The sequence below is a fragment of the Rhinolophus hipposideros genome (genome assembly GCF_964194185.1).
Source record: "Rhinolophus hipposideros genome assembly, chromosome: 12".
Lineage (NCBI taxonomy): Eukaryota > Metazoa > Chordata > Mammalia > Chiroptera > Rhinolophidae > Rhinolophus > Rhinolophus hipposideros.
In genome coordinates, this window is record NC_138058.1 from 64410217 (window position 1) to 64525889 (window position 115673).

General features: G+C 42.0%; 2 protein-coding genes across 4 annotated transcripts; one reads left to right on the forward strand and one right to left on the reverse strand.

Annotated features, from left to right (window-relative positions):
• Positions 1-4178: 4178 nt before the first annotated feature.
• On the forward strand, positions 4179-95009 carry LDAH (lipid droplet associated hydrolase). Of its 2 annotated transcripts, XM_081069068.1 has the most exons (7): positions 4179-4306; positions 17000-17155; positions 23933-24076; positions 35206-35375; positions 65646-65880; positions 77403-77485; positions 91601-95009. In XM_081069068.1, exons 2-7 carry the CDS (start codon positions 17002-17004, stop codon positions 91817-91819), a joined length of 1005 nt encoding a protein of 334 aa, XP_080925194.1. In that variant the 5' UTR covers positions 4179-4306; positions 17000-17001; the 3' UTR covers positions 91820-95009. The 2 variants fall into 2 exon arrangements, with proteins under 2 accessions (XP_080925194.1, XP_080925195.1); XM_081069069.1 differs by lacking the exons at positions 77403-77485; positions 91601-95009 and adding an exon at positions 67111-69185.
• A 2709-nt stretch (positions 95010-97718) lies between these two features.
• On the reverse strand, positions 97719-111022 carry GDF7 (growth differentiation factor 7; the record flags this gene model as incomplete). 2 transcript variants are annotated; one of them, XM_081069644.1, is made up of 2 exons in its annotated part: positions 97719-107835; positions 110632-111022. In XM_081069644.1, the coding sequence occupies 2 exons, from the start codon at positions 111020-111022 to the stop codon at positions 106886-106888; spliced, it is 1341 nt and encodes a 446-aa protein (XP_080925770.1). In that variant the 3' UTR covers positions 97719-106885. The 2 variants fall into 2 exon arrangements, with proteins under 2 accessions (XP_080925770.1, XP_080925769.1); XM_081069643.1 differs by having other exon boundaries at positions 97719-107847.
• Positions 111023-115673: the final 4651 nt, after the last annotated feature.

Genomic DNA, 115673 nt, shown 5'->3' on the forward strand with positions numbered 1-115673 from the left:
AACACTTAGTGTTGCCCTAGAAGCCCCAGACTGAAACCATGACGATGCACTCAGCTAAATCTATTTCAGAGAAATTGAACATGAATTGGCTATTAAAAGATATCAAAGAGTTACTGTTAGTTTTGTGAGGTGTGATAATGGTATTGCTGTGCTTTTTATAAAAGTCCTTATCTTATGTTAGATAAGTCCTTATCTTAGATAAGAAGATAAGTCCTTATCTTATGTTAGAGATTCATACTGAATTATTGAAGGTTAAAATAATATGATGTCTGGAATTGTAAATGTTCCAGCAGAAAAACAAAAAACACTCAAGTGAACATACTGTAGAGGTAAGTGATAGATTATAGATATGTTTAAGTTACTGTGCAAGACCAGGAGCCTAATTCTGCCCAGAAAAGTTAGGACAATGTGACATATTTGAGTGTTGAAACTTGTGTAGGAATTCTGTGAGCTAACGGGGTAGGGTTACCAGGAAAGAAAACAACATCCTAGGTAGAGAGCATGAGATATGTAAGGGCACAGAAGTTTGAAAAAGGATGTTGAAATAGACATGAAGACGCTCAGAGCAATTCTTCAGTAGAAGCTGTGCACAACCCTAGTGAAAATATTTGAGGTAAAAGTGTTGTTTAGTCTTGATTATGCAGAGTAGAAACTGGAGTCAACTTTTCTCCACGGGATCATACCATTTTAAACTATTTTATAAATTTTGTTAAATCGATCTCCTCATTTAGAATGCCAGCTTCTTTCTTCTTTATGCAAGCACTAGCAATATTTTAAGGCAGGACTCAAGAACCCCCTTCAGTCAAAAGCTCTCCTTACCCAATTTATAGGTCTCTAAATTGCCTCTCTTCTGACTCTTAACCGTATGCTATTCGATATGGCACTTGATGAGTACATCTACAGTATCAGGACAGTTTTATGTGGGATGACCTCATCCCCTTGAATAAAAGGGGTTATTTATCTTGAACCCAGCCTAGTGCAATGCTTAGCATGTTGTTAAGACTTATCATGTGGGGCATTTTCCCAAACACCGGGAGAGGCCAGCTGTGGGTAGCCAAAAGTTCATAAATCCGCTCAATCCCTCAAGATGCTCTTTAGGGTAGATATCTCAGTTTTACCATCTGAGGGGTATAAGACTAAAACAAAACAAAAAAAGAAAAATGAATGTGATTCCGTGACCTTTCTGAAATGTCACAAAAATGGATGATACCAGAACTAAAAGTCGATATTTAATAATATTGGAGATTCAACATTTCTTTTGAATTTTTATTTAACTCTATCAATTTCAGTTAATATTTCTAAAGAAAACCATGAATGAAAATGGGATCTAAGAATGGATTAGAACTCTATGCTAATGATGACTACATTTTGGTTTTTAAGAACTACACTATGAAAAGACAGGCAAGCACGAGAGTCTTTTAAAAGTATCTAAATCTAAGAAAACAAAAGTTGAACAGAAAAATCACAATATCAGAGAAACAGAACAGCAGATATTTTAGTTCCTTTGTTGTGTGTTACCCAGTATCGTGGAAAGCAATATCTCTTGGATAATTCAGAGAGTTAAATCATAGGCCAGGTCCTCATTAAGGCTGCTCATGAGCGTACAAAACAAATATATTAGTGTGATTGGTTTGGGCTGAGAACAGAATTCCTTTGCAATTTTTAAGGTCACAACATAATGCATTTTTAAACTATAAAAAACTTTAAAAACTAATACACATGGTAAGCCCAAAGAAAGCTAAACATTAGAGGAAAACATAAACAAGTTGAGTCAATGAGCTTTCAGTCAAGATTAACTACTTGTCAAAAAGTCACATCAAACAGGAATATTCAGCAAATAGCAGAAGAGAAATACAATGTAGGGGGAAATGGGCTTCTGTCATTGTTGGTGGAAGGAAGAGAAGTCATAGTATTTTGACAACAGCTGGAACTCTGAAACTTGAAATCTACTTAGCCAATATTATTCACTTGTTTGTAAAACAGAAATGGTCTAAGTATTGTTTTTTGGTTTTTATATCAGTTTCCAATTGCTGCTGCAACAAATTACCAAAAATTTAGTGTCTTAAAATGACACAAATTTATTACTTTACAGTTTTGGAGGTCAGAACTCCAAAATCAGCTTCACTGGACTAAAGTCGCGGTGGTAACAGGTCTGTGGTCCTTCTGGAAGGTCTATGGGAGAATCCATTTCCTTGCATTTTCCAGCAATTGGCTGGCTGCCTGCATTCCTTGGTTTGCGGCCCCTTCCTCCAGATTCAAGACAGCATCATAGCATCTCCCAGTCTGGCTCGGACTATGACTGTTGCTTCCACCATCATATTTTTTTCTTTCCCTCTGCTTTCATTGTCACACTATTGTCTCTTATTCTGGCCCTCCTGCTTCCCTTTTACATGGACCCTTGTGATTACATTGGGCTTTTCTGGATAATCCAGGATAACCTTCCAATCTCAAGATCCTTCGCACATCTACAAAGTCCTTTCTATCATGTAACATAGCATATTCACAGGTTCCAAAAATTAGGACGTGGATCTCTTTGGAGGCCATTATTCAATCTACAAGAGTTGGATACATGGATGATGGATGGAAAGATACTTTGATTTATGAAAAATTCCATTCTTATTTTACTGAAGAATATAAAGTCTCCATTAAAAAATAAGAAGGAATGATGTGCAAAAGTACTGTAGCAATATAGTTAGCTCACAAAAACCTCGCTGAACAGAGCAATTCGTTTCTGAGAAATACAATAAAATGGGAACATACTACACTCTAAAGGAATATTCATCTGTAGCTAGTCCTAATCTCTACTTTATTTTTAATTTACAAAGATAGTTGAACAAGATCTGCTATCTTTTCCTCATCTTCATTGTACCCTGCAATGCCACTAAAAGCTTCTTTACAGTATGGTTCCATTGGGGGATTAATGGATCATATTGATAGATTAAAACAAAATATTTGAAGTTTCAGTTACATTATAGTACATGGTGAACCACTTTGAAAGTCTTAAAAGTATTATTTTTCTTATTTCTTTACTTTTCTTTCTTTTTCTTCCTCCCGTTCCTTTTTACATAATCTTCAATCTACATGTCCTAGTTCAAAGGGTGTCTAAACCCAGAGTTTCAACTTTCTGTGTAATGAAATAATAAGGAAGATGGGAACATATTTTATCAACAAGGCCAAGTCTTCCTAACTATCTCATAATATCCACTAGAAACATTCTTCCCCATCATAAAAATCTAAGCGCTACCCATTTCTCTCTCATTCTCATTGCTGTTGTGGGCTCTCCACCTCTTCTGAAAAGTGTCCTCAACTACTCTCTTTCCTTCACTAAAGGGTCCCCGCCAATTGTGGCCGTTTCTAGTTGTCTTCAAGGATCCCTGTGTAGTTGATCTGGGCCAGATCAGAAATGCAACCATTTTCCTCTATTCCTCTTCAATGATGTTGCCCATGAAAGGGCAGAAGGCTGTGACACTACTTCCACTGCAACTTCCTCCCTCTATGTGCTGCATGCGGTTGACAGTCCCCTGGAATCATTTCACGACCAGTCTACTTCCCACAAGTGATCGGAAGGTGGTGCCTGCCACTGAGATGTTAAACACAAAAGGAACAAGTCTGCCTTTCCAAGTGTAGGTGAGATTCACCGATGGTCTGCTGGTCTACGTGTCGACTTCTCCCCCGGCTACAAAACTATGTCATATGCAGTACTGCATTTTTGGGCATATACACACACATACATAGATGTGACTTTTGTCCTCCTGTGATAAGTTCGAAACACCTCCGGAACGGACATCGTCAGCCTATATTAATGGTAATAAACAAAGGCAACTGAGACTCAACTTTCCTGTGTGTGTGTGTGGGGGGGGGGGGGGTAAAGGAAGAGATGCAACCAGTAAAGGAGAAAGAGAAAAATGGGCAGAGGAATAAAAAGGGGGGGGGGGATGGAGAAAAGGGGCAGGAAAGCCGGAAGTATATCAAGGATGACTGAAATAACAGAGGGATGAAACTCAAATGAAAGGGAAGAGAAAGTTCCAGCACAGTGCCACCCTCCCGGCGGCCTCCCGGATCTGGACCACAGGCCCCAAACTAGGGGCCAGCATCTCCCCGTCCCGCGCGCGCCGCGCGTCCTAACGGCGTAGGCGCCTCGGAGCTGCGCGCGGCGCGGCCGTGTGACGTCAGCGGCCCGGGACTTCCGGTCCCGGAGACGCCTTCCGAGAGCCGTCCCCGTAGACCCGCTGCCGGCTTGGCTGACAGGTGGGGTTGTGCCTGCCGCGCTCGGGGCGACTTCACCAGCGGAAGGACCGCCGAGCAGGTACGCGAGAGCCGGAGTCCTTCCTCTCCCTGGATCGTAAATAACAGCGCTGGGACCGCTCCGGGCGTCGCACGCACGTCGGCCGGGGTCCCCTTTGACTGCAGGCGCCGCGATCGCTCCTCGGCGCGCGGGAACGTACCCTGGATGCAAATTGCGGCCCCTTTCGGGAGTAGGAGGCCCCTGGCCGGGAAGAAGGGACTAGGAGAGGCCGAACTCTGAGCCGGCTTTTCCAAGGAGTTGAGTTCTTTCACAGCCAAGCCTCTGACTAGCCCGGGCCGCTCGCTCGTCCTCCGCGGGTTTCTGTTTCGCCGCTTGTCCGTCGGCGGAAGCTTTCAGGGCTCGTTAGGTTTGGGCTCAGGGCTCTCGGAAGGATCAGCCTCCCCCCCACACACACACCTCTCCCAAGTTTGCTGCACCGGGCACCCTTGAAAATTGACTCGTGGGCCCGTCTCTGAACCTGACACGCCCCGAACCATGTGTTGGAGCTTCAGCGGTAGTTACTTGAATAATTCCCCGTGGCGCCAAGGTTTCAAACGCAGCCCGCTCTCTTGAATTTAGAGTGCAGCATTTGGGGGGAAACCCACGAGGCTTTTCTGTTGCCTCTGCATTTACTGTGCGTATTGGCACTTTATTGTACGGAACCCAGTCCGTGCGTCCGTTTTTCTCATCCGTGCCCGGGGGGTCCCTTAGTGTCCGCTTGATAAGGTTACTTGATTAACGGGGACAATTCATTTAACATTGAGAAGAGCGGTTTGCACCCAACAAGCATTCAAAGGTCACCGGTTACAGAATGAGCCGCCCCCAGCCGCCTCACTGCTCTCGCGACGTCCTTTGCAGCTCGCACGTCAGTCCTCAGACTGCTTTCCGTTTATCCTCGGCGCCTGCGCGGGAAACGCTCACCCGTGGGTTTTCAATGTTTCTGCACAAGACAGATGCAGATGGGGCACTTTGTTCCTTGATTCATAGGTTTAGAAGCAGCAAAGGAGTTATGGGGAAAAAAAAAATTGTTCCTTTTTCAGGTCAAGATAATTCAGCACGTTCATCATGAGTCTAGTATGGGCTTTAGTTCTGATATTTCCTCGGTGGTTAGTGATGGATTTTATATTCGTCATATAAGCTTGCTCTTCTGACCCAGTTGCACGGATGGGAGAAGACTCTCACTAGAGATTAGTGTGTTGTCGTTAACAAGCAAAGTTAGACAAAATGTAAAAGTTGTAAAATTACTAGTCTCATGGCCCTTTATTAATGCAGCAAGAGACTGTTAAAGCCCCGTTTTAACCTTGGTGCCATAGACTAGTAAAGCAACTACTACTGAACCTCACATGTATGGTTAGGGGAGTGTCAAGGTCAGACAGACATTGGTAGAAGAGTCAATTTTCAAGGCTACCCAGTGTAACAAATTTGGGAGAGGTGTGTGGGGAAGAGGCTGATCCTTCTGAGAATCTTGTGGTAAAATGCATCGTGTTCATTTCCACTCTACAATATTATGTAATGTACTTTTCACATTCTATAGTATTGCATACAATTTCAGAGTAGTATGTGACTGGAAAATACTATGAGTAGGAGTCAGAAGACGATAGAATTGATTTTACCATTTTAAAGCCCTATAACCTTGGACAAATAATATAAAAATACTGACCTTCAATTTCTTGCTCCATTAATTGTACTGCCTATTTTGCAGTGTTATTAAGGCCAGGTGAGAAGGATGAAAATGCACCTCACAAATGAAAGAACTACAGAACAAGAAGGTAGTTATGTTGCAAGTAGTGAGATTATCATCAAGTCAGGATATAGCAGATGGTTACTTCCTCTGACATGTTACTCTGGAGAAAGATGGAATTGATATTACTTTAATGGGTGGATACAGATGTAAAAAAGTTCTGGTTATTCATCTGTTTTATATGATGACTTCAGTATCTTGAAGCTTATATAGGGCTATGTGGTAAAATTCCCAGTTTTTCTCTTTCATTCCACTTAACACAAGTTGCAGTTAAATAAATAAATGTGTTATTAGGGTCAAAATAACCTTTTGAAATTATAGATTCACAGGAAATTGCAAAAAAAAAACAAAAAACAAGGAAGTCCTCATGTACCTAACCTCCCCCAAGGGTAACATCTTTCATAAGTACCGTACACTTTTGAAGTGAGGAAATTGACATTGATATGATCCACGGAGTTTATTGAGATTTCACCAGTTTTACAAGCACTTGTTTATGTGTGTGTACAGGTCTATAGCTTTGTGTAACCACCAGTATAGTCAAAATACAGAACTGTTCTATCACCACAGGGTTCCTTCATGCTGTATAACGACAACCATCTCCTACCCCAATCCCTAACTCCTGGGCATCCACTATGTTCTCCATCTCTATAATTCTGTCTATTTCAAAAATGTAGTATAAATATATTCATACAGTAAGTTAAGACTTTCTTCACTTAGCATAACTCCTTGGAGATCCATCCAAATTGTTAGGTGAGTCAGTAGTTCCTTTTCATTGCCGAGTAGCAGTCTAGTATAGCTGTGCCAGTTTGTTTAATCATTCACTGGTTGAAGGACATTTGGGTTGTGTTCAATTATGGGCTATTACAATGGAATGGCTATGAACCTTTGTATGAAGGTTTTTGTGTGAGCATGTTTTTATTTATCTGGGATAAGTGCCCAAGAGTACAACTGCAGGGTCAGGTGGTTTGTATTTAGTTAATTCATATGATCATATGATTTTTCTTCTTGGAGCACCATGATATGGATTATATTGATTGATTTCCGAATATTCAACATGGACTACATTCCATTTGATTGTGGGATATAAGTCTTTTTAATACATTGCTGAATACTGTTTGCTAATATTTTGTTCAAGTTTAGATATGAGAGTGTTCTTTTTTACTGTCTTTGCATGGTTTTGGTATTAGGGTGATGGTGTACAGTCTAATGATAACCTCTATTCCATTCCTGATATTAGTCATTTGTATCTTCTCTTTATTTTTTTAATGGAAGTTTGTTGATTTTATTGACCTTTTTAAAAGAAATAGTGATTTAGTTGATTTTTCTGTATTTTCAATTTTATTGATTTTTGCTCTGGTATTTATCATTTTCTTCTGCTTGCTTTGGGTTTATTTTGCTCTTCTTTTTCTAGTTTCTTGATTACTGATTTGAGACCTTTTCTCATTTCTAATGTAAGCATATAGTGTTATAAACTTCCCTTTCAGCATTGCTTTTGTTGCATCCCACAAATTTTGATATTTTGTATTTTAATTTTCATTGCATTCTACATATGTTTAAAATTTCCTCTGAAATATCCTCCTTGGTCCATGATTACTTAGAAGCATGTACTATAGTTTCCACGTGTTTGGAGATTTACCTGTTGTCTTCATATTATTGATTGCTAGTTTTCCCATACTGGTCAGAAGACATAAGATACATGATTTTAATTCTTTTACATTTACATTTCTTTCATGACCCAGGATATAGTGTACCTTGGTGACCGTCCCATGGATACTTGAAAAAAATGTGTATTCTGCTGCTGTGGGGATGAGTGTTCTAGAGATGTCAATTACATCCCGTTGATTAATGGTGTCCTTCAGTTCATCTGTATGTTGTTGGTTGCTTGTCTAGTAGTTCTTTTCACTGCTGGGATTTTCCAACCATAATTGTGGAGTTTTCTGTTTTTCCTTTCAGGCCAATTGGTTTTTGCTTCATGTATTTTGAGTCTCTGGTGCATGTACATTTAGGATGTCTTATTGGTGGGTTGATCTTTTTATCATTATAAAATATACTCTTTGTACAGTAATTTTCTTTGCTCTGAAGTCTATTTTATCTGATAGTAATATAGCCAATGTTTCTTTAAAAAATAGTATTAGCATGATATATCGTTTTCCATTCTTTTATTTTATTATTATTTATTAAATTTATTGGTGTGATATTGGTTAATAAAAGTATATAGGTTTCAAGTATAAAATTCTATAATACATCATCTGTATATCACATTGTGTGTTCACCACCCAGAGTCAGTTCTCTTTCCATCACCATATATTTGACTCCCTTTACCCTCCTCTATCATCCCCCCACCTTATCTTTTTCCATTCTTTTATTTTAAACCTATTATAACAATATTGTTATAATATTATAATATTATAATTGTCTAATGTGACTTTCTTCTAGACAATGTATAGTTGGGTCATGTTTCTTTTTAAATCCATTCTATCAATCTCTGCCTTTTAATTGGTATGTTTAGACTATTTATGTTTAAAGTAATTATTGATATAATAGAGCTAGAGATAGCCATTTTATTACCGTGTTTCCCCCAAAATAAGACCTAGCTGGACAATCAGTTCTAATGTGTCTTTTGGAGCAAAAATTAACATAAGACCCAGTATTATATTATATTATATTATATATATTATATTGTGTTATATGAGACCTGGTCTTATAGTAAAATAAAACTGGGTCTTATATTAATTTTTGCTCCAAAAGACACATTAGAGCTGATTGCCCGGCTAAGTTTTATTTTCAGGGAAACACGGTACTTGTTCTCTGTTTGTTTCCTCTGTTTTTCACGTTTTTATTCTTTTTTTCTTGCCCTCTTATGGGTTACTTGAATATTTTTTAGAATTTCATTTGACTTATTTATAGTGTTTTTGAGTATATTATTGCTTAGTACCCTGTTTTTAGTGGTTGACCTAGGTATAATAATATACATACATACATAACTTACCATATAACCTATTTGTATTGACATTTTGCTACCTGAAATGAAGTCTAGAAACCTTACTTACATTGGTCCTTTTACCCTCTCCACTTTTTAAAATAAAATTATCATATTTCTTCTACATATATTGAGCACCACATCAAATGATGCCATAATTTTCACTTCAGCCACCAAATATGATTTAAGAAACTGATGAGGAGAAGGATAGTTCGTTATAGTTATCACTACTTTTACCCATTCCGTTGTTCTTCCTGTACTGAAGTTAAATCTTATTCATTTACTTCCTTTCCATTTGGAGAACTGCCTTTAGGAGAACTTCCTAAGGATAGATCTGCTAGTAACAAATTCCTTTAGTTTTTCTTCATCAGAGAATATCTTTGTTTCCCTTTCATTTCTGAAGGGTAGTTTTGTCTGATATGAAATTCGAGGTTGTCAGTTCTTTGGTTTCAGCACTTGAAAAATGTGCCACTTCTTTCTGGCTTCCATAGTTTCTGATGGGAAATCTGCTGACACCTGAATCATTGTTCCCCTATAGGTAATATGTCATTTCTCTCTGGCTGCTTTTAAGATTTTTTTTCCTTTGTTATTAGTTTTCTAAAGTTTGACTATGATGTGTGAAATGGGAATTTTGAAACTCTAGAAAAAAGAAACCAGGAATCAAAAATGAACTTGAAAATTTATATTTGCTCATTAAAACTTTTAAAGGAGTTTTGTGATATAGTTCCAGATTCAGAAAGCTCATTTCTTTCTTCCTTTTTCACTTGAATAACACTGACAATTTTAAGTAGAACAGGTAATTTTCAATGGCCGTTCTTGAGATTTAGATAATATTGACTCTTGGTTTTATCAGTTTGATTTCTATACTTACCAATTAAAAATTAACTATGGAAACAATAAACTGCATAGAAGAAAACATAGATACTAAACTTATGGACCTTGGGTTCAAAGAGCATTTTATGAATTTGACTCCAAAAGCAAGGGAAGTAAAAGCTAAAATAAATGAATGGGATTATATGAAACTCAAAAGCTTCTGCACAGTGAAAGAAACCATCGACAAAATACAGAGGCAACCAACTGAATGGGAGAAGATTTTTGCAAACAGTGCCTCCGATAAGGGGCTAATATCCAAAATATACAAGGAACTCATGCAACTCAACAACCGAAAAAACAAACAACCCAATTGAAAAATGGGTAGAGGACCTGAAGAGACATTTCTCCAAAGAGGACATACAAATGACAAATAGACATATGAAAAAGTGCTCAACATCACTAATCATCAGAGAAATGCAAATAAAACCACAATGAGATATCACCTCACCCCAGTCAGAATGGCTATCATCAACAAGACAAATAGTAACAAGTGTTGGAGAGGCTGTGAAGAAAAAGGAACCCTCATACACTGTTGGTGGGAATGCAGACTGGTGCAGCCGCTATGGAAGGCAGTGTGGAGGTTCCTCAAGAAATTACGAATAGAATTACCGTATGACCCAGCAATCCCTCTCCTGGGTATCTACCCAAAAAATCTGAAAACATTTATCCATAAAGATACATGTGCTGCAATGTTCACTGCAGCTTTATTTATGGTGGCCAAGACGTGGAAACAACCAAAATGTCCTTCGATAGATGAATGGATAAAGAAGTTGTGGTATATATGCACAATGGAATACTATTCGGCAGTAAGAAAAGATGAAATAGGACCATTTGTGACAACATGGATGGATCTTGAGAGTATAATGCTAAGTGAAATAAGTCAGACAGAAAAAGCAGAGAACCCTATGATTTCACTGATATGTGGTATGTAAAACAAAAACAACAAAAGAACAAGACAAACAAATGAGAAACAAAAACTCATAGACACAGACAATAGTTTAGTGGTTACCAGAGGGAAAGGGGGCGGGGAGGGTGGTAGATGAGGGTAAGGGGGATCAAATATATGGTGATGGAAGGAGAACTGACTCTGGGTGGTGAACACGCAGTGGGATTTATAGATGATGTAATACAGAATTGTACACCTGAAATCTATGTAACTTTACTAACAATTGTCACCCCAATAAACTTTAATTAAAAAAAAGAAAATTAACCATGGACCCAACTGCTATATTCACTGACAGCATAGCACTATGCTGAAGAAGCTCTTTCCCAACAGTATGAAAATTTAACATGAAAAAGATTGTATTTTAAATCAGTGGGCATAGATTTTTTTTCAATTAAATGGTACTAGCACAAGTAGCTCTATCTGAAAGAAAACATTTGGATCCTTACCTAGATGGATTAAAGGTTTGAATGTAAAAATTAGAATAATAAAAATTAAACATCTAGGAAGCTATAAGTAAAGTATAGGAGCCCAGAAAAGGGTTAATATCAGCAGTATACAAAGTTCTCTTACAAACCAATAAGAAAAAGATCAATAACGCACTTAGAACCCAGGCAAAAGATATGAATAGACAATTCACAGAAAAGAAAATCCCAAAGACCAGCAAACATGAAAAGATGCTTAAATACACTAATAGAGAAATGCAAAATAAAGAGTGACAGTTTATACCCGAACAGTACAAATATGAAAAATAATGGTACCACTTATTGATGGTAGGGTGTAAGGGGACAGATAACTTCCTAGATTGCTAGAGGAAATGTGATTTTTACACTCTGTTTGGAAAGCAATCTGGCAATTCCTATTAAAATTCAACAGTAATTCCACATTTGGGAATCTGGCCATTTGAAACAAAATAACTGGTGTATATGGATACATGTAAGAACATGGGGATTTAAGAGTACTTATTGCAACATTGTTCCAAAACACTGGGAAATAATAAGAATGTCTGTCAGTAGGGAGATGGCCATATGAATTATGGTGTATCCGCATTATAGAACCATTAAAAATAGTGAATTAAAGTTATACTATTTGACTTGGCAGGATTTTAATGTTACTAAATATAAAAGCAAAATGCATAGAAGTATGTATAATATGTTCCTACTTATCAGTCACTGACCACTCATATTTATTAAAATGTATATAAATGCTTATGTATATTTGTAAGTGATTATAGAAAAATGGAAGAGTTGATACTGAGTTAATAACATGGATTTAGTGATGTGCATGAGGTAAAGAGAGATAGTGATGAGATATGCAAAAAATTAAGAAAAATCGTAGAACATTTTAAAAACTCTTATGCGTATGTCTCATTTATTCATTTAAGTGAAATTATGTATGTAAGTAAAACATTTAAAACAAAGAACATGAGCTCTGGTTTCAGTCAGACATCTGGATTCAAATTCTGGCTCTACCACATTCCAATGTGTGACCTTAGGCAAATTCCTAATGGCTTTCAATCAAGTTTCTCTTCAGCGTTCTGTTGGGGAGAGAGGGAGGAGATAACAATCCCCATCTCGTAGGATTATTGTTATGATTAAATGGTATAATATTTATAATGTGTTTAGCACAGTGCCTGACTTATAGAAAATGCTCTTAAAATGTGAGTTCTTACTAATGCCTCAGTTTTCTTGCTCTTTGACATTTATACATTTTAAACCTTTCATTACCAGCCCCTAACTTTTCTCGAAGAATTCCCTTCTAGTTTACTTCACTTCATGTATCTTACTTCATGCCCATTTCTCACTGTTCCTTTTCATTCTTTTGCTGGCTTCCTTTTTTCTTGCCTGTGGGTGTTCCCCTAGAATACAGCAGGAGCTGTCAAAGAAGCTTTTGAGTTAGGTGACTGGGAAAGTCATGGTGCTCTGTATGGTGACAGAGAAGTCAGGCTGTAGGGTTGATTTCTGAAACAAGATGGTTCTGACTTTGTTATTCAAGTTCTCTTTGACTTCTTGTCGTTATGAAATGTCCCTGTTTCTCTCTCATATACTTCTAACTTTCAAGTTTACTTTTTAAATCTGATTTCAGTATAGTTACACCGTATGTCCTTTGATTAGTATTTGTGTGGTATATTATTTTACATTTTTTCAGTTTATTTCCTTGTGTGGCTAACTTTATAATAAATAAATATTATAAATTTGAGCCTCTAAAATTTATACTGAGCAAATGCTGCTTTTCTGTTTCATATATTATCTAGGTTTGAATAAGATTTAATTGGAAAAAAATCTTTTACTAAGTAAAATTAGAAACTCATTAATATAAGCAGATGAATACTTGTATTTTCATAAGTAAGGCTTGCCTAGTTGTACAAATTTTATCCACAGTTGATTTTTATCCAGCCTCAGTCTTGACTGCTTATCAAAACTGATTTCTTTAAAGATTGCTTGTGGGCTGTGGCTGAAGTCAGGGCCATCAGCCTTTAATATATCATTAGAACACATCGTCCCTTGTTCATCTGACTCGTTTGCAGACTGAATTACCTTGGATTCTTAGTTAATGAATAATTTGAATTCTCCCACTTTACGTATTCCTTTTTGTTTTATTTGGCTATGTGGAATTCAGTGGAAGTTAAATAAAAAGGTACTTTATAAATACATACGTTAACTCCAAGTTTCTTAGTTGTGTTTAATTGAAGTGGTATTGTAGATTTCCCGTTTTGTTTGTTGTCCAATTTTTATAGACTATGCTTGAGTTTCATATGTACTTGATTTCTCATTAATTTTGTGGCTAATCAAACTTCCAAGATGTCATCTACTTGAAGTTAAGTATTTGTGAATTGAATATAGTTAATAACTTTGATTCTCTTCTGGTGCAAGTATTAAGGTCAGCCAGCTTCTTCTCTGTTAGTTCTCTAATTTAATGCTGTGTCTGATGGCTTAGTTTAATATTGTTTCTAACACTTTATAAATGTCATATGATCTTTGTAAATATACTGTATTTTGTGATAGTTGTGGAGACTGGGTCACAGTTACATTTATTAGTGAACTAAAAATCCGGAAAAGGTGAGATGATACTTTTATTTATTTAGTCAGTCAATATATTTTGAATGGAGAGGAATCCCCACTTTCTAAGTGAGAATCTTTTATTTTCTAAACTTTATTTGAGAAAATCCATTTTGGACTTTTGGTTACACATGGAGGTTGAAATATATATATAATTATTTCTTGTCCCTTCCTAACTCTACTAAAATGACAGTAAAATTAATATAAAGGTATAAATGAAGAAAATGGAAGAGTCAACATCACATCAGAACAGAGAGGTGAGATTTTAGAAATGTTAGAAAGCAGATGGATAAATTATACCTATTTAGCAGAGCTGAGCAGTTTTGATGGAACATAATAGTTGATCATGATAAGATTGAACTACAATTTATTTAATAATTTCCTTAATGTTGAGTCATATATAACATTTTAGTGGCAATGTAACGATTTATCATATTTACTTAACCATTCTTCCATTAATGGCCATTTAGGTTCTTCAGTTCTTCCATGTTATACGTAGCGTTCTACGCATTTATTCTTCTGTACACAGTATCCTTTTTAGAATTGATCCCCAAAATTGACTGCATCAAATATCCTTATGGATGTTGTCCTGTTCTGCCAGGTCGCTTTGTAAAGGCTGTTTTCATTATTACCAACAATGTATGGCATCTCCCATTGCACTATATCCTCGCCACCACTGTGTTTACCTTCAGGTGTTCAGTCAGGGGAGGGATAGGTGGTGTTTGCAGTGCATTCTTGACAGTTGTGCTGTGGTAGTGTGGCACACCTGGCATGAAGAAACAAGAGTGGAGATTACCTGGCTGCCTTTACCACTGCTGGCTTATGAGAAAGGTGGGTGCTATGAGTTTAGAGACAGAGATTTCCTTACTTGGGGTGCTCAGGGAAGACCTCAAGTAGGAAGTAGGATTTGAGCTGAGTCTAAGATGGGAAAGATTCGAAGAGAAATATTTGGGTAGACACGTGGGGAAATGTCAGTCTAGCAAGGAGACAGAAACCACACAGTCACTGAAATGGTTAGTTTAACATAAAGAATGATTAAGTCATGGTAGGAAAGGAACCATAAAGTTACTGTATAACGAGAACTCTAAAAGGTACTGTAGGGCTGAGAGAAAGAACCCAAGGAAGGACAAACGGAGAATGTGGGTTTAGATCTCACTGCAGAAGGTGTGGTTGCAGCCCACTGGATGATAAGAGAACTGGTAGGTTTCTGGGCCCAAGCTGATGCGCAGTCCCTTTGTCAGCAGGTGAACCCACACCAGTGGGAGGGTGTGCAGTGAATCACGGCCCTGCTGCAGATGTGTTGTGTCTGTGTTGGAAGGGCCACAGTAATCACCCTCGGGGTGCAGGTGAGTTGAGGCAGGTAGGTGGGTACTGAGGGAGTTAGGACACTGCTATGGGGACTGCTGCAACGGGATTTGGAGAGACCTCCCTCTGTAGCAACCCGCAGCTCTGCTGGCCAGGGCAGTTCCAGGCTACTGGGGCAAAGGGCCGGTGATTGGCTCTCTAGGCCAGCATGGCACTGCCTCCAGTGTGTGCGTGTGGGCTAAGCAGAGGGTTCAGGGAGCAGCTACCTGGTCTGGGGCGCAAGGCTACACTACGGCTACACGGCTTCCTACACGGCTTGCTGCTTCCTGAGTAAAGAGCTGGAGAAAGGAGGTGTATAGCAGCCGGCCAAATGCTGGAGAAAGCTGTGCTCTGTAGGCACCTGGCACTAGAGCAGGTTTGGTTTTGGTTTTGTTTTTTCTTCAACTTTGGCACTATTGACCTTTTGGGCTAGATGATTCTTTGTTGTGGGGGGCTGTCCGGTGCACTGTAGGATGTTTACCAGCATCCCTGGCCCCTACTCACTAGATGCCAGGTCTCCCCTAGCTGTAACAAAGGAAACTATTCCCAGGTATTGCCATATACTTTCGGGACACATATTGTCTGCAGTTGGAAATCACTGCACTAGCAAGACTTCACAGCCTGAGCGGCAGAGGGGGTTAAAAAAAAGGAATTGATCCAGAAACCTGCTGTGAGATACACTGAAACCCCAAAAGAAACCCCCTTCCTCTGCAGTGTTTCCAGGGCACTCTTCTGACAAAGTTTCACATCATGTCAGCTGGCAGAGGGCACATATTTAAAAGGCCCAGATCCATTTTTCCTGAGAAGGCAATGAAGAATGAAATGGAACTGGGGCACTAAATTGATAACCGGCACAAAAGGGCAAAGCATTCCAGAAGTGGTCGGGGAATGAAAGATTAGCAAAGTAATGGGAGCAGAACAACATAAGGACACTGAGGAAATTCAAGGACGGGACAGACTGGAGCGCAAAGTGGTAAGAGCAGAAAAAGCTCTTGGAATCCGGACTCTGGAGGATTATGAATGAACGGGGGATAGGTGAAGAGGATAGAAAGACCCCGGAATGTTTGAGCAACAGTCTTGATGGTAGACGTAGGGAAGGCAGAAGCAGAGAGGGAGGAGTGATATAAATCATTTGGGACTGCATTTTTCCACATACCTTGTGGAATCTTGATGATTCAGGAAATTGTTCGTGATGTTGTCTCATCCTGTTGTTTTCCACCTACTCATTTTATAATTTAATAATGTAGTGCTTTAATAATGCATACAGCATGCTTACAGAATTTGGGATGAGAGGATTAAAGGAGGAAAACACTGAGATCATCGAGTTCACTGACGCTCTTTACAGTTCTATCTGGGAGAGTACAAGGGCCATAACCTCTGTATTTTCACCAGTCTTCACCAGTGAAGGTGGGGGTAGAGCACATAACTCTAAGAGAATTCCAGCAGAGGGAAAGTGGAAGTTACCCATGGTTATTGTCAGTTTAGACTGGAGAGGAGAATTGTGGGAAGGCTAATCTGATTTTGATTCACACTCCTCTGTAGTCATGTATTTCACCAAAGACCCGCCTCCCTGTTCCTCCCTACTCTTGTGGTTTGCCTTGTTTTTCACAATCCTATAATCCAGAAGAGCTGAATAGTCATCTATGTCCCATATGACCTTGTGGCATTCCTTCTCAGTATGTTGAAATTTGCCTTTTTTGTTCTTGACTATTGTCTTTGGCTCAAGGTTTTACATTTTAGTGACGCTTGATATTGTTTTTCTCCCCTTATTTAGAAATGGACTCAGAAATCAAGGAAGAAATTCCCGTGCATGAGGAATTCATTTTATGTTGTGGAGTTGAAACCCAGGTTCTCAAATGTGGGCCCTGGACTGACCTCTTGAATGATCAAAGTGCCAACAAGCCGAAGCTGCTTATTTTCATTATTCCTGGTAAGTTTAAAAATCTGGATGAGGAGACTTTATACAGATACCTATAACAAGGTCTGGTTTCAAAAAAATTTTTAATAAATATGAAAAACCTATGGAAAGAAATAAAATCACTTAAACCATTGATAACAACCACCCTTAATAGTTTGGTGGCTGGGCTTTTTGTTTTTCTTCCATGCATTTATATTATATATATATATGTTATGTTGTCATATATATATATATATATATATATATATATATACACATATATATATATACACACACATATATATAATAGCAATTGGAAACATATCAGACATATAATTTTGTAATATGCTTTTTTAAATTTTGTAATTTTTAGAATAATTAAAACTTTATCAAATATTTTTTGAAAGTTTTCTAAATTTTTTTGTCTCTTTTTCAAGATGTTTATAAGTTTACGGTAGAATGTTTCTTCTGGGATTTGGGCCACTGGATCACTTGTGACTTTGACTGGATCAATGTTAATAAAATGTTAGGGGTAAATGCTTGATATATAGGGGTAGGTATATAAATTACAAATTATAATTCAAAAAATTATAAATTAAAATTATAATTCAAAAAATGTTTCAAATACCTATACCTACCCGAGATATCAGTCTTAAAGATTAAAAATGAAGCTGTCAGTGTGTATCGTATTATATGTTATATAGCTAAGCCTATGGGGTATTATGATTACATTTCTTGTATATTTCTGTTTGTTTTCTCAGGGTTAATAATTGTCTCTTTTATTTGCTTAATTTTAGGGGTGGGGCTTATCCACAGGTGTGCCTAGGGTGACACCCCCCCATCCTGGTCTGAGAGGTTTTCTAGGACACATGACTTTTGATACTAAAACCACGATCTTCCTGGGCAAGTCAGGATGGTTGGTTATCCTAGGTAATCCTCAGCTTGGGGTGATTGGGACCCAGCATTTCATTGGAGGATTTCCACCTTTCAGTATCTGTAGTTGTTTCTTGGATTGTTCAGTTTTCCCAGGAAGGAATTTTATGATATCCTGTTTAAGAAGTAGAAGTCTGTCTGCTAATGTTTGAGCTGAACAAGGGAAAGGAGTGTGAGTCTCAGTGTTTCATTAACACTTTAATTTAACCTCTTAATATAGTGCTTCTATTCTCAGCTGGCCTAAGATTCCTGATCCAAAATCTCCCTCTGAATTAACCTCTTCTGGAAGTAAACTTTCAATATTCTGCCACAATGTAACAGTCTTTTTGGAAAGCACTCTGTTGGAATCTACTGAAATTAAAAATACATATGCTCTGCCATTAGTGAGGGAGAGTTTGAAATTATAGGCATGACAAGTGTTATTTGATGGAGCAGAGATTTGGTAGCCATGACGGAGTATAGCATTGAGAAAATAAGTAGAAACAGTATCTTGGACTGGAGAAGGCCTATCCTTCCGAGGTTAGAGTGAAGGAGGTGAAGTTGGTAACTGAAATGGAGCAGTGTGAAGGTATGTCAGAGGGAGTGAAATAGTTCTGCCTCCCGGCTCTGTTTTCTCTATTAATTAGTTGAGGTGATCTGTTGAGACTAAGGATGGCAGAGGGTGGATTGGGGCCTTGGAAAGTGGTCAGTGTTGAGAATAGCACATGCAGGATGGAAGGAGTTACCGACCAAAAACAAGTAGATAGTTTGTGAGCAGTGCTGTGACTGGGAGTGAGGTCTAAAAGGACAGAAGACTGAGCTGGAGAAGAGCTATCAGAGTTAGGATGCTTTGATTGTTAACCATTTCTGGGTAATGAAACGATTTAGGCCTGTGGTTCTTAAAGTTGGTGTCGGGACCAGAAGTGTCATCTGAGAACACGTTAGAAATGCAAATTCTTGGGCCCCATCCCAGACCTTCTGAACAGAAACTTTGGGGGTGGGGCAATCTCTGTTTCACAAACCCAGCAAGGGATTGTGACATACACACCATTGACCTAGGGCGTGCCTTTCAGAATTCGTTGAATTATGGGATAAAGGTGTTGGCTGAGTCAGTCCATCCAGATTTTGAAATCACCCAAGTCATGGAATGGGAAGTAAAACTGTCATTTAAGGATCAAAGTTTTCAGGGAATCTGCAAGAATGAATAAAAAGTTGATGATAGAAGTAGATGGCTTTAGGCTTAGAATTGCAGAGGTTGTTATAATAAGGTGAACTGGTTAGGTGGAGCAGATAGCTCCCTGTGCTTCTTCAGAGGTGTTTGTTCACTCACTCATTATACTAGGGGCTGCTAGGAATACTGTGCTATAAAAGTCTTTGCTCTCATTGAGGTACATGAGGTGTTAGAAAATAGTGAGGTCTCAACTGCAGATGCTTGAAAGGAAGAGAGTCTACCAAAGGGGAGAGCCAAGTTTAAGATATGGAGAAAGGGAAGCTTAACACATTTGTTGTTTTATTGTCTCATTATTTTACAGTGCTTTAACATTTGCAGATCACATTTAGTGTCCTATTGTTCTTTTTGTTTGACTGTCTGTTCTCATTCCTGCCCTGGGCCCTTTTTCTTAGAGTTGTTCCTGAGAGGTATAGGCTAGTGCTGCTCATTGTGGGATTCAGAATTGTATTTTCTTTTAGAGTCTAATAAGGATGACAGTATTTCAAGGAGTGTTAAACCACTGTGGACATGTTTAATCCATCTCTGACGGACCAACGTAATGTTTCATTTCAATCACTTTGCTTTTGTAGCTAGCAAAATTAACTCATCACTTTAAAATGAGTGTTAGTAATCAGGAGTGATTTATTGGAATCCACACATTGAGGAACTTTTAGTTTCATTTTTTGCAGTGAATCTTTGTTGTAGAATTTCTGTTAAGTAGTAATATTCTTGGACTTTCTTTAAGTAGTGAAATGAACAAAGGGAGGCAATTTGAGAACTCACTATAGAACACATTGAATCACTATAATTCTCAGGTGGTCATATGGGGATAATGGAACCATGTGATGTGTCTTGTGTTGTGACTTTGGTGATTGGAGAGGGAGCTGACCAGTCTCCGTGTACAAGCTCCAAGTTCTGTCCAAGTGACAACCTTCCACAGAGATGCTGTGCCACATTAACTTGATATATGGAAGTTTTTGTACCCTGTAAGATTATTTGGAAGGCATAAGTGTGCAGTGTTGAATAGTAAAAGTTTATTGACAATTGGGGTTTAGAGATAATTACCACAGCCTGTTACATGTTGCTTGGGCTTTTGACTACATATATAAGTTCAAGCATGTGTTTACAGTACATTTTGATATCCTTTGATAAAATGTTTTACTTGCATTACTGTATTGGAATGTTTTCAAACATCCCTACACCTGGAGACATATATGGTTTTAGCTGTATAAACAAGCCCCTTTTAATTTTCTTTGTGGCTTCCTAGCCAGGAAGTTTAGTTCATGGTTCATAAAGTGTAACATAAGCCATAACATTTAAGTGACGAAGTACACAATGACACTTAAACATTTTGCATTACATTTTCCATTGCTGTCTCTGTTACAAGTTGGAAATTCATGTTGCTGGCCATTGTGGACTCTTCTGCTCTTCAAGAGCCAAGCTCTTTATTGGGTGAGGACCTTTGCGTCTGTCCTTCTCCTGCCCTAGTATGCTCTTCCCCCAAATCTTTCAAAAGTTGATTTCTTCTCATCTTTTGGGTCTTAGCTAAATGCCTCTTCCTCAGACATTTTTCTCAGGCCGTCGTAATCTCTTCCCTTCTCTATCACATGATCCTTCATAGAAGTTATCACACTCTGGAATTATTTTATTTAGTTATGTGTGCATATTCTCCTGCTAGAATATAAATTACAGGAAGGCCCTTCTGTATCTTGTGCGTAACACAGTGACTTCCACATAGTAAGTGGTCAATAAATAATTGACAACTAAAAGAATATGCCAAAGAAGCTATAGTATTGACTAGAATGAATGAACTTGGCGTAGTTGGCATTATCACCTACCTGACGATGAGAAAGCAGTGAATCAGATGCTTAAGATCTTACAGTTATTATGGGGAAAACTCAGAGATATGGAGAAAATTTTGTGTTATAGCAATTGTGTTATCTAGTACTTGTTGGTTTTATATGTCCTGTCATTTCAACTATTGCATCTAAATTACGTAGTTGTTATGGATTCTCCTTAACGGTAGACAGGTTTTAACATGCTGTACACCTTAAACTTACAGAATGTTACATGTCAGATTGATTCAATAAAAAATGGAAAATATGATAATTATAATAATAATAGCTACCATTTATTCAGCACCTACTCTGTGCTAAGTGTTGGTGCAAGTGGCCGTCCATTCATTTCCCAAATGGTAATGCCGAGTACTTTTTAGAGCTGCTGTAAGGTTAACTAAAACAGGGTATGCAGAACATCCTCTACCAGGTAATTTGTGTTCTTTAAATCAGTGTTACTATTTTCTTTTGTATATTCTTGCAGTCACCCAATATTTATTGAGCACTTATCATCTGTGTGACCTTGGGCAAGTTACATAAACTTTCTACAGTTTCTTCATCCATAAAATGGAATTAATAATAGTACTACCTCATGTGAGGATTAAATGAGTTAATATATGTAAAGCTCTTAAATGCTGCCTGGCATATAATAAGTTATAGAACTTAAAAATGTTGGCTGTTGTTATTTTCTAGCCATGTAAAGAAAACAATAGAACTTGGCTGAGAGACATAAAACATTTGAACATGAGACAACACAGGCCAAGAAGGTTATACTCAGTAATGTAAGAAATATCAAATCTTTCTAAATTAATGTATTAATGAGATAAAGTTTCAATCTGAATTCTGGAGAGATTTTTAAAAATTGAAACTGGTGAAAATAATTCTAAAGGTTATGAGACCAGCCTAGAAAATTTAGGGGGGAAGAAATAAGGGAAAAGGGTTTTTTTCCCTGCCAGTTAAAAACACAATGTAGTAATCAAGACAGTATGGTGCTGGCAGAGAGAAAAGGAAAAAATAAGTGGAATTATTTTGGAATCAGAATTAGCAAGCTAATGTAAGAATGCACTATTGGATCAGAAGACATTTCAAATCAATGCAGAAAGAATGGATTATATAATAAATGTACTTGGGACAGTTGGCTAATCACTTGGAAAGAAGTTGGATTGCTACTTTGTACTTTATCCTCAAAAATATTCCACACTTACTAAAGATTTAAATGTAGAACATGAAACAGTGTCATCCACATCGATAGCTCTTGTGCCGATACACCCGTCCTCCTTTCTTTCTCCTCTAGCTGCACGGTAGTGGGTCAGCTGAGCAAAGAGCGTATTACTGCATTTGAGGAAGTTTTCACCCTATTTAACAAAGATGACACCAGCACCATCCCAGAAAGGAATTTGGAACTAGGCTCATTAGGTCAGAATGCAACAGAAGCAAAATAATATGAATGATAATGCCATCACATATTGTCATCATGGCTAGACAGTGATGACAAGTTGAATAGCTAACATTTATACAGCACTTACGTAGCTAGCATTGTTTAAGTACTTTACGTGTATGAATTCATTTAGTTCTCACACGAGGTAGTATGTTTATTATCCTCATTTGGTGGACACGGAAACCAAGGCCCAGAGAGGTTAAATAACTTGCCAAAGGTCGCACACTTAGTAAGTAGTAAAGCCAGGATTCCAACCCAGGCAGTCTGGCTCCAGAGTCTATGCTCTAATCCACTTCCCTGCATTACTAAAAGTTACGGCCAATGAAGAAGGAACCGGTGAAACTTGGCAAGGCTGGCAGAGGTTACATCAGTGCAGGAAAACATGTCATGTGACTGCAAAGAGGAGAAAACCTCATAGTATAAAGAAGTAGATAAGTTGATTGGAGAAACAGATTGATGGAAATGGCCTCGTATCTATGAAGACAGTATCACAGATGATGATCGCAAATGAAAACCCCATTTCATTGTTTTTTCCTCCTAAAGATGTATCAGATTGACTTAAAAGAAAAAAGAGCATTTATTCATTCTGTTTCTCTATAGCAAACCCATATCAAAAATCCCTCTGTGCATATACAAGAAAAATCCACTGTATTGCTGGATGGTCTTTTCCCCAAAAGATCAAACTATACATCTGTTTACAATACAAATACTTATGATGAATGACAAGGAAACACTTAGTAGAATCCTTCAAGTTCTCCTTGTGAATGATTCTTACACTAATTTGTTTTCATGCAGCTTGGCAATTGTGAATAGTCAAATCCCCAAGCGCCTTACAGGCAATGTTAATGCTTTTAGACTCTTCAATGACAATGGGAAGTCACTGAGAGGTGATTAGGTAGGGTACTGCTGTGATTTGGTTTGAGGTTAGAAGATATCGCTCTGAGTACTCTAAAGGATGGATTCCAAGGGGACAAGAGTAGATAGAAGACCCATCAGGAGGCTGTTCAGAAAACCCAGAGGGAAGTGATAATACTATGGAGAGAAGTTGACAAAGTTGAGACGTATTGTGGATGCCAATTTGACAGGACTTATTGGTGACCTGGATGTGACAAACGGAGAAACCAAGAATGGCTGCTGGTGTTAGGACTTGAGTATTTGGTTTATGATTAGTGGTTCCGTTTATTAAGTTGAGGAAAGGGGAAGAAAATTTATTTGAACCAATTGGAGAACAAAGTGGGAGCAGAAATTTTCTAAGTGATCATTCCCAGACTTAAGGTATAAAGGACATTAAAATTGAAGTGTGTGTGTAAACGTTACTAGATTTGTTGAGGAGAAATAAATCCTTTTCAGTCCGCACATCATCTTCTGTGAGTTCATTGCTTTGGTTAACCTGAGGTCTATGTTTCTTTTCTTAGGTAACCCAGGTTTTCCTGCCTTTTATGTGACATTTGCAAAGGCTTTGTACTCTTTAATAAACAGACGCTTTCCAGTTTGGATTATCAGTCATGCTGGGCATGCTTTGGTCCCCAAAGACAAGAAGATTCTTACAACCTCGGATGGTATGTCTTTATCAACATTTGCTTTCCTTTACAGTGAGTGAGTGTTCATGTTTCTAGAAAGCCTGCTAAGTGTAAGAGTTGCACCAGTAGAAACTTCTGCTAATGGCCTTGGGCCCAAGATGTCACCTTTTGATTATTTTAGTATTATTAGAATCATTTTCATCCTTCTGCAGGTAATGCTCTATAAAAATTTGGGCAGATCATACATTTTGTCTAGGACTTGCCTTCTCTATTTACCAACTAGTGATCAACTGTATATTTATTGATCATGCAGTACAGTTTCAGGGTTTACTAAGAGAGATGGTGGAGAAGAAGCATTATAAGCCATGGTCCTTAGTCATGGTTCTTACTTTAAAGCTCTCACTGTCATATTTAGAGAATGATTAAGTGATAAACAGGCCTGCTGATCACATGGGTACTTGAGGAGTAAACAAAGGGGAGAACACAGTATGGTTTTCAGAAAACTGTGTGGAGTAGATGGGTTTTGACAGTTGAATAGAATTTGGTTTGGAGGGGTGGAGGTGGGTGCAGAGATGTGACAGGCAGCAGGAAAAACATAGCAAGGAGAGAGATTCAGTAGGTGCTACTGCTAGGCACAGGGGATTGAGAGGAACCTTGAAACTAGGGAGAGAGCTAGGGCTCTGTGTAGTAGACTGCTGGAATTCTTTAAATGGAGGAAGTAGTAGCACAAAGATGCAAATTATATGCTTTTAACTTAAGAGAATTCTAGCATGTTCACTCTTCTAAAAAATAAAAACGGGGAAAAATACATATCTGTATCTATATATGTATATATATGTATACATAGATATAGACATATAGATGATATAAAACTTCTCTGTAAGCATTCCATTCAAGGGCCATTTGTCCTATGGGTGCCCCTTAGTTAATTTGACTAGGAGAGAGGTGTCTATGGCTTCATTGCCTAGTTTGCTCCTGTTCTGGTATGCCTCTCTTACGGTACTAGCATCTTGTACTTACTGAGCTTCTGATGATAAGGGAAACCAGGTATGGGTAGGGAGGGAGAAAGGGGCTGGTAATAGGGGAACTCTCTCTACTAATCTGTTCAAATTTTCTATAAATCTAAAACCATTCTAAAAAATAAAATCTGTTAATAAAGAAATAAATAGTAGAATTTAAAAATAAGTTGATATTTACATTTTACTTTTTATCATTGTATTAGTCAGCTCAGACTGCCATAACAAAAACTATAGATGAGGTAGCTTAAATAACAGGAATTTATTTTCTCACAGTCTGCAGCCTGTAAGTCCAAGATCAGGGTTTCAGCGTGGTCAGGTTCTGGTGAAAGCCCACTTCCTGGATTGCAGATAGTTACCTTCTCTTTGTGTCCTCACATGACAGAGAGAGCTACCAACCTATCTGCTGTCTCTTCTTATAAGGGCACTAATCCCATCGTGAGGGCCCCACCCTAATGACCTTCTCCAACCTTAATTACTTCCCAAAGGCCTCATCTCCAAATACCATGACATTGGGGGTTAGGGCCTCAACAGGAATTTTAGGGGATATAAACAGTCTATAAAAGTCATAAATGGGAATGCTATGTATTGACATTACAAATCTGATCACAAGAATAGGTCAGTGTGTACATATGGCATTGCACCTGAGCAATAGTAAAACATACAAGTTACCTCTTAACATTTTTACTAAATATCTGTTCTTTAGTATCTGCCATTGGTCCATTCTCAAAAGTATTACCTGACTGTTTTTTAGAAGCCAGTCCCTTCAAGCTTGATCCTATTGAGTAGCAGAGGAAAAGTTTCTGTTCTAAGTAGAATTTCTTTTCACATTTATGAACATCTGCAGGTATGCTAAATTTGTAAGAATTCCTTTATTTGAAGAAGTGGGTAACAAACAATTAAAAAGAAGTGATTCCTATTTTTATCCATATCTTTTTTTCTGGCTATTAACTGGAATAGGGTCAAGACCACATTATACAGAGGATGCCAGAAAATCTATACACATTTAAAAAAAGGAAAAACTGTATTAAAGTTGTAATACTCAATATATACTGATTAAAAAAGATGACAACAAGTCACGTTCGTCTTCTACAACTACAAGAGGTGCTCAAAGTGGTTACCATCAGCATAATTTTAATAGTTTTTCCTTTCTTAAAATGTGTGTACATTTTTTTGGCACCCTCTGTACTTATTGCACAAAAGAAAATCACCCTCATGCACACAGAGTAGATACTCTTTGGTTGGGTATTTAGTATGGAATTTGGTTCCCTGTTCTTTTCCCTCCTGAAGCCATAAATGAGACTCTTCATGTGTCATCTTACTGAGAACATCTTAAGTCCCTGACTCTTGACCTCTCCTTTTAATTCTCATTTATATATACAGTGGAATATTACTCAGCCATAAATAGAAGGAGATCCTGCCATTTGCAACAGCGTGGATGAACCTGGAGGATATTATGCTAAGTGAAATAAGCCAGACACAGAAATACTAATTTGTATAATCTCACTTATATGTAGAATCCAAAAAAGTCAAACTCATAGAACCAGAGAGTAGAACTGTGGTTGCCAGGAGCTTGGGGGTCGGGGGAATGGGAAGACATTAGTCAAAGGTACTAACTCTCAGTTATGAGTAAGTTTTGGGGGTCTAATATACAGCATGGTGCTTATAGTTAGTAATACTCTATTAGGTAATTGAACTTTGCTAAGAGAGCAGATCTTAAGTGTTCACAACAACAGAAAGTGTCTGTTCCTGGGTCCCGAACCTGTTATGGTAGTGCTGTCACCTGGGCACACATCACTGGTAGGAAACTCCACAGACACTTCCCCCCGCCAGGACCCCTATTTATGGCTGGGATGGCTCTTGTGGTTCTAGCTATGGATTGCAGGACGCACTTCAGCAAGAAGCCATCAGAGAACTTTGAGGAACGAGATTTATTATAGTTTCTGAAGGCCACATGGGGCACAAGGAGAGGAAGAGAAAGTAAGAGAGAGCGGACCTGGGGCTTTACCTTTATCAGCGTTGAGGGTGGAGTGTTTAGGGTTTCAAGGGTTCACTCTTTTTTTGGCTAAAGTATAAGACTGAAAGTAGGGCAGAGGAAGAAAGGAATGGGTCACTCAAGCAGTCAGCTATCTAGGTTACCCAAGTCTTTCTGAAAAGGACCTTCATGGGTGGAGGTAGCCTAGTTCTAATCTGGTTGTTGCTAATGCTGTGACATGCAGCTGGCAGTATGTTTATTCAAGATGGATGTCTTTTGAAATGGATACGTTGTCCATCAAAAGGTTAATGTCAGACACACTACATTGTATGTGGTGATGGATGTGTCAACTTGATTGTGGTAATCGTTTTACAATGTACAAGTATATGTTTATTAAATCATTACATTGTACACTTTTAAAAGCAATCATGTTGTAAAACCATACTTCAATAAAGTTGGAGAAAAAAATAATTGTACAAAGTGGACAATCTGTACATGGGTGTTTATTATGCTAATTTTTGTACTTTTGCGTATGTTGGAAAGATTCCACTACTGGGGAGAAAAAGGTTTTAAAAGGAAGCAAAAAGAATTATAGAATCTTAGAGCTAAACGTGTCTGCATGAAATCCCACCTTGAACCCTTATTTTTCAAGGAAGGAGTAAGTAAGGCCCCCCAGAGCTAAATTACCTGCTAGAGAGTGGCAGAACCTAGACAAGAAGCCAGCACATTTGTTATTCAGTTCAGTGAGTGCTCTAGTGCTGTTGGTTGGTCGTCTCAGGTGGCTAGTGCAAAGTGCTAATGAATCCACGTTTTCAGGTTTAGTTACTCTCTGAGCGAATTCTCACGTCAGCCCTTCCACGGACACAGGGGATACCCTGGCCTGTGACCCTTTTCCTGCTATGACTCGTGAGGGGACAGGGTAGATGAAGCGTAGATGAAACAGTACAGCTCACTGCAAATGCTTGCATAAAGACCTCCTTCTGAGTGTCTTTTGTTCTCTACATGTGTATGTGTGTGTCCCACTATGAAAGCAATTTAGTTGACAGCCTTTTACGCTTTGCTTAAAGACGAGGGTATACTTTGAAAATTCAAGTAAATATTGATTACCTAGCAGTGAACGAGTTTCAGAGCCGTAGTGACATGAAACTGAATATTCAGATTTTATTGCCTTGATTAAAAACATCTATTTCAATAACCATCATATTGAAATGTGTCTGAAGGTGAATAAAATGTGTAGCAAGTATTTGCTTTGCTGTGAAATATTTTAAAAGACAGATTTTTATTGTTTTAAGTTGCTTCTTCACATATGCCCAAAGATAATTTTAGGCTCAATAAAGCAGACATTTGAACAGAACCTGAAAAGCATCTTTAAAAGGTGAAAATAGACAATCGAAGGGTAACCCTAGATCAGGGGTTCTCAGAGTGGAGCACACTTCAGAATCCCCTGCTGTGATTTATTAAGACACAGATTACTGGGTGCCACCCTCTGAGTTGTTGATTCAGTTCATGTGAGGTGGTACCTGAGTATTTGCATTTCTAACAAGTTCCCATGTCATGTGGATGCTGCTGATCCTGGGACCATGTTTTCAGAACTACTGCCGTGGATCTTCACCAGTAAATACTGGTGAGGAAAACCGGTAGAAAGTTACCTATTGTGTCCAAATTTCTGGGAAATGTCTTTACTTCTTGGCTTAAATTGACATCTTGTTATTTATAATTTGATTTTGAGCATGCTTATCGCTTGGGCTGCTTCTGTACTATTGAGTTAATAACTTAGTAATTAGAGCCTGGGTCCTATGCTACCTAATGAGAACAGTGCCATCTAGAGGCATTAGCCCAAAGGGCCACCACAAGGCCAAAGGAAGCGGTGGTTTCTAGAGGGGTTGAAAGGGCAACTCGTCATCATCAAGGCTTTATTGTTATGCGTGGTGCTGCAGAGGTGTACATAGAAACAGGAATGCCGACGTTTAGGTTAGTGACTTTCCATCTGTGTTCTGAGTATCCCAAAATTTCTGTGAAGGGACAGGTGGGCTCCGGGCCTCACTGGTACCCCCATTCAGCCAGGACTGTCCTGCTTCCATCTGTTTTACATATTAAAGGTTATGTTTGCAAATGCATGCTACTATAGTAGATTGCTTTGGATAGGAAGGACAGATATATTATTCATCATCCAAGATTATTATTCTAAAGTACAGGTTTTCTGACGTGCAAAATATGGTGTGAAAAATATGTAATCATTGAGAGAAAGGACATAAGCTATAACTACACATCAAATGTTGAAAGAATGTTTTGCTTTATATTAGCACATGTTAAAATTATGAACAGTTGGAAATAATATTCTCGTTGCACCACATTATCACCGTCATAAATTGAGTATAATTGGGAGAACAGATGTTCACCAATGTCAGAAGGGGGTGATTAAAAAAAAAAAGTGTGAAAAGAAAATTTGAGGAATTAGAAGTATAAACTCTTTCTGGCTTTGATTTACCGTGTAGTCAGCTGCCTTGATGGCAGATTCATTATCAACTATTTCAAGTCATTTGTTTCAAAAGTATAACATAAAAGCTGGAAATCATAGTGCTTTAGTTTCAGCTGATAAAACATTATCTAAAAAGGTACACAATCTTTCAACCAATGATGAATTTGGGTCATGCTTATCCAAAGAAACAATAAACCACTAACATTCCAGTACTTCAAACTGAAAGAGCGAGCAAATCCAGTAGAGCTTTCTCTGTTGTCAGGACTATGATTGGCAGGGGAACATGGAGGTGAAACGGAATGGCTGGATGAGCCCAAGGTGGGGACAGTCAGTCAAGTCTCGGGGCTCACAGTCACGAGAAATAAACCAGGAGGTCTTTAAGTAGGTGGGAAGAGATAGAAACACAAAAGGTAGACCAAGGAAAGAAGTTAAGAATCAGGCAAATGATTAGTCTCAAAGAAGATGGAAATGGGAAGCCTAGCAGGACTGGGGAGGGTAGCACTGTCATTAACGTCCTGTGATGCAGACCAGATGGTTGCCCCTCCCTTTGCAATCCTGGGGTATCTTCTCAGCTCATACAACGCAGTCCTGACTTCTGGTGATGTTCACTGGCCTCCTCGTCTAATCTCAACCTTCCTTTCTCACCTTATTTGTTCCGTCTCCCCGTATAAGCACAGACAGCCACAGAAACAGCCACACAAATAGCTGTGTCCAAAATTACACGTCAACTTTTATGTTCTTTGCTTTCATTATTTGCCTTATGTTCTCCTTGCTGAATCAATCTCTCTCGCTCTTCCTGCCTCCATACTTTCCCTCATTGAAATTCTTAGCCAAATCGTTGGTTATAGTCGAGTGTAAAGTATAATTTGATTGCCCTGGTTTCACCATCCATTTGGAGAATAATCACCAAAAACTATTCTGTAAGACACGCTTGGGGTTTCCAAAGGTTTCCGTTTGTTTTCTAAGGAAGGTAGCCCTTGTAACTGTGTTGCATACCTTGAAGGCTAACAGAGTCTCACCAGTGAGTAGACACAGGGAGCTTACAAAATGCTTAGGAAGCTGGGGACGGTTGAGACCGAAATTATGAGCGTGTACTTTCACATCAGCATAGTAAACTCAGGGGACAGTCGTGAAAGGAAGACCTTTGGATCAGTGAGTTAAGTAAGCATAAGGAATTGGAGAAGTCCTCATCCATGCGTCACTGGTGTATAGCGTGAACCCAGATAAAGTCCTTTGGAGCGTTCGTACTCCATTGGGAGTAATGAAGAAGGAGATGGTGGTTTTCCCCATGAAATCGATGTAACATAGCAAGGAATAGCATGTCAAAGCATTCTTAATTAAAACTGTTTCTTTTATTTTGAGAAATTTTTTCAAACTATAGAAAAGTACAAATACATAACAGTCCAGATTCTGTTATTCACTACCCTGTTGATTGTTAACACTTTGTCATAATAGCATATTTTTGTTAATAAAATACGTGAAATAAAACAATACAGAAAAAGTTATATCTTCTGTGTTCTATCTCCAGTTCTACTATCATGAATTTAAAGTAAATGTCATGTCTCTTTTTATAGTTTTAGTTACGTATATGAAATGGTGAACAACATGTAATATTGTTTTGTGTGTTCTTAAAACTTTAAAGTGTAAACTGTATATCCATCTTGCTCAAAGCATTCTTTAAAATATGAAGTACTATTTTCAACCTTTTACTCTCTACATGTAAGTTGTTCATTCAAAGTTATTATTAAGCTATGGCTTTGGAGGAATAATAGGGGTAGGATGGGAGAGTTGAGAAAATTCTGGTGTGAGATTTAGAGCATTACTTCCTACAGACTCAGTCCTAACAAAAGGCTCATGAAGCGCTGACCTTTCCATTTATTAGTTTTGTGGTCAGAGGTGATTTACAAACTTATGCATCTATATTCAATGTGTAGGTACATATACATATGGGTATATAGCTAAATATTTATTGTTAAATTTAGACTATTGTGACTGCATTCAAATATGTAAAGTTATATACAAAGGGTGCCAAAAAAGTATACACATTTTAAGAAAGGAAAACTATTAATTATAATACTCAATATATGCCGATAACAAAAGATGAACACAAGTCACGTTTGACTTCTGCAATTACAAGTGGTGCTCAAAGTGGTTCTCATCAGCGTCCAGACACTTCTGATTATGGCGAACTACTGCTTGAGCAACGTTGACCAAAGTGTCCACTTTTATACATTTTTTTGGCACCCCCGGTATTTATAGTCAAGTGCATGTAGTAAAGATGATTTCCTAGGTGTTTACCTTGCGTTACTTGGAGAAAGGCACAGTCTTTATGAATCCAAAGGGTCATTACCTTTCTATTGTGATCCAATAAAACCCTGTTCTTTTCTCAAGGAAACACTTGAGATACTCTTACTTTGGTATTTTACAACTGTGTTTTTATCTATTTCTGTTTCCTCTTATTAGACTGTGAACTCCTTTAAGACAAGGGGAGTATATTGTATTTATATCTATATTTTCAATATTACCGTGGGCCAATTAGTCACTGTTTTTTGTCGGAGTAGCCAATTTAGTTTATATGAAATGGAAGAAAATACTAATTATCAGATTTACCTGTGTCCTAAAGCTATAAACGATGCATAATATTTTGATTCAAAATTGACAAACTTTTAATAACTGCGTCAACCAATTTGAACTAGATGAAAAGTAAATGTGAAATACTGGTATTACTTAATTCGTCTATGAACTATTTAGGAACAGATTATACGGTATGTACCTTTTGAAATAAACTCCAGGATCGATAAGTGAGCTGTAAAGTGAATTCATAGAGATGGGTCTAAGAAGTAGGGTCAGGTTCTAAAAGGAAACCATCCGTATCATTCATATTCAGGACCATATGTTGTTTAGGAGATGGTGAATTGCATTAATATCTATCAACTCAAGTGGTTCTCCACTTAGAAACATTGTTTTCCAAAGGTACTTAGTTGATTGTAACTTGGAGTACATTTTCCCTATAGAATGAATGGTATAATTCATTTCCATATTATCATTCTTCTGATTTTGATGCAGTTGAATGTAGTGTTTTACTGTATTTTATGAAGAATAAGTTAATGATTCCTGGAAGAATAAGTTAATGATTCCTGAAGAATAAGTTATCATTCCATAATAAGTTATTATTATGTTAAAATAATAATAGGCATAAAAATATATAGTCAAGTATATACATAGTATTTTAACCTCTAGTTTTTGTTAATAAAATAATGTCTGGATAGCATATTGTAATTTTCTATTAATCTCATTACTTCAGCAAATACTAACAAGTAGTTTGTTTATCTTGGAAATCTACAGAGCAGTTCCAGAGGTAAAGCCAGATTTATCTCTGAAATATCTGTTTGAATCATCATTTGAATTGTAATGTTCTTTCATCTGAAATATAATATTTTAGAACTTTATTTCTGATATCAGTGAAGTTTTAAAATGTTTATTGTATTACACGCATTTTCTTTCTCTTTGCTCTCACCATGTTAAAGTTCTTGGTATATATTTGAGCGAAGACTTAAGTGACAGGAATTGAAATGATAGCAGTCATAGCTTTCATTTGTCAGACACTTTCTGCCAGACACTGTGCTGTGTGCTTTAACAGTGTTATGCAAGCAACATTCCTAGGGGGGTAGAACTATTATGTCTGTTATGTACGTGAGGAGACTGAAGCCAAGTACAAGCGTTTGGCCACATCACACAGTTAGAAAGGTGCTCAGTTGGGCTGTGGACCAGATTTATCTGCCTCCAGTGCCCACGATCTTTGGAGTACACCAGACCGTCCCAATGAAAGGAAGACTGACATTTTCAAATGTTGCATATTGTGAAAAATAAAGAACTTGGGTTACACATATTACAGGTGTTGGGTTTTGGGCGTCAGAGAACAATATGGTCACTTATGGGTGGAGTGATTAGAGAAGGTACACTGAGAGTAGGGGAGTATAAACTACTCAAAGTTAGAAATAACATTAAATAAGCATCTGGGCTTGGAGTCATCAGGGGCCCTACAAAGTTAGATTTGCAGATTCTGTCTCTTCCAATTCTGTTTTATGTTGAACTTCCTTGTTACATGGAGAATGAATTCTAGGCTGACCTGAAAATAGGACTAGGGCAGAGTATGTCTTACCTGGGTGATCAGCAGTACCACAGAAATAGGGAACAAATCCCCATTGATTCAATTACAATAAAAACTCTTCACTACAGACATTGCAGAACAGATAAGCAAGACATGAATTGTACAGTAGGAGTAAATGAGGAGTAGTGTGGTCAGATAAACATGGAATGTTGTAGAAACTGAAAGGACAGCTACTTTACTCCTCACCTACTGAATCATAAAAAGGCTTCTCAGAGGAGGTAACACTTGTTGAGTGTTTGAAGAATGAAGAGGAGTTATCCAGACCAAGAAGGGAACTGGGCACTGAAGGAAATAAAAACAGCAGGTACAGGTAAAACTGAATTGACTTTTGGACACCTTTTGAATAAGCCACGTTGTAGCTCATTATAGCTTGTAGGGACCTTGTAGGAGTCATGATGGCAAGAAATTCACTATTCCAATGATTGAAATTTTAGGAAGCAATTGACTACCTTGTCGTATTTTGAGATATTGCACTCTGTCATTGGGGCTGTATGCATGCATATGTTCACAGGGAAAACCTTTGGAGTTGTCTATATTTTTAGAATATTAGAGCTGGCAGCATCTTCAGCTTGTCTAGTTATTTCATATTTTCACTCAACAATAATATTCACTGTGTGCTAATCACAGAGGACACTGAGATGAAAAGATGGACCTTGCCTTCAAGGAGCTCACCACCTAAGAGAGGAAATAAACAGACAATCCTACAAGTGTGACAAAGTGCTATATAATAAGAGTGCAGTGCTGCTTACGTACAAAGGAAGGCCTGTTAATTTTTCTTAAAGTTTTAATTAGTCTTGAAGAATCTAGCAGACGGTTCATCTGTGAAAGGAAGAGAGGATATTTCAGGTCACGACTGTGCTGGTTGAAACAAACAGTTCACAACATTTCTCCTTCAGTCTTTCAGTCTGAGTTCTTCAAGCGAAGATTGTCTGAACTAAAGTAGCATGGATTTTCTTAGTTGTTTATTAATAATGTAATTAGCCTAACCAGTGGTTCTCAATGTGTGGTCCTAGGACCAGCAACATCAGCATCTCTTGCATGCAAACCTAGAGATGCGAATTCTCAGACCTGTCGAATGAGGGGCTCTGATGGTGGGCCCAGCAGTCAGTGTTATCATAAGACCTCCAGAGGGTCCTGATGCATGCTCGAGCTTGAGAACCATTGGCTGAAGCTAAAGTAGTTCATGGAATATTTGAAAGTTCATGGGCTTGGAGGACAGAGAGACCTGGATTTGAATCTCCGCCTCCCACTTAATAGGTGTGTGACTGTCAGTCTATCACCTAATGTCTGTGAGCTTTGGGATTTTCATCTGTAAAGTGAAGATAATAATACTTCCTTTCTAGAGTTCTTGTGAGGATTGGTTGATATAATTTAAATAAAGTGCCTAACACTGTAGCTAGGAGAGCATTGTAGGTTTTAAATAAATGGTAACTACTACTGTTGTTACTGTTTCTCAAGATATTTTTCCTCGTGAATTTATTGACTTTCACTCATTGAGTGGAAACATGTTCATATCTTTGCTTTTAGGTCCAAATGCTCAAGAAATTAAGGACATCTATGGACTCCATGGTCAAGTAGAACACAAGCTTGCTTTCCTGAGAACTCATGTGCCAAAGGAAATGAAACTGGTGGTCATCGGCCATTCAATCGGCTGCTATGTTGCCCTTCAGATTCTGAAGCACGCCCCTGAGCTCCCGGTAAGTACGTCTCAGAAGGTGACTGTTGCACTTGCACAAATCCCCTCAGCTTTCCTTTGCTCTTTTGTCTCTTGTTTAATTGATAAATTAAACAGAGAGAGAATACTTGGTAGCTGCCTTTATCCTTTTCTGCATATTACTGTGGGCCAGTGTGACTCTATGTTTATGCAATTTCCATAAAGTCTCAAAAAATAATGCTGAAGGAGGGAGGAATTTTCCAATTTTTAATCTAAAGTTATTTGGATTTCTTAAGTTCTATGTAACTTGTTGTCTTTCATAAAAGAATATTTAAGAGCAGTCACTAGCTAAGACCTAGACCAGACTCTGTCTTTATTGGGAGAGTATTCTTCAAATCTTCATGCCTCTTTTCAAAAGGAAGAAAAGTTATCATCATCATCATCATCATTGATAGGTAAACAGCTGTCTTTATGGAACACTAAATCTTTATTTAGTCCTAAGTATGGATTCCTATTAGTTCTATAGCTCGGCAGCCTTTTTGTGTCATTCATTCATTCATTCATTCATTCACTCCCTCACAAATACTTATTAGGTGCCACTATGTGCTAGAAGCACTGGAGGCACAAAGACCTACTTAAAGTGCCCAGGAAAGCCACTACAAGAGACTTTAAAACAAAACAAAAACTCATACTTTCACTAATATATACCATTAAAATAACCCATTGGGTGGATGCGAGTCACAACAGAAATTATTTCTTCATTCAGCAAACATATTAAACATATTAAACGCCTGCTAGATGTCAGGCCCTGTGCTGTGTTATGTGCTGTGTTATGAGGACATCCCAGGGAATAAGGCAGTCTTTGAGGTTGAATGGAGGCGGCCGACTAAGCCATAGATGAGATAACTACTGTCTTATGTAAGGATAGCGTGTGTGGGAGCATGAGGGGGTGCTATTGAACTTGATAATCTGAACGCACGATAGGAAGTGATTCCTTCGTGGCATCTCTGTCTCCTAGGAGTTTGACTTCACTCATTCCATGTGATAAAATATCTTCAGTGGAGTCTCGGAACTACTAGGAATCTGCTCCTTTCCCACCAGCTTAGCACACTTCTAACTGCCATTGGGAAAAGCACAACTGTAGCCTCCCTGGGTATGATTTTTAATACCATGAGGAGCAGATTTACACTACAGCATGAATACTAAGAGGTGAGGGTCACTGAGGGCTGTGTGAGAAGCTACTTGTCCCACCACTACTACAGTTAGGATTTCACTTGCGTGATATACAATCAAGCATACAGATATGTATGTGTATATATAATTTATTTCCCAGTGTAGGAAGTGACTTGGTCCTGTCAAATAAAATGTAGGAAACTGATATGAAATGTAATTTTGGTTATTAGTTGTTCCAGGTGTTTTAAAAACTCTAAAAACATTTAAAGAAAGAGTACTTGCATTTTTGAAAGAATAATAGCATTACTGTTTGTGATGGCTAATTTTATGTATCAATTTGACTGGGCTAAGGGATGCCCAAATAGCTGGTAAAGCATCACTTCTGTGTGTGTCTGTGAGGACATTTCCAGAGGAGATTTGCATTCGAATCAGTAGACTGAGAAAAGAAGGTCCGCCCTCACTTTTGTGGTCTGGCATCATCCAATCCATTGCGGGCCCAAGTGGAACGGAAACTCAGAGGAAGGGTGAAGTCTCTCTCTTCCTGAGCTAGGACATCCACCTTCTCCTGCCCTCGGACATTGGAGCCTGGGTTCTCAGGCCTCAAACTCCAGGACTTAACCAGTGGCACCCCCAGTACTCAGGCCTTTGGCCCTGGGCTGAATTATACCACTGGCTTTCCTACTTCCCAGCTTGCAGGTGGCATCTTGTAGGACTTTTCCGCCTCCAAAATAGCATGCGCCAATTCCTATCATAAATCTGTGTGTGTGTGTGTGTGTGTGTGTGTGTGTGTGTGTGTGTGTTCTTTTCTCAATCCTTCAGAGTTTATTAATTTAATCACAGATCTGTTTGGGGATTTTTATTCACTCCATTTCCATTCTGCATGTAATGCACTGTTTCTCTTGTGCATCTTTGAAAACAGGTTTTCAACATACACCCATCTCTCCTTTTAGGCTGTGTTCACAATGTGTTTTGAGAAAGAAGGGCAATGCCTCATGAGGTTAACGTAGCTTCTTACTTCTTCTTCAGCTTTGTAACTTTCTAATTATTGCCTGGCTCTCAGGTGCTCTTGCCCTTGTAGGAATAGTGATAAAATGGGAAAAGAAAGATAAACCATGAGCTTAACCTAGTGTGTTTTGTGGAGACATAACTCATACTGTGATTATGGAGTTTTCAGAGAGACACGTGAAACTGTGTTTTCTTAAAAAGGGTGTATTTTAGAAAATAACGTGTGCAATAAATTGTAACGTGTGCAATAAATTGTAACGTGTGCAATAAATTGTCCATAGAGGTCACCCGGGGAGGAGCGTGAACATCTGTATGATTTTTTTTTTATGATTCTAAAGCTTTATCTGGTTTCAATTAACTACATTGTTGAAGTCCCCCCACCCCTCTTTAAACACCTGGCCCCGTTCGTATTGGTGGTATGATCCCTGCTGAAGTGTTGAAATTTCAGTGTCTCTAGGCTACTCTAAGACGGCACAGTGCCGGCATGCCTGAAGTTAGCATGACACGCTCCATTTAAGATGCAGTTGACAATCAAATAAGTTTGTGTAAGCCAGAGTGTTGCAATCCCTAATCATTTTGCCAAAAATAAGTTAGCTGTTATGTTTTATAACATATGAAGTGTGATAATAAGAAACTTGTGTTTCCATCTCTTCTGTTATTTTTACTGGAATATTTGACTCCCATAAGATTTTAAGGACATATGTGTAGTTTAGTAGCTGGTTTATTTGGTTTCATTTTGGTTCAGTTCTTTACAATATTTTTGTAACTAATTATAGGAAACTTTGGTCTTAAAATCATTTAAAGAGACTTATTGCATATTTTAGACATATTGTCTGACCTATATTTTAATACACGGAAAAAAATGGCTCTTTTAAAAATCTGGTATTAAAATTGTTTTCTTTAAGCAAATTCGGTCCATAGAATTATAGAAATTCTTTATATATCTTGACAGTAATGTCCAGAATAAAGAATTTAAAAAGAAACCTGAGAAAACAGGTAACTGATTGACTGTTAAATAGTAGCTGTCATGATTTAACAATAATAAGCACAAAGTTAGACTCATAGGACCTTAAGAATGAGATGGGCTTTAGAGACAGCCTAATCCATCTTTCATTTTATAGATGGGAACTGAGAGAAAAGTGCCTGCCAGGACTCAGCCTTGGCTCTGTCTGAATCCAGGGGTGGGGTACAGTTATATTAGCTATGGGTAGAAAGAGAGGCTAAAAAGATATTTGATGGCTCTTTCAACCTTTGGATAAAGCAAAGCTTACAGATGTTCCTGGAGTATACTCACGTGACTCATTATGTGTCAGCTCAAGGAATAAGAGACCCCAGAATACTGTTCTAACAATTTGGGCAGAGTGGCAGGGAGTAACATGGGAACAAAAAAGTAGCACTCTTACCCCCACTATCGAGAATATTCTTTCTCTCAATGTTCATCCTCCGTATGTTAAAATGTGCCATCTGATTATGCCAATAAATTGTCTACATAAAGTTCAAGGTTGGGGCTTTAAAGCCCTTGATTCTTACTTGGGCTTTGCACCAAGTCATGAGGTGAGCTTCAAGTAATTTAACTTTTTTTTCCTCTAAACATGTATATAGTGTTTGATGATAACACTTCCTCTCCTCCCAGAGGTATCAGATCCTTCAAGACTTAATTTTTTAATATTATTTGGCCTTCCTTTGGGGAAAATGCACAATAACATAGAGCTTCCTTTGTCTGTCGGACTGGCAAAAATATCTTCACTCTAAATGAAATTTCCAGATTACTTAAACTCACTCCTTTAAGCACCAGACTATTTTATCCAGTTGGATAAAAATTTGTCTAATATACTATATTATTTACTTATCTGCCTTCTTCAACCTGCATACTAATTATAGAGGCATTAGTGATTCAAGAATATCATTTTGATAGTGTTATTATACTACAGTAAAATACAATCTTAAATGATTGTGCTTTTCAAAAAAAATTCTTGTCTGTTTATTTTATAGTTTTCTACTTATAATTCATTGCTACTAATTTGCTATGGGTAGAGAAAACAGATAACCACGTTAGAATTTCATCTCAAGTATGAATGAACAGGTCTTAAATGAAGACATGAGAGTAAAATTGACAAAATTAAGTACATGGATTTGTTATTATTCAGAGCCTTTTTCTCTTTCATTTCTTTTTGGATCCCCAGGGGTGCTTTTAGATACTCAGATTTTAGATACTCAAAGTATACCACAAGTACAGCTGAGAACCTTTACTGAAAAGGTTAGAACAGCATGTGACATCATGTAGATGTCGATTCAGGAGTACATTTCATCTACATTAGGGAAAAATATAAATTCAAATATTCTACAAACTGTGAGATTATTGAGACTCTTCGTGCAGCACTTGCACTATTCTGATGAACCTTCACATCTGCAAAGTTAGACATGATTGTGAGAAACATTCAGATAACATCACTAAGTTGTGTTCAACAGTCGAGGTAATCTGGAGGGGGGGAAGAATAAGAGAGAAGTCATTTGTTAAAATAGCTGTTGTCAGAATCCTGTCCCCAAGTTATGTGATAAGAAATGGAAGGCAAATGAGGAAGTACTATAGACTCTAAGTGTTTTGAAGAGAGAGGTGGCTTCTAACTGGGAAGATTAAAAAAAAAGCTTCGTGGAAAAGCTGTTATTTGAACAGAGAAGGATGAGTCAGGATTTACAAGCAGATAATTTGATGTGTTGGTGGTAAGGGGTTGCTATACATTGTAAGTAGTGGAAACAGTATAAAAAGAGAGACATGGTTTTTATCACTGGGTACATGGAGAGAGCAGTGAGTGGTCTGAGGTAGATGCAGCAGAGTGTGGATGAGGGAGCAAGGGGGATATGAGAACATAGGTGGATAGAATGCAGGGACGAGAACGTTTGGACTAGGAGCTTTGGACTCTTTCCTGGACAGCAAGGAGCCACTGAAGGACATCTGATGATAACAGTCCTGCATCAGGTAAATTAATCTCTTAGTGAAAAGAGGAAAGAAATGGGAAGAGAGTGTAGAATATAAAGTGGACAACTAAGTGACAGGGCGGTTTGCTAGTCTGGATGAGAAATAATGAAGACAGTGTATGTGATTTGCAAAGGGAAATAGTTCATCGAGAAAAGAAACAGGTCATAGATGTACATTAAGGGAATGACTTTAATTGGTCAAAGAGGATAAAGATGAGAAAGAGGCAAAAGGTATAATAATTTTCAAGACTATTGCCTGCAGTCCGTTATTGGATCCTGAAATCACTTCAGTGGGTTTCAACCAGTGGTTCCGTCAAGATAGGATAGACTGAGGACACTAGTAACCCAGTGTCAGTGGCTTTTAATAACAAAGAGTTGTTTATTGTTCATGGTACAAGTCTTTTGAAAGTAGACTGCCCCCATATAGGTCTCTCCATGCACTCTTATTCCAGAATCCAGATTGATGGAGTAACGTCGAGTAGAGGATAAAAAGGAAATAGTGAACCACACACTGCATTCTAAAACCTCTGCCTGGAAGTGACATTGTCACTCCTCACACTGCATTGGCAGAGGAAGTTACGTGACCAAGTCTGTCATCAATGAGGCTGCAAAGTATCCTCTTCAGAGAAGGAAAGCGTATGTTTGTGAACAATAAGACAGCATTTGAAAAAATACATATAATAAAATAGAGTAAAATGGAACAGGAAATATTAAAATGTATTTTAATAAAGGTATCTATTTTGAAACATTTGTTTCATTCTTTATGAGTGTGTGTTGATATCCTAGATGTAGAATTTATATCTTTCTGTGGGTCAAGGTAAAAAAAAATCGAAAGCCATTAACCTAGATGAGAATATACCACAGAAACTAAGAGAAAGGCAATGTCAAGAAAGGTGTAGATATGTGGTACATTAAATAAAGATGGCCACAGATTCTTTGTCATTCCTCTCTCAAGAGGTAAAGTGTCAATGCCTTCCCCTTCGAACTTGGGCTGGGCATGTGACTAGGTTTCACCGATGGGATACGTTGGAAGTGATGGTCTGGTGCTTCCAAGCCAAGACCATCAGGATACTGGGGAGTTCTATTTCCTCCCTCTTGGGAGTCAGCTGCCATGTAAGAATCCAGCTACCTGAGGCCATCATGCTGTGAGCAAGCCCAGGCTGGCCACATAGGGGGATCGTGAAGCACCAGACGTGAGCAAAACCTTGGACCTTCCACCCTACTGAATGCAGCCAAGGTAATGACTCAGCCCATGCCACATGGAGCAGAAATCCAGCTGGCCCGTTTGAATTCTGGACTCCACAGAATCAGAAAGAATAACCATTGTGGTTTTAAACCGTAAGTTCAGGGATGGTATGTTATGTGCAGTAGATAACTGAAACAAGGTAACAGAATTGAGTGTAACAAAGGTTAAAGAGAAAGGGAATTTAAGGCTTTGGGTATTTGTAATGGGATCGATGGCCTGGAAGAGAACATTTTTAGTGAAATAATGGGAGGAGGTTGCAGGAAATTAGGTGATAAATGGATAGTGAGCCAGGATTTGGCCAGTGAAAGGGAGAAGACAAGATGATAACAAGAAACTGGTCAAGAGAACATTTTTGTCCTGTAAGCGGGAAAGAATTTAACATATGCTGAGGGGAATAGCCCATGCAGAGAGAGAGAGAGAGAGAGAGAGAGAGAGAGAGAGAGAGAGAGAGAGAGAGAGAGAGAGACGGGTTGAAAATGAAAGAGAAATTGGAACATTTGTTGGAGCAGGTTTCCTTCTATTTTGTCTTTTAAGCCTGCACATTTGAAAAGTAGGAAAATTGACTTTTTCTTAATCTTTGACTGCATCCTTCCTTGCAAAAGTGTTTTTGTGCGTTATACTTGGTTCTTCATTTGAGTCTAGAAACCTAAAGCAATTTTTTAATTGATATATTGTCATTACTAACAGTTATACTCATCATTCATTTGAAATTTACAAAACATGTTCACATGTTGTTAAATGACAACCTGAGTTTCCCCATTTTACAGATTAGGAGACCAAAGTTCCAAAAAGTTATGTGTCTAACCCATATGTCAGTTAGCTAGTAAGTGGTAGAACTAGGACTCTGGGTTCTGTTTTCTAACTTTCCCATTATCTGCTTTCCAGGGGAACTAGTTAGGAAGGTTATAATTATAGATGGCTAGAGTAAGTTACCTTGACAGCTACCAAAACCTGTTTGACTTAAACATAAGATTTTTACTGTTGTTTCTTTGACACTCGAGTTCTTCAAATACACAAGGGGGCAGGTGGGGGGCGGGGAGCTTTAGTGGGAAGCAAGTGAATGCTTTCGGGGGAATTCAGAGTGAATTGGGACAAAGGCGAAGTGAGTGTTCCAGAGCAGAGAAGAAAAGGGAGCTGGTGTTGAGGCATGGGCCAAGGGCAGAAATTGAACTCAGAAGACAGTGATCAGAATCCTAGAATTGAGCTGGGGCAGAAGGGAAGATTAGAGTGTGAAGGGAACTGGAGGATTCTGCAAACACAGTGCATAGTTGTTCCACAGTTGCGTCCATGTGGCCCTGGTGTGTGAAAACCACAGGGGTCAGGCAATCAGCAACTAAACATACTGTGGTTTGTGAAAGATTCTCCATTTCAGAAAACAATAAATCCCCTACTCTGAGGAGAGCTTGTACTGAGTATGATAAAATGTTGTTTTCTCAATCACTTAGGCATTTATTTAAATATATATTTATCTGTTTATGTGTGTGCGCACACTTTATCTTTCCTGAACTACCCAAGAGACTACCTTGCTGAAAACCAGACACATGGAAAGTTTCAACTTTTCAACTTCAGCCATTTTTAGTTATCTGCGTGTTTTGAAAAATCCTGAAATTGCTTTCAAAGTGGAAAAATTGTGTGGGCTTTTTTCATCTTTTCATAACTCAAAACCGATTTAATATATTTTTCTCAAACTTTGCAAAAAAAAAAAAAATCACCTTTGGGCTGAAACCAAGCATGGAAAATTTCACCACAAAGGACTAATTTTTTGGAAGGCTGTAAGAAAGTGAAAACAGGGGTTTATAATAGAACATTCTTCATGCATGTTAATACTTAGTACTTTATCTAATGCATTTCATCTGAGAATTTCTGAACACTTTTCAGATTTAAATATTGAACCATTTTAATATTTGTGTATCCATGAGACTGTTAGATATGGAAAATTCCCCTCATCCTCTCAAAGGTCCAGTATATTGGGAGTTAGTGAGATGTGTTTAAAGCGACAGGTATGGCAAATGAAGTGAAGTGGCTGCTGGCCAGAGAAAACCTTGCACTTACTGCCTCAACACATTTTATCATCACCTCTTCTCGGCCCAGGACTAGAACATAATAGATGACACTAGGCACTCACTCAGTTATCTAAGCCAGTAGTTCTCAAAGCAACATCAGCATCACTTGGGATCTTGTTAGAAATGCAAATGATTAGGCTCCATCCAGACCTACTTGATCCAAAACTTTAGGTCTGGGATCACCAATCAGTGTTTTAACAAGTGCTGCGGGTGATTCTGGTGCATGCTGAGGTTTAAGAACAGCCAAGCGAAGCTTTCCAAAAGCTTGGAACGTAGAATGTTTTGAGATGCTGTGGGCAATTAAACCTGTCCTTGGTTCTTTCATAACATGTCAGCTCTGTCTGTCTTCTCATATCATCCCTTGGAGGGGGAGATATACTTATCAGGTTCTCAAGGGAAGGATCTTTTTCGTATTTAATGTATTCTAGCTCTTTCCACTTCTGACCTTATCCAAAAGAGCAGCAACCCCCGTGAGTGAAGGTGCTGATACTCAGCTTGTTCAGGAAAACAGCACTGCCAAGATGTATTTTCTCATTTCCTTGAATTAGCACGGTCAGACCTGGCACGGGACCATGTATTTCGTTCTCATTTCTTTGAAGTCTTAAGTTCCAAGATTTACGCAGCAAGGTAGCAGAGGTCTGTCAGTGGAAGCTGATTTAAGCCCTGCTCTTTTGTATGCAAGCTCTCAGTCTTCTGTTTTGCAGTGGCCTTCTGATTTCCAGCAGAGTCCAGTGTCTGTGTTATTGTCTCGTTAGGCACTGAAGTAGTTGCGTATGTGACATTGTAACAAATTTTCAGAATATTCTTGTGGTGACGGAAGTCACAAGTCTGTTGTAAGTGGGCCTTCGGTGAATCACGGGTACCTCAGCTTGTAAGAGTGGGAAAAAGGCACATCCTGGGAGAGGTTTTTCAAGCAGTTTAAGGGTATATTCAGGTGCAGCCCGTCTCGGTGATGATGTATGAATATAGCTAGCTAGGCTAACATAGATGGAAAGGAAAAAAAGACACCTTTTTTTTCAACTGCACATTTAAAGTCTTTATTATGAAGAATTTCAAACAAAAATAAAAATAATTGTATAATGAATCTCCAAATACCCATTATCCAGATTAATGTAGCTACTAATCTTTTATCTTTAACTCATTTTTTTTCTTAAATATTTTCAGGTAAATTGTAGCCATCGTGATAGTTTACCCTTAAATACTTCATTGTGCATCTTCAAAAAAGGATCTTTTCGATATAACTGTGTCATTATCACACCAACAAAATTAATGGTAATTCTATGATGTCATCTAATACAGTCCATATCAGATTTTCTTTGTCTTCAAAAATGTCTTTTTACAGTTGGTTTGCAAGATCTTACTTTAAAGGTTTTTCTTTCCAATTATGGAAGTTAATATAGTTGTAAATTTCAGGAAGGTAGGAGAAAAAAATAAATGTGCCTTTGAAGATCAGTATAGTATCCAGAGAGACTTAACATACTAAATGTATCACAAATTGCTTTTATAACTCAACAAGTAGCTTTTTAAAACAGAATGTGAACTTGTTTAAAGAAAGGCATTTGTTATAGAGAATCTGATGTAAGAGTTCATGACTTTATATAAGTCATTTTAAAACTAATTAACTTGTCCCTTGAGTTTCCATGCTTAGATCAGAGAAGATAATGAAGTACCCCCTTTCAATTTTGTTTTTATTTAAGAAAAAATGAAAATTTGAGCCATTTAATTTATGGATCTTATTTAAACCTTTCAACTACTCTAAGGGGGCTATTATTATTCCCATATTATACATTAGGAAACTGAGACTTAGAAAGCACAAAAGTAACTTGCTCAGGGTTAGACAGCTCATAAGTGGCTGCTAGGATTTGAACCCGTGTGTGTTTGACTCCAAAGTCTATATACTTAGCCACTAGGCTGAAAGGTTAACTTACGATAACAGCTTCTCAGATAAAGGTGCAAAGGACATGAACAGATAATTCACTGAAGAAGAACTAGCTAATAAAAATCTTTTGAAAAATGTGTAGGTAACACAATCACACAGTGCTTAATAAATCCATACATGGAAGTACTTAATGTCTGTTCTTGTCTGTATATTCTTTATTGAGTACAGTAGTACTTAACAAAGTTTGATGAAAGTAGTACTTAACAATGTTTGATTAATATACCTCGACAGTTTTCAAAATGAGCTGCTTCTATTGCAGTATTGAAAAGAAAAGTTCAGTTTTGTGTGTGTATACTTCTGTGTACATTTTTAGGAAACCTGAACCGGTAAATACCAGTGGCTTATGATTTCTGGGGATTGGAGGTATTGGTGTGTTGTAGGTGGATACTACATTGTTTCTACTTTTTTTTGCAATGATCCTGTGTTGTCAGACAAAAATAATTTCTATAAAAAGTGTTCATACCCTTTGAATCAACCAATTCTTTTCTTTAGAATCTATATGAAGAAAATAATCTCAACAATAGAAAAACAGTCATGTCCAAAATATTATTTGTTGTAACAAAAAATCATGAACATCCTAATGTCCAACTCTAAAGGAAAGGTTAAGTAGAGAATAGAATGTGCAACTATTAAAATTATATTTTCGAAAGACATTGTAATACATAAATATTAATTACAGAATATTAAGAAGGATGTTAAAATATAGAGAAAATATATGAACGCAACTATATTAAAAAAAACACAAAGAAGCTTGAAAATAAAATTACCAAAATAAATATAGTAGTTGTATTTGTGTAGTGAGTTTGGGATGATTTTTTTAATTTATTTTTTGTTTCAAAAATTTTCTTTAATGGTGTATTTCTTCACTGTTATAACCATTTAATGGTTATGCATTTTCTTTTCTAAAAAAGCAATTTAATTGTATGACTTAATAGCAGAAAGTTGGTTGACGAGAGAGAGAGAGAGTTTTGGATAATTTGTTACACAGCAATAGATAACAAATACAAGGAAAAGCAAAGGGTAGTGTCATTTTCATGGTTTCTCTGCAGAAAAGCCCACCCCTAAGACCAGTAGTGGCCCTAAGTCGGTAGTAGCCTCTGGCAGTAGCAGCTATCCTAACCTCTTACCCTATCTTCCCTCCTCTTCCTAATCCACTCACTTAGCGAGGCTTTTGGCCTTCCTTCTGACTTTTTATTAACCTGTCTTTCCCTCGCCCCCAAAATATTTGGGTTGTTGATAGGTATGCCTTCTGATGGCATGCCTCATGATTGTTACTTGAACGTGATAACAGAATCAGAGGTTTGGATTGGCATCATCATTACTCCTACTGCTAGAGTGAAGCAGACCTTATTCAAAAAAGTACAGCCGTATTCCAGTCACATCAGACCATGAGATCATAGTGGCCAGAACTGTAGGAGGCTCTGGGGTATGAGTGAGTGGCCCATGCTAAGGCAGAGGTGTTTTCTTTTTGAATACCCTTGCAAATGGGTGGGTACAGGTCTGCAAAGCATAGCTTGAACCTTGCCTCATTCAGACCTTATTATGCTAAGGAACTGGGTGTTCACAGAAGAGATCATTCAGAATCTCAGTGGATGTAACAACAGTCAGAGCTAAGAGATAACATGGAAGAGACTAGAAACAGATGAACAAAATTCTGACATTGTTTTGTGTGTGTGTGTATGGGGTATTGCTTATTCCAGCCAGTAGATTCTTTTTAGGTCCATTAGTTTGTGGAGATGAGAACTATGAATATGATCTTTAAGGCAGGAAATCTAATATGATTTCCCAGTGTGTATGAGGCTGTTTTACTCTCCCTTCTTGCTCGTATGGAAAATCTGTGAACAATATGCAACGTAGGCCACAAAATAATTCCCTGAAGTGGAAAAAGCCTAGCAGGCACTAAATGAAAGATGCTTCACAAGAATAAAATGCTGTTGCTTTGAGATCGTGCCAGTTCAGACTAATTGTATTTGGTTGGAAAGAAGCCAGATTATCAGGTATCAAGGAGGTATATTGATGAATGGATAGGCTGAAGCCAGCGTCTTTCCTGGCAACCTGTCCCTAGGAAACCAGACTGTAAATCATTTCCCAATGTCAGCCAAACAGATATCATAGGGAGCACACATGAATGAAATCTGTCGACACTCCAGAAGCCCCATTTCAACAAATAATTTTATCTCCTCACCAATATAGTTATGGGAGCTTCTGTAGTAAGCCAAATGGAGTGTCAGAGATTCAGCCTTTTACTCTTCCAAAACCTACCACCTTCAGGAAAATGCTAGGAGCTTCTTGTATCCTATGGAAGAGAAGAAAGGCTCTGAGGGCTTCGGTAATATTATGTGAACACTGGTTGACACTGACTCAGAAGGGATTTCATAAAAACTTAGGGATAGATTCTGGTATTCTGGGAGCTCCAGGAAGTCTCCCCAAGGTCTTCTGAGAGAGACGGCCTGAACTTGCCTCCATAGTCCCTGCGCCTGCCCCATACATACCCAGTGCTGCCCCCCAACTATTGTTAGTTATCGTTGTTCACTTCCTTTCTGCTTTTTCCCACCACCACCTAACGGATGCCTTCTGTCCATCTTTTAAAATCGTCTCAAATGCAAACTCTTATGTGAACTCTTTCCTGATTCTTCCCATTTTTTAACATTCTTCCTTTATCACCCTCTTTCTCATAATTTTTGTATATTCCACCTTGTATTATAGGCATTGCATATTTGTTTGATTCTCCTTATTAATTTTGGAGCTTTTCTGTTTTAAAATTGAGGTATTATTTACACACAATAACTTTTTTTCTCTCCCGGCTTCAGTCTAGATATTTTCTTCTGACCCATTTCCAGTTCACTCAACATCATTCAGCTATGTAAAAACTGCTTTTAAACCCATCTGTTGCATTCTCGATTTCAGTTATTCTATTTTTTGCTTGAGAATTTCCATTTCATTATCTTTATAATTGTCGGTTCCTGAAATTCTACATCCTGTCATTTAATTTGATCGTATTAATCACACTTATTTTAAAATTCATGTTTGACTTTATTCTCCTTTGTACTGTCAATAATTTTTTAAAGTACAATTACTTTTATTCTTAAAATATAAAAAGCCAGAGATGACATATTTGAAAATAAGTAAAGATCATGTCTGCTAATTCCAATATCTAAGTTTCATGTAGTTGCATTTCTTTTCTGCATTTTTCTTGTTTGTTTTTGGTCATGTTGCATTGTCCCTTAATTGTTTGCGCATTAGTCGGGGTTCTCCAGAGAAACAGAATCAGTAGGATATATGTGTATGTAGAAAGAGATGAACTATAACTAATTGGCTAACACAATTATGGAGAGTGACAAGTGCCATGATCAGTAGCCAGTAAACTAGAGTCCCAGGAGAGCTGATGGTGTAAGTTCTAGAACAAAAGCAGGCAAGTTGAAGACCTAGGAAGAGTCGATGTTTCAGTTTGAGTCCAAAGGCAGGGAAAAAACCCAGTGTCCCAGCTCCAAGGCAGTCAGACAAGGGAGTTCTCTCTCTCTCTCAGCATTTAGGTTTTATTCAGGCCTTCAGTGGGGTGCATGAGACTCACTAATACTCAGGAGCACAGTGTGCTCTGCTTGGTCTCCCAGCTCAAATGGTAGTCTCATCCACCACCCGCACAGGCTCACCCAGAGGATGTTTGACCAAATACCTGGTCACCCCCTGGCCTGTCAAACTGATACAGGAAATTAAACATCACAGCGTGGTGATATTTTTGTGCTTTTTTTTTGGTTGTTTTTTAATTGAATACCTATCATTATATATGAAAAATTGTTAGGATAATGTGAGGCACCTGTCTTCCTCGGGGGGATTCACTTTTGCTTTTGCTAGCAGTTATAGTAAAGACCAATGACTTCAGTGCCATCAGGAATTAGGCTGAATCCCAGCTACCTCTGGGAGCGCTGGGCTATGTGCCTTTCATCACACTTCTAGGGGGTAGCCCTCTAGTAGTTCCCACTGAGAGCCTAGGTACTGTCTCTTTAATGGGCACCAAACACCCAAATTTTGACCCTTGAGGCAAAGAAGATTACCAGAAACTCTGCTCAGTTTTTTGCCTCCTTAGCTGCTCGCAAACTGGTAAATAACGAAGAACAACTATTTCAGCACACCTCTCGAAGTTTCCTTTTTCTCGAATTTTGGCCTGTCAGATCTCCTTTGCCTTTGAGGCTTTCAAAGGCACTTTTAAAAAATGCGTTTTCCAGCTTTTCTAATTGTTCTTGGCAGGAAGATTGCTTTGCAGTAAGTTAGTCTGCCATCCCCACTCCCCATCTTCACTTTCACCAGTGGAGGCCTAGCTTCGAGTCCTTCAAGCTTTGCTATTGAGAAGTATGCCATTTCGAGTTTTTTATTCTTTATGTGACCTGTTTTTTTCCTCTGGACAGTTTTAGAATCTTTATCCCCATTGTTATGTTTTATAATGATATTTCTTGGACTATTTATCCTTTTGAATCTGGAAATTGGCATCCTTATGTACTTAAAACTTCTCTTTTATTTTTTTCTCCTTGTTTTCTCACTCATATTTTAAACCTTCACAGATGACTCTCTTGATTTATTTTTCATTTTCCATCTCTTTTTTCTTTTACTTATATATGATGAGAAATCTAGGATATTTTTCCAACTTTATCTTGGGATTCATCTAATTAAACTTTGGATTTCAGCCTTTAAGAAAATAATTTCTGAGATCATTTCCGATTCATTGTTCCCTTTTTGTGGTAGCCTTTCTATTTCATGGCTCACTCCTCTTTCTTTCTCTGAGGAAAGTACATTTTTGGAGTTTTGTTGTACTTTTGCATTGTCTCTATTTACCTGAATTCCTTTTCTCATGTTTTGTTTATGATCATCTGACTACTATAATTGAAGCTTCCCTCAAACGTCTGACATTCTTTTGTTATCTAGTCATATTTAAGAAAGAAGCACTGAAAATCCCAGGAGGTTTTGTGCGAGAGTGAGCCTTGTCAGCTAGTCAGTGTCACTGTAGGGTGATTGGGCAGGTGTCCTGACTTTTTTTTTTGTGGTATTCCCCAATGTATGTTTTTCTGTATGTTTTTCTCTAGAGCCATTGGTTTTCTCAAACAAAAATCTCCATATCTCCTGCCTGAGGGCAGCACCATCAAATGAAACAGCATACGTGGCTGGTTGTTGGCATGGGCGTGTAGAAGCATTTAGTGTTTGGTGTTTCACATAATCCCTCTTTTCATGATGGTCCCTTCCCCCTACCTGGTGTACCCAGGTCAGAAAGCTGTCTCCTTCCATTTCTATCCAGAATAAGCCTCCAGTCCTGAGGTGGGGTTGGGGAGGAGGAGTCGCTTGGGGGTACAGGATGAGGCAGTCGTCCTGGCGGACTCGCCACCCCTCAGCCATACTTCCATCCACTCCGTCTGCTCTGGGCCATGCTGTCACGGAGCGCCTGCTGTGGACTTGATGGCACAGAGGCACTGCCCTCGCAGAGTTCAGTCTGCACAGGGAAGGTGGTAAGAAACACAAAACTAGGCATAAATTAATATATTCAAAGGTGATACCACCTTTATAAAAAGAGTGGAGCAAGATAAAGGGGATTGGAAGTGCCATGGCTGGGGGATAGAGGGCAGTGGTGGACTGTACTTTATTTTATAGCATTTTATTTGGAAATAATTTTACTTACAGAAGAGTCGCTAGAACAAGGACAGTACGTAGAACAGTAGATACAGTTAACCCAAATTTACTGTTGTTAATATTTTACCTCATTGCTCTCTCTGTCTCTCTCTCTTTCTCTCTCTTTCTCTCTCGCACACGCACTCGCATGAGGGGGTAGGGAGAGCAAATATATATATATGTATATATGTATATAAACTATGTACACATATAGTTGACCCTTCTTACCTGTGGGTTCCGCATCTGTGGATTCAACCACCAGGGATTGAAAATATCTGGGAAAATAATTCCAGAGAGTTGATCCTTAAACAATACACTATGATAATTATTTACGCAGCATTTACATTGTATTAGCTGTAACTAATCTAGAGATGATTTAAAGCATATGGATGTGCATGGGTTATATGCAAATACTCTATTCTATAAGGGGCTTGAGCATCTTTGGATTGTGGTATCTGTGGGGGTCTTAGAGCCAGTGTCCCGTGGTTACCAAGGGACAGTTTGCGTGTGTGTGTGTGTTTCTTTCTGAACCATTTGAGAGTAAGTTGAGTATATCATGGTCCTTTACACCTAAAGGTCTTTTGAGATTAATGAACTTTTTAGTTGCTGACTAAAATTTGAACTGGTAATGGAATATATGATTCCCATTCCCATCATATAGCATTTTCAGATACGATGGGGGCATTTTTAATTGATAAATCAGACCTGTTGTATTTATGTGCCAAGTGCTCTTAACGAGTTGGCAGAGATGTTGACAGGCTATCAGGAACGCCATCCAACTTATTAGGGAAGGTCTCGGCCTTCCCAGAGGCACCTGTGCCGTCTCTGAGCTCTGTGGAAGCTGAGGCAGCTGGAGGACTCTAGGACTAACGGGTTTTGCTGAGCATAGGAGACGGCATGGTACCACCGGGAGGGATGCTGTCCAGGGAGCTGCGTGTCTGGGTGTCAGTGGCAGGAGGAACACCCCCTTCAGAGACCTGTGGGGGAGAAGATATGTTAAGATACTTATGTCTTTGATACTCCTTTATTTTTTCCTGAACTGAAAAGAGGAACGATCCTTACCTGTTTCACTATCAAAGCTGGTACTTCCTTCAGTTATTGGGGACTAACCTTTGCCATGAGTTAACTGCTTGTTTTCCCAAGTTTTATTCTCTATCTCCTGGGGTCTTAGCTACCCTAAGTGTTGGGTTTGCTTCTTGCCATATCAAAGGGAACAAGAAAGCCATCTTCTATGTACCTTTCTTTTGATGTTTGAGAAGCTAGGAGTGCTACTGGGCAGCTTCTGTGGCAGAAATGCCTTGTTGTCTGGTGCTTTGGCTGCACTCAGTGTGTACCTCTGGCCATGGCCTTTCCCTGGTACCACTCTGCTTCAGTCTGAAAATGTGTTATAGGTTCCTTTGCCTCATCATAATACAGGTATAAAAGTGGTATTTTAGTATATGGAACTGAAGTGTACGTGTTTCACAGTGTCTTTCAACGAAGTTAAGTGGGGAAGAATCATTTTACTGATTTCCCCAAATAACTAAGCTGTGTCATCAGCACTTTGTTGCTATAGGTGCTCAGTGAATGTTTGACACACAATTTCTCTTTTCAAGACCCTTTTCAAAGGTTCCTAGCCCACAATGAATAAGAAGTGTCTAGTGCCCATTCTGTATGTTTCTGTTGTACTCTTTATTTCCCATGGCACCTCTCATGCATTACTATGAGTGTCTCTCCCATTAGACTTGAAGTTCTCTAAAAGCAGACACTCTTTGTCTTGTTCACCATTTTGTCTCACACTCACCACAGCGTCTGTACTGTAGGTGCCAAAATATCTTTAATGAATGCACAGATGAACAGATCCAACAACAACCAGTAGACGCAATGAATGAGTCTACCCTCTCAGTCATTCTTGGCTTAAGCTTTTTTTTCAATTTTTATTGAGGAATATTGAGGAACAGTGTGTTCCTCCAGGGCCCATCAGCTCCAAGACATTGTCCTTCAATCTGAGTTTGGGAGGGCGCCGCTCAGCTCCAAGTCCAGTTGCCATTTTTTCAATCTTAGTTGCAGGGGGTGCAGCCCACCATCCCATGCGGAAATTGAACTGGCAGCCTTGTTGTTGAGAGCTCGCTGGCTGCCCCTCCGGCAGCTCAGCAGCCGCTCGTTGTCTTCAGTCTGGTTGTGGAGGGCGCAGCTCACTGGCCCAAGTGGGAATCAAACAGGCGACCTTGTTGTTCAGAGCTCGCGCCGCTCTAACCAGGTGAGCCATCCGGCCGCCCCCTTGGCTAAACCTTTTAAAGATTAGAGTTTCTAACTTAGGAAAGTCCCAACCCCATTGTCAAACAATTGGGGTGTTTTGCTTCCTGACCACATAGAGTATTCCAGCTCCAAGTTGAGGAAATTACCAGATAACAGGTTTTCAGTCAGCAGAGTCGTCCTTTCAGATTCTGTGTAGCTTTGCCGTTGGAAACCAAGAGAAAGCTGATCATACCCAAGCCATAGTAGTCACATGAGAATTTTGTAGCTGTAGGTGCGACGATGGGCTTGCTATTGTCACCAGTCACTGAGTTCGGAGGCTACCTGGAGACACCATTTAATTCGGAATAGCAGGTGCTCTATAAGGGATTGTTGCGCTACTGAGCAGCTTGTGAAGAACAACCTCCATTGGGCCTGTGAGCATCATTATTTTCTCTTTGAGTTCTTAGTGATTCTGAATATGAAAGACTCAAACAGAAGTCGATTCCAAGAGATGTTAAGCTGAGGAGAAGAGCATTTTGCGTTAAAAATAAAATAAATGTGTAGCTTTGCGCAGTGGCAGTATCGTACCCAATGAGGTTTACCTGAGGCACGATTATTGCTAATTGAAAAATAAATGTGAATTGTGAAAAATGATAAAAGCTTGAGAAGAATGGGTTATAGGAAAATTTTGAAGCTCTGTTACAATTGTTTAAGTGTAATCATAAGTGACATAAATACTTCTGCAAATATGCAAGCAGTCCTTGTAATTAGCAACCCTGACATGTAGACTGAATGCATGAAATGGCTCTTTATACATTCAGGTAATTAAAGTGTAGAAAAATTTCTGCCCCAGAAGGCCTAAGTGTAATTCACATGAATGGAACGTGCTGAAATGGTCAATTTTATGAATGCCATCTATCTTAAACCAAACTTTGAAGTGACATAACTTTTTTTTTTTACACTAATCAATAGTTGAAGGATCTCACGCTTTACTTCAGAGTATCTGTAGTTAGTTACTTCTCAAGCTGAATGTTTTGAAACACTTGTAAATATTGGCCTATCTCTAGCAATAATGGTAGTGATTGGTTCAACCATAGGGAATTATATCACCAAACAATAATGATTGCTAAGAAATTCTTTTGTGTACAAGTATATAGTGAATATAATGGTTAATGGCATGAGCTCTGAAGTTACTCTGCTTGGGTCCATACTTCATCTTTGTTGCTTTGCAGCTAAACCTCAGTTTTCTCATCTATGGAATGAAGAAACTTACTTGATAAGGTTGTTATGCATATTAAATGAGATAATGTACATGAGATGCATTAGTGTAGTTCCTAGAAGATAGTAAGCTGTCACTACTACTATTATTCTAAGCGCTTCCCAACTGTGGGGCATTTTCCTAACTGATGTAAAATTAAGACCGCATATAAGATTTCAAAAAGCAAGCTCCTGTTCATTAAAATAGAATGGCATTTGCAGTTTATAAACTGCATACATATGATTAAATGAACTATGTATAGTCTTATCCTAAGGAGAGGAAAACATGGCCTTATGGGGAGAAGAGATAAACTAAACTAGAATAATTTCTAGGCCTGTGCTTTGACTACTAGCAACTTTATCTGTGAAAGCTGTCTGGTTTATATTGCATGTTCTCTAACATGTCATAACAATGTTAGCAGTCACATAAAAGGAAAAGCTGTATGCTATGGTTTCTTGTTTTCAACTTGCGCAGTGGGGAAGCACCCTTCCGTGACTGTAGCAGATAGGCTCAGCGAACAAACAATCAGGGAAAGGAGCAGTGATGCTGTTGTTTTGAGGATGTTGAAGTGCCATGGATCATAATACAGGCATCGTTGCTGCAGCCCAGGAAAATGGATGCATGTGTCATAAGTCATCAGAACAGGAAAATTGATGATATTTTAGATTTTACGCTTTGTTTTTCTTAAAAAAAAAAAAAAAAAAGTCCTGTTTAATGAAACAGATTCCAAACAAACCACACCTGAACGTCATATTCCTTACCTTATGGCTATGCTTCAAATTGTTTCCTAACTTCCTTTCAGAAAAATGATTAATAATAATAATAAATTCAGGAAAAACAAACATCAAAGTACTGTCTCTAGTCCCCCCAAAAGTGCCCTGTATAAGAAGTCCCAATGTGTATATTTACTTTCCTGTACGATTCATGAAAACATGGCTGTGCTTCATTATCAAAGTTGACTCTAGTAGATTTCAAATGAGAATATGAAATATATGAAAATGTTTCCTTAGAGCAGAATGAATTGGCCAGCCTAGAAGTTCTTTCTTTAATGAGACAGTAACATAAGAAAATGTTTTTTGCCATGTACGCAGATTTGGAAACCTTCTCTGCACAGCTGTGTTATAAAATTGGGTATGTTTCCTTGACCTCGGTGATTTTTTTTGCCAATAGAATTCTATATGAAGAAAAGACATTTTTATTACTATGACTTATCCTATCAAATCTGAAGTATAAGTTTCACCCATCAGCTAATAACTGTTGTTCTCCAAAAGCAAAAGAGGAAAACCAGTCGCATCAACTAAGTATTCGTAGTGATAAACAATCTTTAGTCTTATATTTTTGAGAGGCAATGATGCATTCAGAGTACATATTAGAACTTCCTTATTGTTTCAGGACATTCCCATGATTTCAGAGTGCACTTTAGTTCTCAATTTGTTATTGATATAGATCAACCAAATGTAACCCCTTAGTTGCTCATGTATTTTTAGAGTTTCCCTTGCATGAAGTTTTGTTTAACATGGGTCACAGTAATGGATCATTTATAGAAAGTAATGGATTGCTTCCTTTTGCTGCCAGCTGATTTGATCAGTCGGAAGTTCCTTATGTACTGTGGGTTACATAACTAGTATGGAATCTGTATGGTACATGTATTAGTATGACAGTAACTATATTAACCATTTATGTTATCTAAATCTTTGAGGACATTTTAATAAACTCAGTGAAGGCTTATTTTGAAACGAATAAACTTGAAACTAAATTGAGCAGTGAGTTACCACAAAGGACTAAATTATCAGAGTTCTTGGAAAACAGGTCATTTTCTTTAGTTGATTGTTCTGGTTGACTGGATTGGGAGGGGTGGGGGGGTCAAAAACATTTATTTATACCTTTCCCATTTAAAACATTTTTAATGTCTTTTAGCATATTTTTCTGCTTTCATAAACAGAGTACAATAGAGCATAATTTATTTTTATATAGTTTTGTTTTCCTAATGAAGAATTTGTAGCATCTGAAAGTCTTAGTTCTGAATATTGTCTCTTATCACCTGCAGTGCTGTTATAAATGCAGACGGTTTAAGGCATTGGGATTAAATGTACTGACCTCACACTATTCTCTGGAATTATGTTTTTTAACCAAATCCCCGGTGGTAGTTGGTTTGGTTACTTACTGATATGGTTAAAAGTTGCCTAGAGGAGAAAATAAGATTGAGAGTTGATTAAATTCCTATCAGTAGAGATTACATTATTGAGTGACATCTAATTTTCCAAGTATCATTTGTAGGACACAGTTGAGCAACATGAAAATAAGCAAAATTACTTTCGTACTTTCAGAATAAAAAGGCCAAAAAACATATAACCCCAAAGGCTTAGAATGTTTCATTTGAAGCTTGCTGACTCCCTTTTATTCACAATCCCAACCAGCTAGTTTAGAAGAAACAGGATTTGGACATCCACATGTCAGCACATGCAAATCTACCTAATGTTTCATTGTAGCATAGTATTCCATTGTATGGATACATGGTAATTTATGTAACCACTCCTAATTATGGACAATCATCTCTAGTCTTGCTATTCTAGATAATTCTGTTTTCTAATTTTCCCAACTGCATTTATTGAACACCTCTTCTTATTTCTCCAGTGATACGTTATCATGAATTTAATTCCCGTATGTATTATTCAGGTTTGTAGTTTCTAGACTTTTTTTGTTCCCTTGAGCTACGTGATCCTTTTCTGATACCATACAGCTTTAACTACTGTAGCTTCATATGTGTAATATTTAGTAGAGCTAATCTCCCCTTTTTGTTCTTTTTCAGAATTCTTAGTTTATTAGCGCATTTTATTTTCTAAATTAACATTAATATAATTGGTTAAATTTCAAAGTAAGGGTTATCTTCTAGTATTTTAATTGGGATTGAATGAATTGAATTGATAAATTAATTTAGTGGGAGAATATCTCTTTTGCAATAGAAAAATAAAGGAATGTCCCTTTGGGTTTTAAAGTTTTAAGTAAGTGTGACACGTTACTTTCTACATTTGTATTTAGCTATTATTTTTACACATGAAGCTACAAATCATGGTAAGCTGTAAGTACTGGTAGTTTTGTTTTCCAATATTTATAACTCACTGTTTTCTCTTATCTATTTCATTGGTTTAATAATTCTGGGACAGTATTAACAATACAACCAGAGTAATCTTAGCAAAATGGAAGTCAGACACAGTCACTCCTGTTACCAAATCTTTTCAAAGTCTTCCCAGCTACTTAGACTAAAACCGGAAGTCCTATTAGACCCTACATCCTCTGTTCCCCTGTTGCTCCTGGAATCACAACTTGAGCACACACTCTACTCCAACAATACTGTTCTGCTTTTACACCAAATTAGATTCTATCTTATGGCCTCTGCACTTGCTCTGCCCTCTCCTAGGAAAACTCTTTTTCCAAGTATTATCCAGCCTCCTCCCTAACTGCCTTTGTGTAAGTATCATCTTTCATTGAAGCCTTCCCTAAACACCCTATTTAAAACTATGCCACCACTTCCAGCAATTTCTAGTCTTCCTTTATTATTTTATTTCTTCCTTCCCCACCACAGGACTTGAGACTTACTAACATTATACATCTTTGGCTCAAGTATTATTTTATTACTTATTATTATTTATTACTTAAATTGTCATGTAATTTTTTTTAATTATTAATGATTTATTGTGACTTACTAGCATACATGTTTTATTTATTTTTATATAATTTACTCAATTTATTGAGTATTTACTGTCAATTATATTTTTATCATTTACATCTTTCTCAAGCAAAAGATGGTAAGAAAGAAGAAAAAAATGGGGTGAAGGGGTATAAAAAAGAAAAGGCACAAAATAAGATTTTAGATTTACATTTTAGATTCAGCTCCAAAATATTAGCAATTATTTAAATAAAAACGTATGTGGTCATATTAGTTAAAACACAAAGATTGTCAGATTAGATAAAAAATCCAACTCTATCTTCTAAATATAAGTTTATACAGAAAGGTAGGATGTAAAAGAATGGGAAAAGTTATATCGTGCAAATTCTAACCATCAGAAACCTGATGTAGCTATGTTGATATTAAACAAAATAAGCCCTAAAGGAAAAACACTACTAGAGATGATGAGAGTTCCTTCATAGTTATAAAAAGTTTACTCCATCAGTACTCCTGGTCAATATCAGGAATGAAAGAGGTAATACTATCACTGCTGGTCCAGAGATTGTCGTATAATAGCAGGATATGATAAATAACTTTATGCCAATACATTTGGAAGTTTAAATGAAATGAACAAGTCCCTAGAAAAAGATAACATCAAAGCAGATTTAAGAAGAAATAGAAAGCCTGAATAGTCCTAAGCCATTAAAGAAATTGAATCAATCAATAGTCAAAACATTCTAAAAATAAAACTCCAGGCTTCACTGGTGAGTTCTACCAAATATTTAGAGGATAAATCCTTCTATTATTTTACAAAATCCTCTAAATAACGGAAAAGGAGACCATACCCTCCAACTCAAGTTTTCTCAAACTAGCAAAACTTTTATATCCAACCCTAGAAAAAAAATAAATAAGGAAAGAATGTTACTGGCCAGGCTTACTCATCAACATGCAAAAGTCCTACAAAATATTAGGAAACCAAATATAGTAACATATAAAAAGGATGTATCATCTCAATAGGTACAGAAAAGGTATTTGATAAAATTCAGCAGCCATTTATGATTTTTAAAAGCAATTAGCAAACTAGGAATTGAGGAGATTTTTTTAATCTGAAAAAGTATATCTCTAGAAAACCTTCAGTGTACATCATGCCTTATGGTGATTATACTGAAAATTTTCCTTTGAGTTGAGGAGCAAGAATTATTTTTATTCTGCATTATATTAATGTTTTGGCTAACTCAATAAGGTAAGAAAAAGAAATAAAAGATACAAGGATTTGAAAGGAAGAAATACTATGTGTGGATATGAGAAATCAAAAAGAATCTACAGACAAGTTATTAGAACTAATAAAGGACTTTAGTAAGTTTGCTGGACACAAAATCAACAGGCAAATATCATTTATGTCATATACAAGCAACAATTTAGAAAGTGAAAAAATTTTAATATTCTATTTACAAAAGCATAAGAAATAATTACCTAATTATCTGACAAAAGTACATGATGACTACATATAAAATGTATAACACATTTTTAGAGACTAAAGATAGCTATGTTCATGGATGGGAAAACTCAATATTGTAAAGCTATTATTTCTCAAATAAATTTATAAATTTAGTACAGTCTCAATCAGAATCTCAACAAGATGTTTGTGGAACTTGACTAGCCAATTCCAAAATGTTTATAGAAATTCAGAGAGCCAAAAATACTCAAGACGTTCTTGAAAAAGAAGAAGATGGGGTTTAATTTACTCTACCAAATACCAAAATATATTATAAAGCTTTAGTCAATAAGACACTGTGCTCTTGGAGTAGAGTTAGAAAAGTGGGCCAGTAGAGCAGATTAGTGAGCCCTGAAAAGGACCCATTCACACAGGATTTACAACAAAGGGTCACTGCAGAAAAGCAAGGGGAGGGCAGACTTTGCACTGAACTGTGTTGGGACAATTGGGTTTCCGTATGGAAAAAAAATTAAATTAGACCCATATTTTACACCACACATAAAAATGCATTTCAGGTAGATTATGAGCCTCAATATGAAAGACTTAGAGATATTACTGAAGAATATTGGCTGTCAAGGGCCCGTAGTGACTGTGAACTGTGGCCGACCTGGCTTCCTTACTGTACGGCGTTCCTAGAGCTCCAGGTGGGACTAAAGCTCAGCTGAAACTGAGAATGAAACTGAGAAGTCAGTTCCTTCAACGTTGTCTTTGCTGCCACCACAGCTGCTAACAAGAAACCTGCTCTCGGCCTTGCCTTGAGGGAACACTTCCTGGGGGAAGGTAGCCCTTCAGCTGGGAGGACTCCGCAGGACAGTGAGAAACCCTTCCTCTCTCAGTACCAAAGATTGCTTCGTATGAATTCACCCCTGTATGAAATCTCTCAAGTCCGGTAGAGCATTGGTAGCACTTAAGGTAATAAAAGAACTCACAATATTAAAGGTACCCCCAAAATAGGGGAAGAACTCTGAATTTGTGGGTATAAAATCAGTGGTTAATTGTAGCACCACTCCTGTGGCTGAAAGATTTTTCATCATTTCTGCCTCTCAGACTCTTAAAGCATGCTGCTTGGTATCTAAGTGACATGCCAGCTCCCTGAGTTAAACTGCTAACATTAAACAATGTGATAAAAATTTACTTGCCGTGTGAGCTCCGGACACCCACTAAAATGATTGTACTTTCAAAAACAGAGGGGAGTGTCTAATAATTAATGGCATGTTAAGAGTTCCTTTTGATCCACATCTTTAAGTGGTTGGTATTGTTAGACTTCTTAATTGTTGCCACTCTGAAAGGCATATTGCCCATCTCTGAGACAGCACTCAACTTGAACTGAGCCACTGGGCGCAGTCCTGAAAAATATTTTTGGACAGAAAAGCAGAGATGGAGCAGAGGCACACCCACTGTGTATTGAATGCAAGAATGGAGAGACCTGTTCCAGAGCCCTGGAGACACTGGAAAGCTGCAACTGAAGATAACTATAGTTATGACGCTTGTGCTATGTACTCTGCTTACCCTGTGTCCTCCACAATTACTCCTAAATCAGGAATGCTGTACGTATCCCTGTGTTATGCTAGAAGGGGAAGAAGAAAACTACCCAATATCAGAAAAGTCCTGGATTCCAGAGCTGATCTCATTGCTTCTGTACCCATGTTTAAGTACACTGAGTTAGAATTGCCAATGCAAGTGGCATCTAGGGAGAATGATTCCTTTAAGTGACTTTTCTTGTCTGGTTAGACTTCATAGAGATCACTTAGCCTTTACATGAAGTTGAACAACACAGGTTTGAACTACATGGGTTCACTTACACACAGATAATAATATATTCAGCCCCCCGTATCCCTGGGTTTCCCATCTGTGATTTCAGCCAACCATGGATTGAAAACAGTATTTTCAATCCATGGTTGGGAATTGTTGGATTCGGGGAGCCAAGTGTATGCACTGTTCTACACCATTTTATGTAAGAGACTTGACCATCCATGGATTTTGGTATCCATGGAGATCCTGGAACCAATCCCCTGCATATACCAAGGGATGACTGAGTTTTTGGAGAATCAGAAGTTACGCGCAGATTTTTGACTGGGTTGGGGTGAGCACCTCAAAGCCCCATGTTGCTCAAGCGTCAACTGTATATGACCTTTGTGTAAACCCATTGTGGTACAGGCAGCCAACTCTGATTGGAGGATTCTGGATTGTCCCTGACATTCTGGAACCGACAGTGATCTCATCACAAGTACCCAGAATGCTTCAGAAGGCCTTTAGTAAGCACAGTCCATCCAGCATCTCTGTTTTGTACTTGAGAAGATGCCGAGGTGGCAGCAACTCCTGTATTCTGGCTGAAACCCTGCATTCATTCGAGAAGCACATTATGAGCATTTTGCAATCTGTTGTTGCCAATCCAGCATTTAAAAAAAACAACTGAAAAGGCTGTGGCTCCCTGCTCCCAAAGAATGTCTTTTATTCACCATCAAGGCCATAGAGGTGTTTGGGGAACAGTTCATTCTTCCTTATGTAACAGAGAAGGAGATCTAGTAGAGGTCAAATTATTGTAACCAAAAAAGAAACAACTAAAATATCTCAGTTACTGTTGAGAGCAAAGGAAAAGTCTACAGGAAATGGCTGAGCACTTAGTTGACAGATTTGACCAAGGAGAAACAAGGCGATGCCATGGCTAGAAAGAAAAGAGTCCTCAGAGACAGAGACATGAAGGCAGAATTATGGGTGCTATCTGATTAACTTTAACATTTGGGCAATGCCATCAAACAGGTTACTATTGAAAAAGGACTGTAGAGATGACAAAAGGACTGAGTCCACAAAATCTTTGCTCTCTGGCCCTCATGGGGAAAGTGCTCATCCAGGAGGAATGTAAATACATGAGGGGAATGGCAAATCATTGACACCCGGAGTCACAGAACAGACTCACACTGAAGTTCAACACAACCAAAGGCTTAAAACCCACATGTAGAACAGATAAGAAGTAGAGTAGTATCTAATTTCTAAAGCAGCATCTTGAATGAAAAAATAATATCTTCATGATTTGAGGTTGGAGAGGAATTTCTTGAACCAGGCACAAAGAACAATAACTATAAAAGAAAAAAACGGTTAAATTCAACTGCATCAAACTTAAGACCTTATCCCTATTATGAAAAAGAGAAAGAATTATAAGAGTTGAAGAGGCAAACCAAGGACTACCGCAAGATAAAGGACTGGTATCTCAAATACATCAATAAATCAATAAGGAAAAAAGGCAGGTTGCCTAACAGAAAAATGTGCAAGAGACTTCAATAAGTACTTCAGAGGATATGGAAAATATCCAATAAACATATAAAAGCTATTCAACTTCATTAGTCATCAGAGAAACACAAATTAAAGCCACAGTGAGACACCACTGTACGCCAGGTTAGTCGAAATGGATTTGCCAGTCCCAAATGTCATGAGGATATGTAACAGTGGGAACTCTCACGTCTGTTGGCATGGGGGTAAGTTGGTACTAGTACTTTGTAAAACTATTTGGAATTATCTACTAAAACTGAACATATGGATACCATATGACTCAGTAGTTCTTCTTCGAGGTGATATAGTCAACAGAAATACATGCATACATACACCAGGAGACATGTAAAAAATGGCATAGCAGCATATTTTTCATTTCTCTGGATTAAAAACAACCCATATATCTATCAGGCAAATAAATAAGTTGGGGTGTGTTCATACAATAGAAAACTGTATGGCAAAGATAATAAGCTATTGCTAAATATATCAATATGGAAGAATCTTATAAACAATGTTGAGTGAAGAAAGTAAAACGAAAACATCCTGCATGATTACATTTATATAAAGTTCATTAACAGACAGAAATTAACTACAGGATTAAGGGATATGTATGAGGCTGCTTGAACTGCCATAAAATACCATAGACTGGGTGCCTTAAAAACTCACATTTATTTTCTCACAGTTCTGGAGGCTGGAAGTCCAAGGTCAACATGCCAGCATAGTCAGTTTCTGGTGAGGCTTTTTTCTGGCTTTTAGATGGCCACCTTTTCCCTGTGCATTCACCAAACCAGGGAAAGAGAGAGCAGGCTCCCCGTAGTCTCTGCTCATAAGGACACTAATCTATGGGCCCCACCCTTGTAACCTCATTTAAACTTAGTTCCTGTCTCTGTATACAGTCATGTTGGGTGTTAGGCCTTCAGCATATGAATTTGGCAGAGACACAATTCAGTCTATAGCAGGATGAAAAGTATTAATGTAAAGCAAAACAAAGAAGTGATTATAATATTAAGGGATGATAAGCATGATATAAAGCAAAGTAAGGAAGTCAGGATAGAGTTTAAGATGTAAGCAGAGGAAGGAGTTGTGATTGGAAGATGCCATGCGGGCAATGTTTTGTTTCTTGACCCACGTAGCTACTCATTTTATAAATTATTTGTTAAATATCACATTTGTATTTTGTACGCTTTTCTGTATATATGTTGTACTTAATTTAAAAGATTTTTAAAAAACAGGGTACTGGACTTGATGGGGGATCACTTCACAAGTTATATGGATGCCTGGCCATTGCTCTGTACACCTATAACTAATATAAAATAGTACTGAATGCCAACTATAATTAAATATATATGTATATATATATATATATATATATATATATACACACACATATATATTTTTTACATATATATGAAAAAAAGAAAAACCATTGTGTTCATTCTCATTTCCTGTGTTCTACAATCTGTTAACATTGATGATCTGTTCCATGTTTGTTACTCTATTATTGACAGGAATTATTCTTAACTATTTAGATTTTTGTTTCCCCATAGAAATTTTCATATATTATTAGGTACCAACCTAATGCAAAAGTAATTGCACTTTAAAAAAATAAAAATAATTGCAAAAACCATGATTACTTTTGCACCAACCTAATATTTTTGAAAATATTAATATGATAAATAATGGTAAATTTAAAATATTTTAGTGATGTTCTTTTTTCTTCTGGAGTATTATTAAAATACATTTCCTGATACTTTGATGAATTGAATTGAAATGATGTTTTTGTCCTTAAACATTTTCCCACATAAGTAGAGATTTTCACCTTCACTTGTCCGTGGCCTGCATTTTATTAAGGTTAATTTGGTTGTTAGAAATATATTTGGCCCTGTGAAAGATTATCTTGGGCTGGTAAAATTAAGGAATAGAGGAGTTTTTCAAGAGTGAACTATCTCCAATTATAATCAATAAAAGAAATGCCGACTAGAAATATTTATGTAGCTCTACTTTATTCTGGTATCATTAGTGAATCAAATTGTTACAACTACTAAACTGGTACATTAATTTCTACTTTCATCAATCCTTCAAAGGGATTATGAATTGCTGTCACAATCAAGAAATTATCTAGGAATCTGATTTCCTCCTCACCTTGAAAATTAACCCCAGCAATTCAAGGGACATCCTTATAGCCTACCCAGATTGGTTGTGGGATAAGGAAGTAGTGGGTGGTGGTTCTCAGTCTGCACAAATCTTTAGTCATATTCCGAAACCCTGTCATTTGTCAATACTATATAGAAGAAACAAGAAAGCAATAGGTTATCCCTTAGAAAACTTCTCATCACAATATGCTTTTTCTTGTAGATAATTCGCTCCTTTCTGCTCTTTCCAACAATCGAGCGAATGTCCGAGTCACCCAGTGGCAGGATCGCCACTCCATTACTGTGCTGGCTGCGGTACATTCTCTATGTTTCCAGCTACTTACTGCTTAAACCATGTCCGGAGAAAATCAAGTCCTGGTTGCTCAGCGTGGCCCTTCAGAAGATGAACGTGCAGAGTGACTTTTCACTCCTCAATCTGTTGGAACCGTTCTGCCTTGGTAAGCACATTACAAAATATATGGGTTGATTCTTGTATCAGAAAGTGTTAAGAGGATAATCTCAGACAGTGGATGAATATCAAGCAAGGAATTATTTGTTGAGTTTTTTTCTTCCAAAAGATTAAAACTAAAAATAAAATGAGAATAGAGTGAGGGGAATTCTGTATGACAGGTAGAAGGCTTTTCAAGCTTTAATTTTAAAATTATCCTGCTGATTCTCCACTCCAACTGCAGAACAGTGAGACAGAATTCTTTGTACATAGTACATGTGGAGTCCTTACAGGAATCCAGTGTGTGTCTTGTTAGTCTAGTGTGAAAACTTTGCAAAAACCAGCCCAAGGAAACCAGACCCCATATTCCCATAGAGCGTGCTGTTATTTTCCTCCTTAAATGTTTTCAGAGGGGATTAAATTATAAAAGTAATAAGTAATAGTCATGGTGATCTAACACTTGGTGCTCTGCTGATTCTATTTTCTGATTGTGCTAGGGAGTGTTTTTGCTACTTTTTGCTTCTAACATTGTTTTTAAATGTAGTTTATCTTTTTAGTTAATTCTAATTTATACTGTATTTATAAATGATTTACATAGTAAAATCATACTTTCTTAATCTATAAGATGGGGACAATAATATCCTACCCTTCAAAAGATTATTCTAGGATTAAATATGATAATGTACACAAATTGTCTATCTAGTATTTTATTTATAATTACTCTTCAATGAATAACAACAGTTGCAGCAGCAGCTGTTTTAAGATTTCACCTATATTTCTCAGAAATAATGAGGTTTAGTTATTGTTACTGTTCCCACTTTACAGGTGAAGATACTGAAGCACAGAAATTTATGTCTCTGTACATACCGTGTTTCCCCGAAAATAAGACCTAGCCAGGCAATCAGCTCTAATGTGTCTTTTGGAGCAAAAATTAGTAGAAGACTCAGTCTTATTTGACTATAATATAAGACTAGGTCTTTAATATCATATCATATCATATAATACTCGGTCTTATATTAATTTTTGTTCCAGAAGATGCATTAGAGCTGATTGTCTGGCTAGGTCTTATTTTCAGGGAAACAGGGTATGTGCAAAATCGACCCTGTAAACCAAACCGAACACTCAGCCATATTGTTTCATCTCTGTTCCAAGCAACCAACTTGCAGACGAACTTGGGGAGCATAACTCTCCTATTTGTGACATCCCTTCCTTCTCTGATTTTCTCTTCTCTTCCTTCTAGATCTGACCTTCTGAGCGCCAAGTAACACATACTTCAGTGGTCCCTGTTTTCCCATTACCCATTCAGCCTGTATAACCTTGGTTAAAGGAAAAGCAGGCAAGAGTTACTTGTCTTCTTTCTTCTTAGGGTTCTTGGTTCAGTCTCCTAGTAGTGACCCTAGGATGATCCTTCACCACGCATGTCAGTCGTCGTAGCCTCTTCCCACCTGCCTCCTGTGTCACCGTGCCTCCTCTTGCAGCGACTACCACGGACGCTGCCTTTGCCCAGGCTTCCCTGGCACCCCTTAAATGATGCCTGTTACCTTGCTTCCTACAAACGGAAGAAGGTCCCAGCTGAGAGAGAACGGTACCTATATGACACTGGCCCTTGCGGATGATTCGTGGACTCCTCCCTCGCGTATATCCCATGAATGGTGAGGGTAATCAGTAGTTCAACCAGCCGCTTGAACTGGTGGCATGATTTTCAGGTTTATACAAAGAGAAGGGTTGTCAAGGACAAGAAAGAACAGGTCCAAGATTCTCAGTGGTCACATCTGTGCCATCCAGACATTCCCACTGCAGACCTGCTTCTCTGTGGCTTGACTGTCCTCCAGACAATGACCTTTCACATGCCAGCTTGACTTTCAGGAGGCCTTGCGATGTTTGCACATTATGTAACGTCTGTACTTCAGTAGAAATCTTACGGAAACAAATGGAGGAAGTTTGCCAGTCCAAGTAGTGGATAATAAATCCTGCCCTATCTGGATTGAAACTGATTTTCTGTATCCTTTAGTTTATACACATATTTTGTTGTTGTTGTAGTAAGGCCTGAAAAATTCAAGGAACAAAAATATTCAAGTATCTCATGTGCTGTTGCCCTTTTGGCAAAGGTGGCATGTCCTTCCTGTAGGCTGAGATTCTGTGCATTGGTCTCTTCACCAGACTGACGAGTGAAACATCAGTTCTCATCTAGCATTCAAAGAAGAGTAGCCCTCATTCGATCAGCATACTTTATAAACTTTATAAACTTTACTAAACAGTGTTCATCCACTCAATTTATATAACTAGATGGTCTTAAATGTTCTTTTTAAAGAAAATACATGGATTTTTTTCTTTAATTCTGGAATGTTTGCTACTACATATTTTCTTTAGAATAGATGTTCTTCTATTTAATGAGAAATAAACTTTTCACTGAGACAGCTAAATTGGATTTTCTGATCAAAGCCAAAAGCAAATATATTTCAGCTTAGCAGTATCACAGGTCAAGATAATTAACTTTAAAAAATATTCTAGGGTCTTTTGGTTAGTTAGGCCAAATTGATGTTTTAATTCCTTTCAGTTACCTAACTGGAAAAACATAGTGCAGAGACAAAGGGCATTCCTGGTAGGTTACGTTACTTTGTTGCATACATTCTTGTAAAAGAAACTTTTATAATCTTTCCTTTCCATAATCAATATGGAAATAACTTTTTAAAACACGAACAGTCATATGAAAGGAACTTAACTATTCAGTGAGTTAACACATAAGCTTCACTAAAGAATCACAAATTTCTGCTCAGAATATGTTATGTTTAACTCAATCCCAGAATAATTTTTTGAATAAGACAAAACCAGACTCCCATGTTACCTATTCTCTCATTTATGTGTGTAGCTTAGGAAAATCTATTTATAAAAGCCAACTGCAATTTTGATGCTTTGTGGACATTTAGCCTAAAATTCAGCAATGAAGGAAATGGTTTTCTTGTTTGTTTGTTTGTGTGTGTGGTCAATATTAATATTTAGGGCAAAAGGTGATTAGATATGGCACTAGAATATCATCTCTTTTAGAATTAAATGACTTGATGAAGGTTTTACTATTTTTTTAAAGAAAATTACATATGTATTAAAATTATCCGTCGCCCTAAAAATTGTATTTTTTTAAAAAAAATCATACACCTTGAGTTGTGTTTTTCACTTTGGTGAACTCATTGTCACATACATAAGATACTCTGTTTGCAGACTAAATGGATGGTTATAATAACCAAATTATTGGCTTATGGAGAAACACATAATATGTGTACATTACATGAATAATAAATATTTCTCTAAGTTCTGCAGAAATTTTAGAATGGGAGAATTACTTTTTTAGGTCTGGTTTTCACATTGTTAAAAGCCACATTTGGCAACATTAGGAAAAGGTGGGAAACAATCTGGAAAAAAAATAAGAACTGACAAAGAACTCCCCCCATGTAAGAAGACTTCATCTGGGTGGGCTTCTGAGCATGCCTAGTCCTGCTTCACCTTCTGGCAAACTCCCCTGGTTTGTGCTTCTCCGATTGCCCAGCCTCACTGTGCTGGCGCAGCTCTGTCTGCATAGAGCTCTGCTGGAGTGTGGGATACTCGTGTCTCCGTGACTATTCAGTTTCACAGTCAGTTCTCAACCCCAAGAATTTTGCTACCATGCAGCGCTGCTTGGCTTGCACCTCCCTAACTCCCCTACATTCAGCCATATCTTGCCAGCCTTGTGACCAGTCAGAAGACATGCTAGGAGGGGCTGTCCCTAGAAAGGCTCTTTGTCAGTCAGCTCGTACCTCTGCCTCCTCTCAGGGAAGTCCTAGTATGTGTATATACGGCATGATGCCACCGTCATCCCCCACTCAGGTACCAGAATCTGATAGCTTAAGGACAACATCAACCCCTGTGCTATTATCAAAAGCACCAGAAAATTCAAAGACCCCCATCTTTACTTGCTTTAATCAGCTAGGTTTGAGTTTGGCTGGAGATAACAAAACTACTATTACAGTGGCCTAAACAGATGGGGCTCTCTTCTCCTCGTGCACCAGGAAATCTACAGGTAGACAGTCTAGGGGTAAATAGTGTCGCCGTGGTGCTCTCAGGGGTGTGGGTTCTTTAGATTTCCACTCTTTGGTCCTTTGCTCACAGACCTTTATCTTCATGCTCATCTTCTCGTGATCACATGGTGACTTCTGCCCCTCTAAGCCTCATGTCTGACATTTAGACAGAACGAAGGGAAAGGGGGGGAAGCAGAGGACTTATTCTTGATGAGGCTTTGTGTTATTTAGAAAGAGGACCCCTTCCCCAGGAACTTCTTCCTATAGCTTAGCAGCCAGCACTGTGCGACATCCCTCGCTGTAAGGGATCCGGAGAAGTCCTGTGCCCTGACTGTCCTATGTCTCTAGTAGAGAAAATAAGGGTTTGAGGGGGTAGGTACACAGTATCTACTGCATCCCCACTCGATCACGGTCCTGGAACTCATCTCCAGGGACTTAATCCCAGCAAAACCCACCCACCAAATACCTCGGCAGTAAACTCCATCCATACTAGTTAGCCAGTAACCTAGCCACTTAACTCCATCTTTTCCCCACCATAACTAGAATCCCCCACAGCCACATCCCTCCAGAGCACCTCTGGGCTTCATAAGCCCTGGCAAGACCACCTCAGACCAGGGTGTGCAGTGTATTTATGGCAGGCCCTCTTCAGAGCGTGTCGAGACGCATCCACCACAGGAGAGCCCATCTCAGTTCCCATGATGATTATTGGTCCACCTTTTATTTTAAAGAGAATTTAAAATAAAACGTTTTGCTATTTCACATCTATTTGTGTGCTTACTAATGGCTACTCTCCCCGGCCACCCTCCCATCATGGAGGTGAATATACCACACCCTTTTTCTAATCAAAGAAAGCTTGTAATGAGCATTTTTAAGAGATTGATTTTTCTTGGTAAACATCATGGTATATACTTGGGATGTATAGAAACTGTCAGACGTTTTAAAGAAAATCAAAGTGACTAGAAGTAATGTGTGGCCAGAATAACAATCGCATTTTAGCACTGCAGCATTTTAGCACACCCACCTCTGGCAGATTTCCTACCTTTAAAATTCACTTAAGTAAAGTATGCCCATCTCCAGTAATTTTGCTTTGGCAGCAACAGCAATATGTCCCCAATGTAATGGCAAAGTCAAACACATCGGGGTATCCTACCAGGGAATCTGCAGACCACCAACACAGCAGAAGGTTGGCTTTCCACGCCCAAGTTCTACTTCGGAAAGCTATTCCTACATCTCCCCCAAATCTCCTATTTTATCATTAATTGTGGTTTTCACTTCTCACTGCTTTTTCTCTTTCTGTTGTCACCAGTGCGTTATGTGGCCTAGTTTAGGGCTAGTCGCATCAGGAACTCCTAGGCGCTCCCTCTTGTTGGCAATGATTTGTCTCCGTCTTATTCCAGTCCCTGCCAGCGGGGCTTGTCAACGTCAATGTACGTGCGTCAGTCTCCAGTTCCGGTGTCCATGGTGAGGGCAGCCCCTGCTCATTTCACAGAAGGCCATAGCCTTTTTCTCCAGACCCCTCACCCCCAAAACACACCAGCTCAGCTACCTCCTCCCTCAGTCCCTTCCCACTTGTTTCGTTTAACAGTCTTTACTGATACCTGCCATGAATGAGCACTAGAGATGATGATAAATGAAATACAGCTTCTGCCCTTATGTTGCTTCCAGCATAGTAGGGGACACAGATGTGGAGACTTGTAATCGATGACATGAAAGGCTATCATGAAAACAGATCGAGGGCACGAGTGGTACGAACAAAGGAGAGATCAGTTTTACCTAAATAAGTAAGGGAGAAAATAAACGAAATTGAACTTAAAGATGAGTTGGGATTTTTTCGGACGGACAAAATGACATCAAGATAGGCAATGGAGCTGAGCAAAAGACAGACTTCTGTTGTAGCTTCTGTGCACTTGGGGAATCCAGTGACACCCTTTGACGTATGACATGAATCTCCTATTGGTCTCTAACTTTAGCCCTCACTCAGCCATTTTAAACTGTTAGCCACTCTACCATGAGTTGAAGTCCTGTAAGCAGATTGCAGACCATGATAGTAAATAAAATAGACTATTAGACTCCGCAGTGAGTCTTTTCTTAGCACCTGTGTTTAAACTTCCAATGAAGCAAAAGTAAACAACATTCTTCTAAATCATTCTCTTTCCTTCATGTTTTTGTTTCCATTACTCCTGCTACTACATATTTCCTTCCCTGTGGTGCTTGAAACTCTGAATTCTGCTGGGTTTCCAGGAACGCTACTGACAGTCATTGCCAAAAGAAATGTGTTTTTCCCTTAGGAAATTACACTTCTATTTGGTATTATTATTTCTGACCACTGTGTTGTATTATGAGCATTTCTGAGGAATGAAAAAAATGGCTTCCTTGAGGCAATTACTGGAAAGGCAACTGGTATTCTACTTTCTTTTTTTAAACAACAAAAAAAGTGCATTTACATGAGAAATTATCAGGCAAAAAAAGAGTAGGAATAAAGATACATTTCCTGATGAAAAATTTACTTTTAGAAATGTGATTCCTTACAAGTTACTTTAATTTTTTAACTTTTTCCAATTAAACAACGACACTACAGAAAAGTGCTTAAAACATAAATGTTTTAAAGTAAACTCCCACTGAACTCCCACCCAGCTCAAGAGCCCCCATTGCTTGGATCTCGGAAGCCTCCCTTATACATGTCCAAAAACCCCTTCTGAGCTCATTCTGATTGTTGGCAGAATCCAGTTCATGTGGCTTTGTACCCGAGGTCCCAGTTTACTTGCTGGCTATCAACTGGGGTCCCTGTCAGCTCCTAGAGGTTACTCTCAGGTCCTTTCCACATAAGTGCTGTGTTCAAACCATCAGTGGTACCTTTTATCCTTCTGGTGCTTTGATTCTGACTTCCTCTTCTGCCACCAGCCAGAGAAAACTCAGATTCTGAAGGGCTCGTGTGATTAGATTAGAGCCACCAGGATCATCTGCTTTGAAGTCATTTCCACTATGTGATAGAACCTAGTCGTGGACCTAGTATGTCATCACATTCACCCACACTCAAAAGGGAGGGGATTATAGAAAGGCAAGGAATATTGGTGTCATCTTAGAATTCTGCCTACCACAGAACACCTGTTTTCCACTGCTCTGAAATGCTACTTTTGTCAAAAATCAAACAGCCATAGACAGACAGACAGACAGACAGCCATTTCTTGAAGAGTTTATGTAAAATCAATATTATTTCTTCCTTCAATGTTTGGTACAGTAGACCGATGAAGTCACCTTGATAGTGCTGTCATACATTTTACTTCTTTGGTATGTTGTTACTGTTTTTGCTTTAAGTAATCAATTTTCTTATAACGAAATATAAATAACAGAAAATATATTTTAAGTTTACACACATAGTTCCTATTTATGATGCCTTATATTTCTTTGTGTAGACCCAATTTCTAGCTGATGTCATATTTTTGCTTGAAGTAGTTCCCCTAACATTTCTTGTAGTACAGTTCCACCTAGAGCTAATTCTTTCAGCTCTTGTATGTCTAAAAAAAAAAATTGTCTGTCTTAATTTTTGAAAGCTGTCTTCACTGGCTATAGAATTCTAGGTTGACAGTTACTTTTTTTCTTTCATTACTTTGGAGGTATTACTCCACTGTCTTCTAGTTATATTATTTCAAGAAGAAATCTGTCATTTTTAATCTCGGTTTCTCTGTATGTATCTTTTTTCTCTGCCTGCTTTTAAGATTTTGTCTTTATCATGAATTTTAAGCAATTTGATTATTGTATGCCTTGGTATAATTTTCTTCATGTTTCTTGTTCTCTGGTGCTCTTTGAGCTTCTTGGATCTGTAGGTTATGGTTTTTAGGAATTTTGGAAGTTTTTCAGCCATTCTTCCTTCACATTTTTTTCTGTGCTTTCCTCCTTCAGAGACTCCAATTACATGGTATATGAGACCACTTTGAAGTTCACTCACAGTTCACTGATATTCTGTTCTCTCATTTTTTTCCTCTAATTTCTTTATCCCTATGTTTCCTTTTGGATGGTTTCTATTGCTGTGTTTTCAATTCACTAATTTTTCTTCTATGAGGTCTACTCTGCTATTAACCCCATCCAGTATATTTTTCATCTCTAGAAATTTGATATGGGTGTTTTTTATATCTTCTGTAATTCTACTTAACATGCTCAATATTTCTTACTTGAATATATGGAATAGTTATAAAACTTTCAAGATGTTTTTAATTTTTAAAAAGGGTTAATTATGATATAATTAAAATGTCATAAAACTTATTTTTAAAGCACACAATTCAGTGGTTTTTAGTATAGTCTCATAGTAGTGCAATCATCACAACTATCTGACTTTAGAATGCTTTCATCACCTAAAAAAGGAACCCCATACATACCCTGCGGACTTGCCTATATGGACATTACACAGAAATGGAATTATGCAGTAAGTAGGTGGGCTTTTGTGACTTGCTTCCTTCACATAGCATCATGTTTTCAGGGTTGGTGCATGTTGTAGCGTGTGTCAGTACTAAATTACTTTTTAGTGCTCAGCAACATTCCGTCATATGGCTGTTTCACCTTTTGGTTTTCCATTTATCAGTTGATGGACATTCAGATTGTTTCTACTTTGGAGCTATTATGAACAATGCTGCTGTAAACATTCAGGTACAGTTTTGCATGGACCTTTATTTTCAGTTCTCTTGGGTTTATGCCTACAAGTGGAATTACTGGATGTATGGTAACTATTTAACTTTTGAGGAATTGCCAAACTGTTTTCCAAAGTGACTGTCCCAATTTACAATGCCACTAGCCATGTATGAGGGTTACAGTTTCTTCACATCCTGTCAACACTGGTTTTTGTTTGTGAGGTTTTTTAATAACCATCCTAGTAGGTGAGATATGGTATCTCATTGTGGTTTTGACTGCATTTCTCTGATGATTGATAGTGTTATGCGTCTTTTCACTTGCCCATTTGTATATATATCTTCTTTAGAGAATGCCTATTCAAATCCTTTGTTCATTTTTAATCAAGTTGTTTGCCTTTTTTTTTGTTGAGTTGTAAGAGTTTGTTATATATTCTGGATACTAGATCCTTATTAGATATACGATTTTCTCCCATGCTGTGGGTTGTCTTTTTACTTTCTTGATGGTGCTCTTTAAGGCACAAAAGGTATTAATTTTTATGAAGTCCAGTTTATTTTTTCTTTTGTCAGTTGTGCTTTTAGTGTCATATCTAAGAAACCATTGTCTAATCCAAGGTCACAAAGTTTTACTCTTATGGTTCCTTCTAAGAGTTTTATAGATTTAGCTGTTACATTTAGTAGTATAATCCATTGAAGTCATTCTTGTATATGGTGTGAGGTAGTGGTCCAACTCATTCTTTTCCAGTTCTCCCAGCACCATTTCTTAAATGTTTACCAATTTTATTTTCTTTGTCATTTCTGGGTCAGTTTTGATTAGCTTTTTTCATTTTGGGTTGTATTTTCCTATTTTGCATGCTCGATAACTTTTTATTCAGTGCCTTACATTGTTCGTTTTACCTTGTTGGATTCTGGATATTTTTGTATTCATATAGATATCCTTGAGCTTTTTATGGGACGCAGTTATGTTATTGGAAGTAGTTTGGTCCTTTCTGGTCTTGCTTTCAAGCTCTGTTAGTTGGTACCAGAACAGCATTTAGTATAGAGCTAATTTTTACCCCACCACCAAGGCAAAAGCCTCTCTGATTTCTATAGTTGACATATCATTAATTATGAGATTTTTTACTAGGCTGGTAGAACAGTAGCTCTTCCCAGTTTGGGGATTATTCCCTCTTAAGTCCTTTCAATGGTTCTTTCCCCAGTTTCTGGCAGTTTCGCACATGTTAGTGTCTGTCGGTCAGTACTTAGCCGGAACTCAGGAGGAACCTCTGCACACTTCTGGAGCTTCCTTCCCAGCCCCCGTCCCCCACGCCACCTTCCTACAGCTCTGTCCTCTGCACTACTCTGCCCTACCAAAATCCACTGCACTATCCTTCCCAGCACATCCGCTCTGCCTCTCTGTTTTAAAATGTGTCCAGAATTTGTTTTAATCAGATATAGTAAAGTGACGGACACGGAGACATCTGCCTTTGGAATAAGAGTGTATTACTTATAGTTCCAAAGAGGAATCACAGTGGGAGGAAGGCCTGGGGAAAGTGCAGGTATGCTAAGGGCTTGCCTTGTTTGGATGGAGAGATGATAGATACTGATTAGTTCCAGAAAGCAATGGAAAAAAAATGTAAGTTTTACGTTTTAGGTACGGCCAACCACTCCAATGAAAATGGAAATTTATGCTTTGAAACTATTATTGAAAAGAAACTTTTTAAAGGTAGGGAAGGAAAACTCATCATTCACACTGAAGGTGGTGAAGGAAGAGTCAGAAATAACAAAAGAAGCAAAGCATATACAAAACATGATGACTAGAGTCAAACCAAATATCTTTATGTCCTTATATGTGAATATGTTAGGTCCTTTTATTTAAGAGAGATTTTCAAATTGCACTTTTTAAAGAAGTCCACTTATGCTTTCCAGAGACATACTTAAAAGAAAATGACAAAAGATTGAAACTAAAGCAAAAGACAAATATACCAGGCTGATGATGACAAAAAAGAAAGCAAAGTAACAACAATGTGTAATACCAATAAAATTGAATTCAGGGCACAAAGATGAAATGAAACTTTTTATACCAGCACAATAAAGCCACATAAATTCGTGTTTTTTCAGGCTTTCTTCTCTTTCCCAGGTAATTTGACATCTTGAAAGTGAGGGTCACTTTGCTCATTTTGCAATCAGTATAATAAATTAACAACCCTCATTAAAAACTCTTAGATCATCTATAAATCCCATTGTGTGTTCACCACCCAGAATCAGTTCTCCTTGTACACCTGAAATCTATGTAATTTTACTAACAAATGTCACCCCAATACATTTAAAAAAATAAAATTAAATTTAGAAAAAGAAAAAACTAATGCGACAAAGAGCTGGTTCTTTGGGAAAAACAAACAAACAAACAAAAAACTCTTAGAGATCCTTTAAACCTGTTTTAAAACAAACATTTTTTTCAGTTGTGTCATTTTTAAAAATTGCCAGGATAGTTTCACATTAGTAATTGTGCGAAGTTTCCCTGGTATACAGGATATATGTATAAAACTTGGCTTCTAATCCTTAAATCATAAAAACACACTGATCAGGTATAATTACACACATCATCTGCTTTGGTATCTGACATGAGGCTGTCACACTGCTCAACGTTGCTGTTGAGAAGCCAGGTGAGGCTGAACGGAGGTCCTTTTGTAGGATATGGTCTCATTTCCAGAAACAACACATGTTGCCTAACTCACATTGCCTGCCTTGGCCTCGCTGATATCTCACATCAGATAGCACCTGCTGAAAGAAAAGGGGGGACCAGGAATGTACTATAACTAATCAGATAATTGTGTTTGTTCTGTATATTCTAAGTACTTGACTTTTTTTTTTTTTTAATGTAGTTAATGCTGCCTACCTTGGGAGCCAAGAAATGATGGAGGTCGTGAAGAGAGACAACGAGACCATAAAGGAACATTTACCTAAGGTAATTACTTTAGTGCTGCCAGGAAGTAGGTAGATGGGCAGAAATATGTACTGCAGATGAAAGGCTAGAATTGGTTAGAATCTGTAGACCTCCGGGCTTTGTAAAGTTCAGACAGAGTTCTACTTCTAGTTAAAAGTAATTCTGTCCTTGAAAGTTGCATAGAAAGTAAGTAAAGATGATTGCATAGTTTCTTAAATATATTTTACCACCTGCTTTTGTTGGGTTTATTTATAGAATCAATACTTCCCTCTAGGGCCTTGTACAGAGAATATTCTCAATAATATTTATAGAATATGTGAGTTATATTAAAATGTTAGTAAAACGTAGGGAAAGAACTAACATTACTGTGACCTTATGACTCAGTAAGCCTCCAGTGCATTAGAGTGGGAATGTCCAGGTCTGACACCAAGAACAGTTTTCTATTCGAACAGGTGCAGAAAGGCAAAGATTGAAATATTTAGCATCATTGTCTGTCTGTCTGTCCATCCTCAATAGGATAGAGCTGCATATGTGGTTATTTGTGGCTAGTGTGAATTGAGATGTGTCGGAAGTGTGCAATACACATGGATTTCAGAAACTTACGCCCAAACAAAAGTAAAATATTTCATTAATATTTTTATATTGATTACATGTTGAATTGATATTTCAAGATATATTGGATTAGGTAAAATATATTATTAAAACTAATTTCATCTATTCCTTTATACTTTTTTAATGTAGCTACTAGAAATTCTAAAATTACATATGTATACCTTTATATTCCTATTGGACTGTGCTAATCTAGAGCTTCTCCGTCAGTGCTAAACTGTGACATCTGCTGGGTGCAATGAATTGAGCCCTGCTGAGTGGCCCAATCAGTGTGTTTTTATGACTTGAGGATTAGGGCCCAGGAATCTACAATCTGCAAGGACAATTTTAGCTACCTTACTGGATTTAGAATCTCTTCATAAACTTTGAGACATTTGCAAACTTGCCTGTGTTCATTCACATTTCTATAATCTCCCAATACAATTATCTTAAAGCCAGAAATGTGTACGTTCTTTAACAGAGTATTTTCAGAGTGTTGATCCGTGGTGGCGTTCCCAGAGAGGACTGTGAAAACGCCCGTCTGTGTGCGTCATGTTTCTCACATAGCAATTGGCTAGACGTTGAAATTTGGGATCCAGAAGGAAACCCTCACTAGCTGAATGTGGTGGGGGGAGGCGGGGGCTCAGAAGGACTCTCTCTCCAGCCTTTCAACTGTTGCCAGTTCTTGAATGATGTGAAAATACAAGAAAAACAGTACTTTATTTTTCACTTAAATTATAAGTGAATTTATTTCAAAAATGCATTTAAGTTCTCAAAGCTGGAAGTTCATAAAAACAACTCAACTCCCAGTTAATAATAAGACTGGCAGATGCTCACTTCCAAAATTCACACTTGCTGACTGAAGAGACCCATCATGTGTCCAAGCCCATCCTACCATCTGGGGAAGCCAGCTGCTGTAAAAGACTCATCATTCCTGGATTCTGTTTGTATGTTGTGCTCAGAAAGAGGTCAAAGGAAGGTGCTAACTTATTCCCGTCCTAAGTTAAATCCATATGCAAGCGTAATCATTCCCAGATAGAGGTCTGCTCGTGGTAACTGTGTGTCAGGACTGTACATTTACTGAAACTTTTATGGCAGAAACATGGGGATAGAATAGTAGATGGCAGACGTTTCAAGGTTAATATTAACACTCAGTCAGAGGAATAAACTTTTCCAACTACAGGGAATGGTTTGGTTTTGTGTTTTAGATAGCATTCAATGTACTTGTGGAATTTGGGAAAGCAAGGCATTGTTTAGTTTAATAATGCAAAACTATCTTGCGATTAATTGATTATCATTTCTCCCAGCTCTCCACTAGAAGTTTCAGCTCTCCACTAGAATAATGCAATTCCAATTCCTAAGTGAAACGAGGTACAGGGGCAGGAGGTTTATTGCAACTTTTTGTTTCTGTAACGGAAAAAGAGGAAATATGCTGTAATTTAATATTTGAGAAAGTTGAATCAACATATGTCCCCATCTGCTTGAGAAAATAAGGAAATTCGAAAGGGCACATAATTGTAGAAAGACAGTGGTCATTGCCTCTTGCCTTCCAAACAACCCTGATAATTAGTCAGACTTGAAAACCACTTCCTAAAACTAGACCTATCCCTACCTTAGATATTCCCATCAAGGATATTCTGTCCCATTTCAACCCAAACGTAGGCCTTCCGAAACTTCATACCTATCCAGGACTGTCCAGTGTGGAGACATTTTGAACCATACATTTTGTTGTAAAGATCACCCAATATATCTCAGTTATTCAACATTTAAAATAGCTCTGAAAAATGTATTTTTGTGCCATCCAGTCGGGAAGCCGCAGGAAAGTTAGTCTAAAAACAACCCCTCTACTGCATCATGTGGATGGCTTTTGCATTCTTTCTCCTCCCCTAGAGAATGATCAGACCTTGATCAGCAGGATTTGGTTCTACACTCAGATTTCTACCACTGGATTGTCATTGTCCATATAAAGAGAACTTTTTATTTTCTGGAGGAAAATGAGCCTTTTTAACTCTGAAAAATCTTCTGGGCTGATTGTCTTCCTTCCTTTCTTCCTTTTTTCCTTCCTCCCTTCATCCCTTCCTCCTTTCCCTCATTCTTTCCTTCCTTTCTTCTTTCCAAGGTCTAGAGACTTTGTACGCAGTGTCAGTTGTATTTATTTGCAGTCCTTCATCACTACATAAAGTTATTTCCCTTTCCTGGAGCAAATATAATCAGAGGCATAGTTGTTTCCAAAAGAGTATAATATGGCCTGTGGCATCATGGTTGTCGTTTTTGTGTTTTTTTTTTAAGGTTTGTTTTTTTTTAACTTTTATTTATTTAAGTGTGTTTTTCCAGGACCCATCAGCTCCAACTCCAGTAGTTGTTTCAATCTGGTTGTGGACGGTGCAGCTCACAGTGGCCCATGTGAGGATCGAACTAGCAACCTTGTTGTTAAGAGTACCGCGCTCTAACCCTGAGCTAACCGGCCACCCCCATGGTTGTCTTCTTTCTTCACCTGATTAAACCCTACCTATCCTTTAAGATTTGGCTCCAGTGTCATCTCCGAGAGGCCTTCCCCAGCCCCTGCTTTGGGTTGGATGTCCCTCCTGTTGGTTCCCATGGCTTCAAGTATCAGTATTGCACCTATCACACACTATTTAAGTGGTCAGCTTTCCCCTGTCACCCACCTGGAGGTAAGGAGCTGTGGTTTCTCACCACAACATGCATAGGGCCTAGCACAGTGCATGAGACCTAGTGAGCAATCGACAAGTGTATCCCTAGTGGGCGGACGGGCTATAGACCGTGGGCTATAGAACGGCTATAGCCGTTCGAGTATAGACCCCAAGCCTTTATTGTGCCATAGATCTCTTGGTTCTCTCTCGCTGGACCCCTTTTCAGAATAATGTTTTTAATAGCATAAAATAAGTACACGAGATTACCAAAAAAATCCAATTATGTTGAAGTATAGTTAGCAAAATATCTTAAAGATAAATATGTCATATGTAAATAATGAGATACAATAGCCGTCAGAATTATTATTGTAAATTTGTAGTATGATGAGCATAAATTATTATTTTGTTATCTAAAGTTTACTGTGATTCAAAAATGTCCATCATTTTACAGGTGACAAAATATAGGTATTATTAATGCTACTATGATTTGAAGGAAAGACTAACTCATAGATAGAGGTTAGCAAAAATAAAGATGTAATCTTTTTCCTAGCCAAGTTTACATTACCCACCCCCCACCCTCTACTGCTGCTTCTACCCATGAACCTGCATGGACCTATAGACCCCAAGTGAAGAAAACCTTCTTCAGAGACACTAGAAAAGGGTAGTCCATGTGATATTGTGGCTTGGGCACTGGCCTGAGAGCAAGAAGCCCTGAAATGCTACAGTAGAGACTAGATTGTTTTGAGTTGTTGGGGAGCCATTGAAGGGTTTGAGCAAGGAAGTAATAATCAGGGTGATACTCGAATTATTAGACAACTATGTGACACTGGTCCATCAGAACATATGCCACCTGTGAACAAACAGCCAGGTCAGAGACACCAGTTCCTACCAATCAGCCCTAGCTAGGAATTGGCTAGATTGACAAATGAGGGAGACTACTTGGGGCAAATGTGTGGCAGAATACTGGAAGAGAATGGGATTTTAGGTGCGGAGACTGTTTAGAAGGCCTTTACAAGAGCTGAGGTAGTGGGATTGGGGATGGAGAAGAGATAGAATTTGGAAAGATTCAGGAAGTAGAAGCAAAGGCCCTTAGTACTAACGGGACATGAGAGGATGGTGACGGAGGAGCCTCAGGTGATTTCTCTGTACTGTATTTGCTAACCAGATAGGGAATGTGGGAGGAAAAGCACTGGCAAACGGTGGGCGGTGTTTGGGAAAGGAGTCATTTTGGTGCTTGTGTTTACGATACCTGTGGGACCCCCACGTGGGCACATGCCTGGCAGGTAGCTGGATAGGTGGGTAGGAAGCTTAGGAGATAGTCGGGGCTGAATGATTGGAGAGTGATGAGGATATATGTGAAGCCATGAGCACGATAATAGTAACCTAAGGAAGTATGTAGTGTAAGGAGAGAAGACATCTAAAGATTGATTCTGGGGAGCACAGCCTAAAGGTTGGGAGGAAGGCGAGGAAGTAATGAATAAGACGGAAGTGGAGGGGGAAGGGCTGGGAACAAAAGCCAGGTTGAAATAAACCAAAGTAAGAGTCAACTGTACATTTTCGCCACCCCACTCCCAGTTCTCCTGGGAGCCTCTGGAGTCTACTCTGCTTTCATGAGGCACCTGGTGTGTCTCAGGCAAATAGGAGGTCAGCTTTCCCTTGTTCTGTCGTTGTTCTAAACTGCAAGGGGATGTGTGTCTCATTCGTAGAAAAGTGAATTAGTGTTTGATTTAGAAACTTGAAGTTTTCATTTAAAACTCACTTAGGAGGGAAATTCTAAACTGCCGTGACCATCTTTGGCCTAGGCTCATGGAAACAGCTGGTGTGTGCTACCACCAGACTGATCTGAGCTTCACTGTCAGTCACTAGGGCTCTGAAATTGTTCCCAGTGAGAGCCCAGGAGACATAGCTTTCTGACAGAGGTGGGCAGTGCTGGAGGGGCTGCCTGCAGAGTGGTGCTGCTCCTGCCCCCAGAGGCCCAGGACAGGCGACAGTGTGGTTTGTGAAAGGGGCAAAGTGTCCCAGGAACAGAAATGCCTCTGCTCTGGCTCCCCCCAACCCTCCCCCGCCATCCTGCTTAGCCCACCTGAGCCCAGAGGTGCGTGCTGCCTTTGGGGACAAATCTCATGCAGCATTTGCAGATTCGGGCATGCAAATAAATCCTTCAGACATGCACAGGCCCTGCCTAGCAGAGCATAAGAAGCGCTCCCTGGGCCCGCTTAGCAGGACTGCCTTTCTGCCAAGCCTCCGCTGAAACTGATTGTGTTAGTTCTGCCTGTTTGATTTGAAGCCTGTTCAGAATGTCATAATCATCCTGGAAATTGATAGGTTTGTTTTTATCTCAGTCCTTTTGACCTTGAGAGCCTTATTTTAGGCACTGGTGTTAGCACACCCTTGAGCTCTCCAGTGGAGCGTGATCGAAAGGAGGGGAGGGTACATTGGGGAACACAGTCATCAGAGTCACAGCCTGAGGTTCAGACTCCAGCCCGGCCACCTGCTCACTTGTGTGACCTTGGTTAAGCTACTTGACTCACTGTGCCTCCTTTTTACGTGAATAAAATTGTTTAATGATAGTATCTATTCTCATACAATTGTTCCAAAAATATGATGCTACAATTTATATAAATACCACATAAGAGTGTCTGGCATGCACTAAGCATTCAATAAAAGGTGATTATTATTATTTTTATTATTACAGTTAATTATATCCTAGATATGTCTCTGAGTACTTTAAGAAGACTGTTTGCCTAACTTGTCCTCCCCACACACGCCCCTTCACAGAAATTTTCATTCTGTAATGAAAGATTTTGATGATGTTAAATATGTAGCCAAAGTATGCTGAAGTCCCAATCCCATTCTAGCTCACAGCCACTGGCCCTGTAAGGTGCCGAAGGGAGACGTCATGTAGGACAGTGGTGAAGGAAAACACAGGGGCACTTCATCTTCACCAGGACTTGGGCCCAGTACCCTAAGGCAGCGAATTCAGACGAGCTGGACTTGGCCATTTCTCTGAGTTGGTTAAGCAAGACCCTTCCAGCACATTTGCCACTTTACTGAGGCGTACGCGTATACCAGGGAGAAACAGAAACACAGCAGCAGGATAAATTTACTCCCGATGCCTCCTACTCTGCTGCCTCACCAGAGGAAAATAGACACCTTGGGTCAGCTCCTCACTCTAGTCCCAGGGAAGAAAGAGACGAAGCCAGTCACCAGACGGCCCGGTGCCTTCCACCCAGGTATCTGGCCCTTTACACTTGCCTCACACAGCAGGGAGAAAGCCCCACTTTACAGGCCTTTGATGCATGGTTGTTCCAACCACTGAAAAGTGGTCCAGTCAAGAACCAGACTGGACCTGCTCCTCCTTTGGGGTGCCGATTCCCAGTGTTCCCCTGGGCCCTGCAGAGGGAAACAGAGCTCAGTTGTCCTGAAGGATCGTGCCTGCACCTCCATCCTCAGCCTCTTTTTTCAATCTTTGGGGATTTTAATTCTCACTTTCGTAAGAATGATAATTGAGCCAGTTTGGGATAGAAGGAAGAAAGGAAACAAGATAAATTGGAAAATGAATTTCCTACACTGTCTCCCTTTCTGTAGCAGTTCTTCAAGTTCCTAAAAATGTTTGCTCAGAAAGACTGCAGTGAAATGTTAAAGACTTGTGACTGCTAGTTCTCTGTTCCCTAGAGGATAAGATTTTTAAATAACTGAAAAGAGCTGCTTATATTACAGAATAGGTTTCCTTTAAGGTTGCAAGGTGGAGGCTTAAGTGTCTGACTTTGCGGGGAGGGGAGAGGCAGAGGGCCACTGCTGCCTTCCAGCCTGTTCTGGATTCTCCCCAGAGGCGAATGCACTGGAGGACCTGAGGTCTGTACCCTGAGCCTGCGAAAGCAGGAAGGGGATGAAAATAGGGAAATGAAGGCAGGGCAGGAAATCCAGCTGGGGCATAGGAAGCCTAGGTGTGTGGGTACTAATATGACTCCTTAGTGAGCAACTGGCTGCTTTATATCTGACCTTTTGCTTCTTTGGTTTAAAAAAAGAAAAAAGAAAAGAAACAGCAACAACAGCAAAAAAAACTGGCCAAGTGGGAGTTCTTTCAGAGAAGGAAAGAAAAAGTGAAGAGAGCAGGAATGACATAACTTTTCTTGATTTCTCAAAGTAAGGTAGAGGAAATGCATCTCCTCCCTGAATGCATACAGTTGTGCTTTGGCTTTCTCAGTGCTTGCTGGCTGTTCCCGGCCACACAGTGTGACAGCTCAGGGCACTCTTCTAAAGAAATCAACCCATAACCTTAGCTGGGAAGCCTATCAATTTAGCACCGAGGGAGCTGTGGCTCTTTATGAAATGCTAACAAAGGAGCCTCCCACAGCCCAGGATAGCAGGGGCGTTATATCTGCTATTGTGAGAACCCAGGGGCTCACCTATGAGCCCTACCAGGAAGGGAAGTCACTGTCTCAGAAAACTGGTGCCTTGCTTTGTTTTGAAAGCTACACATCAAGAATGCCCAAATGGCACTGCAGTGTAGGTTCCAGGCCTCCTTTGTGAGTAAAAGGGGGTGAAAATCCACTCCACAAGCTGAGTGTACATGGTGGTGAAGGTGGGGGTGTTCTTCACTGTTTATTGGTTGATGATTTATCTTCCATCCAGTGTCTCTCTCCACTATCGTTTCAGAGGAATGCAGCGTGTGTGTGTGTGTGTGTGTGTGTGTGTGTGTGTAATAATGAATAATGTATAGAAGACTTTGCTTTAGGCTTAGAAAAATGTTTAATACTCATACATTTTCTGAGCCTGACATATCAAAAGCAGCTTATCAGAAGAAAATATATGTTCCAAAAAACTAATTTAAGGTCATGTGGCTCCCTTTTCCTCTGACCTGGGCACAGCTGCCATTGTGCGGAAGAATCTAGACAGATTTTGCCCCCACCATTAGATAGTCTCGGTCTAAAGGTCCCTTTGGTCATCATCACCATTGTAATAGCAACTGCCCTTTAAGAGTGCTTACTCTGTGTCAGGTACTAGATATGCTTTGTTTTCTAATCCTCAACACCAGCCCACAAGGTAGCAATTTCTATCCCCCCTTTACAGATAAGGAAACAGTCACAGAGAGGCTAAGTCACTGGTCAAAGGTAGCACCACTAGTAGATGGAGAACCAAGATTCCGATTTTGGCAGATATGGCTAAGGGCCCAGGCTCTTAGCAGTGCCCCCACCTCCCCGCGCTCCCCATGGTACTGCACAATGAGCTTCAGCATTTCACAGATTATTTTACCATAATGCAACATAAAGGCTTTATGAGAAGCCCTTTCGCTCTGAACAGGCTAGCCCCAGAAACATCGTTTACCACTCAGTCTACACTGTATCGTGGAAACAGATTGCCCACAGACCACTTGAAGGAATCAAGTTCAATTCACTTAAGTACTGAGAAGAACTAGTTTACACCAAACTAGGCTACATGGTAAATTATATTCTGAGGAGCTTTTAAAATTCAGTTTATCCACAAAGTTAACAAAAGAAAAAGTAAATAAATAAGTAAAATTTTAAGACAATGAAAAACTTTCTTGTTTAGACCTGCGATTTCTGTAATGCCTATCATCCCACTGGACTGTTGAATAGAGAGAAATAATTCAGATTGAGATTTTTTTTCCCGGTTTTATGGAGACATAATTGGCATATAACAGTGCATTAAAGTGTACAACGTAATGATTTGATATTTGTATATATTGTGAAATGATCACCATCATAACTTTAGTTAACATCCATTACCCTCATAGTTACAATTTTGTTTTCTTGTGATGAGAACTGTTAAGATCTAGTATCTTAACAACTTTCAAATATACAATATAATACTGTTAACTATAGTCCCCATGCTGTACATGACATTCCCAGGACTTACTCATCTTGTAACCAGAAGTTTGTGTTTTCTGACCACCTTCACCCATTCCTCCCACTCCCCACCCCCTCCCTGCCTCTGGCAACCACAAATCTGTTCTGTTTCTGTAAGTTCACCTTTTTTAGATTCCACATATAAGTGAGATCATACAGTATTTGTCTTTCTCTTTCTGACATTTCACTTAGCATAATGCCTTCAAGGTCCATCCATGTTGTCGCAAATTTCAGCATTAGCTTCTCTTCACACACACACACACACACACACACAACCAGATAGAGATTTTTGCATATGTCTTTTTCGTGATTAACATCTTAAGATGTTGATATATCATTCAAAGTGATTTTTGTTAGTAGCAAAATCAAATTTATAAACTTGGTTCATAAGATGGTTTCTAGCATTATTTCTCAATACATTATTATAATTAAAAAGTTTTGTAGAGTCTCTCAGAGCAGAAGTAGGTTTTCCTGCTTTGGGTCCTACACTGTGTCCGTACCTCTCTGCCTATTGTGTTGAAGGGCCAGTTTGTACATGCGTATGTTTTTCCCTACTCTGGGAGCTTCACCAGGACAAGACTGTCTTACTTCTGAGTTTCAGCCATTTAACCAGTACCAGATGAGACAGAAGTTGAGGGTCATTTTTGGTGAATCTGTCAGTTCAGCAACCCAAAGTGAAAAAAAAAACAGAAACATGAGAAAAGACAAATGTGGCGTCTGTATGGCAGCAAGCTGCAGCAATTTGCAGGGACATTTTAGCAGGGACATGTCTCCTTGGGGAATCCTGAAGAGTTCAAGGAAAGTATCACAGACTATAGTACAGAAAACACACGAGGGAAAATGAAAGCACCGTCCTGGGGAATCAAAATCTAGAACTGAGAAAATTAAACTTCGCATTTAATAGTGAAATGAACTACTTAACATGACAACAATTTGGAAACACAATAATTTCCACGTTGATAATGTATACTTCTTATCAACTTTCACGCATGTCAAAGCAAGTGCCAGAGAGAAATAACCTATAGCAATTAATTTATTTTCTTATAAAACTTTGAATTCAAGCCTTCTGCTTATAGCCTGAGATTCTTAGTTAACAATTCCAGTATTTTCACAGCAGTTATCACATGCAGCACCCCAGAACTATATAGACTTTGAGAAGACTTTAAAGGTAGTTGAGTTTGTACCTGTCATTGATTGTTACACTCAGTTTTCATATCCAGTTTAAGACATCCCAGTATCAGGTTTTGTGTTTGCGTGGCATAGGTCCCTTCATTGTTAATGATAAACTGTAGTAAAAGGCGCTGATTAGGAATGTTCTCTCCGGACTTAGAGCCCAGCTTTACAACTCACTAATTGTTTAAACTTAAGCAGGTTAGTCTCGCTATGCCTCAGTTTCCACTGCTGTAAAATAGGGATAAACTATCTTCCTCAAGTATTATTGTAAGGACTCAGTGAGCACAAAGCTTAGCACAGAGCCTGGCACATTATTGTGAGTTTTCATCAGCTCATTATTTTTCGTTGTGATTCTTTTTTACATATCAACATAATAAAGCACACACTCTTAACCACTATGCTTTAGTGTTCAGTTATTTCTTTCTACTTCACCTGTCCTCGCCCATCCCCCACTACCTCCATACACCCCATACTTTTTCAGTTTCCTGTTTAGGGTTACAGGTTCAGAGTCCTCTGTTCAGATCTATTGCCTGTGACTAATAATCTATAGGGAGCAGGAAGTATCCTAAGCCAGTGTATGTGGAGGCATTAGAAATAACCACGTGTTTTACTTGTAAGCCAAGATTTTCATAAAGAGCCCGTCAGTGAATATAGCCTGAAGAACTGGGGGAAAAGAGACATTATCCCACCAGCACTTAGAGATTTAACCCAATACAACCAACTCTAAATGGTTGCTGGTCACGGAGGATCGAGAAATAAAATCAGATAAACAAATGGGAAGTCTTGCCTCCTCCCTGTTGCGCTGTCTTGCGCTCTTACGTCACTTTGTGTTGAGGTTCCTAATACCTGCCGTGGGCAGTGCGTGCCCCCAACCACCTGTCTCTTGATACCGGAAGGTAGGTGTAGGGTCCCTGTCATCCTTGTTTATTGCTCGTGGGGGAAGCCTGGAGGTACTCCTACACAAGACAACGAGAGAGCCCAGATGAGGGGCAGCTGGTGGGCAGCAAAGGTTCCCCAGAGAGTTGGTGCCCAAGAATCTGGCTGACAGATTCACACACGAAGGGAGGGATGGCATCTCCCCAGTGCTGAGGCTCGTCAGGCTGGACCTCTCATTGGAGAGACTTAGAGCCCAGCTTTACAACTCACTAATTGTTTAAACAAGTTGTAGTTTCCTCACTGAAAAGTAAATGCAAAGTTCTCCATAGGCATAGTCTGAAAGAGCAGGTGCTAGCATTGATGTCGTTCTCTTCGTCAGAGAGATTCTATAGGGAGGTCTTCTCTGCCGTGCTTTCCTTCTAGCTGACCCTTCCGTGATAGGGTTTTCCAGAAGACTTCACCACTGTTGCTTGTACTGGTGTAGAGCTCCCAGCGTGCCCTTCTCAGGACCCAGGTGTCGTCAGGCACTGGAGCGGAGGGACAGACCTGACGGATTCAAGCCCGAGTCTGGATTTCCAGACTTCTCAACACTTTTTCATACTGTGAGGAAGTGTGGAGCAACTGTGCACAGTGGCTTTCCATACACGATTTCCTGGATGTAGTTCAAAGGATTCTTGGTGGTAAGAGTAGGGCTTGGTTTAGCGAGAACTAAAGTTATTAGCCCTATTGGTAGCAACTCATGCCTGCCGACAGCTTGTACTCCCAACAGTATTTTAAGAAGAGGTTGGAGCGGGGTGGTTGCTGAGAAATTCTAGAAAACTTCTTTGTCTACAACAGGCGAGAATAGTCACCCACTGGTTGTAAGGTCGAAGCATATTGGAGCTATAGAAAGACTGACACCAGGAGGAAAGAACCAGGCAACTGCCCGGCTCTCTTGTTCCCCAGGAAGCAAAATACACTCTGCTAAGAGCCATGGCAAAGTGCATTTTGGGTTTAGGGGCTTTGGAGTGCCCAGAAATGGTTGTAGTGGGCAAAAATTGGAAAATGGGAAGAACAAATTAGTGAGAAATCTATATGCCCCAGATCCTTTGCATCATTCGGAACTAAAACTCCGGGTGACAACCAGAAAAATCTCCATGAGGTGATTCAGAGTACATCTGCAACTCGATGTTTAGTTGTTAGTTATGAACTCCCTGGAATGTACTACATGAAATAGTTTTCTCTTGAAAGTGTTTTTAGCTAATCATCTCTTTAAATGCTGGTTAAGTCATAATGTTATTGTAATAAAGGCCAGTGTTTTTATCAGAGCCATTTCACCTATTCACATTCAGCCAATTGGTTTGATGATGATACAACACAGTATGTCCCATATCTTCCTCCTGCTACCATTTGATCCCCTCCAATCTCTTCACCACTGCACCCAGAATAGGTTTCCTGCCATTCCGACCTGATTATGTGAAGTCCTTTGTTAGCTCCGATGGACTTCAGAGTAGGTACAGCCTCCTAAGGACGGCACAGGAGTTCATGACCTGGTCTCTCTGCCTTGCCAGTCTTATCTCCCACCAGTCTTACCTTCCAGCATCTGTAATGACTCCCAGTTCCCCAAGCAGGCCATGCTCCTTCAGACTTCTGACTTTGCTTGGCCTGCTCTGCACAGTGTACTCCCCCTCCTTGAAGACTCCACTTGGGCACCAACTCTCTGGGGAACCTTTGCTGCCCACCAGCTGTCCCTCATCTGGGCTCTCTCGTTGTCTTGGGTAGGAGCACCTCCAGGCTTCCCCCACCAGAAACTGTCTTATCATCTCTTTGCCAGATTCCCAGTACAGGGTAGATGCTCAGTAAGTATTTGCTGAACAGATTAGTGAATAAGAGTTTGAGCGAGTGAGCAAATTCGGTGTATTATGGAAACTACGAGTGACTAACTGGCAACTTAAGGGCTGGAGTGGGCATAACTCTTTCTTCAGTGATAACAGATGCCATTGGGACCGGTCCTTAAAACTTACTTCTTATTCTTTGTAGAAATTACCACTATATACCCCTCTGAATAAGATTTCTCTTTTGTTGCCCTTTTTTTCAGAAATTCAGAACTAGAACATAGTTTTTAGTGAAGAACAGCCTAGAGCTAGACACACATGTGTACTGATCATAAATGTATGTGTGCATAAGTACACGTATACGTATATACATACGTAGATGGATGTATATGTATGTATGTCCCCGTATGCATATACACAGACAGGTATGTGTATGTACATGTATACATATGTGCATATGCATGTACATGTGGGGTGTGTGTGTGTGTGTGTGTGTGTGTGTGATGAGCAGGTATACATTAATCTTAGTGATACCTCAAAGGAGATTCTGCCCCATGCAGCCTGCTTGCTGTGACCTGAAGTGTAATTATAACAGCTCCCCACTGAATCAATATGCTCTCCTGTGCATGGAGCCTATTGGTAGAAATGTCATAGACACTCACAGAGTTCTGATCATATTTCATCTGCTACATTGAGAAGCCTCGTCTATCTAATTCATCTCTGCATGCATTCAGCACACGTCCCATATGCCTACCATGTGGGTGTATGAAAACTATTAAGTGTGTAATGAATGGTCCCCAATCACTCAGTGATTTTGTCTCAATAACTCTTTCTTATTCTCATCTACCATCTCTCCAGTGTCCATCCCAACCTCAACATACACAAGTTTTCTGGCGAGTCCTTGTAGTGAATCATGGGTGATCTATCACACAAGTCTCTCCCTGTGTGGGCTTTTTCCCATCAGATGCCTCTCAGTTCACTCCCACAAACCATAAAGGCTCGCTGCCTTGAAAGAGCTACTCTCTGGAGGGAGCTATGGGACCAGGTTACAGTGGCAGGCACAAGGGCTGCTTTGAAAGCAGGCTGCGTGCATGTTGCTGTTGCCATATCTGTATTGGGAGGGACACGTGTTTTCTAATAAAATGTTTTTGTCTTGTCTTTTAGCTTACATTTTACTATGGTACTATAGATCCTTGGTGTCCAAAAGAGTACTACGAAGACATAAAGAAAGATTTTCCAGAAGGAGACATTCGACTCTGCGAGAAAAAAATACCTCATGCTTTTCCCCTCCATTTTTACCAGGAAATGGCTGACATGGTAGCTGACTGGCTAAAGGACGATCTGTCCCAAATAGAAACAGAGACAGAAGGAAACAAGGACTGACAGCTGGCACATAGAGGCAATAGCTAGCCTGCCTCTTAGTAGTAAGTAGTATACTGAGTAGGTAAATGTTTAATTTTAACATTTGATATTCGAAGAGAAAAAGTAAGAACCTCTTGGCTTCAAGACTACCCACACCCAGTTCCCCCTGCTCCAGGCTGAATGAACTAAACATAGCTGATGAAATATTCCACAGGTTAAACCACACATTTTCCAAGACTCAGGGAACACGGATCTAAACAGGTCTCTTATGTTTGCACAAGATACCCAGTGGCACCATCCAGTTTATTTTGGTAGGCAGGATCCCTGCAGACAAAAGGAAGTCCACATTTAGTTGATTTTAATCAAGTTACATTATAGAATGGGCTCTCCGGGAAGAAATTATGAAACATTCCTAGAAAATGTAAGAGAGCTCAGTGAACATTAAGTGTCTAGTCAGGTATGTGAAGTGTGTGAGATCATGAGAAGGACACACTCATGTTCCAGCAGCAGGAAGTGACAAGCGTGGATCTCGGCAGTGGCCTGGATCTCCCTTAAGGACAGAAGGTGAACATCAGCCCAGACCAAGTTTGTGCGAGTCGTGGCTGAGATCATCAGAATCAGGCTGGATACCAGGGCAGCCTGCAGATCCACCCGTGACTACCTTGTAGGACGTCACAGACAACCACGTCAGCCTTTTATCTGGCCACAGTGGCACAGGCCCAACACCAAGGGAGGCACTGCTTGTCTCCATCTCTGAGAAGCTTCCCCGAGGACTGTGATTCCGTGATCTACCTGCATTAAGCAGAGAAGGAGGTTCGCCAGCCATTGCTCTGGTCAGCTAACCGGATGAGAGTTGTTGAAGGATCCTGACTCTTCCTCCTACCACAAGACAACAGCAAGCTGTGTGCTGAGCCTTAGTCTGCCGGCTTGTGAGCTCCCTGCGGGCTTGTCTTCTCCAGAGACAGCATGGGGAGGCCCTGGACTGTCCCGAATCAAGCCTGTACCTACCCCATGCAGTTGCCCCTTCTGTGATGTTTTTTCAGTGAAGCTCATTTGAGGACCAGCAGTGAGCCAACCACCATGCTAGGCCCTGAGGATAGAGTTCTTAGCTATATTATGATTCTTCTGAAAATCTCCTAGTAAGTAATTTTCAAAAGGACATCTTTAAATTGGTGACTAGAGATTTACCAAAAATGAGTTGTCCATTCCTATATTAGCTTTGTTAGCTGGAAAGAAATTGTTTTATTAGTGGACCGAAACAAGTCATTAAATTTTGTAAATTCAACAGAGAAGAAGCTTGCTCTCTGGCCTAGAGTGGTTTGCTGCCTTCCCCAGGCTGACTCAATCCTGGGACCCTATGAGCCAATAAATCCCATTGACTGCAGTGATGGTTGACCATGGATCAGAAACCTTCACTTTTCTCCTAGAGGAAATCCCTCAGGCGTTGGTATTCCTTAATGACAATAGGATGTTGGCCTTCCTCTCAAAACTTACAACCCCCTGATGAAAGATTCAGTTCTGATACACTGCCAGCTCAGGGGTGAGAGTTGAAGGAGCCGCTGTCCTTTGACGGGGTGTCTGCATCAGAGCAAATGACTCCTGCGAGGGGAAGACCCAAGCTGAGGCCCCGGAAAGGAGCCAGTACACACATAGGCCGTTGGCAGGGGCTACACGCAGAGTCCTTATGGCATCTGCATGGGAAGGCCTTCTAGAAATCTGACGCTAGAAGCTAAGACTCATGGCTCTGACGTGCCTTGCATGTAGGAGTTGCCCAGTAACTAACTTGAGCACTTAAGCAAGTTCTGGGTAAATAAAACCTACTGAAATAAAGAATAGCATCCCCAGCTTTTCCTTTAGCATTACTTTGCACATTACTCCATATTTCAAAAGTCCACATGTATGAAATTGTATCTTATTTTGGTTTTTCAGAGCTTAAAAAGTGATAAAAAGTAACATGCTGAAGTACAAGATACTGGCTCTTATTTCCCATTTGTCATCTAAGCACCAATAATTTTTGAAATAAATATTTTACTGGCACGTAGACCTTGCCTGGCCTGGTCTCTGCATGGGGGGAGGGGGAGCACATCCTGAGCAGCTCTCCTGCGTTAGACGCTGGTCCAGGTCTCTGTGTGAAATTGAAAACCCACTTTCTCAATGCTTCTTTTAGAGAAGGAAGAATCAGATATCAGGAGATTGAAGTTGATTTTTATTAGGAATTAAAACACTGAATGTCTCCATGCATATGTATGATAAGGTACATGAACTCTGGAGGTGAAAATCACACAGATGGTTAAGCTGTGTGATTTTCAGGCAACATCTAACGTCTCCAAGCCTCATCGTCCTCACTTATAAGTTAGGCTTAATAATAATGCACACGTAACGCTGGAAAAATGAAAGAAGATGATAAAATTAAAGCATTGAGCAAAGTAACCTGACTGAGAATATCTAATGGGCTATAATCATAATTATTACTAGACATCATAATAATAAAAACTAAAGCCTAAGATTAACAAGCAGTGGATGTAATCCATTTTCCAGTAGCATTTCTGCCGGTATTGCGCAGTCATCCACATGGATGGGCCTTGTCAAAGGTTTAACTCCATACGGGGTTATCTACTGCTGAGTGAAAAGCCTGCGGTTGTTCTCCATCTGCTCTGGACCACGGAGAGGATGTCCAGCGGCGGCTCTCATGGCCTCATTTCCCAGGCAGGGCGCTCTCGCCATCTGCTGCTCCACTCAACCCTTGGAAAGCCAGTGGCCTCCAAAGGCTTGACTTTTCTTCACCCTACATTATATTAAATTTTAATTTAATTCCTGATTAAAGGAGACTAAGGAGACATGACAACATGATTGTAACACCTGATTCTGGATTAGATGTTTTTGTTACAAATAACATTGCTGGGACAATTTGCACGACGACGTGAATGGGGGCTGCAGATAAGCTTCGAGTAAGAGGTTGGGCAGGGAGTAAGAGTAAGATGATAACTTTCTGATTTCAGTGGTTATATTGTAGAGAAGTAGGAGAATGTCCTGACTCACACTGAAGATACAAGTGTCTGAGGGCGATGGGGCAGCATATCACCTTACTGTCAGAGCGTTCGGAGGAGAAAGATGTCCTTCGTACTTTACTTGCAACTTTTTTGTAAGTTTGAAATGATTTTTAAATTTATGAAAATAATCATTAAAAAGAAAACCATGCTCTCTCCTTCTGCATCTGTCTCTCATTGCTTCTTTTTCAGAAAGTGAATTTCTTCTAAGCAGCAGATGGAAACTGGGGTTCAAATCCTGGGTCTGTCATTTATGAGGTTTGTAATGTTACATAGACTTAACCTCCCTGACCACCCTCGGCCCTACTCCAACCCTCCACCCCCATCTCCTCATCCATGAAAGTACTTGCTTCAGTTTGGGGAATTTGGATTTGGGAAGACTTTGTTTTTAATGGAGTCAAATGAGGTCATGCATGTAGCATTTATCACCCTGTCTGCCTTATAGTAGATGCTCTGTAATATGGTACCTAAAGTAAAGGATAGCAAACTTATTTTTCTTTTACCTGTCCCTTCTCTTTGGTGCAGTGGAAGACTCCATGACAGCTCAATTTTTGCATTTTCACCCAGCCTGCAATTTGATTTTTGCAGTCTTAGCATTTTTGGTTCATTCTGGGGGCGCAGGGGATACTTGCTCACCTGGCCCAGCTTTCTGGTCCCAGGCCATGCAGACCCCCACACACACAGCCCAAGTGCTCCAACATCACCTCTAGGAGCTTATAGTCCTTTTAGAAAAGATTCAGGAAGCCAAGAATTTCTTAACACCAGACATCACCTTTGTTCCTAGCCTTCTCTTGAAGGAAACAAGAAGATACACTTGGCTCCTCCTTCCTGAGGGGGTGGGGGAAGTAGGGAGCCATCAGTTGATGGAAGTAAGTGCGCTTGGTGAAAAAGTATATCTCTGAGGCCTTAAGGCCAAAGGACTCCTGCAGGAAGGCCGAGGACAGAAAAGCTTTCCCTTTCCAAGAGACAGATTTCTGCATGTGCCCCACAGAGATGTAGATGAGTGACCACATTGGTCCAGGTAGGCAGCCAGTATGGGACAGTGGTTGGACTGTCCTCTTCCACCAGACCGAACGCATTCAGAGCAAGAGTGGTGAGGCCCAAGAAGGTTCTGGTCGTGGTTCTGTAAAGAGCCAACTCCTGGCGCGAGAGGGGGAGAAGGCTGCTCCTGGTGCCAAAAGGACAGGTAGAACATGGCTGCGTTTGGAGGAGAGAAGAGCAAGTCCAGAGAAAACCCCTGCTCACTCTGCACTGTTTCACACTGTCTCATGTAGACCTCAGTCCTGCGAGGTTTTGATTATACTCACTTCCCAGATTACCACAGAGGTGCAAAGGGAAGTGACTCGCTCAAGATCTCACAGCTACTGAGTGACAGCTGGGATTCCAATGCAGAGCCACCCTTCATCCTCTTCTTTCCACGACCTCGTGCTGCCTCCTGGAGGCCACAGCGGGCAGCCTGGGAAGCATGGAGAGTTGGGAAAGGGAGTCCTTGGAGGGCCTAGGGTAGCAGGGAAGTAAAGAGTAGATGGTTGGTAACAACTGAGTCGTTTTAACAGAAAGATATAACAGACCGGTTTGGGGTGGGGAAGGAAAGCCTGCATGTGGGAGGCTGCGCTCAGGCTGCAGTCAGGGCTCTAACCACAGCCGCCTGGCCTGGGAGGGGGGGGGTCACTAATTTCTGCCAGCTCTGAAGGAGCACTGAGCTCTGAGCCTCCAGCTTTGAGAGTGCCCCTGCCTCTACCCCACACCCTGGGAACTTGGCCCAAAATACCAGCCTCTCCTCCCTCCCTCCGAGTCCTCGTGGTCACCTGTCTATGTCTCTATTGAAATATTTACCATTATTGGAGGAATTACATTTTTACCAGTCTGCCGCTTCCGGCTCCTGCCGTCCACACTCCTTCCTTTCCCTAAAAGGAGAGTCCTAGCAGATGGAATTTGTGCCTTCATCATCTCTGTAGTCTCAGGGCTTACAGGATAGGGGCTGCCAATATCTTTTGTTATCTAAGTTAATAAAAGTTTCTACCATACTTAATAAGAAACTCCCAAGAGACACAGTTCTCTCAGTCGGCAGATTGTCAGGGACTCCTCGTCCCTCAGAACTGAGTACGTAAATGCAGGTGTGACACGGACTTGCTATTTTATCTCTGCAGCATTTCCCCAGCCGAGCTGCGCACAGCTGAGTCAGAAACATTCAAGGACGTGGACAGTTTCCTTTCTGGCACTGGGGACTACAGGAAAGCAAGGTCACTACACCTCATGGGCCATCCTTTTGTCTCCTCCGGCTGCAACTGTTACTTCTTCTGTGATTAGAAAACCTCTGGAGTTTGGGTATAAGCAACTCCCAAATACGGTTATTATTCACTGGGCGCCAACCCCCTGCAGCACCAGAGCAGCAGTTCACAAGACGTGTTGGGGACAGCCCTGCGTGATCATTTTGCATTGCATTCCTCAGACGTTCTGGGGAAGGGGCCTGCGCTGACCTCCCCACACTGGGACAGACTTCCTTGCTGGGTAAGTCTATGGGAAAATTCCTCTTCCCCGAGAGGGGAATGTGACCCTGTGACTGGGCGTCCATTACAGCCAAGGGGTGCAGGAGCACCTGCACAGCCTCCCTCCCTCACTGAGGGACTAGAATCCCGCCTCTGCATCCGCCACCCCACCCCCAGGCTCCACAGAACATCTGGGCCTGCTCCTACTGGCCACTGCTGAAGGCCCACGCACCTGCATGTGATGAGACTCCCCCCAGCCTCACGGTCGGAGGCGGCAAGCTGGTGACACATGCAATGTGTCACACGGGTGACACATGGGTTTCTCCCCAGTCACTGTTCCTCCTGAGCAGAAGAGCGTAGGATTCCCAGGGGCACAGGAGCACAGTGTGTCCATGACCAGGTCAGGCAGCCCCACCCTCGGCGGTGCTCATCTTTGCCTCGTCCTGCTTGGAACTGAGCAGGCGTCAGGCATCGGCACACCAGGGCCATGGGGCATGGAGAAGCCAATCTTCGCCTCCTTGCACCGTCAGTCATGGCAGGGCCTTCTAACGTGCTCTACCAGTGTTTGGGAAACAGGATGAAATTTTCAAAGCCATCCCTGACTTTCCTTTCTCTCTGTAACTACTGCTTCTCTACTGGATGTGTAATCCTCTAACCACAGAATGCTGGGGTAGGTCAAGTGGAGACTGAAAAATAAGAAAATGAAGAACTGACCGGGGATTGTTACAAACAAAGCATGACAAGACTTTACACTTTTCGATGGCATAAAGTTTCTACATTTATTGTAGCTACCAAATGAGTTAGTTGACAGGTGAACATAATTGCTCTTCCAAAGACAGAGACTCTTTATTTAGCAGCAATGAAATTAAGAAACAAAAAGGGAGCAGACTTGCTTGAGCTACCTCTCCAGACACGTGACCACAGGGACTGGCATTAATGCATTGCAGGATCATGGGAGCGCAGTGGATATGTGCAGCCATTGCTGTGGAAAGCTGGGTCACGCTGGCCTGATCCGTCTGCCCGAGGAGGTAATCCTGGTAACAAGTCATTGTGAGGGAAAGTCCCTGTCATCTTACACCAGCTTTTCTGTCACTAATCCTCCCCCAGAAACTGAAGGAATGGATGAAATAGCTTTCTCCTTCATCTGTAGGAAAAAGTCAGGTGTGAGAGCCAGGTGACGGTACAAGGCTATGTGTTCTCTCCTGCCGGTCTGGGAGAGATGCTGAAGGGAACAAGGCAGTGTCACTGAGCATGGACCTTTGTACTTGTCTGGAAGAGTACTGAGCAGAGGGGCCCTGTCGACTCCACTGCAGGGCCTGGTGGGTTTCTCTGAACTACGTCATCAGCCTTGCAGAGGAAGCTGCCACGCTTGGGCCTTAGGCTTTGGATTTCAGAGGCACGACTGTGCAGCCTGCAGAGTGGGCGTGCTTCTGAAGTAAGACAGGTCCCACGCAGCCTGCTGTGTATGAAAACAGAAAACCTCTGAACTCGAACTGTGCTTGCAGTGACAGCATTCACTCATTACACGTGACCATTTTCATTTTCCAAAGAGAAAATGTTTTCCACTGCGTATTGGCCTCTTGTCCCCTGAACAGCGTCCTATGCAGTGTCACACCAGTCACAAAGAGCCAGGGAGAAGCAGCAGCATGCCTGAGGCCCCCATCCTGGGGGGCCATCTCCACGTTACAGCCGGAGGCGTTTCAAGGGTGAATGTCAGACGAAGGAGCCCAGAGGTCCCGGGCAGCCTCGTTTTAACCTGGTCATTCCTTGCTCCTACGTGGTTGACTGTTCTCAGTGCACGGGAGTGGGAGCAGTAAGGCCGAACAACATGTCAAAAGTAGTTCTCCAAAGACCAGTCAGGAGCAGTTTTATCAATAAAATATTTAATCAACTTATCTGTACAAAATATTAAAGTGGTTAATGAAGAATATACAAGCATGTTTAACAAATATATTCTGCTACATAACTGTCAAGAAAAATAGAGATTGCTGTTTTAGAGTTCATTTACATTTCAATATGTACAATCTATTTAAACTTGAGAAGACATATACACCGCGGATTTGAACCCTGCTAGCTGGCCTGGGCACAGGCAGCATTCACGACGTCAGCTCCTGCTGCCCAAAGGGCCAGGCTGGGCAGCAGGGAGAAGGCCCATCTCCAGCCCCCAAGTCTCAGCATTCTGCTCTGGCCAAACCAGTTCTGGAAGACTGCCAACAAAGGAAATTTCGGCTCGCATTAAATGAGTATTTAAAAATCGCTCCCCCTTCCCCATCTTATTCCCCAGCCAAGCTGAAATACAGTAGTGAGTGTCACTGCAAAATGAAAAGGACTTGTAAACTCCCCCCTCCAAAAAACATCATTCCGTTTGTCTACAGCTGCTGAGGGAACAACATGTCATTGAGCTATGATGGCATTACCGTCAGGTCGCGTTGTGCCCATTTCCTTAAAATCACAGTTTTGCAGTCAGAATGCATATGATCCTTAAGGGGCAGGGTACCCATCATGTCAGATGCCGCTGCCCTCCCAGGGCCTATGTAAATGGCACCACGCTGGGGGCTGGTGCAGGAGTTCTACAGAAACCATGGTAAGAGCTGCTGCTTTATATGTTTTAAAAAAATAAAATAAAACTTTTCAGAATCCCCTGTTGTCATCTGCTGAAGGGCAAGCTGTGGTCAGCATGTTAATCCTTGTAAAAAATGCATTAACTTTTCATTTGGGGTGAAATACTTCCAGCTAAAAGACCTGAAGTCATTCAATGATGATTCTCTGTCATAGAGAATATAAAAGCTGTTTGCACCACTATATACAGTGAAATAGAAAAAAAAGTGACCCCAGGAAGCTCGTATTCATCCTGTGACATATCTGAAGTGGAGAATGCCAGAGAAATCCCCCTTTCCAGAGTCTCTGTTCCTGGCTTGGGACACTTGAATGTTTCCCAGCCATAAACCACGTTTTACCCCAAGCTTTCTTGTTTCCCCAACTGGATCATCCTTTTCTGAACAGACTGCTGAATGGCTGACTTTGCTGTGACTGTGAGAGGTCCTGACCAGGAAATATATGTTGCAAAGAAGTAAGCCCCACTCCTGGGCGCTCCCCTTCCTCAGGCAGGCTGCTCAGCGCTGGCCAAGCTGCTGCTGCCCGAGCTGTGGGGGAAACTCGCACCCCTGTGTTTTCTTCTGCCTTCAGCAGTCTTCTGTCACGCAGAGGTAAACATGCAGACAAGGAAAGGCCCTTGACACACTTTCTCACTGCTTTTCAGACTCATCCCGCTGAAAAAATCCAGGCTAGGGCTGCCCATGTGTGAGAGGTCTGAGAGAAGCCGGGCTCGTGGGAGAGTCCGTACAACAGGTACAATTTGTGCACCTGCGTGGCGCCACCTGCTTGCTGGCTTAGATGCTGCCCTTTGCAGCCTGTAGCCCCAGGAGTGTCCTCAAGGGAAGTTCAGCCTCTGCCTTGGATGGGTGTGTTTGCCTGTAATTCAGCAGGACTTCTACAAGTAAGTCTCACCGGGAGTCTGGCGTTTGTCACCCACAAGCACACCTGAGCCCCGAAAGGCTCAGCCGAGTTTCTAGATTCTGACGGCCAAGTGTTTGAGCGGGGTCTAGGCCCGGCACAGCCACCTGGCCCCCTTCTAGCCGCAGCAACGGCGTGTGGTTGTTGCCACCTCTGGTCAGATGGAGCAGCGACCAGCGCAGAGATGATTCTGCAAAGATGACAGCCCTTGGCCCACTTCCTGCCTGGTCAAGTCTCCAGAAACCACCGCACCACACTCCTGTTTGCCTATAGCTCTAAAGCGGGGGGAAATAGAAAGGCACAAGCAAAACTGCTGGCCACCTCCCAGAAGGTGTACTGCCAGGCCTGAAGGCACTGAGGATTCAACCATCAGAAGCTTTTCCTCGTTTTTCTAGACAACTCATTTCACATCCCGTCACGGACTTAGAAAAAGGATATAAAGTTTCTGCAGAAGGAAATTCCTCAGGCAAAAGGAAGAGTGCAGTGTGCTTCATACACCAGCACGCCAAGCTGTCCTGCCAACACACTCACCTGACTGCAGAAGCACCTCTCAGAAAGTGTCCGTGAACTCTTGCCATTGGAGGGGGATGTGTGTGACAGCAAAGCAGTCCTTTGTTCTGCCAACACAGACTCAGGAAGGGCCTGCTGGACTGCTCGGGATGTCTGCACAGGCAGAAGGAAACGGACTGCCACCCATGGGTTGCGTGGCTCTCAGGGCGCATGTACACTTCTCCACAACTACAAGCATGATCAGAAACGCAAACCAGTTTTCAGGGACCTCACAGTCTTTGACCCCACACGTCCTAGGTTGCTGTGCTGTAACTGTTACTGCTACCGTGACCCAATCTTTGCCCGGCCAGAAGGTTCTATGGCCAAGTCCAGGCCCACTGTAGGCACGGCACCTGCCCAGGTGATTGTAGGATGGGTGGGAAGAAGCCGAGCTCCAGTGAAGCTGGACCCGCGAGCAGAGAGCATCCCTGAATGAATGGCCAACTTCCACCCTCTCCCTGCAGCCACATCCGCATGGGTGCCTGTACGCATTCAGCCAGAAGTGTGGTTCCTCTCACCAAGAGCCTCCTTGGGAGATAACTATTTGTGCAGTTCTGGGCGCAGATTGAAGTCCAGAACGGCTCACATGGAGAAGAAAACTGCTCGAGCCTGAATGGCCAGAGGCTCCAGGAACAAAAGACCAAGCTGGCTGAGAAATTAGGAATGACATCTTTTTTGAACTCCCCTGTTCTAGTGTTTCTTCATGTTAAAATCTACCACCAATTCCAGGCCATAAGAAAGAAGAGAAAGGAGCTCTTTTGATGCCTGCCCCCGGTTCACTCCCCTGGCAAGCTGTGCAGACATGGCCATGGCCTGAGGTGACTGAGCAGGGGAGGGGCCTGGTGGAGCCATGCCCCCTTAGGCAGGCTGGCTGGCCTCATCCAGGGGCTCTGGGACGTCCCGGTCCCTGTCTGGGCTGTCAGCAAGGCACAGCCTTTTCTCTGTTCCCCACACAGACACCAGCAGCAGGTGGGAACCTTCCCCAACTTGGTCTCAGAACAGTCTCAGCCTGAGTGTGGCTCTGCCCACGGCCATGTGAGCATGCAACACGAGCTGGGTTGGCAGTGCACCTCAGCTAGGACACAGGAAAGGTCATGGCTTTGGTGAGCTGAGCCCCCCTGAGGTCCCGGCCTCTCCTGCACCTGCCTTGCCCCAGGTGGAAATCAAAGCAACATCCATGAAGCACCAACAGAGGCAAAGAGTATAATGGACACACATTCACACATGTACCCACACTTGGGACAGGGACCGGGAGGGGGCGTTTTCCAGGAGCAGTCACATTTGCTCTGCCTTTGAACTATGTGAGTGTGTTTTTGGACAAAAGAGAATGCCAGAACCACGGGACTGGAAAGCTGCTCACGTTACAGGGGCAGAAGCTGAAGCTCTGGGCCGGGAGCTGCCTGCCCACAACTTGGCTAGGCCTCTCCGGGTCGCCTTGTAGAGCTCTGAGGCAGGAGCAGGGGGTGGTGGGGCACAGTTCACTGCTGGGCTCGCAGAAGCCCACTGTTGCTCAGCCCTCAGAGGGATCGAGTCACTTCCCACTCACTCCCAACATTTCCTAACTGATGACTCGCTTTCCTTCCCAATCCAGGCATTTTCTGAGACGGCAGTGGAGGCCCTTTGCTCCCTCTGACAGACTGCTGCTTTCCAGAGCCTCAGCCCTCCTGGCCCACCTGCTGTCCCACTGAGAGGGCCCTGTTTTCCAGGCCGAGGGAAGGTTGTGTATCCCCACTAACAAGCTCTCATAAGAATCAGCAAGGCCGTGAGGACATCTGTGGCCCAGAGATGGCTGTAGTGCTTTCTCTTCTCCTCCCTGGATTTTCTGGAGATCAGATTCAAGCAAGGGGAGAGTCTGACTTTTTCTGTGCACAGGCAGCTCTCTGAAAGAATTCAGTTTTTCTCCCTGCTTTAAGAAGAAAAATCGGTCTGCAGTCCCTAGTTATTTTCTGCTGAGTGTGAATGAAACTGTGAACAGGATAAATGATTTGCAGGATTTGGATTATACTCCGACTATGTCCACAGGGTGGTCCGTACTCGTGCACTGAGAGCAAGGTTCCTGCTCCTGCCGACACTCCACAGGCCGCGTGGGAGGTCACTGTGCTGGGCTTGATGGGCTTGACTCGACTGTCAACCGATCCACACCGCTGCTCTTTCCCAGGCCACTTTAGCAATAAAATGTCAGGGTAGTAGGGGAAGGGAGTAATGTACATAATGAACAGGCACCGCTCAAGCCTGCTTCCCCGAGCTAAGAGGACAAAGCCCACAGCCCTCTCGGGAGGACCTGGCCCCACTGGCTTGGAAAGCCAGACTGCAACCAGAGGAACACTTGGGCGGTGGTGGACACAGCCGCCCGCCCATGGTGGGGGCCTCCCTTAATACTGAAGTCTGGCTGCTGGCAACAGTGACCAGACTTGGTATTTGGCAGACCCAGCACCCGCACCCCTGGGGCCCCACCTGGCCTGCCCTGTGTTCCCCAAGCTGGGATGCCAAACCCTCCTCTCTAGCAAGCAGAGCGATTCAAATGATCTCCACTGGTAGTCCATGAATCTCCCCAACAAAATGAAAACTGATTTACTTCAGGAGAAATACTTTGGTGACCCGGGGGTGGGGGGGACGGGGGGATCTGCCTTCACTCACAGCCCTGACACACTTGACCCTGCTCACCAGCAGCCAGCTTGCCCATCAGTGGGGACTGGAGCTCCCAGCTGGGTGATTCGGCCCCACTCCCCACTCCCTAGAAGATGGACAGACTACCAGCTGTGCTGGCAGAATCCCTTCTCTACATCTTGACAAAGTTAGTCTGACCACATCTCAGCAGCCAAAACCTGTCTGCCTCCACACGTGATGGCCCTTTTGCTGCATTTTTACAAAGTGAAACACATCCTCTCCACTCACCTACTTTGAACTCTGAGATGCCATAGGCCTGAGCAGAGTTAGAGGAGGACCCCGGTGGTGGTCCCTGGTGGTTACATGCAGCTCCAGAGGAAATCCGGGAGGCACCCCGTTGGTTTGGTAAGCAAAGAACACACTGGAGGCATCAGGTCCACTAAAGGACCTGTCACTGGCCAAAGACAATGCCCTCCCACCAGCCCCCACCCCAGGTGCAGCCAGGACTCAAGCAAGGGGACACCCACTCCTATATCGCTTATGTCTTGATAGAGGACGGCATTAGAAGGAAACGGAGAAAATGGAGATTTTTTTTCTGCCATAAAAAGCTCAGACTAAATCAAGACATTTCTTCCCCCAAAAAAATTTTTCTTCAAATCACTGAAACAGTATCAAAATAGTTGTTTTTTTGTCCAAAGATATTTAAATACCCTAGAATTTTTTCCAAATAACATTTAACTATAGTTTTTCATTAACTCCCTTTCTAAAACTTCTAATACTATGACTTTTATTCTTCATTATGACAAGTATCAGAGCAACCACCATGCAATTGTTAAAATCATAGTTTTCAAAAAGCAAGAGAGGTTTCTCTGGCAAAATCCATAAATGTAAGGGGACTATCTTGGCCCAGTCACTAAAATTGGATGGAGGTGTACCATTACAGCCACTTTGGGATTTTTTTGTTTTAACCTGAAGAGACTTGCATTTTCTGGTTATTTATAACTACCCACATAGCCACAGCATATAAATTCACATTATAAATGTGTTTTCTTTTCCTTTGGGGGAATTTTACAGCATGAAAAGCACTCAGGTGGGGCCCTTAAATAAATTAGGTGTATCTTTCTCTCTCTCTCTCTCTCTCTCTCTCTCTCTCTCTCTCTCTCTCTCTCTCTCTCTCTCTCTCTCTTTCTCTCTCTCTCTCTCTCTCTCTCTCTCTCTCTCTCTCTCTCTCTCTCCCTTCCTCCCTCCTCTCCCCCCCCCCAGAATTAAAAGGTGTGTAACTGGTTGTGGACCTTCGTATCCACGACAAGAAGGGCAGAATGAATGTCTCTCAGGGACCCTACAGGAGAACACCCAGCACAGCCTTCCTTAAACAGGAGCACCCTGGAGGGCTGCAGAGGTTTTCAAAGAAGCCCGCAGAGCCCCAGACAGATGGACCCCAACTTACATCTCTTCCCTCTCCAAACCATTCATACAGGCCACAAAGGACTACCAGACGGAAATGAACCAAACACTATGCAGGCTGGCATGTCCGAGCTCCCTTTTACATGGACAGACAATCCTTCCATCAACACACCTCTGTGAGGCAAAATACAGGGCCTGAGAGATAGACTTCCACCCACCTCTGTTCCCCAACTCTGAGGCCTGGCCCTTCTGAAGGGGCCACAGCAAATGCCCCTGGACAGAGCAAGGAGGGAGGGGTGGGCTTTCTCCTGCTCTGAAGCACTGGGCTGTGGGGAGTTGGAAGCTCACAAAAGCACTTTCGTGTGGCTTCACTCCCTGCTACTATCACAGGGCCCAAACTTACAGCAACAACACAGTGAAAGCGTGTAAAAGCCAACACAGACTTGATAGCTAAGCACAAGCACATGCCTGCCCACTCTGAGTAGGTGCCATTGGAGGGGAGATGCAGCCCAGCAGACAAGCCTGGGCCCCCTGCAGGAGCCGCCCAGGATACCTCCATGCCTCTTTCAAGCCCTAAGGGCGTCTTAGGCAGCTCCTTAGGAAAACCACAGGGCAGACCCATAACTCCCCGCCTTTCCCCACTCCCAGCCGCTGCACTAATTCCCTCCTGGTCCTCCGCCCCAAACACTACCGCAACCCCGGGCTGTGCAGCTTAGGAGCTTCCGAACCTGACGGAATGCACCCCACCCCCAGTTTCATATCAGATCAGACTGGCAGTTTAAAACCTCTCCCCCATTTCACTCCCCCCAAAAAGAAAAATATTTTTCTACTTTCTAGATCATTCCTAACTGGGACTGATAAGGAAAAAGGGTGGTCCTGACCTTTGCAGAGATCTCGGAAGCTCCACAAGGCATTCTTTCTGACAAATGTTCTCTTTCAAAATTGAGGGGCTCCGTAGATTTTAAAAGTCAAAGAAAAGATAAGGCCTTTTGCAGCGGTTCCTTCCCAGAGTGAACGGCCTCCGTGCAACGCACACCTTCGGAAGGGGCATTTCAGCCCTTCAATCAGCACCAGGGTTAACTCGTCCACCCAGCGGGCCCTGCCCCCCACTCCACCAGAAACAAAAAGCGGTGAGTTAGAAGCACCCCTTTAGTTCACCCATTCTGGAACCCCCAATTCTCTAACCCGTTTCCAGCCTATGTAGTGCCTGTTGTAACATTAAGACAAACACCATCGCCTCCCCCCAAGGGGGCGAAGGGCGCAATGGTGATCTGTTTGCAGAGGACCCATGGCTGTGAAATTCGGTGGCGGCAGCTCATCTCTTCCCAGGGCTTTCGGATGCAGTCCTCGGTAAATGCGTGCAGGAGTGAACGAGTGTGTGGGTGTGAGTGCTGGTGTGAGTGTGCACGTGCGCTCTCCCTCCTCCGTGCTGGCGCGGGGCCAGAGTCCGACCGCCGCACGCCCGGCCGGCCCGCGTGCTACCTGCAGCCGCACGCCTCCACCACCATGTCCTCGTACTGCTTGTAGACCACGTTGTTGGCAGCGTCGATGTAGAGGATGCTGATGGGGCTGAGGCGCGCGGGCACGCAGCAGGAGGCCGGCGCCGCGTCCGGCGCCATGGAGTTGAGCAGCGTCTGAATGATGGCGTGGTTGGTGGGCTCCAGGTGCGAGCGCAGCGGGAAGTCGCAAACGCCCTCGCAGTGGTACGCCTCGTAGTCCAGCGGCGCGATGATCCAGTCATCCCAGCCCAGCTCCTTAAAGTCCACGTGCAGCGGCTTGCGGCTACAGCGGCTCCGGCCCCTGCGACCTTGGCCCCGGCCGGCGCCTCCGCCGCTGCCCTGCGCCGCCCGCGCCCCGGCCAGCGCTGTCCGCCGCCTCCTGCGGCCGCTGAGGACCGTCTTCGGCGACCTGGTGCCGGGTCCCGCGTCGGGCGGTGACTCCGCTGCAAGCGCGGCCCCGAGCGCACGGGCCTGGGCGCGGATCTCGCGGAACAGGCTCTCCTTCCTCTGCGAGCGGGACGAGACGACCAGCAGCGCGCGCTCCTCCGCCGCCGCGCCGCCTGCGCCCCGCGAGCCGAAGCCCAGCGGCCTCAGGGCCAGCGGGGCCCGCGCGGGGCCGGCCACTGCGCGCAGCCACAGGCAGAGCGCGCGGGGGGCACGGGGCTCGCGGCGGTGGCGCCTCACGGCGTCCGCGACGTCAAACGCATCCCAGCGCGCCCGGTCGAGGGGCTCGGCGGCCCGCGAGTGCAGCAGCCGCGGCGCGCCGGCCGCCCCGGGACACGTGGACAGCAGCAGCCGCGGCGCGGGGAGCGCGCCGCCCGGGCCCGGCTCCCGACACTCGCGGCGCAGCACGCGCAGCTCCGCGCCCACCACCTCGTCGGCGTCGGAGAGGCTGGACAAGTCGAACAGGAAGCTCTGACCGGTCTCGGCTGCCGACTCATCTGCGGGGGACGGGCAAGAGCAAAGAGAGAAAGGGTCGCTTGAGAACAAGGTCTGCACTCCCGGCCGCGGGGCCTCCTGACGCCAAGGGCCCAACCGGGTTGCGGGACTGAGGCCGCTCGGAGCCGGCGCCCGCCCCCTCCCCGGCCCCCGCCGGACGGGTCCCATCCTGGTCCAAGGGAAAGAGAGGGTTGGCCCCGACGATCGGGACCAGGGCTTTGGTCCATCGAGCCACAATTCCCGCCACCGCGACAACGCACGGACATTCACTTATCGGTGAGACGCGGGGCTGGGAAGCACATCCTCGCAGCCTAGACCGAGACTTACGGCCACTATAGTTCTGCTGACGGGCCCAGAGCCACGGGTTTGCGGGGACGAAGTCGGAGGCCAGACTGTCGGCGGGCAGTGCACAGGAGGCCCGGTGGGCGCATCCGAAGTTGTGCGTCCCTTCCACGGCCCGGAGGCCAGGCCGACTGTTTGCCCAAGGTCCCGCGCTACACGGGGACTGCTCGTTATCGCCCTGCTGAGTCCCAAGGACAGCCGCGGAGTCCCGGCTGTGCGAAACGGAAAATTCTTGTCCCCTGCGAACTCTGCTCTTCCTGCTCCCTCTCGTCCCCAGCCCAGCCTGGCCATTGCAGCCGGCCATGGGCTCCCATGCAGGCTGAGTGGGGCCCTGCGAGTCCAGAAAGCGAACCCGTCAACAGAGCTCCAGAGATCCGCTCATGCGTCCAGCTTCCTCGCTTTGCCGAAGGGGAACTGAGGCCCAGACAGGGGCCGGGCTCAGCCCACGGCCTCACAGCGATGAGGGCGGCTGGTCGCTATCCGGAACTACAGGCTCTCAGATTCTCACAGTGTTTCCTCGACCTCAGATGGAAGGGGAAAGGTGGCAAAGAAGCGCAAGGGACCTTCTCGGAAGGGTTTGTGGCGGCAGAAACTGTCTTGCTGAAATGAGAGCAGTGGACCACATGAGGTCTCGCCTCCAGGACCCCGCCCGTCCCTTCGTATTTACTTTTTCCCTCCTTTATGACTTATCTCAGGCTTTCAGATTTTACTTCTGCTCGTGGGTGCTTTTTTCTTTGGGGGCTCAAAAAAAAAAAAGATGTGGAAATTCCACCAAGCAGCAGATAAGGAGCTCCCTTTGAAGAGAGTCATATGGTTTCATTTTGCCCCAAAGGCAGAGAGACTGTGCAGACTCCCCCCACGATTGGAGATTTGCTCACCAACCGCGGACGCCAGGCCCTGGCTCTTGAGGTCTGAAGTCTGGGAGCTGCCGGTAGCCTCTGGGGTCCTCAGGAAGCCTTGCTTCAAGTTGAGGCTCAGGTTGGAGAGGAAAGCAGGAAAGGCAGCGGGCAAGCACTCCCCCTGCACTGCTTGCTAACCAGAGCGCTTTCTGGGAGCTGCCCCGTTACCTCACTCTGCTTCACCGATGCCACTATGTCCCCTCCCTCCAGAGGACAGAGAAGGGACTTACTAGCCTTGCCAGGCAAGCGAAGTGCCCCAGGAAAGGATTTGGCTCAGGCTGAGGCTAGGGTAGGCCTAACTCAACCAAAGAAAGAGCATCTAGTGCCTTTCTCAGCGTGGGGCCCTGCGCACTCCAGCTCTCCCCTAGCCTAGCAGCCTGACCAGTAGCACAGGGCCCGGCCTTCCCTGGGCCTGTACTCCAGGACTGCTGCTTCCTATGAGTACCCCGCATCCAATCCAGGGGCCATGCCAGGCTGTCAGAGGATGCTTGAAAGTTCCCACTGGACTATAGGGCCATTTGGGCCCAGGATGTCCTTGCATCCAAAGTAAAGCAGTAAGGTGTGTGTGTGTGTGTGTGTGTGTGTGTGTGTGTGTGTGTGTGTGTGTTGGAAGCGGTGGGTGATTTAGTCACTGCTCCCAGGCGGGCCCATCTGTAGCAGCACTCGCTTTCCAGCCCCGTTTGCCCTCCTTTCTCTCCTCCCTTGTATGCTGAATCTCTGGCTGGATAGAATTAAGCTCGAAATTACTTGCACTTCCGCCTGAAATTAGTTAAATCTTCCCTATCTGTCTGCTTTAATGACTTCAATAGCGATTAATAAAATCCAGATGACACAGCAATCACCACCGCTTCACTCACGTCCTACCTTGGGAGGGCCTGGCTGGGAGTAAGGTGGAGCGCTTGTTGCGGGAGAGGCCTGCATTCCCGCATGTCGCTGGCCCTCCTCTCCTCCCCACACAACCGGTCCTCACCCTCCGGCTCTCCCAGGGACCCAGCACAAAGCACAGGCACCCTCGCTACACACCTGCGCCCTAAAGCCGCCTGCTGAGAAGGGTCTTCTTCGTACCTGGTGATGCCACCGCCTCTCTGGGGCCATTTGCTTTAGTCTGACGCCTGCCTCTATCTCACATGCCCCTGAGTTACCCCCCATCTACATGGCCCCTATGAGACTCGGAGCCGCCGAGCGGCAACGAAGCAGCCACCACCACTACCGCTCGCAGTCGCCCCGGCAGGACACCCTCCTCTTGCTTCTCAGGATCTCCGACTTAGCCTGCCTCCTCGAGGGGACCTGCCAGCTGCAGGGCCAAAGCAACCCCGCAGGGGACCAGCTCAGCCCTCTGCGGCCGGGCCCCACGAGCTGCGGCGGCTCTCGCTACAGTCCAGGCGCAGCGGGTTCAGGTGCGTGGGCCTCCGCGAAGTTTCTTTCTAACACCTGAGGCTGGGACGGGGGCCTCGCCCCGACTGCAATGGAACAGGGCCACGGCTCCGGCGGTGGCCTCCACCTAGGACTGGACAGGATGGACAGGCGCAGTAGAGGCGTGAGTACCTTGGGTCGCTTGGTCTGCGAAGCCGGTGATTGTGTCCGCGCGGCCGTGGCGCCCAGAGCCCGAGGTGGAGGCGGCGGCTGCCCCGGCCGGAGCCCTCCCGGCCAGGCTCCGGTAAAGCGACATCATGAACTGGTGAGGCACCACCGAGCCGTTCCTGAAGCCGGAGCCAGCGGCGCGGCGCGCGGCGCGGGCCCCGGGAGCCGTGGCAGCCGGGGCAGCGGAGGCGCCCGCAGCCGCGGGGAGAGTCCTCCGGCTGCCGCCGCCGCCCCCCGGACTCCCGGCCGGCCCTGTCCCCGCCGCTCGCAGTACGGCGGCCGCTTCGAGCCCGTCGCGGGGGCGGCAGGCGCTCAACAGCCAGAGGCAGAGCGCGGCGGCCGCGCTCAGGTCCATGGGCTCCGTGGGCCAGGCGGGCGGGAGGCGCGGGCTCCGTGGCTCCGGGAAGTCCCCCGGCGCCTTTTGAACATAGTGTTTAATAATGGGGGAAGTGTGCGCAGCAAGCCGCGGCCCCCCCTTCTCACCCCACCCCCGCCCAACGCCAAGAGCAGCGCCCCCTGCTGAACACTCTAGTGGCGGCGCCGCGCCCCCTACTCCGGCCTGCCGAGGAGTCCGGCGCAGGAGTGTCGTCCCCCGCCCCCCCCCCCCCGAATCTCTGCATCCCCGCTCTCGACAAGCGTGTGACAGCGGCCAGGGGCTCCCGCCACAGAACGGGCCCGCCTCTCTCCCCGGCGCCTAGCGACACCCTCCGCCCAGGCTGCGCCCGAGCCCAACGCGCCCCGCTGACTTAGCGGCTCCGGGCGTCGCGCACACCCGCCCCGCTTCTTCCCCGCTCCCCTGCGGAGAAGCGGCCGCCCCGCCCCGCCCCGCTCCTACTCCGCGAGTGCCCGAGATGCCCGAGGTGGGGAGGCGGGATGGCTCGGCCCCGCCCGTCGGGGCCGCGACCCGGTGGCCAATGCGCGGAGACGCCACTAGTGTGCACCGGGCCACAGGGATGGCAGGGCGGCCACCAAGGCGCGTTTTTACTCACCGGGTCAGCTGTTCCCACCCTGCCACAGCCCCCGAAGATCGGAGCGGGCGGCCAGAGCAGGAGAGGGGACCCGTCGGGAAGAGATGGAGCAGCGGGAAGGACAACCCAAGGACAGATGGACACGGACCCGCAGTCGGAGAGCAAAGGTTTGGGCGCGGAACGTGCGCTTGAGCGGGAGCCCAGAGCTTCGAGGAGCGGGAATTACGAAGGCAACGCCGGGCTGATGAGGCGGAGTGGCGCCCCGTTCATCGTGCGTGGAAAGGATGACCTTCCTCCCACCTATTAGGGGTCAGGCTAACGGAACGAGCTACCGGGTGTGCTGGGTGCAGCCAGAGCCGGGAGGGCGGTTGGCGAAGAGACCCCCGGTGGCACCTCTGTACTTGTTTCCCCCGGTGCCCGTCGCGGTTACTGCGCGGGGCCGGGGGCCTGTGGGGGGGGCGCCGAGGGAAGGTGGCGCCCCGGAGCGCACTCACGCGGGCGGCGGGACGCTTGGGTCCGTAGACGGCGAGGGCAGGTTCCCGAGGCCACGTCTCGGGTGCGCTCCGGGGAGGGCGGTCGCAGCAGGTGTCGGCTCAGCTCCATCCGCAGCCCCGACGTCCCGAGTGGGAACGTCAAGTGGACCGACAAGCCGCTGTTAGGCGTACGGAGGGACGGAGCGCAACGGACTCCCGGCGCAGGGCAGGCGCGGCCTTTAAAACTGAATTTACTACCAAACTCGAAATCTAGATGGGGTTGCTGCGTCACGGTCACTTCAGAGGGTGATCAGCGTCAACGTGACGTGACAGGATCCAAGGCCGCGTGAGTTCCGACTCTCGCCGCGGGGCGCGGCCCTCAGACCCACGAAGGACTCCCGGCCCGGGAGCTCCCTGGCGACTCCGGCCTAGGTTCTCCAGCGCCCGGCACCGGCAGTTTAGTCCCAGGTGAACTGGTCATGGTCGTCGTGGCCATCCCGGCCACTGCGGCGCCCGCTCAGCTTGAGACCTTGAGCCACTCACAAGTTGGGACATATTGGGGCAGGAGGAGACGCCTGATGAGGGCTCTCTCCTCGCCGACCCCAGGCGCATCGGGTGGGCAGAGGAGAAAGGCCCGGGATTAGCAAGGGAGGGTCTGGGCGAAAGGGTGACCAGGGCTTCATCAACCCTCCCTGTCTTGGGGACTGGCAGCAAGGCATGCCACAGGAGCGGTCAGTCTCTGAGTAGTGCTGGTATAAAGTTGCCAACAAATGGTCAAGCACCATGGCTCAGCCTGGGCTTCCTCTTGGGAACCCTTGGTCGTTGGGCCAGGCAGGGGGAGACCTTGAAGTTGTACTCTAACATGCTGCTAAGTGCATTTTGAAGGGAAATTCCTCTGGGGCAGCCCCTGTGTTGCCCCAGCCGTCACTGGGCAGGTGCAGATGAGGCGCAGAGGCAGGTTCAGGAAGTTCTGAGAAGGCTGGGAGAAAACCCGGGACAGCCCTCTGATGACCACTCCCCAACCCAGAACTCCAGACTCCAGGTGTCTCAGAAGGAGAGGTGAGTTGGGCTCCAAAAGGGGAGAAGGGGGAAAGCAAGGGGTCCGGTGCACGTTTCTTGACTGGGATGGGGAGGAGTGGTCCCCACATTCTCACCCCCAGACCTTCCCTTGGAGCGCACGACTGCTTATCCATCCTCTACAGAAGCTGCTCACTTTCTCTGAGCGCCAGGTCTCTGATCCAGGTCGCAGAATCCCAGGATCTGAAAGAACTTTCAGGTTATTTAGGCCAACGTTCCATGCCATGCCCGAATCATAACAAATTGCTACCCAGGCAGTGCTTGCATACCTGCAAAGAAGGAGAGCTCCCTATCTCAGGCAGCCTTCTGACAGCTCTGAATGTGAGATTGTTCTTTATACTGTACTCATGAGAGCCACAACATCTCTCAAAGGAACCTTTGTTGTGGGAGTTCACATGTCATCTGGGAACGTGAGCCTGAAACACTGTGTTGATGCCACTTAGGAAGTTAGTCTTGGGTTCGGCCAGCAAGAGCCACACTGCAGTGACCTTCAGGCACTGGGACGGGCCCCAGAAGCAGCCTCAAACAAGTGTCTCCTGCCACATCCAGACACCAGCACATACACACCCCGCCCCCATATCTAACTGTAAGAGCACAAGGAGGTCCCGTAGAAATGGCCTGCTCTGCTGCCTGCATTGTCCACATGAGAAGGGGAAGTGATCAGGACCCTGTTACTTGGCATCACAGGCATCTGGGATGGTGGGTCCCCTTGTGGTCTTGTGCCTTTGCTCTCCATGCAGCTCAGAAGGTCTCGGGGCCACTCTGTCCCGGACACCCTGTACATGAAGCATGATGAGGACTCAGCCTCTGCCCTGTCCACTGTTGGGGGTTCTGGGTTCCCACAGGAAAGTATTGTTTTGGAGGATAGAACAGATGCCCCCCCCCCCCCCCCCCCCGGCTATGACTGGTTGAAGTGAAGCTCCTGAGAATCAAGAGACTGGAATTCAAATCTTCCTCTAACCTTGGGTCTCAAGGTCCTTGGCTCTTCCTGGTTTTAGATCCCCAAATGCAGAGTGAGGCTGACAGTCACATGTCCACTGAGGCTTCACCTATGAGAGGTGGCATGTGGGGGTGGGGCCACTGCCCGGACCTAGCCAGGAGCCTGTCTTAGGCCTGGACCCACCATGGTCCCTGGCCTTTGTGACTCAGAGATAGAACGGCGGGTTACCCTGAGACTTTGCCCTGAGGATGGTCTCCATGGGAAGGCGGGAGAGGGAAGATGGTGACATCCACAGAGGCAGCTGCCTACTGGCAGTCACTGAATCTGGTGGTGCTGATCTCCACTCAGCCAGAGAGGTGCTGCAAATATCTCTCCCAGAAAGCCCTGGGATAGGCTGCTTGGGCCACAGGTGTGGGAAGATTCCAGCAGGAATCTGGCTGTGCCCCTGTCTGATGCTCAGGCTGGGGCTTCCTTGGGCTCTGAGAAATTCCCCAGGCTCAACACAGGGCTGTCTCCCCACCCCCACCCCAGGTTACCTGGGGCAACAGTTCTGGCATCCACACTGGGATTGGCTACAGCCTGGCGGGGGGCCACCACTGGCTCGACCTGGCCTTGGGCTGCGGGCCGTTGCCTGGGGGGGAAGGAGGGGACAGAGAAGAAGGGAGTAAGTGGGGTGGCTTCTTTCCCAGAAGTTCCACCTCCCGAGCCCTTCCATTTGGGACAAGTGCAGAGGGCTGGCAGACACTGCCATCTGCTGGCCACTGGTTGTAACAGTTGTACCACGGTGTGGCTGAACTTCTGCCTGCTGGGATAACAAAGACCAGTCTGGAAGAAATATCAGCAACCCTGGGACCTCTGCGGTTGGACCAGTTTACCTGGAGCTGTAAGGTGTCCTGGGAGATGAGGGGACAAGGTCATGGACCACACACATCACTGAGGTCAGGAAAGAGACTACAGTATAGGGTCATGGTAAAAACCTGGCTTCCAAACCACCTTTGCAGGGCACTAGTTTTGTGTGACCTTGATTAAGTCAATCTGTCATCCTCCATCTCCTTGTCTTTAAATGGGGACAGGGATTCCTGCCTGCCTATGCAGATGAGACTTTAAAACAGGTAAAGTCCTCAATAAAGGTGTCTTTTCCTGTATTCTAGGTAAGTCCCAGTTTAAACAGTTGGTAAGCTAGTAAATCTAACCTGTCCACCCACTCTCCTCTGTATGACCACTGTCTTTGAGGCATGTCCCCTCTGTCGACATGCCCATCATGGATAGCAGTTGTCTGAATGTTCTGGAGTTATGTCTCCATTAGATTTTCTTGGAAACTTTTGTGGACACATAAGATTTTTTTAAAAAAACTTCCTTTTGGAATAAAAACTGGTAACTCTTAGAATGAGTAATGGGATGTGGAATTTTGGTCAGATAGGAGCCCAAGTTTTTTTTTCTAGACACACAATGAATAGGAGACCAAACTCTCTTCTCCTGGGAAAATAGGGGCTGACGGGGAAAACAACCAGAAGGTGTGTCCCCCAGTGCAGGATATGAGCCTTTGCA

What these genes read in the sequence shown, in the direction of transcription:
- LDAH (XM_081069068.1), top strand. Translation starts at nt 17,002, where the DNA reads ATGGACTCAGAAATCAAGGAAGAAATTCCCGTGCATGAGGAATTCATT. An exon ending in GATTCTTACAACCTCGGATG is followed by an intron (nt 24,077 to 35,205) that starts GTATGTCTTTAT and finishes CTTTGCTTTTAG; the next exon opens with GTCCAAATGCTCAAGAAATT. An exon ending in GTTGGAACCGTTCTGCCTTG is followed by an intron (nt 65,881 to 77,402) that starts GTAAGCACATTA and finishes TTTTTAATGTAG; the next exon opens with TTAATGCTGCCTACCTTGGG.